The 144179-nt window shown below is 42.3% G+C and overlaps 1 long non-coding RNA gene across 1 annotated transcript; it reads left to right on the top strand.

Moving 5' to 3' along the window:
- Positions 1-41520: 41520 nt before the first annotated feature.
- Positions 41521-124708, top strand: LOC131382340 (uncharacterized). Its single transcript, XR_009211743.1, has 3 exons — positions 41521-41616; positions 52293-52397; positions 124598-124708. It is a non-coding gene; the product is annotated as an uncharacterized LOC131382340 (long non-coding RNA).
- Positions 124709-144179: the final 19471 nt, after the last annotated feature.

Genomic DNA, 144179 nt, shown 5'->3' with positions numbered 1-144179 from the left:
TTATTTATTTATATTTTTTTATTTGAGCGTTTTATTCATTTGAGCCGTTTATTTTCCCCAATTTCATCCCTTGTAGTGGAAAAAGCACAGTCTAGAGTCAGGAAGGCATAGCTATGACTTCTAACCCTGTGTTTTGCAATATGCATGGAGTTGGGCAATGATATTAGTGTTTCTGAGCCTTAATTTCCTTGCCTGAAAAATGGGGCCTCCAGGCACAGTGACTCACGCCTGTAATCCTAGCACTTTGGGAGGCCGAGGCAGGAGGACTACTTGAGCCCAGGAGTTCGAGAGCAGACTGGGCAACATGGTGAAACCCTGTCTCTACAAAAAATACAAAGATTAGCTGGGCGTGGTGGCATGGACCTGTCATCCCAGCTACTCGGGAGGCTGAGAGGCGGGAGGATGGCTTGAGCCTGGGAGGTTGAGGCTGCCGTGAGTTGTGGCTGCACTACTACATTCCAGCCTGGACAATTAATAAAATGGAGCTAATAGAATTTACCTTGCCGTAGTGCTTACTGTGGATATGAAATGGAATAACATTAATATTTAAGGTGTTTACTGCTGGGCCTGGTACTATGAATGTGAATCTCTTTTCCTGTAGAGAATGGAGGCTGTACCCTCTATAAATTTGTAGCTGGTTTGTAACTGGTTATTTATTTCATTGCCCTAGCGATCTGGTATTTTCAGACAAGTAAGATCTGATATTGAAATGATGCCCATATTGTGTCTCTGTGTTGTAAAAGTAATCGGAAGTTGTCCCAGGAATTCAGGTGTTATAACTACTTGCAAACCATTGCATCCTAGCTGAGTCCAAGCAAATTTCGCTAGAGCTCCATACAGGTACTTCCATATTCTTTATGACACAGAATCACATGCGCTGGGTCCTGGTTTTGATCTCAACCTCATTTCCCCGAAAAAACAACAACAACAACAACAAAACAAACCATAAGCAGTACAGAATGAGTACTGATGAGAGTGACATTCACAGCCACACCTTGATCCTGCAGTTGAGGAAATACAATCGTTACAGGAGCTTAGGCTGACTCATCTGTGAGTCTCAGATATTTTGGATGCTGGCGACTTCTCAGAGGTTGATGTCCAAGCCACTCAAGGCTCAATAAGTGCGATGTGATGGGCAGCTCCAAGACTGAAGTAAGAACAAGTTTCAGTAAGATAGTATGGGAAGAGTAGGTTGCCCTTTGAGCATGAACTCTTCAGGATGTTTTGCTAGGAACTTGCAATGCCAGAGTAAAAGGTGTAGAAGGAGTACATAGAAATAAGACATGCCCTGGACCCGGCACGGTGGCTCAAACCTGTAATCCCAGCACTTTGGGAGGCTGAGGCAGGCAGATCATGAGGTCAGGAGATCGAGACCATCCTGGCTAACACAGTGAAACCCCATCTCTGCTAAAAATACAAAAAATTAGCCGGGAGCGATGGTGGGCGCCTGTAGTCCCAGCTACTCGGGAGGCTGAGGCAGGAGAATGGCTGCACCTGGGAGGCGGAGCTTGCAATGAGCCAAGATTGTGACACTGCCCTCCAGCCTGGGCAACAGAGCGAGACTCCGTCTCAAAAAAAAAAAAAAAACCAAAACAAACAACAACAACAACAACAAACAAAAAACAAAACAAAAAAAATTCCGCAAAGAAATAAGGCATTCCGTGTTGCTAAAATATAAAATTAAAATGTAATGGATCAGAGTAGAGAAATGCAGAGTTGCTGTAATAACAACAACAAAAACAATGCATAGTGATAAATGCATACTATGTGTCAGATCTTTTTCTTGGCTGGAGAATTCATCTAAGTTTCAGAATATATTCTAATGAAGGGGGGATAGACAATGAAAAAGTGTATATTATTTTGTATATTAGGAAATGATAATTGCCAATTTGAAAATATAGGAAGGAAAGAGGATAGAGAGTGTGAGGAGTGGGGTGGATGCTATAATTTCAAGTAGGTAATTATGGGAGATTTCAATGAGTAAATATAATAGCACTTGAACAAGACATTCTCTCATTTTCTGAGAAGTGTTCTAGGAAGAGAGAACCCCAAAGTGCCTAGGCACTAAGGTATGAGCATTCCTGGAATGATCAAATAAGAACAAAAAGGGTCAGCTGGGCCCGGTGGCTCATGCCTGTAATCCCAGCACTTTGGGAGGCCGAGGTGGGCGGATCACGAGGTCAGGAGATCGAGACCATCCTGGCTAACATGGTGAAACCTCGTCTGTACTAAAAAAATACAAAAAAATTAGCAGGGTGTGGTGGCGGGCGCCTATAGTCCCAGCTACCAGGGAGGCTGAGGCAGGAGAATGGTGTGAACCTGGGAGGCGGAGTTTGCAGTGAGCCGAGATCGCACCACTGCACTCCAGCCTGGGTGACAGAGCGAGACTCTGTCTCAAAAAAAAAAAAAAAAAAAAGAACAAAAAAAGTCAATGCAGCAAATTCAGACAAGAATAGGGTGGTGGGAAATGAAGTCAGAAAGTTACAAGACAGATGGTTCCTGAGACAACCAACTTGAATGTATTCAGTTGGAGAGTTTATTGTCATCTTCATCCTTCTTATTCTTATGATTGTTTTCCTTGCTCTAACATTTTGCTGGGCACTTTGACGAGTATATTGCCTGCAGGATCTTCTCAATCCTCAAACTGCCTTTTGAGGCAGATAGTATATTATTCCCGTTGCACATAGAAGTAAACCAAGGCTCAGAGAGGTTAAGTAACTTTATAAAGCCACACAGGAGAGAGGCAAAGGCCCAGTGCCTTTTCTTTTTTTTTTTTTTTTTTTTGAGACGGAGTCTCGCTCTATTGCCCAGGCTGGAGTGCAGTGGCGCAATCTCGGCTCACTGCAAGCTCCGCCTCCTGGGTTCACGCCATTCTCCTGCCTCAGCCTCTCCGAGTAGCTGGGACTACAGGCGCCCGCCACCACGCCCGGCTAATTTTTTGTATTTTTTAGTAGAGTCGGGGTTTCACCGTGGTCTCGATCTCCTGACCTCGTGATCCGCCCGCCTCAGCCTCCCAAAGTGCTGGGATTACAAGCGTGAGCCCCCACGCCCGGCCAGGCCCAGTGCCTTTTCTATCGGGCTATCTTGCTTCCATTTTCAAAGCAGTGTTGTGTCCCACCTTCTATCCTTTGCTCACAGCCTTCTCAATAAGAGCCTCCAGACAGCTCTTATTAGTCCTATTAATTGCTTCTTCCTAATTCCCGGGAATGGAATTGAATGGTAAAAATTGAATGAGTAGACACAATTTCTGAGACTCTTTTCTTTGGAGCCGTGTTTGTGTCCCCCACACAAATTCATATGTTAAAACCCTAACCTCCAACGGGATGATATCTATTTGGGATGATATTAGGTGGGGCCTTTGGGAGGTAATTAAATCATGAGGGTGGAGCCCTTATGAATGGGATTAATGTCCCTATAAGAAGAGAAAGAGGCTGGTGCTCTCTCCCTCTCTGCCAAGTGAGGACACAGCAAGAAAGTTGCTGTCTACAAACTGTAAAATGAACCCTCACTGGAATTGCTGGCACCCTGATCTTGGACTTCCAGCTTCCAAAGCTCTGAGAAAGAAACTTCTGTTGTTTAAGCCCCAGGCTATGGTATTTTGTTACAGGAGCCTGAACTGACGAAGGCACCCCCATCTATTCTGCACAATATTTCCTTCTTGGGTTGTGTCCGGGGACCTTGTTCATGGCACTGACCTTCCACATGTACTTGGTGATTCTTGTGAAATCCTTTGCCATAACCCAGTTCTCCCGTCAGCATCACTCCCTTTGTCTCTCTCTTTTTGATCATTGCCATCTAGTTATTAATTTTTGTTTTTATGTTTCTCCTCTCTCCCCTGGTAGTATACAGAGGCTGGGCTTGGCCAGTGTTCATTGCTGCATATGGAAGCTTTCTTTTTCATCTTTAAAAAAGCTACTGTGGTTGGAATTTTCATTGCACAACCATTTCTGGCTTGTTCTCCTTCTGAGTGGAGAATTGCACTTCTCTGCCCCTTGGCCTTGGGTTGTGCTACGCGAGTGGAAGTGGCATATGTGGCTTCTGGGTGGCAGCATTTAATTACTGGGGTGAGATCCTCCAGGCCTTTTTTTTTTTTTTTTTTTCCCCTGAATGAGGCAAGCTCTGAAGCATCTGTTGAGATAGAGGCTCATGAGCTGGAAGCAGACTGGGGAACTGAGCCAGCACACAAAGGAGGGTGGCTGCCTGTCCTAGAAAGCTGCCAAGGCTGGAAGAAATAGCTTGATTGTGTCACATGACCATGATTTGGATTTCAGTGTGTGTGTATGTATGTGTGTGTGTGTGTGTGTGTGTTTTGTTACTGTAGCATTACCTAGCCTATACAGGTTGATGCTGCTTTATTCATCAACTCTAGGTTTGAAGTCGGACAATGCCTTGCTTTTTTTGCTCAGCAGCCTGTTGTGAGGTTAGAACTGGGGGGTTGCAGGCAGATAGACTTGCCTTTTATGACCTTGGGCAAGTTACTTTCTCCATTTTCTGGCTTTCTTTTCTGTAAATGGAAGTGACTGAAACCCACCTCCCAGGGTTGTTGTGAGAATTAAATGTAGTAACACATGTAAAGTGGGCGGCACACTGTAGGTTTTTAACGGGTGCTTGTTTTCTTTATTCCTTTCTTGCACCGTCATTAACTCTAGGATTATGTGCCCATTTTTTTTTCTCCTAAGGATTCCACTTTTCTCATTAACCAGTGTTTCCTCATTGCCAGGATTTAGTGGCAAGTAACTGTTTCCTCTGTCGCTTCCTCTGTCTTCTGAAAGATGAAATCGTCAGCAGGGCAAGGCGAGGATTTATCAGAAGAGACGCCCAACAGATGTCCAGAGAGCATAAATCCCCACTGCCGCTCCGTCTCGCCTCTGTGCCAGCTTTGTAATCTGTATTAGGGAAACATGGTCTGGTTGATTGCTCTGTAATAGACTCTACAACATTAACACTTGTTTTTCTATCTTCTAGTTCTCCAAGATATTTGTTTTCATTTTCAGTTTTGATTCAGTTCAATTTGATGCTTGTTTTGACTTGGGCACAGGGCTGGGCATAGAGGATACAAAGGTGGATTCAGGCATAGCCCCTGCCTGCAGGAAAGCCAGTCGTGTGAGGGAGACCGATATATCAGTCAAACCAATCAACTAACCCAGAGACCCAAATCCCAGACGTTGCAATAATTATAAAAATGTAAGCATGTACATGCTATGGAGAGAAGACTAAGAGGAGCGCGTGAATTCCATTGGGTCTAGAAGTGGGAGAGGGATAAAGAAGACTTCTTTTAAAAGGTTATGTTTCATCAGGGTTTTGATGGATGAACAGGAGTTCACTAAGTGGATTGTGGAGGAACAGCATGTGGGAAAAAGGCACAGCATTGCAAAGGCACAGTTATATGGAACCTGAGACATAGTAAGAGGAACGCGTGAATTCCACTGGGTCCAGAAGTGGGAGAGGGATGAAGAAGACTTCTTTTTTTTTTCCATTCTTTTCTTTCTTTCTTTTTTTAAAATTATTACTATACTTTAAGTTCTAAGGTACATGTGCACAACGTGCAGGTTTGTTACATATGTATACATGTGCCATGTTGGTGTGCTGCACTCATTAACTTGTCATTTACATTAGGTATATCTCCTAATGCTATCCCTCCCCCCTTCCCCCACCCCATGACAGGCCCCAGGGTGTGATGTTCCCCACCCTGTGTCCAAGTGTTCTCATTGTTCAATTCCCACCTATGAGTGAGAACATGCGGTGTTTGGTTTTCTGAGAAGACTTCTTTTAAAAGGTTATGTTTCATCAGGGTTTTGATGGATGAACAGGAGTTCACTAAGTGGATTGTGGAGGAACAGCATTTGGGAAAAAGGCACAGCATTGCAAAGGCACAGTTGCATGGAACGTGAGACATAGTTCTGGGCAACAGAAGCGATTTGATGTTCAACAGAGCAGAAAATGCAAAGTGGGAAGCAGCAAGAGATAAAGAAGAAGGTTTTGTCCAGGCAGGCAAGGGAGAAAGGACATATTCTATTTTTTAAAAAATAGTAGAGACGAGACCTCACTGTGCTGCCCAGGCCGGTCTCGAACTCCTGGGCTCAAGTGATCCTCCTGCCTTGGCCTCCCAAAGTGCTGGGATTACGGGCATGAGGCACTGCTCCCAGCCAGAAAAGGACATATTCTTGAGGTTGTGGGTATTTCTTAGACCTACTTTGAGATTTACTCTATATGGCTTTATACTGGCCACAAACTCCAGTTGACACGGGTATGTTTGTTGTCTTGCCTGATAATCTTGAGTGTTCAGCACTCCTAGATCTGGCTGGGGTGGAGAATGCACTGGAAAGAGCATGGAGTCAGGGTAAGGACACTCGGGCTTCAATCCTGACTTTCTGCTTTATTAACTCCATGTTTTTAAGCAAGTACCTGAGGGTGTCCATTACCTCCTCTACAGAATGAGGAATATCATTCCTGTCTCACTGAGCACTTATGAGGGTTAATAATTAAAGAAATATTTAAAACACTCAGCCCGGAACTTGACATCCGTTGGGTGTGCTTCACATCTTCCAGTTGGAGAAATCAGTTATCAGTGTTTGGGGATTGCATTAAGCTGATAAAGTAATGGCTGGAAATTATTAAGATTGATTTTTAAAAATACAATCATGCTTTTATTTTCTTTTTGAAAACAGACCTTTATTGCTTCTCACAGCAAAACTTTCAGTGCCCTCCAAGGAGAAAAACCAACTTACAAAATAAAAAAAAAGCAACTTAAAAACAATATGTCACTTCTGTGGTATCAAGCCTCAAAGGTCTTACCTCAAGATTATTTTGGTAAATCCATTTACATTTTTTAGTCTCCCCTCCCCTCCGAATGTCATGTGTAAGAACACATAGATATTTTGACATCTCCATTGTGATATTTATTTTAAGCCATCAGTAGAGTTTTAAATATCTTAGAAGTGAACTCTGGCCTCTGCGGAAGGCAAACTAATTATTTCCCAAACTGTTCCATAAAGCCAGAACCTGGCATTTATTTCCTGGCAGCTTAGAAAGGAAACGTGAAGCTGCTGGCTTTTTAAGGAAGGGGATGTGCAGTCAAACAAGAGCTGAGAAACTTGGGGGCCCAAAGCCATCTCGGCTGCTATATTTTAAAAGGAAGCTCTGGTGCCCCTGGAGAGTAGCTGGGACCGGAGTTTCACACAAGCGGTTTTGCAGATGACCCCAGCGAAACAAAAGCAGTGGCGATGAGTGGAACAAAGATTTATTGTTAAAGATGTCAAGGACTGACAAAGGTCTTCTATGATTATGTCACCATACAACATCTCTACGAAGTAGAGATTTTTTAGTCCCCTTTTATTAGGTGTGGAAACTGAGTCTTGGAGAAGTTAAGTCTCTTGTCCAAGGTGACATGGCCAGGTGGTTGAGAGCTGTTGTTTGCCTGACACCAGAAGGTCTGATCTTTACCACTCTGCTACCTTAGTATCTTCATGCTGTGTGTCCTCGGGCAGCTCACCTAACCTCTCTGAGCATCTCAGTTTCTCCTTCCACTAAATGGGAATGATAATACCTGCACTTAGAAAAAATAAGTGAAAGCAGAACATCGTAATTAGCTTTGCTTTTAGTAATGATGTCTTCTATTTCTTACTGTGACAACATCCCTAGCTCTATACCTTACCTGGCTGTCAGTTTTCTGTTGTAGATGGTACCACCTTGGGCCACACATGCATTCCTTCCTCTCTTTTGTCTTTAGCCGTTTCCCCATCTCAGGCTTTTGCTTTCTCCCCAGTCATCTCACTTACAGGGTTCCCTAACTTCTGAAGCTCTCACTGAATTTTTTTCCAGAGAGTTTTATGGTGGAGAGAAGCACCAGGATCTATGGAATTCATAGAAGAAAGTCCACCAACTAGCCTGTGGGTTTAGAGGGGCTTTCTGGATGATCTAACTCTTGCGAGATGAAGACGATGTAGGTTGAAGCAGAGAGGAGAGAGGAAAGGGCATTGCAGACTTGTGCAAAGGCATGGCACTTTTTGGGATCCACAAATATTTGTGTAAGATAGGATGAGTGTGGGTGGAGTGTTGGTATGGTTCGTTAAATATTGAATGAATGCTTTTCCCCTTGTTTCCTTAGCTAACTTAGTCTCAGGAGAACAAAGACTGTACCGTAATTTCATACCCCTCACAGTGCCCAATCTAGGGATAGACACAGAGCCAGCCCCAGGAAGTACTCAGGTTATTGATTTATTAACACTCTCAAGCTGATGGGTTGGATTTTATTGCGTGAAATAGGCAACACAACAATGCAGAAAGGCTATGGAATTTGGAGTCAGACAGATCTTATGCAAGCTACTTAGTGTCTCTGAGCCTCAGTTTCTTCATCTGTGAGATGGGGCTAATACATACATACCTCATAGAATTGTTGTGAAAGTGAAATGAGACATGATATATGTGAAAGGATGAATCAAGCAGACTCAACACATGCTAGTTCTTGTTTTTGCTGACTGCCTGCTATCATCTCAGTATTTGTCCCTAAAGCTCATGTTGAAGTTTGATCCCAATGTTGGAGGTGGCGGACTCATGGGAGGGGTTTGGGTCATGGAGGCAGATCCCTCATGAATGGCTTGGTGCCATCCTCATGTTTATAAGTGACTTACTGCTGTATTAGTTCCTGTGAGAGCTGATTGTTAAAAAGGCTTGATACCTCCCCGTTTCTCTTGCTTCCTCTCTCGCCATGTGATCTCTGCACATGCGAGCTCGTCTTCACCTTCCACCGTGAGTGGAAGCAGCCTGAGGCCCTCACCAGATGCAGATACTGGCACCATGCTTCATGGACAGCCTGCAGAACCGGGAGCTAAATAAACCTTTGTTTGTTTATAAATTACCCAACCTTAGGTATGTGTTTATAGCAATGCAGGATGGACTAAGACACCGCCCTCTGATCACGAGGTCAGGAGATCGAGACCATCCTGGCTAACATGGTGAAACCCTGTCTCTACTAAAAAATACAACAAAAATTAGCCGGGTGTGGTGGTGTGCGCCTGTAGTCCCAGCCACTCGGGAGGCTGAGGCAGGAGAATGGTGTGAACCCAGGAGGCGGAGCTTGCAGTGAGCCGAGATTGCGCCCCTGCACTCCAGCCTGAGCGACAGAGCAAGACTCCGTCTCAAAAAAAGAAAAAAAAAAAAAAAAGACCATCCTCTGTGTTAATGTGTTAATCCTAACTGCTTCTTGGAGGCTCCAACTTTGTTGATGGCAGCCAGGAATAGGTGTATAGGTGAGTTATCTAAGTAGACAATTGCCCAAATTGGCTTCAGCTCAAGCTAACTCACCACAGCTACCACACCAGAAGTTGCTCTACCCTCTGCTGTCCTGGAGATGGAAGTTTGCTCCCATAACAAATAAAATAGAGGAGAACATAGGAGTGCAGGAAACATTTTGTTTATTTACACTCACCTCTACCAAAGGCAGGAGGAGGCTTGTAGGACATGGGAAATGTCCAGGTTCAATGCAGTCCCTTTCAGCTGTAGTCACTGACCTTCCTCTGATATGTCACTCTTCACCTGTTACATGTATACCCCACAAATGCAGGGATCTTTCTTTGTATTCCAAGCCTAGAGCAGTACCAGACAAAGAGTAAGGGCTCTATAATTTTGTGGAAAGAATAAATGCACAAATGCCACCAAGCCTCTGTCCTTTATTTGCCTTCTAGATGGAATTGGCTAGATCATGTGTCATCCTATCATATCACTACTTTCTTCCTTTGCATTTGCTTGTTTTTGTGATAAAATTACCAGTGTGGAAGGTGGAATGTAGCCTAGGCAACAAGAGTGGAGTTCCTACAGGGAGGTATTATTTACTCTCTGCTTTGGTTAAACTTGAAGTGGGTTCTTGGCTCATCGTGGTCTTGAGGGCTCCAGGCTGTCCATGCTGGTTGATGTTTGGTCAGCTTGTCCCCAATGTGCCTCTGATTCCCTGACTTGGCACACTTTGAAGCTACTCTCCCAAATAAATAGATTTCTCTCCCTCTAATAAAGTATCAGTATAGCTATACTGTTAATATTATTGATAGTCACTTCTTCCTTTCCATGCCAAAAAACTGGGCCAAACTGAAACTGGCCCAATTGTCCCATAGAACTGATATTTATGGTTTCTTTTGAATAAACAGAAATTGGCCATCCCAGTGCTGAAACTTGCAAAAGTTACATTTTCTTATCTGAGTTCCTTTCTCAGGCCTCCAACCATCAGTCTTCCCAGATAGAATCAAGGAACCGAAACTCACCAGATCCTTGAATCTGGACAATGAAAGCACCTGACCCTTCACCCATCATGACTGCCTAAGCAACCACCTGCTTCCTGTTGACCAACTCCTCTTCCTTTCCTCTCCCTTATTCCTGTTTTCTCACAAATGGTTACATTTCTTCCCTGCTATAAAAATACCTAATTTTAGTCAGCTAGGGAAATGGATTTGAGACTGATCTCCCATCTTCTTGGCTGCAGGATCCAACTGAAGCCTTCTTCCCTGGCAATACTCATTGTCTCAGTGATTGGCTTTCTGTGCAGTGAGCAGTAGAACCTAGACTGAACCTCTGGTGTTTCAGTAACAAGATCACCAGGTGTTATGAAGCACCTGTATGCATTGGGAAGTCATTGCCCATTTCCTTCCCTCTTAGGCATCATGGATGTCTTCAGATACACAAGTGCAATCTACGAAATGGATCCACATATCTAACTGTGCCTGTGTCTTGAAAGTTGACCCAGCTGATGTTTCAAAAGGCAATTGAGAAAATGGTAGCTAGACTCCTCTTGAAGCTTCATTTCCATTTTGACTTTCTTATTCAATGAAATGTGATATTTTTTTGAAAGGGAGACTCCAATTGAGGGGCCAAGAGGTGGGTCAGCTTTACCAAGATAAGAGTAATTACTGGCAAAAAAAAAAAAAAGAAAAAAAAAAAAGATAAGAATTTCAGATAGAATTAGTGGATGCAGCCTGTCTGCTTGAGCTTTGCTACTAATTACCAGACTGCTGTCCCTCATTCGGAGGGAAGAACTCTATTCCAGCTGAGCTTCCATTTAAAATATGAAGTTGGTGATCAAACACAAGCTTCACCCAAAACAATGGCATTGGAAGAGATGGCTCTGATGAATGAAGGTAGCTGTGATGGAGCTTAATAAAATGAGGGTTTCAAGGATGTGGTATTTCTGTTTTCATTTCACAATCAATAAAGTCATGAATGAGAGAAAAATATGCTGGTTACATTACTTTAAAATACCTTAGCAAAAATATAATTTCTTATTGATTAGTTTCCCATCAAAGGGAAGGCCTGTAGATAAAAGAAAATTGACTGCTGAAAATTCTAAAATAAAGAAAGTAAATGAAGGAAGATGTTTAAATTTTTAAGAGGAAGAAAAAGTGTAATCAATGTACCCAAATATGTCACTTGTACAAGTACTGCTGGAACTGAGAGCTAAGCTGTTCTTGATCTGGTTGACTTACTTTCATTGACACCAATATTTAAAAATGTAAAATCAACGGACTGGCTTTGGAAAGCAAAGCCCATAGAAAGATGTTCCAGGTGCCATGGAAAGTAAAAGCATGTAGCACTGAGAATTATTCCTGGAAATTGGGTAGGGAATTATTTGATAGGTTACTGTATGCTCGTGACTTTTGGTTGCAAGCAATAGAAACCTGAAAACTAGTTTAAACCAGTGGTTCTCAATAGGAGGCGATTTTGCCCCTTGGGACAGTGGGCAGTGATTGCAGCTGTTTTTGGTGGCCATGACTCGAGGGTGAGAATGGCTCTAGAAGCCAGGAACATTGCTAAACATCCTGCAATGCACAAGCCAGCCCCCATCCAGCCAAACACTATCAATAGTGCTGAGGTTCAGAAACTCTAGCTTAAACAGAAAAAGTAGAATTTGTTGACTCACAACTGAAAAATCCAGGATGAATCTATTTGGATCCAGATGTTCAAACTGACATCAGAAGTGGCTTTTTCTCTCAGGCCTGCTACTTTCCTTTTAAGCTTTATTTTTGGGGAGTTTTTTCCCCTTGTAGTCCCAAGACAGGCTTCAGCAGCTCCAGGCTGCTTCCAGGTTAGGGGTTCTAGTGACAGAAGAGCTTATCTTTCTCTTTGCTTCTCCCTAGGAATTCTGAGATATACTCTCATCTTTTTTTTTTTCACCTTTTAAGTTCAGGGGTACACGTGCAGGATGTGCAGGTTTGTTACATAGGTAAACATGTGCCATGGTGGTTTGCTGCACAGATCATCCCGTCACCTAAGTATTAAGCCCAACATCCCTTACCTATTCTTCTTGATGCTCTCTTTCCCCCACCACTCTGACTGACAGGCCCCAGCGTGCATTGTTCCCCCCAGGTATCCACGTGTTCTCGTTGTTCAGCTCCTGCTTATAAGTGAGAAAATGCAGTGTTTGGTTTTCTGTTCCTACATCAGTTTGCTGAAGATAGTGACTTTCAACTCCATTCGTATCCCTGCAAAGAACGTGATCTCATCCCTTTTTATGGCTGCATAGTATTCCATGGTATATATGTACCACATTTTCTTTATCTGGTCTATCATTGATGGGCATTTAGGTGGATTCCATGTCTTTGCTATTGTGAATAGTGCTGCAGTGAACATATGAGTGCATGTATCTTTATAAAAGAATGGTTTATATTCCTTTGGGTATATACCCAGTACTGGGATTGCTGGATCTAATGGTATTTCTGCGTCTAGGTCTTTGAGGAATCACCACACTGTCTTCCACAATGGTTGAAGTAATTTACACTCCCAGATTGACTCCCATTTAACTAAACTGTCACATGATCATGCCTGAATCACTCCTTGTGAGGATGGAATACTCTGACTAGGCTTGGGACACACATTCATCCTTGACTCTGGAGGCAGAGGTGTTAAATTGATACCATTTACACCAGTGTGCCGGTGGGCTGAGAGAGCAGGAAGGGGCTTTTCCAAAAGGAAAAATGAAGTGCTATATTCAGAATTAGAGTAGATGCTGAGCAGCCAACAATCGGATGTTCACTACATTTGTTTTCTGCAAAAATTCTGAGGAGTGGTGGTATGGGGGCCACTAGGACCCTCTAATCCATCTCTCTCTCTTCCCCTGTCATCCAAGAAACCTTCAAAAATATACCTATTATAACCTGTCTCTCTCCTAACACTCATGTTGTTACATTGTCATAAACGTATTTATCTACCTATCCATCTGTTCCCTTAGGCTTTTCAAGATCTAAACACAGGGATTATGTCTAATTCATCTTTGTGTTTTCAACGCCTTGCATAGAGTAGAGCACCTAGTAGGTTAAAGTGAAACTCTTCTTTTTCAGTAGAATGTCAATTCGATCCTTTTAGACTATTGATCACACATTAATCAAATGTTTATTGTGCAGCTACTATGTGTCCCCCACTCAAACCCTGGGGAATAAGCAAGAAACAGGAGGCAAGTGTGGAGTGTCACATATGGTGGGGTGGCAGCCATCATACAAGTGATCCAAAGTGAGTTACACAATGCAAAGGGAAGTCCTGAGAGCTATGGAAAGCACAGCAAGGGTCCACTTTGGAGTGGGAGTGTTTAGAAGTGATGCTCAAAGGGGGCAGCCTGGAAGATAAGTGAGGTTTAGTTTTGCGAAAAGAGCGGGTGGAAGAGCTTTCTATGCAGAGGGAACAGGCTGTGTGAAGGCCTGGAGATGGTCGTGGGGCCCTCAGTCCTGGTATTATGACCTGTTAGCAAGATAGGCTTACATTTTAGGTCTGATTTAAGGAAGGGTGGCCTCAGCTCTCCACTTCACTGGGCCTCTGAGACAGTGATAATTCAATTGCAAGGAATAGGAACTAATTCAAAGAGATTAAAGTGAATATGAAGTTTTACTGTCTGGACATATAAGGCTCTCTGGAAATCCGATGTATGCAGCTGGACCTCATGGGACCTGGAATGTTGTTAATCAGCTGCTTTCTCCATTTCACGTTCTGGAGCTTACCTCTGCACATCTGCTCCATTCTCCTCTCTGCAGACTGGCGCCTGCCACTGGAATCTCAGGGTTTGCTGTTTCTCAGTTTCTACTCGCCCAGGACCCCGGGACTTCCTCTTCATGACCTGACAGCTCCAGCTTCTAATGCACTCTGATCAATTGCGCCTCTATCTGAATTTAAGAGTTTCCCAGGTGTAGGAATATGACAGGTCCAGGTAGTAGGAGGTGTACACTCTGGTCCAATCAGATGTGGCCAGGTGAAGGTGTCACGTGGGTGCCTCTGCTGTGTATGGGCTAGAGAGCATCTCAGAGAAGTCATGCAGGCAGGGAAGCACCTCTCTGGTTCTTGGTGGAGCTCTCTGGAGTGGTATGGCTAAACACTGAAGAAGATGATGAGGATGTCACTGCTGTGCTCAAAAGGGCCCAGCCTTCTTGTAATAATTGTATACTTGTTATCCTATTTAACACTCATGATCATCCAGTGAAGGGTTAACACTATTCTACAGAGGAGACAACTGAGATACAGAAAGGTGGACAAACATTGCTTCAAAAGTTATTTTTATGAAATGTTAATTGTCTCACATATCTGGATTCCAATCTGAGGGAAAATGTCACCCCAGATAATAGCCTGAAGTTCCACAGCCAAAGTAATTATCGCTCTTCTCTCCTTCTCACTTAACATACTCCAGCCACACAGGTATTCTTCTGGTTTCCTAAATACACAGCCTTTGCATGTGCTGTTTTCTCTGCCAGAAATGCTCTTCCCTCCCACTCTTTACTGGGTTAACTTTTCCTTATCCTTCAGGTTTTAGTGTAGACATTACTTCCTCAGGGAGATTTTTCCTGACTCCCTGAGTAGAATCAGTTTGACCCTCTTTATTCTGGCTTATGGCACTCTGATCTTTTCTCTTAATGTTTTATCAGAATTTTAATCTTACAAGTTTTGCAAAGTTACCCTGCCTAGACTGTTAACTCCTTGAAGGAGAGGAATCACATCTGCCAGGCAACTAGTAGGTGCCCAATAAATAGTGGTTAGATTGGCCAGGTGCGGCGGCTCACACCTGTAATTGCAGGAGGCCAAGGTGCATGGATTGTTTAAGGTCAGGAGTTTGACACAGCCTGGGCAAATGGACAAACCCTGTCTCTACCAAAAATACAAAAATTAACCAAATGTGGTGTTGCATGCCTGTGGCCCCAGCTCCTCAGGAGGCTGAGGTGGGAGGATTATTTGAGCCAGGGAGGCGGGGGCTGCAGTGAGCTGATATCACACCACTGCACTCCAGTTCTGGGCAACAGAACGAGACCCCATCTCAAAAAAAGAAAAATAATGGTTAGATAAATAATGTTAATATAATTATCCAGGGAGAGGATCCTTTGCCAATTTTGTCTGGATAGAGTAAAAGCTTAAACTACTGCTTAAAATGATTCATTCTTTCTGTGGAGGTAGGGGAATGCCTTAAATAGAGATAACTGATGTTTGATAAGGTTGCTAAATGAAAGATGCCCAAGAAACCTTCACCTTTAAGTTAGGAAGGTCATTTGGCTGCTTCCAGGTTTTTTCTTCTGTTCTTTTAGGATGATTCAGAGGGCCAACCTGCAGCAACATTTTGGGAAAGTGAAGGAAAACTAGTGTTTATTGAGAAGCTACTAATGATCAGGTCACATATTAGGTGCTTTGTAAACACCATCTCATTTAATTCTCTTGACAGTCCTACATCATGTGGGTGGTGCCCTTTGTGCATGGGCTCCTTCAGTTTCCATTCCAGCCTCTGTCAACTATGTCATTCTGTACTGCAGAGGCTGGGTAGCTAAAAGGTCAATATACCAGACTCCCTTGCAGCTAGGATTCTGGCTATGACTCAGGTTCTGCAAATCAGATCCTCTTCTGTGAGTCTTGAATTTATAACTGAGTTAAGAGGGGAAAATGGCATAATGCCATTCACTTTGCTCCTGTGGATCTCTGCAGAGTCTGGGTAGTTCTGCAGCCATTAGCTTCCTGATTTGATGACTTCTCATAGTGCTGGTAGCAGTTTTCACCATCATAGCAGAGGCAGAGTGATTTGGGGGACCAGGGAATTGTTCTTGGAAGCTCCAACTCTTTGGGCCCTTCCAATGGTTTTCTAAGTCAGCTTACATCTGGTAATCAGTTCCCTTCTGCGTAAAGTAGCTGGAGTGGTTTCCATTGTCTGCAACTGAACGCTCATTTAAAAAGTAGGCTTTCAGGTATATTTTCCCCTCACTTTGAGAATCTGAGGTCAGAGGATCAGAGAGTTCAAATCAACTTGACACAGGCTTCACAGCAGGGAAGTGATAGAGAATTTGAAATCAGAATGGACTTTTTCCATTTGCCTATCTTCAGCACTGCCAACAACTTCTCTTTTCTGTGGCCCTTTTCTCTCTTTCTTTCCTCCAATATCCTTCCTCCATGACACATGTTGTTTCAAACAGATAGGATCTGACAGTCAAATTCAATCCAAGGGCTCAGGGGCTTGGTGTAACCCTACCTGGGCACTTGTCTTTAAGAGGACTGTGGTGAAGGGAAGATGGTGAGCTGTAAGGCATGAGTTCCAGGCACCATGACACCTGCTTGAAGAGTAGGTTAAGCGGTTCATGGAGAAAGCTGGGATGGGATAGAGTGGAAGCAAGGTCAGGAAAAATAACTGGGGTTCTCAATTTGTAATTGTCCTGGCCTGATTTCTTGTGCTAATCTTGCCAATTTGCTGAGAGAGGCTTGCTCCAGGTGGTAAGCCTCCTAAAGCTTTGGATCCACGTTTTTAAGCTGGTTGGAGCCCACTCCTCTTCTGACCCATCCCCAAGAGCTCTCCTGTCAGATTTTAGACATGCCAGCTAATTCCTTTCTATAGATTCGCCTGGTTTTATTAGGAGTAATGGTATCGAGGGTATTTTTCTTTATAGACATTATAATTAGTAATTGTTTTGAAGGGCAATTGCTGTTAAATTACTTATTTTTTCTTTTCCTGGAGGACAGGACAATTTCCAAGACTGATTATTTCACAATTGAAATTCCATGTCTCCCAGAGGTAAATTTTTATAGCAGTTGGTGGAAGTCAAATCCTCTCTTTTTATTTTTTTCCCCATTGCACGTTCATATGCAGACACACAAAAAAACATTTCTGGGAAAGGAAGCGGAAAGATGAAGCCTCCACTGAGTGTTCGACAGCTTTTATAGACAGTTCCCTGGCTCTCTGGCTAATGCGATAGATGATAAATGCTCCCGAGATACCATTTCAGTCAATTAATTAGTTAATGTTTAAAGATGGAAAGTGTCATGTAGATAAAGAACATTATAACTCTCTTAATAAAAATGACTTAAACTAAGAAAAAATAGGGATGAGGAGATAGCATACGTTTTGCCTTTGAACTATAACTTCTCCCTTTGATCCTTGTAGCCACCCACAGGGTTATAAGCACCTCCATATCATTGGGTCACCTCTATAAAGCTTTTTCTTCTGGTTGGAAATATTCAGCACAGTAAATGTGGTGAGCTAATAGATTATTTTCTTTCAAATAGAATGGGGGTAGTGTCTTAGTCCATTTGGACTGCTATAACAAAATACCATAAACTGGGTAGCTTATAAACAACAGGAATTTATTTCTCATTGTTTTGAGGTCTGGGAAGTTCAGGATCAAGGTGTCTACAGATTCAGTGTCTGCTGAGGACCTGCTTCCTGGTTCTTACATGGCTGACTTTTCAGTTTAATCTGACTTGATAGGAGGGACAAAGATCTCTCTGGGATCTCTTTTATAAAGTCACTAATCCCATTCATGAGGGCTCCTTTCTTATGACCCAGTCACCTCCTAAAGGCCTCACCTCCTAATACCATCACCTTGGGAATCAGGATTTTAACAGATGAATTTTGGGGAGGGACACAAACACTCAAACCATAGCAGGTAGGCATGTCCAGACCTAGCTTGTTGTTTGGGGCTTTGAAACTGTGTTGAGCAATTCCCTAAATCAGCCATGCTCAGAGATGACTGGAAGATGGGGAGTGGATGTGGTAGATACAGACTTTTTTAGGGGGTATCCCCAAGGATCAAGATCCAAAAAGTAAAACCCATTTCTTTATGGTGAGGCTTTTGAGCTTTGAACTGAAGACAAGAATTACAGCAATGAATGAGATGCCCAGCGGAAATGAAGATGGGAGTACTCCCAAAGGTATCAGTAAAAGAAGAGGGTCCCAGAAAAATGGCCACCAGCACAGTTGCAGGGCCCGGTTCTCACAATGTTGTAACACTGGCTTCCATGCTGGTGGGAGGTCACCTTGGTGAGAAGGTTTGGGGTGAGGACAGACATCCCTCACCAAATATAGGGCTTATCAAATTCATGCACTCCAACCATCCTAATAGACAGATGCCTGCCTCACCCATTCTATTGCTGGGATCTTCTCTGCCCATTGAGAGGATCCCAAAGAAACAGGTGCATCAGAAATAGTGGCTTCCTAAAATTCAATTCTATTCTGATATTTGACAAACTGGCAATGTTTGATGCAGAAGATATATCCCTGCTCTGTCACACTCACAACTGTGGGCTGATAAAAGACTTTTTTTCCTTGTCACAGCTGCCCAGACATTTTTCATTAACAGAAGTTAGAAAACAATTGATTAAGGTATAATCTGCTGTCTTCCCACACAGTGTCTAGGAGTGATGGAGAATGCACGCACTGGAGTTAGTTCCGTGGTTGTAAGATCTGCTCTAGCAGCTTCTAGCTGTGCAAACTTGTGAGATTTCCTAATCTGCTTGGAACCTCAACTTCCTTATCTGCTAATGGGGATAATAACAATATTTATCTTGGCAGGATCCAGAGAGAAACTTATTTATTCATCTACTCCAGAAATGTTTTTAGATTCTGTTACATGGCAGGCATGTGCTGGCATGTTGGTTTCACAATAGTTAGTAAGACGGGAACACCCTTTGCTTTCATGAAGCTTATATATTCACGGGGAGGCAGGCAATAACTAAGTTAATTTAAAATGCTGATGTGTTATGGAGAAAATACAATAAAGGAACAAGATAAAGAATGACTTAGCATGGGAGGTGGACAGCTTAGTTCGGGATTACCTTTTGGAGGTGACCTTGAATTAAGTAATGAGGAATGACAAGGAGTGAGCCATGCACATATCTGGGGAAGAGCATTCTCAGCAGAGAGACCAGCAAGTGCAAAGGCCCTGGGGTAGGAAGAGCTTGGCATGCTCTAGAAAATCAAAAGGGCCAGTGTGGGTATAGCATATTAAGTGTTGTGGGGGCATGGTCAGAGGTGTAGTCAAAAAGACAGGCAGGGACCAGATCGTGCAGGGCCTCAGGCTATGATTAGGAGTAAAAAATGCATTCTCAATTCAGTGCCTGGCATAGTCAGTGCTCAATAATCGCATGTTTCCTTTCTTTGCAATTCCTTTCCCTTAAAACAGAGTTGAAACTTGGCTAAGTTACTGAGTGAGCATTCTGGCGGCTCCTTTCTCCCCTGGAACCAAAAGGATCTGTTAGTTGCATAACAAGAAAGGTTTTTCTTTTTGCACAATGCCGTAGACCTTGAAAAGATTCCAAGTAGGAGTTTCATGTCTCAGAGGGAGGAGGAAGATGAAGAGATGCTTAGGAGACTATGAGTACCCATTGAGTAGATAGAATAGGAAACTTCAGTTTAATAAGCTTGAGCTTAGATGTCTGTGACAGTCTCTGTCATATAAATAAGAATATGCCACAATATATATGAACTGGACTTTAGGAATCTGGAACCCTTGAAAAATGAGAACACACTTTTTTATACTTTGCTTCTGGGAGAAGGGCAAAGACAGGAACGTAAGTGATAGCAAATAGTGTTTTAAATAAAAATTCCACATGCCAAAGATCTCTGCTGATTCAGTCTAATTTCGAACACTATCTTTAGTCCCAGAATACACAATTCTTAGGCCTGCAAGAATGCTCATCTTTCCAAGAGAGACTCAATTTCTTTGGGGGAATTTATTGACAGTGGGTAGCAATGCAGGCTAACCTACTGATTCTTTTTTTCAGTTAATAAGGGAGGAAATAAATGGGATTTTCAGTTTCATCCCTCTGCTAACCAGGGGGAAAAAGCCCTCCATCCATGTGCACTGAGTCCTGGTTAATCAAGTTTTTGCTGTGGTTGGCAGACAAAAGCTGAGCAGATTTTTTTCCAAGTGTGGTGCAAAGTAGGGCTGGATTTTGCTGTAATTTTGTCATTGGGCCCAAAAGAAGAAATGACATTAATCAGAGATAATTTTCCTGGGCTTCCCAGAGGGGTTTGAAAGGCAGAGTGAACTCCCTGTTGCTCTGAAGTGGCAGAGAGTGACCGTCCGACAGATGAACTGAACAGATGGGAGGAAGTGTCAATGTACAATTGATAAGCACCCTGGTGATGGAAAAGAAGAAACTGCTTATAAAATGATGTGGGGGATGCATGGAGTAGAGATTTTGCTGAATACTGAAGTCCTCCCTTACCCTTGTTTTGGCCTCTGGAGAATAATGGTGTATAGGGAGGCACTTGGCCAAAATCTCATGTGGAAAACAATTAACAAATCAATTACTTTAATAGACCTTTATTAAGCATCCACTATATGATACTATGCTTAGATGATGAATAAAGAAATATATCAGAGCTTTTCTCTCTGAAAGCTCTGCCTTCAAGGTGATCAGTAGGGGAGAAAAAGTTGGGGAGGCAGATATATTATTAAATTCAGGATGATAAAGAGCATGACAGAGGTGACAAAAATGCCCTGGTCTGGGAGCTCAGGAATGGCTTTCAGGAGGAGATATCTAGGATGGAATATTTTCTAATTATAGAAATATTACACATTGTCTTATGTTGGGATCTGGTATTAGTTATCTATTGCTACATACCAGGTGACCCCATGACTTAGCAGCTTGACTGACCCACATTTATTATCTTATAGTTGTGGGCCAGGAATCTGGATGTGAGTTAGCTAGGTCTTTTGCTTCATGGTTTTGCACAAGGCTGTAATCAAATCTTGGTGCAAGGTTGTGGTCTCACTTGAAGGTCTGAGTGGGGAAGTATCCATTTCCAAGCTCACTCAGTAGTTATAGGCAGCATTGAGCTCTTTGTTGGCTGTTGACTAGAGATGACCTTCATTTCTTTGCCATGTGGGTCTCTTCAATTTGGCAGCTTGCATTATCAAAGCACGCAAGGAGAGAAGACAATCTAGAGAGTCTGGTGGCAAGATGGAAGTCAACCTCTTCTATCCCAATCATGGAAGTGACACTCATCACTTTCGGATTTAGAAACATGTCACACTCATGGTGAGGGGATTGTATAAGGGCATTAACAGAAGGTGCTGGAGATCATTGGAGACCATGTCAAAAGCTGTCTATCAAAGGTCCTAGAAGCAGATCCTGAAATGAGCGCTCATTTAAAACCAGTTTAATAGGAAGTGTTTCCAGGAAAAACCCAAGCAAGTATGTGATAGCAAACAAAGTCTAGCAGAAGATAACTGTGGCTCAATCTGCAGGGGAGATCTGGAGGCGGCGTATTTTGAAGTAATTCCCATTAAGAAGCAAGGGAGGTGAAGTATTTAAACTCCTCCACCTGTCAATCATTGGCTAAGGGCCGCTCCTGGGCAACATAAACTCCCAGGTGCTTCTAACTCTCCGTGCCTTCAGAGAAAGTGGATTCCAATATTCTGAGGCTGTTGGGAGTGAAAGCACATGGGAAACTGGTGTGCACAAAATCATCAAGGGATCTGAAGGGATGTGGGAGGGCACTGACAGCATCTGCTGCTCAGGTTCCTTGTAAAACATTGTGACAATATGGAAAAGTAAAAAGAAATAGGTAATTCTGCAGGAATGACTGCAACTAGAAGCTAGTCTTAAAGGTTGGGCTGGAATAAATCCGGGAAAGGAGATGGAGACGAGTAACCTAGAAAGAGGAAACATCGGGGAAGGATATTTGAAGGGGTGCAAGCATAGCACCTTTCAGTAAATCTAAGTAATTAAAAAATAGACTCTAAGTAAAGCATAGAGATCTATGAGCCACAGATGGGCATTTTTCACAAAGTGTTTAAGCATTTTTAAGCTAACATTGAAAAATGGCAGGTTCTACAAAAAAATCTTAATTTCCTGATTCTTTTGAAAACTCAGAAGAGCTTGCAATGCTGAGTCTGTGTTTCTGCTGGGAAAAGGGTCTGGACCTGTGAAGTTGCTCAGTTGTTGAGTTGGGGCATGCCCTTGTGGTTTTGTCCTGGCCCAGCACACTCCACTGAGTCCCTATATGCCCTTGAGATTGAAACCTCTGGTCTGAGTGTGTCTGGGGTTGTGTAAGGTACAGCTGGCAAGAGCTATGTTATTAAAAGCCCCAGACATTAAGCTGAGGACTAGGAATGTGTTGTAGGGAAATGGGGAGCCACTGAAGGTTTTAAGTATCTGTATGACATCCAGAGACTTGCTCTCTAGGAAGCCCATGTCACTTGGCCCCATTGATGCCCCAAATCAGATCTGGGGATGGGCAATTGTTTAAATCAAACTTGAAAAATGATTCTCAGCCAGACACAGTGGCTCACACCTGTAATCTCAGCACTTCGGGAATCTGAGGCAGGAGAATGGCCTGAGCCCAGGAGTTTGAGGCCAGTGTGGGCAACATGGTGAGACCCCCATCTCTACAAAAAACAAAACAAAAAATCCTCGGATGTTTAGAATTAGGTTAGTTATAATCCTTGCTCATGACATATTGTCATTATTTCTCTGAGAATGGATCTTTTAGTTTAATTGATTAAAAATTTAATAATCTAATAAATACCCCTGATCTCATCATTCAACCAAGAGCAATCACATTGACGATAACACACATCTATTCCTATTTTACTGTGTAGTGGGTTTCTGCTGTCTTTGCTTACTCATCAGCCATTCTCCATTGTAGTAACCTAGTGAAAATTAGATGAGCTTAGACATCATCTAGGACAGCGATTTTTAAAAGAATCTCCCTTTTAAAGAATTTCTCTAACCAGTGATGGGAAATTCACAACTCCAGCAAGCCGCCAGTTTTATGATAGCTGTTAGAAAGTTGGGCCTGCCTGTAATGCCTGCCCACTGTTTCCAGCTGGGCTGTCTTTTAATTTCCTTCCATTTACCTGGAACCTAGTAAACATAATCTTCATTCAACCTGTATCAAACACCTGCCTTGTATAAGGCGCTGCAGGGAATACAAAGGTGGTTAAGACAAGGTTTTTTCTGTCCCTGTGGAGTTCACAGTTTTGCAGAGGAGATAAGACAAATACACAAATAATTATAATACAATGTCAAGAGTGCTGTGTACTATAAGAGAGAAACAAGCAAAGTGTTATTGAAATTCAGAGAGAGAGAGAAAGAGGCAGAGATTAATTCCAGGTAGAGGAAGTTGGAAAAACTGCATGCAAGAGGTAGCATTGAGGCTGTCCCTTGATGGGAGGTGAAGATGATGGTTTTACAGAGTGGGGAGAGGGAACTGGAGAGTGCTATCCAGACAGAGGAACAAACATGGACAAAGATGTGGAGGTAGGAGAGTGCAGGGCTTATGACCTCCAGGGACTGTGGACATAGATCCTCACTGGCCAGGAGTCCCACTGTAGAAGCCAAAGGCTAAAGCAGATGCAAGGGTACTGGGGCCACAGCCTCTCACAGTATGAATTGTTTACCTGCTAGTATTCAACATTACTAATTCTTCCGCATTCTCCTCCTCCAGGAAGCCTTTGATACTTCCCCAGGTTGCTTTAGGCGCCTCCCTGTATACTCTTTAATTTCCCTGGGCTTATGTTTGTCATAGGCTTTAGCTCTGTCCTGTCTTGGTCATGGCTCTAATATGACTGTGTCTTGGCCTCCTCCCTAAGACCATGAGCAATTGAGGGCTGGGATCATGACTTCTACACGACTGCCTCCCAGTGCTTAGCACGGTGCCCGGCATATGGTAGGTCTTCATTATACAGTTACTAAGTGAATGAATGCTATTTTGGTCCTATTGCTGCCTATCTCTGTCCCTCATTATCCTGCCTATTAAACTTAGAATATGTATTTAGCTCTCTCTACTTTTTTCACAGCTATCATTCAAGGTCTTGACTTTGCCTTTTTATAGTATATATTTTCATTTTATGCATTACCTATGGAGTAAGATTCAAATTCTCATTCTGGTCCAACCTGCAAAGACACAATCTGGATAAAGCCCATTTCTTCAGCCGACCTGGTCTGCTTTGAGCCCCAATATACCACCCCTTAGGCATGTTTCAATTCAACGATTATTTATGGAGTGCCTACCCCACGCCAGGAACACACAATGAGGGCAGTGTTAGGATGTCCCTGGGTTAACTCACGTTTGGCTGTATCCCTGAATCTCACTAGAAAAACTCAGAGGCTGGAGAAAATGGCAAGTTCCCATGGAGGAGAGAGGTCTGATGTGTCAGCCAGATTAATTCTTCCAGTGCCACTATTAGATGAGTGCTTGGTTCCATCAAGCAAGTCCTGATGGCAGCTACCTCTTCCGATACTCGTCGGGAATCTATCTGGGCTCTTTCAGGGGGAACGGGAGATTGTAATTCTGAAGTGGAACAGAAAGAAATGTAATTGGATCAATGGGCTGTTAATGATGCTATTGAAGAGTGCTCTGCCAGAGCTGTGTTGTGAATGGGGCCGGCCACAGAGAACCCAGCCACCGCCACGTGCGAGCTCGACTTTGACACAAAGCCTTCTGCACACTGTGAAGGTTTTTTTTTTTTTTTTTTGTATGCGTGATCTCATATAATTCATTATAATTTTCCCTGGCCAGAGAGATTGTTTTAGTGGGGTCAGGTAAGGCCTGCCAAGCATTTGGCTATGTGTCTGGGGATGGGAAGAAAGATTCACATGGATATTTGTGCTTTATAGGGTGGTTGCAAGCATCAGATGACCTCCTGTTTGTGGCTGAGTTGTTTCTGATGGGCAGAAATGGGAAGCAAAGTGAGTGCTCATCCATGGGGGAATGGCTAACTAAGCAATGGTGCTTCCACCTATGGACTGGTACGTGCCCAGTAAGGACAGTGAAGGTGAGTGATTATCAGGTGAATTGGGGGCTTTCTTTTCTTTTTCTTTTAGTTTCATAGGGTATGCTTGCAAGTTTGTTACATGGGTATCTTGCATGATGCTGAGGTTTGGGCTTCTGATGATCTCGTTGCCCAAGTAGCAAACTTGGTACTCAATAGGTAATATTTCAGCCCTTGCCCTCTCCTTCACTTCCCCCTTTTGGAATCCTCAGTGTCTCTTGTTCCCATCTTTCTGTCTGTGTGTACCCAGTGTTTAGCTCTCGCATGTAAGTGAGAACGTGCAGTATTTGGTTTTCTGTTTCTGCGTTAATTTGCTTAGGATAACAGCCTCCAGCTACATCCATGGTGCTATAGAGAACATCATTTTATTCTTTTTTTGTGGCTGTCTAGTATTCTGTGGTATATATGTACCATATTTTCTTTATCCAGTCCACCACTGGTGGACAGCTGGGTTGATTCCGTGTCTTGGCTATTGTGAATAGCAATGCTACAAAGATATGAGTGCAAGTGTCTTTTCGGTAGAATGACTTATTTTCCTTTGGGTACATATCAATGATAGGATTGCTGGGTCCAGTGAAACTTCCATTTTTAGTTCTTTGAGAAATCAACTTGGAGGGCTTACAACAAGGAGTTGTTGAATACATGGGAACAGTGGGTAGAATATGATCCCATTTCTATAAAACAATGATTGCCCGTACTCGTGTGTCTATATGTCTTTCTAGAATTAAATGAGGATGGACACTATATAGAAGACCATTGACTGGACTGTCAATACAGGTTTTCTGGTGGGGCGGGTGTTGGAGCAGGTGGGGAGATGGCAATGGGGGTGAGAATAGAGGGGGCAGGGCAACTGAGCCAAAATTGGTAGCAAAAAAAGTTTGCTGTCTCTCTCTCCCTGTCTCCTCCTCTCTCTCTGTTTCTGCCTTTCTCTCTCTCTGCTTGTCTCTGTCTCTTTTTCTCATGCACACACACACACACACACACACACACACACAAAGGAATGCTCACTTTTTATGCATTTGTGTAAAATTTATATATACATGGATATGTACGTAAGGCTAATTGGAAAAAGGAACAAACAAGAATCAACGGGCATCTTAACATTTCATTTATAATTGACATATAATTACACATGTTTATAAGTATAGTGTAATACTTTGATACATATATACATTGTGTAATGATCAAACAGGATAGTCAGTGTGTCCATCACTTCAAACCTTTACTGTTTCTTTGTGGTGATCATTTTCAAGCTCCTCTTCTCTATCTTGAAATATGCAATGTATGGTCATTAGCTCCAGTTGCCCTACTGTGTAATAGAACACAGGAACTTACTCTTCCTGACTAACTTTGTACCCCTTGGCCGACCTCTCCCCATTGCTCCTTCTATCTCCCTTCTCCTGCCTCTAGTAAGCATCAAGTGAATTATTTTTATGCACAAAACATGTATCAATGGCACACTCTGTGCCAGGCATTTTGCTTGGTATGAGCAATACAGTGATAAGACCCAGGATCTATCCTTTAGAAAGTATTTTGTAATCTCTCTGTCTATATATAAAAGAACTAGCGGGGTGCAGTGGCTCATGCCTCTAATCCCAGCACTTTGGGAGGCCGAGGCAGGTGGATCCCTTGAGGCCAGGAGTTCGAGACCAGCCTGGCCAACATGGCTAAACCCCGTCTCTACTAAAAATGCAAAAAAATTAGCCAGGTATGGTGGCACATGCCTGTAATCCTAGCTACTGGGGAGGCTGAGGCACGAACATCACTTGAATCTGGGAGGCAGAGGCTGCAATGAGCTGAGACCATGCCACTGCATTCTACCCTGGATGACAGAGTGAGACCCTGTTTCCAAAAAAATAAAATAAAATAAAATAAAATACAAACTAGAGTGGTTTCCAATTCTGGCTGCACATTGGAGTCACCACTGAGGGCTGGAGCTTTAAAAAAATACTAAAGGCCACGGCCCCACCCTAGACTAATTAAATCAGAATCTAGATTGTAGGGACCTGAAGTTTCAAAAATCTACCCTAATGTGAAGGTTGACAATGGTTGAGAGTGATTGTCTTAGAACCTGAATTCTAATACTGTAAGATGTATTATCTTAGACTCAAATATCTATTGGTAATTTTAGGCTAGGCTTTTGCACAGATTGCTTTTATTTAATAAAATGCAAATGCAGTTTCAGCCATGTGGAAGCAGTACCTAAATGGCTGTGTGGACCCATCATTCCCAGGGTGCTGAGCTAAAGGGGCAACGAGGGAGGGTGCTAAAGGTTGATGGCTAAGGGTGGTTTGATCTCATGACTCCTCCCTGTGGTCTCTCACGGCCGCTCCCTGCCATCTGCTGAAGGTCGGTTGCTTGGCTTGGTGGCATTCAGATAAAAGCAGCACCTCCTTGGACCGCTCTCTTATGTGGCTGAAGCAGTGTGGTTCTGAAATTAACTGGAGGATTTACCTACTCTGAGATGTTGGCACTTCCTAATGAATTGTTTTCCCACTTAAAAATACACACTCATGTCATTTAAGGAAACTCAACAGGTGAAGCCCAGTAATTAAGGATCTCTGCAGGAAGGGGAAGCTGAAAGCAGCAGCTGGATCTCTTCTTAACAGCACCATTAATCAGCACCACCTGCACAGGGAAAGCCAGACACCAATTGCTATGCAAGCCCAGAGGGCCAGGCTAGTGTCCCAGTCAGGATGGTCACTGTCCAGCATGCATTTCAGGGTTGCGGAAGAGAAGGTACAGGGCCCCAGCTGTGGTGAGGCAAGCGAGGTGCTTAGGATGCAAATTAAAGCTGCATTCACCCTGCACTTGCCTGAACTTGGATTCTAGGTACCCTGCTCTTAAGGAAGTACCCACTCTTAGGGTCATGCTTGTGCAGAGTCAGCCGCTGAGATTGGGTGCCACCTTAAGTGTTGCACTTTCTTGCCTGGTCATAGTTCAAGCACTGGAAAGGCGTGTTGGTTTGGGGACTGTTTGAATCTTCACTTTTCCACTTTCTAGCGCAGTGACTTAAAGCTAGTGATAATGTTTCTCTCTGAGCCTCAGTTTCTTCATCTGGAAGATGAAGAAATGAATGTAGCATATCATATGCCAAGGTGCAGGTTTAATAGTTGACATTACTATTATTTAATGGAAAAATTCTATTTTAAAAGTTGGCTGCTATTTGAATTAGTTGACCTAGGAACCCTTCTGAGACAACTGTATATTTTCTTTTCCCAGAAAAAATACTTTAATTTGTGTGGTTTGCTTATTTGCAGGGAGGTTTCCCCTGGAGTACAGTAGAGATGAGAAAAGCTTAGATTAAGAAGAGTTGCATTGGTATGCAAGACAAAAAAATAGTAATTTGAGGTCTTCTCCCAGCTCGGGGAAAGAGGGTCTTGGGTGTATTGACCATTGCAAAAAATTAAAAGGAAATAGAGAAGATACTTGGTATAGGACACCCCCTGCCCCCACCCACCAAAATGACAGCAGTTGGGCTTTGAGGAAAGGCTAGGGAAGTGAAATTTCCTATGGCAGGGGTGAGTGAAGAACTTCAAGACAGAGATAACTAAACTTTGTGGAAGTCATTGCTTATTGCACGCTGTAATCCCCCTCCATATCCTGAGAGCTTCAGTAAAGTCAGCTGCATGAGACAGCTCTGTCTTAGAGATCCTTGGGAGAAATGAAGGAAGAGACAGGTTCCATTGTGAGTTACAGCAGGATGGAGAGAGGCCATCAACAGAGCTCACTACAGAGAAGTAAGAAATCTTCAGTAGTGGGAATTCAGGCTGAGGTGTGAGTTTGAGCAGGGAACCCTTGAAAACTGGGTCAAACCAAGTTGGAATGAGCAATTTCATAGGTGTATCCCAAGCACTTAGGATAATGTCTGGTGCCTAGTAGGTGCTTTGTAATTATCGGTGGAATTATTGATGTTAACAGAGGGCCAAGAGGGAGTAGTGAGCAGGAATTTCAGGCAGGCAATTTTCAGCCTAACGTAATGTAAGTTGCTTGGAGAAGTAATGACCTCCCTGTCACTAAATAGGTGAGGTGCATGAAAGGCTGGACTAGTTGAGTTCAAGCTTGTCTGGACTAGATAGCTTCTAAACTCATCTGTCAGTTGGATGCACACTGGTTCAGTCCATTTTTAAGACTGGATGGGCCTGAGTTAAAAGACTGACTCCTGCAATTAGCTGTGTGTTATTGAGTAAGTCACCTAATTCCTCTGAGCCTCAGACTCCCATTTGTAAAATCAGGATGGTGGGAGTGCCTACCCCGTGGAGATGCCTGATGCCTGGAGGGTTAAAAGAGAAGATGTAGGTAATGTATGTAAATGGCTTAGAGCAGTTCCTCCCTGCCAGTAAGTATATCCTTAAGAATACATAACACCTCAGAGATTGTACGGCACTGTTACTCTCATTTCTAAGGCTGGGGCTGGTGAAGTATCTTCCCACAAGTCTGAGAATGCACAAATGGAACCTAAGTTTTCTGACTCCCATCCTACTCCTCATCCACTTCACTGGAGTGAGTCCACCACACAAAGAGGAATGGATCAGCCTGCTAGGGCTGGGTGAGGGGCAGGCATTTCTCAGAAGACCCAACCTCCTGAAGGCCTAATGACAACAGAGGTGCTACCCAGTGAAGTCATAAACAACCAATAGTCTAGATTTTCTGAGTTATTGGAAGGTCATCAGAGGAGAAACAGTGGTCATGAGGAGTTGCATTTGTCCTCACTGGAAGGAGAATCTTTAGTTAAGGGGCATTAGTTTGTTTCTTAAACAAGGATGGATACACAAGGGCAGACCATCACCTTATGCTATGGTGGAGGAATACTTTCGTCTGGAGATATTTCATCAAGCAGTGGCTGTAAAGGTTGCTTATTGTGAGCCACTAGGCTTTGTGTGCATAGAGTAGGAGCTCCATAAGTACTTGTTTAATGAATGGGTAGTTTCCACTACTCATTGCTTCACCTATCTTCTTGACAACCATAGGCATAGAAAGAGACTTGTAGCTACCATCTGTATTAGTTACTTATTCCTGCATAACAAATTATCCAAAACTTAATGGCTTAACACAACCACCTTGTTGGTTTACTTACAATTCTGTGAGTCAACAATTTGGGCTGAGCTCAGGTGAGTGGTTCTTCTGTTGGTCTTTCCTGAGGCTATTCCTTTTCTGCACACATCTGGGGACTCCATTAGAGACAGATTGTCTATGATGACTTCACTCCCAATTCTGGCATTTGGGGCTGTCTATTGGCCAGACCTTGCTTCACGTAGTTTCTCACCCTCAAGGAATCTAGCCCAGACTCCCCGTATGTCAGTCTCAGGGTAGCATTTCAAGAGGGTAAGGTAGACGTTTCTGGCCTGTTGTGGTGTAGGCTGTGAATTACCATAACATCACTTCTTTGAGATTTTCTTGGTCAAGGCAAATCACATGACAAGGTAAGACTCAAGAGGGTAGAGAAATAGGTTCTACTATTTAGTGGGAAGGACAGCAAAGTGACAGACATCACAAAGAGGAATGCATATGGAGATGGGGGGAATATGTGACCAACTTTAGTAATCACTGTAATTCTGAATTGACTCACAAACACTATCAAGACAGATCATTGTCAAACCCTAGTTCAAAAAGCAGTCCTTGCAGCAATACAGAACAGATAGAAGTGAAGAGAATGTGATTTTGCTAAAAATGACATATTTACATGATCAGTGATGGGTGAGACCTATGAAAAATCCCCTGAGATTCTCAAGAACTCATAAAGTGCATTTCCATATTTATGTAGAGTATCAATCTCCTGCTGTCTTTGACTTCACCTAGTATATTCCTAGGTATGTGTATCTAAGCCCGAGTTGGTCTCACGTTTTTGCCTACTTCCAAGTCAGTATGTGACATGCCATCCCACCTTTTTGTGTTACCACATTATTATAACATAAGGGGTGATTATGTTTCCTGGTTATCTTGAGCTCGAGCAGGTCCTTCTTGCTGATAGCCCATTGGTTTCTTCCAAGTGTGCCCAGGTCATGCTATTTTTCTCCAACCTAAATCTTGCCAGGAACTAAGCATTTATATGTCATCATCTCCTTTACATACCTGTTGGTGTTAAGTCAACTTTTATAATTTTCCCTTGTCCTAGTATTTTTGGGATAAGCCTGTTTTTTTCTCAGGTAGTTAAGTCTGTCTATTTAAAAAGTAATATTGAACCTGAACACTCATCTCTTTTAGGTCTTCATTCAAAAGTCACTTTTCTGGTGAGCCCTTTCCTAACCCTATTCTTTAAGAATTGGAGCTCTTCCCAGCTGATCCCAGGCCCCTTTACTTGATGTTTCCCTCCCCATAGCACTTAACACCATCTATAATTCTATATATTATTTTTAGTTTTTATAGTTTCTCGCTAAGCTCCGGGAAGGTAGTGGATGTTTGTTTGTTTTGGTTACTGTTATATCCTCACAGCTGGAACAGTGCCTGACCCAAAGTAGATAATAAATACTTGTCGCAAAAATAAATAATTACCTCTCTCTCTCTAATGATGTCTCTATTTGTCTGTATCTAGTTCTGTCTGTATCTATCTCCGTCAGTACATCCATCCATCTATTTTTCCATCCAACCGTCCATCCATCCATCCATCCATCCATCCGTTCATCTGTCTGTCCATCTGTCCATCCATCCATCCATCCATCCATCCATCCATTCATCCATCTGTCCATCTGTCCAGCTATCCATCCATTCATCCATCGACCTACCCACCCACTCCCTCATCCATCCATCATGCTAGTGAGCCTGCCTGGTTAACACTGTAGCATGTTTTAAATAATAGAGTAACTGAAAACTAGGAGCAGATCAATTAATATCAGAGAGTTTCTATGGATTGTCAGGCTCCTTGCTCTGACTGAGCATCTGTCTTTGGGGCAAGGGAAGTCTGTGGTGAAAATGAAGGCAATTCTTCAGTTAAAGAGAGGAGAGACCAGGTCTTGCTACATCTGAGGAACATCATTAGGGAGCAAAAGCTCTTTCATGCCTGAAACTTTAGAAAACTGAAACTACACATATTAAAGAATTTCTCTTTTTAATCTCAGAAGCTTTGGTGGCAGTGGGCTGGGAGGGTCATTGCAGTAGGGTGAGAATCTTCCGTCTTTATTTTATTCTTGAGATTTGTGAGTTGTTCTCTGCCCCTGTGTACTTTGGGGGTCTTCTCTGTTTTTGAGCATTTGCTAAGAAAAAAAAAATTTTTTTTTTTCTGGTGACTTTTGGTTGTTAGACAGTCAGACCAAAAGTGAGAGAAAAAGTACTTTCAGGTCAGTTTTCTGGGACTAGTTTTGTTTTAATAACGAGGACATTTCGAGGAATCCACTTTGTTTCCCTGTCACTGGTGGCCAGTTTCTGCCTCATGGAGTGGAGGTGAGGGCAGAGTTTCTTTGTGGCTGCATTCCTGAGAGCATCATTAGAAACAGAATGCTCAAGCCATTGTTTTGTTTGGCTCATACAGTATTGATTTTATTTTGCTTCTGTCCATCCATCTGTCCTTTCATCCATCCATCCATTTGTCTATCCATCCATTCATCCATCGGCCTACCCACCCACTCATTTATCCATCCATCATGCTAGTGAGGCTGCCTGGTTAACATTGTTGCATGACTTAAATAATAGAAGAATTGAAAACTAGAAGCAGATCCTAGTTTTAAAAGAATTATTTTATTTTTTTGGATCACAGGCTCGTGGCACATCCACATGGGTCTGTGCAAGGCCCCAGGGCAAGGGAGAGTTAACATAGCTGGCATGAGGTTGCCATCTTTAGAAAGGCTTGCTTTCAGGTTTGGCCCTTCACTAGCATCTGGGAACTTGGCTTTTGTGTTGTTCTCTAACTATGTAAAACACTGTTTTGCCCGCTTAGCACCCAGAATACCTGCTTCCTTTCTGGGAGCCTGGAATTTCAATAGTTGTATCTAGTTTTTGTGCTTATGTGACCAGCTCTCAATAAAACACCCAAACTTTGAGCCTAAACGTGGGCTTCTCTAGGCAGAAACAGTGCAAAGCTGTTGCTAATAGAACATATTCACCGTGATCCCTAGGGCTAGAGAGAGGTGGGGAGAACATTGTGAGTCTGTGCATGGACTCTTCCAGATTCCACCTGCTGTGTGTCCCTTGCCCCTTGCCGATCCTGTAATAAACCATAGCTGTGAGTACAATTGCTTCTCAGTCCTGTAAGTCTTCCTAGTTGCATTAACAAATGTGTCTCTCACTGATTTGTCTCTAGGTTCATTTCCTTTCATTCCCACCACCTCACTCCAGTTACTTACATTTCCTGCCCTTAATAGGCCACCATGTATGCTTAATGTATACCTTTTGTTTGTGTATATTCTTGAAGAATATATATTTTGTGTGCATATGTGTTTATTCCTAATATAGTTGTTTATTAATTGTGGAATATGACTCTGAATCAATATCTCATTTATTTTATAGTTTAAGTACATCTAGTAAAGTTGACTCTATTTGATGCATGGTTCTGTGAATTTTAACACATATATAGATTAACGTAACCACTATGACCACAATTAAGATACCGAACACTTTCATCATCCCAAAGAAATGCTTCATGTTATTCCTTATAGTTGCACGCTTCCCCCACCCATAGTCCCTGGCAACCACTGATCTGTCTCCATCATTATGCTTTTGTCTTTTCAAGAAAGTCATGTTGTGGACTGAATGTCTGTGTCCTCCTGCAAATTCTCATGCTGAAATATAATCCCCAATATGATGCTATTTAGAAGTGAGGCTTTTGGGAGATAATTAGATCATGAGGGTGGAGCCCTCATGAATGGGATTAGTGCCCTTATAAAAGGGACCCCAGAGAAGTCTCTCATGCTCTTTCTACCACTTGAAGATATAATGGGAAGTTGGCCATTTGCAGTCTGGAGGAGGACCCTCAATCTAGAGGAAGGCCCTCACCATGCTGGCCCCTGATCTTGAACTTCTAGCCTCCACAACTGTGTGAAATAAATTTCTGTTGCTTATAAGCCACCCAGTTTATGGTATTTTGTTATATAGCAACCTGAATGGACTAGGATAATAACCTTTTGAGGCTGACTTATTTCACTCAAGATAATGCCTGTGAGATTCATTCCGGTTATTATGTATTCAGGAGTTTGTTTGTTGTTTAATTGCCAAATAGTATTCCATGGTGTGGATGTTTGTTTATCCACTTCCTCTTTGGAGGCTATTTGGATTTTCTCCAGTTTTTGGTAATTATGAATAGAGCTTCTATAAATTTGTGTATCTGTGTATAGGTTTTCCTTCCTTCCTTCCTTCCTTCCTTCCTTCCTTCCTTCCTTCCTTCCTTCCTTCCTCCCTCCCTCCCTCCCTCCCTCCCTCCCTCCCTTCCTTCCTTCCTTCCTTCCTTCCTTCCTTCCTTCCTTCCTTCCTCTGTCCCTCCCTCCCTCCCTCTCCCCCTCCCCCCCTTTCCTTTTGTTTTCCTTTCCTTTCCTTTTCTTTCTTTCCCCTTTTCTTTTCTCTTTGATGGATTCAGCTGTCACCCAGGCTGGAGTGCAGTGGCAACATCTTGGCTCAGTGCAACCTCCACCTCCCAAGTTCAAGCAATTCTCCTGCCTCAGCCTCCTGAGTAGCTGGGATTACAGACACCCGCCACCACGCTCAGCTGGTCTCAAGTTCCTGACCTCAGGTGATCTGCCTGCCTCGGCCTCCCAAAATTCTAGAATTACAGATGTGAGCCACCCGCACCCGGCCCTGCATATAGGTTTTTGTACAAACATGTTTTTATTTCTTTAGAGTACCCAGGGGTGGGATTACAGGGTCACATTATAAGTATATATTTAACTTTATAAAAAAAACTGCCAAACTGTTTTCCAGAGGGGCCATGTCATTTTGCTTTCCTATTGGCAGTATATGAAAATTCCTAATTACTCTGCATGCTTGCCAGTGCTTGGTATTGTCAATTGAATCCATATCTTTTGGAAGTCCTCCGTCCTAAGTTTTATTTGTAGTTAAGGTATAATTAACATAAAGAGCACAGACCTTATGTGGACTGCGTGATATTTTCTTATGTACGTATAGATCTTGTGTAATCACCACCTAGATGAACATATAGAATATTTCTAACACTGCAGGAATCTCCCTGTCAATCCTTAAAGTCTATCTTTTCCGGCTGGGCATGTGGCGGGTACCTGTAGTCCCAGCTACTCAGGAGACTGAGGCCGGAGAATGGCGTGAACCCGGGAGCCGGAGCTTGCAGTGAGCTGAAATCACGCCACTGCACTCCAGCCTGGGTGACAGAGCGGGACTCCGTCTCAAAAAAAAAAAAAAAAAAAGTCTATCCTTTCCAAAGGAAACCAGTGTAATGACCTCTAACACTGTTGATTAGTTTTGCCTGGTTTTGAACTTCATGAAAGGAAGCATTCTGTGTCTATTCTTTGTGCCTGGCTTCTTTTGCTTAATGGGATGTCTATGAGATGCATCCATATTTTCATTGTTGTATTGTATTCTGTTATATGGATATACCTCAGCTTCTTTATTAACAACTGGCTGTTTCTGGTTTGGGGCTATTATGGATTAAATATGTACATGTCTTTTGGTGGACACAAACACTCATATCTAACTCTTGAGTATAATTCCAGGAGTGGAATTGTTGGTTCAAAGTATTTATATTGAGATTTAGTAAATACTATCAAATAAATTTCCAAAGTACATGTGCCAATTTACTCTCCCAGTGTGTACACTTCGAAAAAGATTGATGCATGTGGAATTGTACTAATCGTCTCATGGTGTTTTTTTTTTTTTTTTTTAACTCCCCCCCTCACATTAAAGCTGTAAGGTCCATCTCTATTGCTATTTGTACATCTAAAATGTCACTTCTGGCCAGGCACGGTGGCTCATACCTGTAATCCCAGCACTTTGGGAGGCCGAGGTGGGTGGGTCACCTGAGGTCAGGAGTTCAAGACCAGCCTGGCCAACATGGTGAAACCCCCCTCTCTACTAAAAATACAAAAAATTAGCTGGGTGTGGTGGCGGGCACCTGTAATTCCAGCTATTCAGGAGGCTGAAGCAGGAGAATCACTTGAACCTGGGAGATGGAGGTTGCAGTGAACTGAAATTGCGCCACTGCACTCCAGCCTGGGCTGGAGTGAAACGCCATCTCAAAAAAAAAAAAGAAAAAGAAAAAGAAAAATGAAAAAAAGAAAAAGGTCACTTCTAATACCCCATGGTATTTGCTCATCCACTTTTATCTGCCTAGCTCCCCAATGATAGACAACCTCGTTACCTCCACCTTCCACAAATAACCTTGCAATGATTATTTCTGTATGTGTCTTTCTAAAGAGCTTTGTAAGACTTTCTTGTAGAACTGCTGGTCCTTGCATCTGTGAATCTTCCTTTGACTAAATAGTAACAGGTCACACCAGCATACCCTCCACCGGCTGTGCCTGAGGGTTCCTGTGTCCCCACTTTTCTGCCAATATTTGTCCTTTTTGAACTTTGTCTGCATGCAAGGTGTGAAATATCTCATTAATGTTTTAATTTGCATTTATCTGCATACAAATACATTTTAACATCTCTTTATATATATGTTTGTTGTTTATGCAGGGTGAGCTGTGTTTCTTAAAAGCAGCATTTTTCAACCTTGGCACTGTTGGCATTTTGGGCAGGAAAATTTGTTGTTGGGGGCAGGGGCAGGCTGTCCTGTGCACTGCTGTATGTTTAGCAGCATCCCTGGCCTCTACCCACTAAATGTGAGCACCCTCCACCCCTAATTGTGACAACCAAAACTGTCTCCCGATATTGCCGAATGTCCCTTAGGGAGCAAAATTGCCGCTGGTTGAGAATCAGTACTGTAAAGGGACCAGATGAAGCAGACACTGATTAAGAATAAAATAGCATTGGTATAAGCCATTGAATTTAGCATTGGAGAGTGGAGTTAGAGGGGGATGGAAATTTGGGTTCCTAGGATGTCAAATTATTGTCTTCTCTGACCTAACTAATACCAGTAGCATCAAGATCTGGAGTTCTAGTCCTTCACATTTTCTTATTCTAGTTACCCATTGACTTCTGTCCTAGAGATTTGCAGCTTGAGAGCCAGGCAAACCTGGCTGACAGTATCACTTAAGGGGATGGTAGGGCACAGAAGTGGGGGATTGAGAAGGTCAGGCTAGGGGACATACCCAGGGGAGACAATCAGAGAAAGATTCCAATTGCAGTTGAGGCAAAATCAGGCAGATGTGGCTGGAGAAGCTGTGCTCCTTTTCAGAGCTAGAGGTGGACCTTGGGGTCTGGAGTTGGGTAGATCAGGAGCTGAGTAGGTGCAGGGCAAGTGGCCCTGTGTACCTTCGTGGTATTGGAGGCTTGCTTTTGGGGATGCCAGAGGCACCACTGGCCTTCTTTTTTTTTTTTTTTTTTTTTTTTGAGACAGAGTTTTGCTCTTGTTGCCCAGGCTGAAGTGCAATGGCATGATCTCAGCTCACTGCAACCTCTGCCTCCCGGGTTTAAGCAATTCTCCTGCCTTAGCCTCCTGAGTAGCTGGGATTACAGGCATGTGCCACCACGCCTGGCTGATTTTGTATTTTTTTAAATAGAGACAGAGTTTCTTTATATTGGTCAGGCTGGTCTTGCACTCCCAACCTCAGGTGATCCACCTGCCTCGGCCTCGCAAAGTGCTGGGATTAAAGGTGTGAGCCACCGTGCCTGGCGGCCTGGCCTTCTTTTATCTTTCCTGAACACTATGAGGTTGTTCCTGCCTCAGCACCTTCAGGCATGGTATTCCCTCTGCCTTGAAGGTTCTTCCTTTTAGGCTCAAGGTGGCAAAATCCTTCTCACTATTTGGGTTTTGGCGCGAATATCACTTTGGGCCAATCTGTTGTTTACTGCCATATTCCTAGCCTGGAGAACGGTGTTGAATGAATTATAAATTTAGCATGATCATCATTTTATAAATGAGAAAAAGATTTAGAGAGCTAAAATAACTTGTTTAAGGTCACATAGCCATTAAGTGGAAGAGTTGGGATTTGAACTCATGGTCTTCAAAGCTGTGGTCTTACCACTATACTACATTTAACCTCTGTGATAAAGGAACAAGTATATATTTAGTCTTTGTCCTGGTTCCTGGCACAGAACTTCTAAAACCCTTGGAATTTCCTGAATGATGGGTTTAGGGGAGCATCTTTTGTTGTTCATAACAAGTCCCTTTCAATGATTCCTGAGTTTCTGCAAATGAGGGGACTCGTGGTGAGCTCTCGATAGATTCAGGATGGGGCTGGCTATAGAGAAACCAACCTCATGATTAAAAGGTTGGAGGAGCCATTAGACTCACTGTCCACCCCAACGCTTACTTCCCACCACATGGAGAGGAGAGAGGCTGAAGTCAACAACCATTGACCTAATCACCAAATAGCCAATGGTTTAATTACATCTATGTAGTGGAACCTCCATAATACTAAAGGATGGGGTTCAGAGAGCTTCTGAGTTGGTGAGCACATGCAGCTGGGAGGCTGGTGTGCTTGGGGCCCTTCTCCCATACCTTTCCCTATGCTTCCCTTCCACTGGGGTGTTATTGACTTTCATCCTTTATAATAAACCAGTAGTAGTAATTAAAATACTTTACTGAGTTCTGTGAGTCATTTTAACAAATTATCAAACCTGAGAGTGGGTTGCAGGAACCCCTGATTTATAGCTCGTTGCTCAGGAGTACAGGTAGCAACCTGGGATTTGCAACTGGCCTCAGAAGTTGGGGGCCTTCTTGTGGGTTGGAGCCCTTCACTCATGGGGTCTGACGGTAACTCCAGGTAGGCAGTGCCAAAGTTTAATTTAATTATAGAATACCCAATTGGTATCCACAGAGAATTGGAGGATTGTTTAGTGTGAAAAATCCCATACATTAGGTGTGTGAAAAGTTCATAACTTCCATCTGTGAAATAAGATAACTCCTAGATGATATTCAAATAAGATGATATTCAAGCATGAATCTGGCAATGCCCTAGACACTGGGATACCATGGGGAAGAAGAAGGCAAGGGCTCTGGCTTCGTGGAACCCACAGTCTGGTGATTCACTGCAGGAAGAGTGTGGTGAGTGCAGACAGGGGACACCTGGGGAGTAGGCGCTAGCCAGGGTTGAAGACTATGGCATGATGGAGAGGACTGTTCTAGGAAGAGACGTCATATGTGACAAGAACCTGGTGACTTTGAGGAGCTGACAAAAGTTCTAGTTCACTGGAGGGTAGATGAGCAGTTCAGGGGTGGAAGATGGAATTCCTTAAGATAAGAACCAAAGGGACAGAGAACTTCAACTTTATCCCAAGGACACCAACCTATAACAGAGACTCAGGTCTCAGAATATTGAAGACATCTGGAGTTAGGGCATTTCTAGGTAGCTCTTATTCCCCTTCATAACCGAAATACCCAGCCCCGGGTTTGATGGTGTTTCTTAGCTAGGTGGCCATACGGGGGCCCAGCCTCAGGAGGTAAATTAATTAACCATTTAATTAACCACCTAATCAATCAATCAATCAATCAATCAGATAACTAGCATACAAATTAACTCAGCATTTAGGCACTGAGTGCCTGAAATATGCTACATACTGTTATAGATGATTAGTGAGGGAACATTGAATGAGAAAGCATGAGTCCTGCCTTCATGGGGTTTCTTAGGGGAAGAAAGAGTAAATGGATAAGTACAATGTGCAGTGTGTCAGGTGGGATAAGAGTGGTGGGAAAGGATAAAGCAGGGAAGGGAATAGCAGGTGACAAGGAGGAGAGAGGCTTATAGAAATAAATAGAGAGAGGTGACATTTGAGCAAAGTCCAAAGGGAGCCTGGGGAGACAGCAGGTACAAATGACCTTGAAGTGGAAGTGTCCTTGGCATGTTTGAGAAGTGGCAAGGAGGTTGGTGGGGCTGGAGTGCAGGGAGCTTGGAGATCAGTAGTTGAGATCAGATGGAAAGAAGCAAAGCCCACCATCTCTGGAACTTGAGAACAAGCATCCCTAAAGCCCTCCTGGAAATTGCAACAAGGTTTTCCAGGCTGTGGACCTGTCAGCTGGAGCAGTTGGTGCTGACTGGCTGGTGTTAATTACATGTCTCTAGCTCTAGTTCCTCATCCAGGGTGGCTTAACTTGGATTAAGTCTTTGATTTAACGCAAGATTTGTGTCCCATGTGCTTAAGAATGTAGCTTGATTTAACTGTGGAATCTATACATTGACCTTCCAGCTGGGGATCTTCTTTTTAATCTTTCTATTAGATCTAAAGATGCTCACTCTGTTTGCAGAGGGATAGATACCACTGCATGTCAAGGACTTTCACATCTGTATAGAAGTCCCAAGGGAGATTCAGTTGACTTGGGCTATTCTTAGAAGAAGCCCTAGCTGTTCTGGGGATAGCCTTCTCCCTTGCAATATACCCTATGTACCTATAGTGAGGCAAAATAAGAAAACCCCAAGCAAGAACTTTAAGGAAGAAAAACACTAACACGGATCCTCAGTTTTCTTGGCATGAAACGATATCCTATTGTTTTTTGCTTAAAAAAATAAGAGGAAGAGGGGGTTGGGAAGAGATACCTCCAGTTTGGCCATTCAGTCATTCAGACTATTTATTGAATAACTTTCATGTGGCAATCACTCTCCTGGGTGTTGAGGATACGACAGTGAGCAAAATAGACAAAAGTTCTTGACCTCATAGATCTACATTCTAGTGGGATGGTGGGAAGGGAGAGACATTTTAGAAATAGGAATAATGCTACATGTTAGAGGTCAGAAAATGCTATAAAGAAAAAGCAGAGCCAGGGCACAGGGCATGTTGAGAAGGGTGGAGTCCCAATTCTAAATAGGGTGGTGATATGGTATGACTCTGTGTCCCCACCCAAATCTCATCTCTAATTGTAATCTCCACGTGTCAAGGGAGGGACATGGTGGGAGGTGACTGGATCGTGGGGACTCTTTCCTCCATGCTGTTCTTGTGATAGTGAGTGAGTTTTCATGAAAGCTGATGGTTTTATAAGTGGCTGTTTCCCCTGCTCTCCTCTCTTGCCTGCTGCCATGTAAGACATGCCTGTTTCCACTTCTGCCATGATTGTAAGTTCCCTGAGACCTCCCTAGCCATGCAGAACTGTGGGTCAATTAAATCTCTTTTTTTTTTTTTATAAATCAACCAGTCTCAGACAGTTCTTTATAGCAGTGTGAAAATGGACTAATACAGGCGGTCAACATTTTCTTTTTGTTACTATAAAAGAAATTATTGGGAAAATTGGTGACATATTAATAAGGTTTGTGGATTAGATAATGGTGTTAAGTCAATGTCAATTTCCTGACTTTATATAGTAGTTACCTAAGAAAATGACCATGGTCTTACGAAATACACACTGAAGTGTTTAGGGGTAAAGGAATATCATGACCCCAACTCACTCTCAAACAATTCATAAAAAAATACAAATGCAATATGTATATATGAAGAAAAGATGCTAAAGCAAGTGTGGTAAAATACTGATGATTTTAGGAAGACTAGGTAAAACGGGTTTATGAGAATTTTTTTTAAGACAGTGTCTCACTCTATTGCCCAGGCTGGAGTGCAGTGGCAGTCACAGCTCACTGCAGCCTCGACCTCCTGGACTCAAACCATCCTCCCACTTCAGCCTTCCAAGTTACTGGGACTACAGGTGAGCACCGCCATGCTTGGCTAATTTTTAAATTACTATTATTATTTTTGTAGAGATGGGGTCTTGATATGTTGCCCAGGCTGGTCTCGACCTCCTGGCCTCAAGCAATGCTCTCAATTTAGCCTCCCAAAATGCTGGGACTACAGGCGTAAGCCACCACACCAGCCTGTATATGAGAGCTCTTTATACCAAGCTTACAACTTTCCTGTTAGGATCAAATTATTTCAAAATCTAAAAAAAAAAAAAAAATTACAAAAATAAGCAAGGTGGTCAGGGAACCATCGCAAGTTCTTATGCTCGTCTCCAACCCCTCTGCTGTTCCATGTTCAACACAATCACTTTACTGAATTATGTGTTGCCTTCTTCCCTCTCTGCAGCTCCTGTCAAATATTCACTTTCAGAATTGTCTGCTTTGGTTGGCTCTGCCAGAAATGACCTTTTCTCCTTTTCTCCCTAGAAAACTCCTATTCATCCTTTAAAGACCTTCTCTGTAGAAATGTATCTTTGTTGTTTCCTACTCTCTCCGAAGAGAAGAAATAACCCCTTCCTCTGTGTCTTGTTTATTCTTATATTATTGGATGTAAAACATTATTATTTTTGTTTTGGTGTAAGTCACCTGCTCTCTTCTCCTCACTGTGAGTATCATGTGTCTCATAAGGCATGGGTCTCATTCATCTTTCTGTCCCCAGCCTAGCCTGGTACCCAACCCAGAGTGGAAGCTCAGTAGGACATTGCTGAAATGAATGGAAAGGTCTTATTGGAGCACAGGAGCTTGGGGGACAGTTTGCACAGTGAAAGAATGGGTCCTGGTGGAAGAAGCTAGCATCAGCTCAGTCTGCAGAGAGACCTTTCTATGGTGGCAGACATTGACATATCTGTAGTCAAGGTAAAGCTGTCTAGGGAATCTTGCAGGGCAGAGACACATCTGCAGAATGTTTGCATCGTAGAGCTGAAGACAGTAACTGGGTGCGGGGCAGGAGAGTCATGGGGGTGAGGTCATGGATAGAAGTATGACTTAGCTTGGTCTAAAAATAAATTGCTGGTGGTAGGTTGTCCAGTTATCCTTTGTCATTAAATGACCGAGACTTCTTTTGACCGGGATTCTTGTTGAGTGTTCTTGCCAGGCTGAACTCTAAGAACGACTTGTGTTCAGGACTGAACACAGGCTCACAGATCATTAATCCAAACTCCATGGAATGCTCACACTCCCTCATTACTTTGATACCCCTGGTTTTTAAGGCTCAAAAGAAGGGTGACCCTGAATGTTAACCCTCCAAGTGGAATGTAAAACACACGACTGTTAACGGACCTATTTCAGTCTCTCTGGGTACCTTGGGAACAGAGATTCTATGTGATATGTGACACAATTTTCAGTCATTGTAGCTATTGATATAGTTCAAGCAAGGCTTTTGCCCAAAGTGGGGAGACTCAGGCAAAAATAAATTGGGACAGGAACAGTAGAGTCGTGTGGGATCTGTAGAAATCTGCTAATGAGGGAGAAAAAGAGAATACCATGAAATGGAATAGCATGCTGGTTTAAAAAAAAGAGTCTTTAAGAGTCGCGGAGACAAACAGCTCTTGGCTTGAGTCACAGCCCAGTCATTCACCAGCCGTGAGACCTCAGGCAAGACACTTGTCTTCTTTGAGCTTTAGTGTCTGCATCTCTGAGGTGGGAATAATCATCACAGTTACCTCAAACGGTCCTTAAAAGGGTGAAATTACTTAATGCTTGTAAAGTACTTAGTATAGTGCATGACATCTAGGAAGGGCTCAGTAAATTTTGTTAATAACACCAACATAATAAAAATTATTATTTTTTCATTTATCATCATCATTATTACTTAGAGACAGGATCTCACTCTGTCACCCAGGCTGGAGTGCAGTGGCACGATAATCGATCACTGCAGCCTCAAACTCCCAGGTTCCGATCAGAGGTCACTGCAGCCTGAAACTCCTGGGCTCAAGTGGTCCTCCTGCCTCAGCCCTGAGTAGCTGGGGCTACAGGTGTGCACCACTGTACCTGGCTATTTTTAAATTTAATTTTTTTTTAAACTTCTATGTTGCCCAGGCTAGTCTTGAACTTCTGACCTCATGCAGTCCTCCTGCCTTGGCTTACCAAAGTACTTAGGGGTTACAGTGCAAAGGGATTAAAGACATGAGTGAGCCACTGCAGCTGGCCTGATTTTATTTTATTATTTATTTATTTATTTTCTTTTATTTTATTAGTTTTTTAAATTTAATTTTATTTTTTTGAGGCAGATTTTTGCTCTTGTTGCCCAGGCTGGAGTGCAATGGCATCATCTCAGCTCACCACAACCTCCGCCTCCTGGGTTCAAGCAATTCTCCTGCCTCAGCCTCCCAAGTAGCTGGGATTACAGGCATGTGCTACCACGTCCGGGTAATTTTTTGTATTTTTAGTAGAGATGGGGTTTCTCCATGTTGGTCAGGCTGGTCTCGAGCTCCTGACCTCAGGTGAGCCGCCCACCTCGGCCTCCCAAAGTGCTGGGATTAAAGGCTTGAGCCACCACACCCAGCCTTATTTATTTATTTTAAAAATTATACTTTTAAGTTCTGGGGTACATGTGCAGAACATGCAGGTTTGTAACATAGGTATATACGTGCCATGGTGGTTTGCTGCACCCATCAACCGATCATTTACATTAGGTATTTCTCCTAATGCTATCCCTCCCCTAGCCCCCCAACCCCTGACAGGCCCCAGTGTGTGATGTTCCCCTCCCTGTGTCCATGTGTTCTCATTGTTCAACTCCCACTTATGAGTGAGAACATGTGGTGTTTAGTTTTCTGTCCTTGTGATAGTTTGCTGAGAATGATGGTTTCCAGCTTCATCCATGTCCCTGCAAAGGACATGAACTAATCCTTTTTTATGGCTACATAGTATTCCATGGTGTATATGTGCCACATTTTCTTTATCCAGTCTGTCATTGATGGGTATTTTGGTTGGTTCCAAGTCTTTGCTATTGTGAACAGTGGGCCTGGCCTAATTTTAAATCACAAATAATGGACCTCATTTTCTAGCCTGTCTCCTCTATTATTCCATGAGCATTTCAGAGCAGTGCTATGTCTGATATATCTGTGACATCTCCTCATCCCCTGCAAAAGCTGGCACAGAGAAGGTGCTTGGTGAATGCGTTTCCTGAAGTGAGTTAAAGCCACCATTCTTGCAGCCTAGATTTTGTTTCTAGGAAGGGCACCATGTCCACCTGGTTCACAGATGTGTTGTCAGCACGGAGCATGGCATCTGGCACATGGTGGGCAGTTAAACATTTGTGGACTGGTAGAGGAAGGAATGATAGGAGCAGCAACAAGTTTTCTGAGAACCATGCACAATCATGCCACATGCATGCACCAGAGACTATAGCCAAGGCTGCTGGCTTCTTAGGTGTATATGTCAGCACTTCTATATAGCATGTAACATTGTATTAAGTCTGATTCACTGATGTGTGCACAGTAAACATTGTGGAAGGATAGGTAACAGACTGTCCCCAGCAGTTTCCTGGAGCTTGGACCTCTTGCTTTTTAACTATACACCTGTCTATTGCTTGACGCTTTTATAGTAAGCATGAATTACTTTGGCAATGAAAACACCAAATAAGATAAAGAAATAAAATATTGAAAAAGGAGAGGGGGAAGATGAAGAAGAAAGAAGAACAGAAATGAGCAGATTTTTTAGAAAGAAAAATGTCAGGCACAGGTGGGAGGGAGTAACCCTTGGTTGTGAATTTTGTCCCTCCCAGACCTCAGATATTACCCTCCAGCCCTGCAGGGAGCGCTGTCTCCTCTTGGTGTGCCTTTAAATGTCAGGGTCCTACTGCAGAGAAGGGGTGAACTGAGGACATTTTCACACTTTTAGGGCAGTGTTTTGTTTGGAATAATGCTAACAACTCATGAGAGGAAGGATTTTTGCAGCTGGACAGATCTGGGTCAGGATGCCAGCTCCATTATTTGCTGGCTGGACAAGTTATTTCACCTCTTGAGATCAGTGCTTTAATCTCTAAAAGGGGACTAATAAATATCTACCTTCTAGCACTTCAGCCTTAGAGGACTAAGTAAGGTAGTAAAAACCTTCAGATACCTATGATGATGATGATGATGATGATGGCATTTAGTTGGTATGGATAGCCAATCAGCTACTATTTCACACCCGTGTTTCTTCTACCTGTCTTTATCCTCAGAACACAAACATGGATGTTTTCAAATTTTCAAATGCTTTTCTGAAAATAGCATATGCTTTTTTTTCTTCTTTTTTTTAAGTGACAAGGTCTTACTCAGGATGGAGTGCATTGGTGGGATCATGGCTCACTGCAGCCTTGACCTCCTGGGCTGAAATGATCCTCCCACTTCAGCCTCCCAAGTAGCTGGGACTACAGATGTACACAACTGTATCTGGCTAATTTTTGTATTTTTTGTAGAGACAGAGTCTCACCATGTTGCCCAGGCTGTATTGAATTCCTGGTCTCCAGTGATCTTCCCTCAGCCTTCTGAAGTGCTGAGATTATAGGCATGAACCATCTCACCTGGCCAACAGATTATTTAAATATTTTTTTCCTTAAAAATATTTTTAGATTCAGTGGGTATATGTGCAGACTTGTTACCTAGGTATATTCTCTGATGTTGAGGTTTGGGGCTCTACTGCTTAGTACCCAATAGTTAATTTTTGTGCTATTTTAAAATTGGGTTTTATCGTGCTTCTCTAGAGCTCCCAATCTCGTAATCCTATGGAGTGTGTTTTCGTACCGTATGATCTTGTTAAGTTTACAGTAGGTTTTATTGATCAGTCTTCCCTAAGCCTTCATAAATCTGCTCTTTTAGAATTTGTTCGGTAATTTCCTCAGATAATGAGTTCAAGAGATCTGTGGTTCAACATGGTGACTATAGTTAACAATAATGTATTCTTGAAATTTGCTAAGAGAGTAATGTGTGAGGCCATGCATGTTAATTAGCTTGATTTGCCATTTTACAATGTATATATATTTCAAAATATGATGTTGCACACAATAAATACAATATACACAACTTTTATTTGTCAGTTATAAAACTGATTAATAAAAAAGTTTCCTCAGAAGTCAATGCCTGTGTCTGGTTCTTGGATGTCAACTTCCAACCCATCCCCTTTGTGAAAAGAGAGACTCCAGTGGCCTCTCTCCAGTTTGGTTTCTCTGAAAGGCGTCACAGTTCAGGTCTTTGGAGGTAGCTCCATGGATGTGAACACGGGTTCTGAGACTTGTGCATGTGGCCTGGAAATTTGAACTCGTTTAAAGCAACGTTCTTGTACTTACTGTCCATCTATTTCAGATTTCAAGTTCTTCTTAATGGTATGTTTTTTTTTTTTTCATTTTGCTTATTTACTTATTTTACTTGAAGAGATGGGCACACATGAATCTGCTATTTTCTCTGCTGCCTGTTGTTTTGCTGCTAAATGCTCAGTCTCTTTTCCTGATACGTGCTTTTTCTCTAGAATAGTGCGCTTCCGATGGTGTTGGTTCCACCCTGCCAGTCAGGGCATTGCATTCTCAGGTCTCTAGGGATTGTTTCAGAAATGAGCATGTGGCTCAGTTGCTATGCAGTGGATACTGTTGCCTCTGCTAGGGAAGAGGCACCTTTGGCTCTTTTCTTCTAGAACTGCTTAAAAAAAAAAAGCTACAGTGAACATGGCCTTCTAGGAGCCGCTACCTAGGGCCTGATATTTAGAATGCCTCAATATGATGCCCCAGGTAGAGAGCTGAGTCAAGAGGAAAAAAGTCAAGAAGTAAGTGGGGCTAGGCCCGTTGGCTCATGCCTGTGATCACAACACTTTGGGAGGCTGACATGGGAGTATTGCTTGAGGCTAGGAGTTCAAGACCAGCCTGGGCAATATGGTGAGACCCTGTCTGTAGACCAAAAAAAAAAAATTAGCTGGGCATGGTAGCACATGTCTGTAGTCCCAGCTACTTGGAAGGCTGGGGTAAAAAGATTGCTTCAGCCCACGGTTCAAGGCTGCAGTGAGCTATGTTCATGCCTCTGGACTCCAGTCCGGGTGACAGAGCAAGATCCTATCTCTAAGAAAAAAAAAAGAAAAGAAAAAATATGAGCGAACAGGACCAAGCTATTCGAAAGTCAGTCTTTTCTTTCCCCTGAACTTTTCGATTATTTAAGCCAATAAATTCCTTCTTTTGCTCAACCCAGTTTGATTTGGGGTTCTTGTTAATTGCAGCAAAGTCTTAACCAGATACTTAAAACAGCAAACCTCTGGATGATGCTTTAAGCCTCGATTTCGAGAGCCCATTGGCTTTTTGGGTTTTGGCAAATTAGTCTAGGGTTTATGCCTTCCTGACCACATCTTTGACATTTTTGTCATTCTTTGATGTCCTTTTGTGATCACGAGTCCCTTTTTATATGCGTTCTAGGATTTTAAATATCTAAGCAAACCCCTAGCCTGGATCCAGGATTTCTTTCATTTTAAAATGTCTTTTTTTCATGATAAAAGTATTTCATTGTACCACACATCTAAATTTAGAAATAGAGTAAAATGGGAGGAAGGAATTACCCAGTGATCTTCTATCCAAACAAAACTAGTGAACATTTCCCAAAAATTCTTTCCCAAACTTTCTTATTCCCACATAGATCATTGGATTCTACTCTATAAATAGTTTGACATATTGGTTTTAAAATTTTAAAAAGTTAATACATCCATATGCCATAAAATTTAAAAGATAGCACACATTCTTCTGTATCTTACATTTAAAAACATTTTCAATTGACAAACAATAAGTATATATATTTATGGGGTACAATGGGATGTTACGATATGTGTGCATACATTGTGGAATAATTAAATAAGGTCAATTAACATACCCATCCCCTCACATACTTAACATTTCTTTGTGGTGAGAACATTTAAAATCTACTTTTAGCAGTGGTGGTGATCAGAGGGTGAGGACGTGGTAGATGGGGAAAGGAAGATGTTAGCCAAAGGGTACAGAAGGAATACGTTTTAGTGATCTATTATTGCACACTATGGTGACTATAGTTAATAACAATGTATATTTCAAAATTGTACCTTGCATTATTCACTTAATGGTTAACCTTGGAAATGGTTCTATGTCAGTAGAGAGTGTCCTCATTCTTCTTTTACGTGTATGTATGAGAGATCATTTAAGCCAGCCCCTACTATTGGAAACACAGTTTGCTTCCAGGTTTTGGGTCATTATAACCAATGCTGCACAGCTTTTTGCATGAAGCCTTGGTGCTAGTTCCAAAGGATGAACTCTCTGAAAACAAAGAATATAGTCAAATGGCAGGGATATTTTGGAGGCCATTGATACCGTTCTGAAATTATCTCTCCATAGGGCTGCTGTTTTTGCTACTTCCTCCAGGAGAAAATGAAAGGGCTCTGTTTGTTTATTTTTATTTATTTTTTTCTGAAATCATTCTTTTATTCTTTTCATGAAATTTCAGAAAAATTCCAGGAGAGCTAACAACAAGGATTAAGGTTAAAACCAAAATTTAATTTTTGATACCACTGATTAACAAAACCATTTTGTTGAATCTTAATGGAGTGACTGAGTAACTTAGTATTAACTCAGATCTGATTGAACACTACTGATTCTGTTTAAGTTTTATTTGGAAGTTTAAACATGTTACTTTAAATAATTTGATCTATTTACTATATCTTTGTATCTGCTTCATATTTAAAACTCCATGTGTAGAAAAATATCAAACTTGTACCTTACTTTACAATTATTTTCTAGTAAGAGTACTCAGTTACTTGTTTGTTTATTCTTACTCAGCACTGAGATCAGTGCTTGGTACATAATAAGTGTTTAATATGTTAGGTTTTACAACTGCTGCTATTATTATTTTTTCCTTTCGACTCTCCTCACTCTTTTCTATCTCAGTATCACTGGAAAACATACCAAGCTGTATCTCAGTTATGCAGACCTCTCTTCCAAGTCTAGGGCCTGGAATCATGGATGCATAATCTTTTCTATGAACTGTAGGAAACACTCCTCTCCCCTGTCAGGGAGTAATAGAGGACATAATTCTGAAAAAGAAAAAAGAAGAAGGAAACAGTGATGCTTCGCTTGGTTAGGCTGAAATCAAAGATAAGACTTTCTCCCTTTTCATGTTGCTTCACATTTTTAAAGGCCTAATCAAAATCCTGCTTCCATAGCACAGAGCCCGGCATATAGGAGGCACTTAAATTTTGAATGAATGAATGATTGATTGTTGCACCTTTGACTGATCTCTCCAGTAGCCAGCTGGAAACTTGACGAGGAACATGACCATCTTTTCTTATTTCTTGCTCACCAAAAATGTCATAAATACATAACAGATACTTGTTAAACAAATGAATGTATGCATCCAGATATCTGAATTGCTACAAAACTAACTATAAAATAATCTTCAAACAGTCCAAAACTTGGCTGCTTCTTCAGCAACATCATCTAAGATTTAAAAAAGAAAAGAGAAAAAAAGCTAATGGGCCAGATGTGGTGGTTCATGCCAGTGATCCCAGCATTTTGGGAGGCCAAGGTGAGAGGATTGCTTGAGCCCAGGAGTTTGAGACCAGCCTGGACCACATAGCAAGACCCTATCTCTACTTAAAAAAAATTAGCCAGTCTTGGTGGCGTGCCTGTAGTCCCAACTACTTTGGGGACTAAAGCAGGAGGATGGCTTGAGCCTGGGAGGTCAAGGCTGCAGTGAGCTATGATTGTGCCATTGCACTACAGCCTGGATGACAGAGCGAGACGCTGTCTTAAAAAAAAACTTGCTAATGGATTCCCAGGCACCACCTTAGACTTACTGGACTATAAACTCTAGGGATTGGTTCCACATTCTCTATTTTAACCCCCAGTCCTTCATCCCCGGCCAGTGATTCTGATGTAACCACCCTTAGAAGATTGTGGTACAGAACTTGAGGACCACTGATTTTCCTATCCTATCCCAGGATCCCATTGCATTTTTTTTGTTTGTTTGTTTCTGAAGTGGCCTCTTGGCTGCTCTGTGGGTGATCTTATCTGTGAGTATATACTATTTCACGCTGATAAGCCACCCTGACTCTCCAGCAGCTCCCCCTGGCCTTAATCCTATTAATAAACCTGTCCCCTGGCCTCCGAAGATGTGCCCTTTATCTTGCCCATTAAGGCTGCAGCAAGCGGCTTTTCCTTGCTTTCTACCACAACTCAGTTTTATTACAAAGTTCTGCTCTCTTTTAGAGAAATAGACTTGATGCTCACACTTTCAATCACCAGGTCCTTGCTGGCCAAATGGCTCATCCTGTGTTTTTATGGGGCTCTAGAGAGTCCACCATATTGTAGAAGTAGCAACTGTAGAAGGAATTAGCATTGGATCATCGCCTTTGATGGAAGACTCTGTGGCAGGCATGCTACAGGCATTTAATTTTTATGCCAATGAGTGGGTATTGTTATCCCACTTTTCAGGTGAAAAAACTGAGGTCAGAGAGATTAAGTAAATACCCTGAATATCAGGATTTAAACCCAAGTTTGTAAAATTCCAGAGTCCCAGTGTGGAGCCAGGGAGGGCTTGGGATGTAGAGGGGCTTGAACCCCAGACCATGGGAGACTGGGGAGCATCAGGATTGGGGTTCTAGGCAGGCCCAGTCAGTAGGGTGGGCTAGCAGCTATCAAATGCCAAAGAAAGAAAAATCCAGTTTCAGAAGGTAGAAGCAGGCATTGTAGGAATGGCTCAAAGCATCAAGTTCAAAGGGAGCTGGACAGGATGCTGGAACTAGATCTGACGTGGGGGGATGGACCCTTGGCCACGAGGGACTGAGCAGATGAGCTGGGAGGGGCTGGCTGAGGATTGAAAGAAACTTACAAAAGGGCTCCTGAGCCTCTGCCTGTGGGAAGGAAAGAGCAGCCTAGGGCACTTGGGCAGTGGGTCTGCAAGCTGATCCGGATCATAATTTGTCACCAGCTAAGCTTGCCATTTAATGCAATCATTCAACAAGCATTGATTGAGTCCCTCCTGTGTGCTGGAGATGCTGGGTGCTGAGAAAACAAGGCAGCAAAGGTCCCCGCTATTTTGGAACATATGTAATACTCTATTAATAATCATTATCATAGCAACCAACAGTCATTCAGTACTTAAGTGCTAAGCACAGTTTTAATTACTTTACATATATTAATACATTCAATCTTAACAACTACCCTATGAGGCAACTATTATTATCGCTACTTCACAGTTGAGAACGCTTTTGTTTGGAGAAGTCGTGCTGCATGCACGTTGGAGAGAGGCTGGGTAGGGACTGGGGGCTGGTGGCCGTTGGCTTCTGATCCACTGGGCTCTGTAGCCTCCCATGTGGAGGTCACTTGCCGTTTCTGTCAACTTCCTTCAATAGCTTTTGATAACTTCCAGTTTCATTTACCACGTTTTGTTCTCTTAATTGTTCTCAGAGGCATTTCTCAAACAGTCTGCTTTTTAAAATGTAGAGCACTTAATTGGCCTCTGTGGTGAAAACGCAGGCGCCTGCATTTTGTAGAATGTCATCTGTATGCAAATTTCCAAATAGTTGAGTAGTCATTCCGCTGCATGAAAACCAGGGGTCCAGGGAGACCCACTCCTAGCTTCATTGCTGACCCGCCCCTGCTCCTGTGACCTGAGATATTGATTTGGCATCTGTTCAATATCATGCTTTCCTTTCCTTTCTTCCTAAGTGCCCAACACAGTGTGGGTGCCCAAAGGATAAGAGGCAAGGAATCTGTCTTTGAGAAGTCTGCAGTCTAGCCATGGAGACGAGACGTACCCAGGATGAAATACAGGTGACATACAGCAATGCATAATTAAGTACTAAATCTATGGCGAGCTATGGGATTGCCAGACGCTGCGCAGGTTCAAAGAGGGGAAATGATAGCATGGATTTCTCGAAGGAGAGAGGTGAGCTAGGTTTTGAAAGATACGGATAGGTGGAAGTAAAATGGAGGACATTTCAGGCAAGAGACCTGCAAGGGCAAAAGCACAGTGGTCAGGGAATGGCTTGACTTCTAAAAATCAAGAAGGAGATTGGATTTCCTGGAGTGAAGGCTTTTAGTGGTGTATAGACGGTAAAAAGCCTTCAACACTACTCCAACAGTAACAATACCTAATATTCAAGGGTTTGAAATGTGCAAAGCACCATTTCAGCTCTCCATTTTGATCCTCAAGACACTTAATAAAGTTTGTGGTGTCTTCATTGTACTTTGTGGAAACTGAGATTTAGAAAGCTGATGTAACTTGCCTCAAGCAACAGTGTAATGCCAGAGGTGGAATCTGAGCCTACGCAGTCCAGTGTTACCCTCCAAGCTATGTTATATTCCTGATATTGCTTCACATTTTCCAAATGAGGAAAAAAGACTCAGGGATGAAGTTAGCTCTTCTTGGTTGCAGACAACAGAACCCACTCAAGCTAGTTTAAACAGAAAGAAATTTATTCAGTGCTACAAGGGAGCACGCAGACTCTCTCAAAGGGTTAAAGTTGGCCTTGCCAGAAACCCCACTGCAGGGCTGGTCTTTGTAGATCCCACTCTTGCTGCCTCTGGGCATGGGCACCAATCTCTTGTTACTGACTCTAAACACAGTTCTGATGCCCTGAGAGCCGCCTGCCTCCATTGCCACCATTGCCAGACAGATGGGCACTACATAGTGCCATCCTCCTCACATGTTGGGCTTCTGAACTGATATTTCACATAAGCACACCTGATTCTCAGAGAATTAGATGAGTGAGTTTTGGGGCTGCCCTTTTGGGCAGGCAGGACTCATCATTGGGAAATGTCCCTGACATAGGAAAGCTATTGTCCAAGAAGTGCCATGCAGCTGGGAAACATGACATTTTTTCCATAATGTTAATAAATACTCGAGCTGGCCTCCAGGCCTGGGCCAGTTTGGCTCCAGGGACTATGCTTATAATGACTATACCATGGCTTGCAAATAATAGTCCCTGGTGTGAGGCTGGGCTGGCTAAAAGAGAATCACCTGGGAAGTTTATTAAAAACACAGGGTCCCAGGCCTCTCCTCCAGAGATTCTGATTCAGTGAGTCCAATCAAGGTCTGGGGATTTGCATTTCCCAAAACCCTTCCGACCATTCTAATGTGTAGCCAGGCTTAGGAATCAAGACGTTGCATGATATTCTCAGTGACACTTTTCTTAAATATGCTTTATATATTAAGGCTGTAGTTCTCAACTGGGGACAATTTTCACCCCCCTCCTTAGGGGGACACTTGCTGGAGTGCAGTGGCACGATCTCAGCTCACTGCAACCTCTGCCTCCTGGGTTCAAGCAATTCTCCTGCCTCAGCTTCCCAAGCAGTTGGGACTACAGGTGCGCACCACCGTGCCCAGCTAATTTTTGTATTTTTAGTAGAGACGGGGTTTCACCCTATTGGCCAGGCTGGTCTCAAACTCCTGACCTCGTGATCCACCCACCTTGGTCTCCCAAAATGCTCAGATTATAGGCATAAGCCACGATGCCCGGCCCAGCGATACTCTTAAACATCCTACAGTGCACAGGGACATACTGCCAAAACACAGAATTATTCAACTCCACATATCATTAGAGTAAAGGCTGAGAAACCCTGTATTACAGGGTGCTCAATTTTGCTGAGCCCTCACAGCATCATTCTCTCCAGAGGTGTTATGCGCCCGTTAAGACAGAATGGCTTGTAAGAGCTTTGGAGATGCCAGTCCCTTTAAATCTTGACCATTTGAAACGTAACCCCAGTGTTCCTGTGCCATTTCATGGAGAGAAAATTCTTCAGAGCAATGTCACTGTGACCACTTGGTGTCCTCTGTTTTCTGGCTCTTAAATTCCACCTGCTCTCACTATGACTCGGTATCTGATAAAAGCCCTGGAAAAGTGTCTGCCGTTGCATTCCTCAGCACTCTTGATAATAAAGTTTCAGGGAGGTGGCATAGGTTTTAAGCTTGGGCTTTAAAGGAAGATCTGAGTTAGAAACCCAGCTGTGCCACTTACTACTCTTGGGCAAGTTATTTAACCTCCCCAAGACTGTTTGCTCCTCTATAAAATGGAAATAGTGACAATGCTTACTTACCTGGACTGTGGTGTGGATGCAAGGAGAGAATCACATGTCTCAGTCAGCTCTTGCTGCAATAGCACCATGTAACAAACATCCTCAGAATTTCAGTGGCATACCACAATAACTATCTATTTCCTGTGCATGTATCGGCAGGTTGGCTATAGTTTGGCTGACCTAGGCTGGGCTTGCCTCTAACCTTGTGGATTGGTGAAGGCTTGTTCTACATATCTCTCATGTTTCTTGGACCAGCCACTACCCAACACTTATTCTTTATAGAGCAAAAGGAAGAAGCTCAAGAGGGCAAGCCCAAGCAAACCAGCACATGTCAAACTTTCATTCACAACAACATTTGCTTTTATCCCACTGGCCAAAGAAAGTCACATGGCCAAAACTCGAATTGATGGGACTAGGAAGTATACCTTGCCTACAGTAAGAAGGAGAGAGGAACAATAATCTAAATTACTCATGTATAGCGAGGGTTCTAGAAATGTTTTCTGTTGACCTTAATGCTGGGAGTCATTATTTGAGCTAGCTTAGTGTTTGTTCTTCCCTAACCTGGTGCTCTAACCTCTATCTTGATCCGTGTATGTATTAGCTTCAACCTCTTACCTGTGAACCAGTCTCAGATCTGTTCCTCTTGTCCTTCCAGGGATCTCCGTTTCTTCTTCTGCGCCTTCTTGTTGAGTTGTGTAAATAAGCAGCTCATCCTCTGCTGCTTCCTGGTACTGTATCACCAGTGGGTGCAGTTGATTTGAATTCACTCTGGACTTGGTTTATTGAAACTTCTCCACAGTCACTTACTCTCTTTTTTACTTAAGTTCTTCCTGTCTTTGTAGGAACTGGTCAACCAGAAAACCTTTCTATTTATTTTCTTAAATTTTTAAAATTTTTAATTATTGTGAACACATAGTGGGTATATATATATTTATGGAGTACATGAGATGTTTTGATGCAGGCATGCAATGTGAAATAAGCACCTCATGGAGAATGGGGTATGTATCCCCTCAAGCACTTATCCTTTGAGTTACAAACAACCCAATTATACTCTTTAAGTTATTTTATAATGTACAATTAAGTTATTGTTGACTATAGTCACCCTAGTGTGTTATCAAATAGTAGGTCTTATTCATTCTTTCTAGTTATTTCTTTTTGTACCCATTAACCATCCCCACTTCCCCCCTAGACCCTCAATACCCTTCCCAGCCTCTGATAACTATGCTTCTACTCTCTATGTCCATGAGTTTAATTGTTTTCATTTTTAGATCCCACAAATAAATGAGAACATGTGATGTTTGTCTTTCTGTGCCTGGTTTATTTCACTTAACATAATGATCTTCTGTTCCATCCATGTTGTAGCAAATGACTGGATCTCATTCTTTTTATGGTGGCATAGTATTCCATTGTATGTATGTACCACACTTTCTGTATCCAGTTATCTGCTGATAGACCCTCAGGTTGCTTCCAAATCTGGCTATTGTAAACAGTGCTGCAACAAACACAGGAGTGCAGATATCTCTTTGATATACTGATTTCCTTTCTTTTGGGTATATACCCAGTAGTGGGATTGCTGGATCATATGGTAGCTCAATTTTTAGTTTTTTGAGAGACCTCCAAGCTGTTCTCCATAGTGCTTGTACAAATTTACATTCCCACAAACAGTGTAGTACGATGGTTCTCTTTTCTCCACATCCTCACCAGCATTTGTTATTACCTGTCTTGTGGATATAAGTCATTTTGATTGGGATAAGATAATATGTCATTGTAATTTTGATTTTCATTTCTCTGATGATTAATGATATTGAGCATGTTTTCATATGCTTGTTTGCCATTTTCAGGTCTTCTTTCGAGAAACAAGTATTCAAATCTTTTGCTCATTTTTTTGGATCAGATTACTAGATTTTTTTCCTGTAGAGTTGTTTGAGCTCCTTATATATTCTGGTTATTAATCCCTTGTCAGATGGGTAGTTTCCAAATACTTTTTCCCATTCTGTGAGTTGTCTTTCACTTTGTTGATTGTATCCTTCGCTGTGCAGAAGCGTTTTAACTTGATATGGTTCCATTTGTCTGTTTTTGCTTTGATTGCCTGTGCTTGTGGGGTATTTCTCGAGAAATTTTTTCCCAGACCAATGTCCTGAAGATTTTTCCCAAAGTTTTCTTGTAGTAGTTTCATAGTTTGAGGTCTTAGATTTAAATCTTTAATCCAATTTGATTTGATTTTTCTATGTGGCAAGAGATAGGGATCTAGTTTCATTCCCTTGCATATGGATATCCAGTTTTCCCAGCACTGTTTATTGAAGAGACTGTCTTTTCGCCGGTGTACGTTATTGACACCTGTGTAAAAAAATCAGTTCACTGTAGGTGTGGATTTGTTTCTGGGTTCTCTATTCTGTTCCATTGGTCTATGTGTCTGTTTTTGTGCCAGTACCATACTATTTTGGTTGCTGTAGCTCTGTAGTAAAATTTGAAGTCAGATAATGTGATTTCCCCAGTTGTTTTTGTTGTTGTTATTGTTGTTTGTTTGTTTGTTTTTGCTTAGGATAACTTTGGCTATTCTGGGTCTCTTGTGGTTCTATGTAAATTTTAGCATAGCTTTTTCTATTTTTCTGAAGAATATTGTTGGTACTCTGATAAAGATTGCATTGAATCTGTAGATTGCTTTGGGTAGTATAAATATGTTAGCAATATTAATTCTTCCAATCCATGAACATGGGATATGTTTTCATTTTTTGGTGTACTCTACAATTTCTTTCATCAGTGTTTTATAGTTTTTATTATAGATCTCTTTCAATTCTTTGGTTAAGTCAATTCCTGGTATTTAATTTTTTGTGTATCTATTGTAAATGGGATTACTTTTTTAAATTTATTTTTTACATTGTTCACTATTGGCATATAGAAATGCTACTGATTTTTGTTTGTTGGTTTTGTATCCTGCAATGTTACTGAATCTGTTTATCTATCAGTTCTGATAGATTTTTTGTACAGTCTTGAGCTTTTTCAAATATAAGATCATATCATCTGCAAACAAGGATAGTTTGACTTCTTCCTTTCCACTTTGAATGTCCTTTATATCCTTCCCTTGTCTGATTGCTCTAGCTAGGACTTCCAGTACTGTATTAAATAATAGTGGTGATAGTAGACATCCTTGTCATGCTCCAGATCTTATAGAAAAGGCTTTATGTTCTTCCACGTTCAGTATAATACTAGCTGTGGGTCTGTCATATATAGCTTTTATTATGTTGGGATATATTTCTTCTATTCTCAGTTTTTTGAAGGTTTTTAATTATGAAGGATGTTGAGTTTTATCAAATGCTTTTCAGCATCAATTGAAATGATCATATGGTTTTTATCCTTCATTCTGTTGATATGATGTATCACATTGATTGATTTGCATTTGTTGAACCATCCTTGCCTCCCAGGGATAAATCCCACTTGATCATGATGCATGATCTTTCTAAGGTATTGTTTAATTTAGTTTAATAGTATTTTGTTGAGAATTTTTGCATCAATATTTATCAGAGATATTGGCCTGCACTTTTCTTGTTTGATGTGTCTTTGTCTGTTTGTGGGATCAGGATTGGTATTAGTTCTTTAAATGTTTGATAGAATTCAGCAGTTAAGCCATCAGACCCAGGCTTTTCTATATCGGGGGACTTTTTATGAAGGCTTTGATCCTGTTACTTGTTATTGGTCTGTTCAGATTTTGGATTTCTCAGGAAACCTTTCTGAATGGGTTCAGCCTTCAGAAATCTATTCTTGGCATCATTATTCTTTTCCTTGCTCTGATTGTTGAACTATTCTTCTGTAGGGTGGCTACCCTCTTTCCATGAATTGATCTGGGCATGTGGACAAGGCTCAGAAATCAACAGGGTTCTTAGGCAATATTTGATGGTATTGAGATTTTTCAATAATAATTATCTGTATTCCCAACAAATGACAAAGAATAGATTTCTGTATACAGAGAAGCAATATGGCACTGTGTTTAAGCACATAGGCTTGTGAGCATTAGTTCTCAATCTTGGCTACACCTTATAATTGCTGAGAACATTTAAGAAATACTGATGCCTGAGTCCCACACTCAAGGATTCAAATTTAATTGGTTTGGGGCATGGCCTGGACATCAGGATTTAAAAAGCTTCTCATGATTCTAACATGCAAAGTTGGAAAGTGCTGCTTTAGAGTAGGTCAAAATTTATTTTTAAACCTTGGCTTTGCACTTAGGAGCTACAGCTTGGTCAAGCTACTCAGTCTGTTTGAACCTAATGTCCTCGCCTGTAAAATGAGGCTGATAATATGCACTATCCTGGCTTATGTAAAATAGAATGAACTGGCCATATAACAAGTATGTACTGAGCATCATTATATTCCTTTAAAATGGAATTTTGTTTTATTTATGAGAGGTAGTTTCGTTAATGAAAATTAGGGCAATATAGAAAATGAGAGAAAAAAATACTCTGAGTTCTACTCCTGAAACTTTTCATGTATTGCCTTTAATTTTGGGGCTTTTTCATGCTGCGTATATTTTTATTTTTTTTTTGACCAAGGTGGAAATCATCGTGAAATGCAATTTATACCCTGCTTTTCTTCACTCAACTGTTATGTTGCTGAGGTAATAATCATAATTTCAAATTTGCTAAGGTTTCAGAATTCTGAATGTCATACAAAGTTAAGTTGGAGCTCCTGGATTGAGAGTCACAGAGAATTGTTGGCCTCTCTTCTTGTGATTTTCCTGGTGACAGTTTGGTCCCCAAGAGGCCGTCTTTGCATGCTCCAGAGCTCTGTTCAGGAATCAGCCCCGAGGGCAAGTGTGCACCAGTCTAAGCTGACTTTTCATCTGGAAAATCCTGCTGCTGTTTGCATTACAGGAGGGATGCAATCTACCAAATATGGTGCTGTTTTTATGAGGGATTAAATTTTACTGGGATAAGAGCATCTCCTCTCTGTTGCCACTGTGCAGGGATGTCTGCATTCACCCCATTCTGTCACTAGCCCAGTCTTCCTTCCATGTCCCAAGGCTCCCACCCTTCATTTCCAATCATACAAACAGTGTCTCGACTCAGGGCAGAAACAACCAGTCCTATTTTGTCTATTCGCACTCACCTACACACCTAGGCCTTCTGGAGTTTAAGGGCTGTTGAAGAGACAGTGTGATGGATGGAGAAGAGAGTGATCTTTGGGATGTAGCAGCCCAGATTTTGAATCTAAGATCTGCAACTTGATGTTTGACCTTCAGAGATCTGCTAAACACACCAAGCCTCCGTTTTCTCATCTTCAAAAAGGGAAACAAGGTGGCAGTCTACCTTACAGAATTGTGTGAAGGTTAACAATGAACTCATTTGTCCATTCAAAAATATTTAATTAGCACCTATCAATGTGCTATGCACTGGGTTAGGTGCTGGGAATATGGATGAGCAAAAGCCAGAAGGTTCATACCTGTGTGGAATTTGCAGCTTGGCGGGGTGGGGGGTGGGGGTGCAGACAGGAGATGCTTAAAGCACAGATTACAATCCTGTGTGGTTCAGGTTTCGATGGGAGGCACAAGATACTCTGGAAGTGCACTGCAATGGTACCTGATTTGGTTTGGGATGGGGGGGATTTAAAAAATCAATACAATGAAGTAAGCTGATGTGGCAAATTAATTCTCACTGCTTCCCTTTAATTACAAAGAAGTGTTGGGTAAAATATAACAAGTAAAAGAAGTGTAGCTGAGCTTGGAAAAAAGAAGGGAGAGCTTCAAGCAGCAGAAAGAAAGAGGAAATGAAAAGCTACGGTGACGAACAGGAGTTGCAGTCAGCAGTCCCAGGCGTGTTTTGTGTATGCATAGCTCCCGGCTTCACATGGAACTTACCCCCCAGGGAAACGGGAACTCAAAACTCTCCACCTGCTGGCTTAAGAGTGCAGCGAGGAAGCTGAACTTGTGTCTGGAGCCTTAGGTGGGAAAAGGGTCCTCTGTGAGTAGCTGAAATCACGTGGGACCCTGTGAGTGGAGGTTCTGACTTTGCCCATTACAAGGCGAGCGAACTGGAAGTGGAGGGATTCACGTAGAAACTGGGGGCGCACCTGAGATCACCCGCAGAGCCCCTCCCTCCCCCAGGGCACCCTGTGCTGCGCTGGGAGCCTTTGTGCAGGCTGCCTCCTCTGCTAGAGGGCTCACTCCCTCTCCCCATCATGATCATTGCCTCCGCTGGCCCCCGACTGGCTTCACTGGCCAGTATCTTGACTCCAGTGTCATTTCCTTTGAGAGGTTTTCCAAGATTCGATCAGGGGCTCCCATTCTGCTTTCCAGATTCATGCCTTCCCTCATTCATAGCCCTTGCTACAAACACAATTTAATAATTGTGTCATTTTTGTTACATGACTTCCCCTGCCCCTTACTGAACTGTTAGATTATAAAAGTAGGAACCATGCACATCTGTGTCTTTTTAACTACATTTTATTATTTCCCGGATAGTGCCTGTCATATAGTTCCTAAGAAATAAATGTCGAGTGAATGAATGAATGAACTTGTTAACCCTCAATGAACATGGCCACCGTCCCTATTTCCTACCAACCCCACCTGGAAATAAAGCAGTAACAATTTATTATTTATTTATTTACAATTTCCTTCACAACCTGTAGTTACTGGAGAGTGAAAATATGTACCCTACTATGGCAGTGGTGCTCAAACTATAGTGTCCATCAGTGTCACCAGGAAGACTTGGGGAGACACAGATCTCTGGGCTCTACTCCCAGAGTTTCTGACTCAGTAGGCCTGGGCTGGGACCCAGGATTTGCATTTCTCACACCTTCCCAGGTACTGTTGATGCTGAGGTCCGTGGACCACGCTTTGAGAACCACTGCTGTACAGCATCATGATTTTGATTTACGGGATTTTCAAGCCAGAGCTATCAAATACACTACCAATGACACTATAGCTTTATGTCCTTAAAAGACATCATACATGGACAATGAACATGACCTATGCCTGATGACACAGAAGTGCTCTTCCTGGGAAAAGTGGGCTTTCTGTTTCCCTTATAAATAGGGGAGAAATTGGAAGGGCTCAAAGGTCGGGCTCTGGAATCAGATCTGCCTGGGTTGCAACTTTTGCCACCCTCTGTGAGTGCTAGATCTTGTGAATGTTATGGAACCTCTTTCAGTTTCCTAATCTCTAAAATGGGATGCGGTGGTAGGTGCCCCAGAGGCAGGCCTGATAACAGATTGCGTTGGATGCATAAAGGGGCTTGGAAAGTTAAGATAGTATTGGTGGTTACAGGGTCATGTATGGGCTTTTCATTTCTTGTGTAATAGGTGAGGTTGGAAAAGTAAGAATGTCAAAGTTGGGTTGCACGTCCTGTTAGGGTATTCTTGGTCCTATCAGATATGGGGAAGTCGGCTAATGATTGCATATTTAGAAGTTGGAAAGGGTCTTTTCCTTCATAACGAGGGTCGTAGGTCAAGTTGGTAAAGACCCAGTTTTTTGTGGGAATGGGAGTGGCAACGTAGGCAGAGGTTGATAGAGAGCTACACAGCCAACAGTCATTTGCCAGGGAAGGATTGGACTGGTTTAACAGAGTGTGAGTTAAGTTGAGAGTCTTGTAGAGGTAATTAGGAGCTAGTGAAAGGGGAGCGGTGATTGTATGAGGTATCCAAGGAAGCAGGAGGGATACATAGGCAAGGAGCAAACAGGAAGGTAAAGAGGGTGCTCTGGAAAACGAGATCATTTTATCTAGTCTGAGTTAGAGGTAGGAGTAAATTACCGTCAAAAGGAAGGAAGATAGAAAGAAGGTTGATGTGATAGGATTTTCGTTCTGGCAGGAGCTAGAGTATATAGTCCTATCACAAAGAGTATGGTTAGTGCGCTGCTTTCACTTATCTTTTTTAAGGAGGAAGGGGTCTTTCCTCAGGATCAGTGGTAGGAGCCTTTTTAGTCTGGGATGTTTCCTTCCGAAAGAGGAGGTGCAAGTCCTCCCATGGTTCGCAGGTGTATCGAGGCTGGTCTGGCTGATCTTGGAACTCCTGAGCTGATGATCCCACAGGTTCCCCGGGGGATGTCCAAAGTTTAACTTGGGTGTGGTGGCACCACACTCTGTTTTTTGGCAATGCCTGTCCTCCTGGGACCACCGGGAAGCAGGTGTCTTGGCGGGGCTGACAGCCCCCACAGCATGGAGCGGGGTGTTCCTGTCCATCCCGTCGGACCAGGGGCCACTCATCTCCTAGTCAATTTCCTTTTCTTTCCGCGTGTGCGCATGCCATTCTGATACCCTCTTCCCAGCCCTGCCGAGGCTCCAGCTCTGCCCTTTTTCATCCACACTGAAGGATGAGCCTGACACAGAAAAATTTCAAAGGAGCACCAGCCAGCTGGGCTGCACTGTCTGTCTGTCACGCTTAGAGACTGATGACCTCGGCGGGCTTCACCCGCATGACAGGGACAATGCTCCCCAGGAGAGCTATGCCAGGCAGGATCGGACACTTACAACTGCCCAGATCCTCTCCTTTCAAGTAGGCCCGCGAGCAGCTGCCTGACTTGCATAAGAAACAGGCCCCTGGCTCCTGTCCCAGGGAGGGACATGGCTTTGGTCCTCATTTTCCCAGTGGAGGCTAAGTGAAAGTGACAGTGTCCTCTCGAAACGGCAGTTGTGACTGATAGGTTTTGAGTTGGCCCAGGGTCCTGATCTTAACTGGTTTGGATAAAATGACTTTGAAGGTTTTACTGCAGAAGCATCCTGGTGAGAATGGAGCTGAGATACAGGTGTGCAGGTGGCTGGGACTGCACTCTGGGCTTGATGGCTCCTTAGCTGTGTGGCCTCAGATGAGTCATCTGAATGCTCTGGAATCTCAAGGACCTGCTGGAGGGTGGGACCACCTTGGCCTAGCAGAGGGGCAAATAGCCTTCCTTGACTGGGGGGCTTTTGTGCATGGACAATACAGGCACCCTTTTCCAAGGCATGAATTGTGGATGATAGAAAGTTGCTGGAACCTTATGTTTTATTCATTTAATTTTTTAAAACAATGGATTATGGGATGCCCCTGTCAATAGCTCTCATGGCTGCCCACTGCCCTCAGAGTGAAGTCCAGGATGGCTTACAAGGCTGTCTCAGCTTGGGTTGGCCTAGTAGACCAATGAGGTGTAATGGATGTGAGACCAGGTCTTTTTTTTTTGAGGAAGGGCTCAGGAAACACCCAGATAGGGGTGTGAAAGTGGAACAGGAAGGAAAAGAACCAGTAAAGAGTCACTATCAAGCGAGGGACCACTGTGTGCATCTAGAGCTAAATCCTGCCAGGCAAGGCTGAAGAGTGGCACAGAACACACATGTCAGCATTGTCTCCCCCGAGGGATGAGGGAGCTGGGGTATTTATCCACCCACCCCTGCTCAGCTATTGATTGGAGGATTCTGGGGGTGGGCAGCGTGAATTCGCTGGCACTGCTGAGAGTGGGGACAAGGTGGGACCCAGACCCAGAAAAAGCCCCCAGGCAAAGCAGAGCAGGTTCTGGCATTTGGAAGTTGGGCATCTTTCATCGAAGAAGGGGAACCAACAGTGTCTGCTGTATCATCTGGAGTCTGACTCAGCCTACCCCTTTAGCCTTATCACCCACATATACACACACACACCCCCCTTTCACACCCCACTACCCACATATACAACTTGCAAACTCCATAATCCACACTGATGCACAACAAATACCCACAACTCCTGACACCCTATAGCCCCACCACAGAACCCAAAATACACACCAAATGAGAGCCACTAACAACATACAATCTGCCACAGAATTACACACATACAACCCACAACACACACATCCATACAACCCATAGCCCATACACACACAGAACCCCTCCCACATAACCTAAAATTCATACTTACACGCATGCAACCTACAGCATACACACATACAACCTGCAACATAAGCATAACACACCACCCCCATATAACCGCACTCCATACACAACTCCCCACAACCTAAAACTCGCCCACATAACCCAGAATATGAAGCCATACGCCCACATGCATGTGACCTACAAGGCACATAACCCACACCACACACAACACACAAACACAATGGCAACATAACACACAACTCACATCCCCTCCCACATAACCTCAACATACATGCAACCTATTAACAGACACATAAACCTACAGCCTGCACACACTCACAACACACACAGCTACAACACTCTCTCTGTCTCTCTCTCTCTCACACACACACACACACACACACACACACACCCCACACACACTGGACTTTTAAAAGTTCATTTAACATGCAAAGCTCTCTCTTAATTCCTGATCCTTAAAATGCCCTCTTCCTTTTACTGGACAAACCCTCTTCCCCCTGCAGGTTTCAGTTAAACTCTACTCTCCTTAGACGGGGCATCTTGACCAGTTCCAGTGGGGTTGGTTCCTGTCCCTATAAGCACCCTCAGCATCTTGCACTTCTTTGCTCCTGACAATTATCCCATTTGAATCCTGAGATAGTTTGGACTTGTCTCTGCTCAAATCTCAAATTGAATTGTAGTCTCCACTGTTGGATGTGGGGCCTAGTGGGAGGTGATTGGGTCATGGGCATGGATCCTCAAGAATGGCTTGGGTCGTCCCCTTGGTGATAAGCGAGCCATCTCTTACTCTGAGTTCACACAAGATCTAGTGGTTTAGGCTGGGCACGGTGGCTCACGCCTGTAATCCCAGTATTTTGGGAGGCCGAGGCAGGCAGATCACGGGGTCAGGAGATCGAGACCATCTTGGCTAACACGGTGAAATGCTGTCTCTACTAAAAATACAAAAAATTAGCCGGGCATGGTGGCACACGCCTATAGTCCCAGCTACTCAGGAGGCTGAGGCAGGAGAATTGATTGAACCCAGGAGGCAGAGGTTACAATGAGCCGAGATTATGCCACTGCACTCCAGCCTGGGTGACAGAGCAAGTCTCTGCCTCAAAAAATAAAAATTAAAATTAAAAAAAGCATGTAGTGTCTCCCGCTCCACATGTCCTAGTCTCTCTCTCTCTTGCTCCTGTTCTCACCATGTGATGTGCCTGCTCTCTGTTCATCTTTTGCCGTGACTGGAAGCGTCCTGATGCCTCTCCAGAAACAGATGCCGCTATGCTTCCTGTGCAGCTTGCAAAACCATGAGCCAATTAAACTTCTTCTGTTTATTAACTACCCAGCCTCAGGCATTTCTTTATAGCAGTGCAAGAAGGGCCTAATACAAATCCCCACTTTAAGGTTGGCTGTGCCTGCCAGATTGCAAATTCTAGATGAGCAGCACTCCCAACTCTCCCATCTGGGGTTTATTCCCTAGCACCTAGAACAGTGCCTGGCATATCACAGGTGCCCCGTATGTATTTGCTGAATTTATTTGAAAAATAATCTTTGACAATATATAGCAGCAACCTGCGTATATAGCATTTCCTTATGTGTCCAGAAATTTCATTTATTCCTTAGAACCTGGCTGTGAGGCAAACATTAGTACCCGACTTTATGGATGTGGAAAGTGAGGCTCATGGGGCTTATGAGTTATTCGAGGATTTACATTCAGTCTGTTGTCTGTGAGGACCAGATTTTGGGTTTTATGTTCCCTGATCAGTACTTTGCCCACCCCACCCCATGAGATTGGACGTGAACCCTCTCAAAGTGCTCACCTTGGGACACGCTGTGTTTACTCAGATCATGCCACGGCTTCTCAAAGCATTTTTCTTTTTCAAAATCAAAATATCTATCTTTTAAGTAGAAAGCAATATATGCTTTTCTCCTTGATTTTCTTTTGGGGGTGGGAGAAGACCTTTAAAATGAGAAAAAAATTGTTTTATTTTAGTTTTTAGGAAAAGCAGATTTTTTTTTTTTTTTTTGGCTTTAGCTTTCTTACCTGTAAAACAGGGATAATAAAATAGGTCAGATTTCTTCTTTGTGGGTCTGTGACACTCCTGCTAGATCTGGGAGTCTTCTGAAACTAATGAAAAAAATTTGCATGTAGGCACATTTTTCTGGAAGAAATTGTGGCTGTCAGAGAAAGTGTGCCTCCTCTGGCTGTCAGAGAAGGCTGTGCTCGATCTGATGTTTAAAGTAAGAGTGAATGAGGATTTGTTAGGTGAATAAGGGAGGGAAGGGCATTCCTGGAAAAGGGATGTTATGGACTGAATTGTGTTTCTCCCCTTCAAATTCCTGTGTTGACGAGGTCAAGAGATCGAGACCATCCTGATCAACATGGTGAAACCCCGTCTACTAAAAATACAAAAAGTTAGCTGGGCGTGATGGTGCACTCCTGTAGTCCCAGCTACTCGGGAGGCTGAGGCAGGAGCATCACTTGAACCTGGGAGGTGGAGGTTGCAGTGAGCCGAGATCGTGCCACTGCACTCCAGCCTGGCAACAGAGTGATACTCTGTCTCAAAAAAACAAACAAAAACTCAACAAATTCCTGTATTGAAGTCCTAACCCCTAATATCTAAGAATCTGGCTTCAGGGTCCTTACAGACCTCTGAAGGATTAAACAAGGTCATTGCAGTGGGCCCTAATCCAATAGCTTTTTCAGAATATTAGAGTTATTTCACCCCAAAATGTTTCTAGATATTCCATTAGAGCTCTTCCAGAGGAACTGTGTTAAAATCTTTGTGAAATGTCAGCAGATAACATAAACCTGAGAACCAACAATTACTTTCTAAGGAGTGCAGGAAGAGGGTAGGAAAGAGGTAGTATACCTTGTGTATTTTGTATCTAACATTCAATAGTCTTATAAATTAAGAGCGATTTCAGTTGTTAAAAACACATCTTAGTGAGAGTTCAGTATAACAGGCATTTTCATCCACTGCTGGGGGCGAGGTGTCAATTGACCTAATCTTTTGGGGATGCGGTTTAACAGAACACATAAAGACTTTCTAATGTGCATATCTTTGATCAAATAACTCCACCCTTGGTCCTGTAACATGTTGGAAAATAAAGGATTATGAAAATCTGTAGCATAGAAGAAAGTGTTATATAAATCTTAAGATCATCTCAGATCTTAAATATTGATAAAATCGAAAATATTTGATAAAATCTGACATCTCTCACTGATAATAAAGGCTTGAATCTGAAAATGCATTTTTTAAAAACATAACCAAAATATAATCTAAACCAAACCAAGAGCCAGCCAATGTTATACCTGTTAATACAGGGAGACTCTAAAGGCATTTTCTTTCTCTCTCTTTCCTTCTTTCTCTTTCTTTTTCTTTCTTTCTTTCTTTCTCTCTCTCTTTCTTTCTCTCTCTTTCTTTCTTTCTCTCTCTCTCTTTCTTTCTTTCTTTCTTTGTCTCCCTCCCCTCCCCTCTGCTTCCCTTCCCTTCCTTCCCTTCCCTTTCTTTTTCAGAGTTTCTTTTGAGACAGAGTTTCACTCTTGTTGCCCAGGCTGGAGTGCAATGTCGGCTCAGTGCAGCCTGTGCCTCCTGGGTTCAAGCAATTCTCCTGCCTCAGCATCCTGAGTAGCTGGGACTATAGGCATGTGCCACTACACCTGGCTATTTTTTGTCTTTTTAGTAGAGACAGGGTTTCACCATGTTGATCAGGCTGGTCTCAAACTCCTGACCTCAGATGATCCACCCACCTCAGCCTCCCAAAATGCTGGGATTACAGGTACGAACCACCACGCCCAGCCCCACTAAACACATTTCTATCGAATGTGGGAACAAACTGCTCTCTCAGTCATTGTTTATTTATAATTGCTCACCAAGACAATTACTGAAGAAAATGAACTAGGAATAAGTCTTGGAATCAACATGGAAAAATAATCATTACTTAAAGTGATAAGAATATCTGTGTAGAAAATCTCATTGAATCAACTAAAAACTTATAGAAGTAATAAGACACTTTAGTCATTTGGCTGAATTTTACCTTTTTTTTTAACCAACGATAATCAGGTAGAAAATATTATCATTTAAAAAGATTTCATTGAGTGTAGTTACCAAGTAATAGAAACCACCTAGCAGTAGATAATTGATTTGTGGGACATAATGGAATATATTTATAAAGTGTACTGAGTATTCTAAAAGACCACTTGATGTATTTTAGAATGATATGCTTGGGATTCCTAAGCCACCTCCCACTAGATTAGTCTGTAAATTTAACATTAAGTTACAAATTTAATGTAAATTTTTAATGTGACAAAAATGATTCTAAATTTTGTATGAATAAATATGTGAGGACACAGAGTTCCATGGATGAATTTGGTTTCTACATTTTAATCCATTTAATACATTCTACAATGTGAACTTTATACATTGGTACCCAAATAGCATTTATTTTTTAAAAAATTATGGACAAGAGATAGGAAGGGAATGGACAGTACTGTGGCCATGCTGGGCTCCCGCGGGCTTTGTGCTTTTAGCAGAGCACGAGTCCCAGTATGCGATACCATGCCTTATTACTAGAGAATTTCTAGAAATGGTCCTTCTCTTCCTTAAGGGCTGATATGGGCTGTGATGCACCTGAAATGGGCGTCATTTACACAGTGCGGGTCCCCTGAGGCCTAGTCACCTGCCCTTAACCCATTCTCCACTCCCCCATAAATTTATCCAAAAATTGAATGCAGGAAAATATACCCCATCTCTAGGTCTGTCCACTGGCAAACAGACCCTTGGCTGTGGGAATTTTGAGACCGTGGGATGGGAGACATTTGGTGGGCTTTGTCTTGGTTGTCACGTCTCTTCTCAGGGATGCTGTGAGGTCTCATGATTTAAGGACAGGTGAAGCGATGCAGTGACCCAAGTTTCTGCATCATTAAGTGACATGAGCTTTCAGGACAATGGGAGCCTTCTTTGCCCTTCTGCATAATAACTCCCTCAGCAACTCAGAGTAAAAAAAAAAAAATCACAAAATTTCAGGTTTGAAAATGTTCTCAGGGTTTTAGACCCCTCTTCTCCCATCCTTCCCAGATGAACGCATTCTCTCCATGGCATTCAGTTCAAGGCTTTTTGAACACCTACAATGGATTAAGCACAGTGTTTGCAATTTATCACGATTGCTTTTTGACGCATTTACCATTCCTTTCCCTTACTAGAATGTGAGCCCCATATAGGCAAGGACCTTGCCCGTCTTGTTCATTGCTGAATCTTCAGTGGCTTTAGCAGTGCGTGGCACATGGTAGGCCCCCAGTGGATATTTATTGAATAAACAGGGAAGAAAAAAATATAGTTACTACCACCTAGCAGCTGACAGTTTAGTGGAAGAAAGGGGGAATAGAAATCATTAAAGTGCAAGATGATCGTTCTCTAGTAAAGGTATATGTAAGTTGCAAAGAAACATACGATAGAAAACCAACCCTGCAGGGGCTGTTGGAGGAGGTTTTGCATGGTCTGATTCTTAGAGTAACAATGCATATTTTTTAGGTAAATACAGTAGGGAAAGGCACTCATGGAAGGGGGATGTTATGAGCTGAATTGTGTCTTCCCACCAAATACTGAAGTTCTAACTCTAACCTCCAGTATTTAAGATTGTGACTGTCTGTGGAGATAGGTCCTTGAAGAGCTTATTAGAGTTGAATGAGGTCATTGAGGTGGACCCTAATTGCATAGGATTGGTGTCCTTGTAAGAAGGGGAGATTAGACATACACACACACACACACACACACACACACACACACACACACACACAGAGGGAAGGGCACATGAAGACACAAGGAGAAGATGGCCATCTACAAGCCCAGGAGAGAGGCCTCAGAAGAGACAACCCTACTGTCACCTTAATCTTGGACTTCCAGCCTCCAGAACTGTGAGAAAATACATTTCTGTTTAAGCCACCAAGTCTTTGGTGCTTGTAATAGCAGCCCCAGCAAACTAATACAAGAAGGTAGCATGCATAAAAATGTGGAGGTGGGATAGAGCGCAGCTTCTTTCGGGACTCTGTCTTGCAGTATAACTATAGGAAAACAGTTCTAGGGAGAGGGCCGATTGGCAGAGAAAGAAGGAAGAGCAGGGCTTTTCAAACTCATGCTTGTACAAGTGAAGCAGGACAGGTGTAGGATGATAGGGAGAGGTGGTCTGTGGCTTTACCTAAAGAGGGTGGATGTGCATTGATTGTGGCTGCTCCTTGTCAGTGAAGGGCCAGGTGTTGCCAGAATTTCCTATTCTTCAAGATAAGTCGTAAATATGAATTTTTATATATAGTCTTATCATTTTATAAAAAGTTGGCCACTAATTTAATATTTCAAATTTGGTTTAGGCCACAATAGAAATATACGAACTAGACAAAGTCTGTTGCCTGCTAAGTTGTAATTCCTGAACTAGCTAAGAACCCATTCATAAAGAATGAGGCCTGTGTGGCAAGGAATTTCAAATTTTATTAGTTGGCAGGAGGAATGGTTGATGAATTTTGAAGGAGAGAAAAAGACATGAACTTAATTGGTGGTGGTTTAGAGCAGGGGACAGCGAGCATTTTCTTAAAGGGCCAGAGAGTAGACACATTTTTTGACTTCACGGGCTCCATGAACTTCATCTCTTTTGCAGCTACTCAGTTCTGCTGTTGTGGCATAAAACTTCTGTAGACAATATGTAAACAAATGGCATGGTTGCATTCCAATAAACTTTATTTACAAGACAAGCAGATGATAGGCCGGATTTGGTCCCATCCTTCCGTGGGCTGTACTTGCTGATCCCTGGTTTAGAGGGCTGGAGGCTCAAACTGGAAAGAGGCGTTCAGAAAATAGGTAAGAGATGGACGGAAGCTGTGGTCATGGCAATGAGGAGAGGGTGAGACAGATTCAAGAGCTACTTAGCAGTTAACATTGCCAGGACTTGCTGATTGATGGGGTGTGTAGGAAAGAAAGAGAACTGTGGATAATGCCCAGGTTTCTGGCTTGACGGATGATCAGTTTGAATCCCGCTAATTGCACAACCTCCCAAGCCAGCCCATTCCACATCGGGGGTAACCCTGTTGAATCCCTTCTCCTCATGGGCCCTGACTTATGGAAGAAACTTCTTAGATCCTAGGTATCTCTAGAATTGTCCTGCCCTGCCACTATGACTGAAATTGAAAACTTCATTCTGTTCAGAGCAGAGGCAATGAGACAGTTTAATATCTGTTGCCTTTAGGTTATTGCAGAGTCTCTGGCCCCTGGTCTTGGGATAGGAAAATGGGTCTCTAAGCAATTAGAGCAACAAGGTGCTGCAGAGATCAGAGCATGCTAGGACTTAGGATGCCAATTACCAAATCTCTATAGGTCCCCACTTCCCAGAGCAGTATGGAAAAAAATCTGTTAAACTGTACTCTGAGCAGAGGTGGCACGGCCAGGCCTCAAATGCATCTGCCAGGCTCTAGTTCGTGCCTGCAAAGTCAGGGGCCCACTTTGATGTGCTCCAGGTGGCCACTGGAGCCGTGGTTGAATATCAGGGGATGCTGGACTCCTTCTCTCTTTACTCGGCCAGAGCCCACAGATGCCTCTTAGAAACAAGAGTGCTGAGGAAGGTGAGCCCCAGGACCTGTGGCAGAGCTAATGAATTCTGCGTACAGGTTTACAGTCTCTGCTGCAGCCGCCGCTGAGAAGTGTGTGCAAAATGGTCCTGGGGCACTTAACACGAAGAGGAGGAAAGGATTTATAGCCCAGAATGCAAGAGGCTGGGCGGGGCTGCTTCTGACTTTGGGAAAAAGAAAAATGGTTAGGACTGGACTTTGAGAGATTGGCCCTGGAGGATGGGAAGGAACCTACGTGGGTTGAAAACCTTGAAAATCCAGGAGGCTAAGGGAGATGCAGAGGGGTGTAGAAAGAAAGCTCATCCATTGGGCACTATGGCAGAAAATGGGTCCATTGACATGTATTTTATTCTTGACTTCCAATAACCCTAAAGCCAGCTATAATATGTGTTAACTTAATACATGGACGTATAAATTAATTTATGGGATTAATTTATCACATCCCTGGGCTAAGGGGTACCAAGATGGCTGGTAAAACGTTATTTCTGGCTGTGTCTCCAGGGGCGTTCACAAAGAGATTAGCATTAGAATCTGAAGGCTGAGTAAAGAAGATCACCCAAAAGTGCTCCCTATGGCCTCTGCACCTGCCTCTCTGCCTGGTACCCCTAGGGGTTTGAGCAGCTGGGCAACCGAAGGAGCGAGCCGCACCTCTGTTGCATGCCTTGTGAGAGGGATAAGGGAACTCTCCTCTTTCACTATGATGTCTGCTTTTCTGCCCTGGTACATGGGCTAGATGTGGGCTCTAGGGAGAATCAAGGGTCTTTGTACAAGCTGAAGGGGGCATGTGAGATTTGAATACACGTAGGGCTGCCCTGGGGCCAGTGTGACAAAGTGCAGCACCCTTACCAGTGGACAAAGGGGTGGTTCTGACTCAGTGAACCCAGAAGGGGAAATGCCATCATTCAGCTCCCTAAGGGCAGGGCAGTTACAGAAGAGATAGTCAGTGTTTCCCTCCCTTCTTAGGAAACCTAATCACCAATGCCACACCCCCTTCACAGACAGCCTAACCCACCAGTAAGCGCCACTTGATGGGACATATTACTTATGGTCTTCTATGAGTCAGCCACTAGTTTGCCAGAGAGATAGGAGACACCTACCCACAAGCCAGAGGATTGAAACAGTTCAAGTGGCCAACTGTGGGACTGGAGAAGCTTTCACGGTTGAGGGGGCTGTTGGCCTGGGTCTTGTGGAATAAACAGAGTTTAGATAGGTGGATGGGGGAGTGATTCCAGGTGGGGAATTGGAGGCACAACGTAAGAAAAACATAGTGCAGAACAGTGAGGAAGCTGGCCCAGTGGATACCCATGTTTCCTGTTAAAGAGGGCAGGTGGATGAATTCATTGGCTCTGTGCATGCCCCATCCCACGTGACTTTATAGCTCCTTGTGCCAAAATACTGGAGTATAATATATTTCCCCGACCTTTCACCTTGGGCTTGGCTGTGTGTAATGCTTTGGCTAGTAGAAAAAGGTGAGAGTTACAGTCTGAGCTAAGACTTAAGGGGCCTCACATGTTTCTGCCTGCTCTGTGTCACTGTGTCACTGTCATTATCACGAGATACATCTACCTGGGATCATCTTTCAGAGCTGGAAGAGAATGAGACACATATGAAGCAGAGCCAGCCACTCCAGCCAAGCCTAGACAGAATCAGCCAGGCCAGCTGAGCCTGCATCAGCGCAACTGCAGATGCATGAGCTACATAAATTCTTATTGTTGCACCCACTGGGATTTTGCGGTTGTTACACAGCAGTAAGCATGAGAGCTGTAGCTACAGTAAACTGAGAGAGGAGCGAAGGAATTCATGGGCATCAGCAAATTCTGGAAGGGTACATTTGCTTCTAAAGTCTATATGCACAAGTTCTGGGCTATTTATATTAGCCTCTTTTTCCTTTTTATAAAAGCTTCCCAGAGAGAGTAGTTGATTTCTTCAAGGCCACACAAGTTAGCAGCAGAATCAAGGCTAAGATAGAACACCCCTTAGCTCCAGGGACAGAGTCTATCACACCACATGACTTTCCTGTTCCAGATATTCATGTACAGCATGATCTGGAGGCCAGGAAAACTTTCCTTTCTCGTTGGTGCGGTCTTAGGGTTTCAGCCAACACCAATGCTCAACCATTAACCAGATTGATATGGCTATTTGCCATAACATTTAGCAACCTCTCCATCAAATAAATGGCCAGAGAGGCTCCTGACACTTCTAGTATCAAATAAAGAGAAACCATATTCTGTAGCTTTACAAGGTTGTCTGAACAAGACCTATTAAAGGGATCGGAGTGAATTGAGGCTCTGTGGCGGAATCCGTGGTGTATCTCTGCCTCACAGTCCTTCAGAGTGTCCTCTGGATGGTATAGTCGGATAAAAAGGCAGGGGCAGCCAAACACAGAGCCATCTGGCTGTGTTACCCACCCTCTCTGTGTCCTTCGTTTCTTCATCTGTCAGACGAGCCACTTTGCTACTCTGTGATTGTATCATCCAAAGGACTTCCATCATGAGTGATGGAAAGAGTAGGTGGGAAGCTCTGGGGAGAAAAGCAGCAGGCTTGGTGTTAAGGTCAGGGATTCCCTCATTTTCCTTCTTCCCTTCCCACTGTATTATTCTGCTCTTCATTCTGGTTTTCTCTCCTGCTGGCAAGTCTCCCTGAAGGACCACATCAACTGGTGTTTCTTGAACTTCTGAAACATATACCGTGAAGTGTTGGGTGCATAATGAGTACTGAATAAACATTGCCTATGACTAACATCCTCACTGTAACCTTCTGGCAGAGAGGGTTATTATATTTATTCTACCCAGGGATTGATATACTAGAGACAGTAGGATATGAAGGGATATGAAGTCAATATCTTGGAGTGGTGAGCAGAGTCCTTGAGTGTATCTTGACCTCAAAACCTTCTCTATGGAAGGAAACTCTGGATTTGGAGACAGAGATCTCCAGGGAATTACAGATGGGAAAAGAGAGCCCAGGAAGAGGGAAGAACATGGTCCAAGGCCCCCAGTAGGAATGATCATGGGGATCAAAGATCTGCAAGTCCAGCACAATTAGGAAAACAGGGTATTGTGGGAAAGAATCAGGAGATGAAGCTGGACAGGAGAGAACCATAGCTATAAAACTGTGGGCTGGCAAGAGAGAGCGCTTTATGAAGAAACTTTTAAATACTTCACTAGATTTAAATTTCAAAGTGGAAAGGGACTATTTTACGAAAGATTTAACCATGTACAAGCAAATGTCATCAGGCTCATTATCATTACTTAAGGCATTATTCAGTTGTAAATTGCTGGTATTGCTGCATTTAGCCTTATGGTAGAATTCTTCTTTGGAGTTAAATATGCTTAGTAACAATTTGAATTTTCTTCTGACATTGGAGTGATTTAATATGAAATGTGCACAACAACCACATGTCAAAAAGACCTAAAAATTCAAGAGAGGTTGAGAGGGCCTGTGTGTGTATGTGTGCGTGTGTAATGGTGACATTGGTGGTGAGGATGGTTTTGGTGGGGAAAGGGGTGCTTTGGAAAATCTGATTCCATAGAGCTGAAGAAGGTGGAACTAATTTCCACTCTCAGTCCCCAACCTCCGAAACAGTGGCAAAGAGTGAGAAAACATGGGAAGGGCTGAAGGACTGTCTTACATCCTCGCTATTCAAAGTGTTGTCTACCTGGGTGCTTCTTAGAAATGCAGGATCTTACCTCCCTCCCGGACCTGCTGAATGAGAACCTGCGTTTAACAAGATGCCTGGATGATCTGTGTGCACAGTAAACTTTGAGAATCTATAACTTACATGACCATGGTGAAAGTGAGGTGGCAGAAATGGTCTGTTTGATTTAGATGATATAAGCATCGAGGGTTTGTTTAGGTTGTCAGTGTGGTGTGAACTTTGAAGTTGGATAGACTTGGACTTTAATCCTGGCTCTCCTATTTGTTTTGGGGGAGTCCTTGGCCTTCTAGTGTCTCAGCTTCCCCATCCAGGCAATGGGAATAATAGGACCAGCATGCAGTTTTGCTGTGAGGATTAAGTAAGAAAATACAAGTAAAGCATTTGGCGCACATCTGTGGTTCAGTAAATGATAATTCTGTTATTCTTCCCCAAGACACTGGCAATTGTTCTTTCTGAATAGGTGAGCAATTACAAGGTAACTCAATGACAAAAAAAAAAACAAAAAAAACAAAAAAAAAACCCTAAAATTTATTGAGTACCTTCTATGTGCCAGGCACTTTCTGTTCACAGAGTGGTCACTAAGCAGTTTTAGTTTGAAGACAGACAGCCTGGTGCAAAGCCTGCTACGAGACAATGAGGCAGTTATAGAAACTCTCGGTGCCTCCGTTTCCCCATCTGTGACATGGAGATAACCATTTTGCCTATTTCTGTATGAGAATTATATAAGTAATCCACACATGTTCTGTGCTTAGTGAAGTGTTTGATACATAATGAGTACTGAATAAATATTAGCTATTATTAACATGCTTATTTTATCCTCACTGTAACCTTCTGGAGGAGAGGGCTATTATTTCTATTCTATAGTTGAAAAAGTGAGAGGCTAAAGAACTTTCTGAAGTCCACGTGGCTAGTAAATTGTAGAGCCAGGATTTCAACCCATATTTATTAGCCTCAGATACCATGTACCTCATCAACTCATAGTTCTGTTCTAATATTCAGAGGCCAGGTGAGTAACCCTGCAGCCAGACCAGCTGCCCCAGGAGTTGCTCTCAGCTTCCTTCCTTCTGGTAGGAAGGGGGAAACCAAACAGAACTGGAAGAAATCAAAGTGCCAGCCTCAGGATGTAGAAAGGCAGATTCTCAAAGCACTTGTGCTGTATTTAATGCATCCCTTTGAAATGCTCTGCTCATAACCTGTCAAGGGCAATTTGGAAACATGTGCTCAAGGAGGTGAATGTTGGCTGCTCCCTGACACTGTTTCTTCTTTTATATATACAGTGACAGCCACACAGATCAACCTAGGCATGACTTATTTATGGGGCAGCCCGGCCCCTGCTGAATGAGTCCTCAGTGCGTGCAATAGATTTCACTGGAAAAAAGGGAATGTGCAATTTGGGAAGGTAATTATTTTTTTGTAAGTTCATTTACAAAAGTGAATTTTCCAATTACCAGTGGAAGGAAAGAAATATTTTGGGTTAAAATTTCAGGTTGAAATATAAAAAGGGACCTTGTACTAGATTGGAAACCAGGAGTCTTAGGTTCAGTGTAGCTCAGTGTATTCCTCCGGTTCCAAGTCTGTCTCTGCATCTCACCAGTTGAGTGACCTTGGACAAATGGCTTCACCCTTCTGAGTTTCAGTTTTCTAGTCAGTAAGACCAGCATTCTGATTGTCCTGGGAAGATTAAATAAGATACCACACTTGGACAGCTTAGTGCAAAACCTGGTGCAAGTAGGTGCCTAATTCGTATCAGCTATTAGTAATAACAGTGGCAGTACTGGCTTTGTGACCTGGGGTAAATTAATCCCCTTTTCAGTGCTTTACCTTTTAAAAATGAGAAGGTGGGGTAAGATTATTTTTTGGTTTCCTTCAGCCATATTGCATATTTTTCTTAGGTCTCTTTGTTTTGCATGTCCTCATGGACAGGAGAAATACTCTATCTGAATTTAATTCATCTGTGTATTCTTCTCTACATCTGAATTTATCTCTGCATCTATCTATCGATATCGTCTGTCTGTCTGTCTGTCTGTCTATCTATCTTTTTTTTTTTTTGAGACAGAGTCTCAGTTTATCACCCAGGCTGGAATGCAGTGGCACAATCTTGATTCACTGCAACTTCTGCAACCTCTGCCTCCCGGGTTCAAGTGATTCTCATGCCTCAGCCTCCCGAGTAGCTGGGATTACAGGCATGCACCACCACACCCAGCTAGTTTTTGTATTTTTAGTGGAGATGGGGTTTTACCATGTTTGCCAGGTCTCAAACTCTTGACCTTATGTGATCTGCCCACCTGGACCCCCAGAGTGCTTGGATTACAGGTGTGAGCCTATCTATCTATCTACCTACCTATCTATCTATCTATCTATCCATCCATCCTATCTATCTCTATCTATCTGACTTTATAATCATCCATCTATCCATCCATCCATCCATCCATCCAGAGGCTCATTCCCTAAAGACTCAAGGAATAATATGGAAGAGTTTTAAAACATTTCCGTACCTTGAGACTAAGCAGAGTATAAACTTGCCATTTGGGTGGATACTGAATTTCAGGCAAAACATTCCCTTCCCAACTCATTACCACCTTTATAAACAAATTAGAGATCTTGACCTTGGATTAATTGCTAGGCATTTGCTGATCGTCCGGCTTTCTTTCTCCATCTTTCTGTTTGGTGACAGTTTGAAAGGAGTGGTCTAACAAAATCCACCTTAGTACCAAATGGCTAAAGTCTATCCCCTTTTTTTCCCCCTTAGACTAATATCTCAAAATAAAATAGTGATTAACAACACTTTCAAGGTAGGCTTGTTGTCTAAAATATTTTAATGGATTTCAATGAAATTTATTCTGTAAAGAGAACTAATGGAGAGATGTAATTTTCATGAGTAATAGTTATCACAGACATCATTATGCTCCCCAGGAGGGGCAGAGAGAAGGAAAAAGAGAAGAAAGAATGAGAGGATAACTCAAGGCTGAGAGTGTGTTGTTATAAATGACAGTAATTATTCCTTGCATGTGAGTACTGTGCCATGGCATTCAAAGCATTGATACATACCCTTTCTTATTTCACTCTCACAGCCACTTTGTAAAGATAAAGTGATTTTTTCACTATGCAGATTGGGAGCTGAGGTTCTGAAAGGCTTGCACAAATAGTCACCCTCTGGTAAACCAAAGAGCTAGGGTTTCCACGCAGCTTTCTAGACTCAAAGATCAGTATTCTTTAAATTACAACACAGCCTTCCTAGCAGAAGCCCATTATGATGGTTTCCATCTTGTTTTCCCCACTTTCTTGGCCCACGTGCACTGGAATGGTTGAGAAGTGGGTTATTTGGTGAATAGAATATCCAACTTAACTGGGAACGGTCCCAGAAAACATACCCTTTCAGCTCATTTTTAGAAAGTTGGAACACACTTTACTGTAAAAGGCCATAGGGGGAAAAAATCTTCTTTTGATTCAGAGAGCACTTCAAAATCTCATAAGGGCTGAGCATGTTATGGTTAAGAGCATCAACTGTTCTTTTAAAATTCTGAGAAATCCTTCTGGTTACTTTGAGCTCCCTGGTTGCTCGTATTCTGAATAAACAGATGTTTGCTGAACTTACGCTGCACTCAAAGTAAATACTCCAGTATTGCAGAGGAAGCCTCTTCACTTTCCTCATTTCCCGGGTGTGTTTCCAGTCTCTTGCTGTGTTGGCATATGTATTAGTCTGGAGCAGTGTGACTTACTAATTAATTGATTAATGAATTCAGTCAACTATATTAAACAGGGGAACTTAGGGCTAAATGCTCTGAAAGAATTTCCTGTGGTCTGCCCACTTCTTGGGTGCAAGATGAGAGATGTGGAGAGCATCTCTTCAGTTTAGGAAAACCAGCATGGCAGCTCTTGTTCCAAGACAGCATCTTTGTTGATGGGATCCAGAATTCTCCAGACCATGAATTCTGGCCACCTGCTCACTCATCTCCTCCAGAAGAAATATGAAGGAGGAGAAGATGGAGGAGGAGGAGAGAAAGGGAGAAGAAGGAGGAGAGGGAGGAAGAAAAGGAGAGGTAGGAGGAAGAGAAAGAGGAAAAGAAGAAGAGTGGGGAAGAAGGGAGAGCAGGAGGAGTCAGGGGAGAAAGAGAGGAAGATGAGGAGAGAGCAAATCTGTGTACAGGGCAGAGAAGTCTAACATCTCCTTCTCAGGTTCCTCCAAAAGCCTTTCTCCTTCCAGCTGGGTTTCTTGCTTTGCATTCACAGCAGGTCTGTTTACAGGACTTTCTGTGCAAGCAGAAAGTAGTTTTAATGCAGCATTTATATCCTTGCAGGGCGAAGGTAGTCCTAGATGGATCTATGTTGTGTAAATAGATGTGCTCATTGCTTTAACTGGAAAGAAAAGAGTCTATTCCTGAACAGAATTGCCTCTTTCCCCACTTCCCCTTGCTCCTGGCCTCTTTTTTTTTTTTTTTTTTTTTTTTTTTTTGAAGGCTCATGTTTGTTTGATTGTGTGTTTATTTGGTTAGCCTGCCAGTTTGTTGGGTCTGGGATAAAGGCACTACACAGAAAGTGCAAGAGAAACTAGACTTTGATTTCTGTTTCTTAGAAGGAAATAAATGTTAATCCCGAAGAGCATTCTGGGTAGTGCAGAGGACACGTGTGTCTGTGATGCAAGGGCGTGCTTGGCTGTATTACATGTTCGTTACTCAAGTGCTGGCATTGAGTGGACCAAGAAACAAAAGAACCACGGGGCTTGATTAAGTCCAAACAAGGAAGAAGAGAGAATGCTAAGGTAGATTACCCAGAGGTCCCTGACTCTGAATTCTGGTGGTAAAAATTGAGCCTCCCCTGGTCTCTCTGGGCATTGCTATCCATCTCACATCACTGCAACCTTATGGAAAACTGCAAGGTGGTTATTTGTATTAGAGCAGCATCTCTGGAGCAGAGGATGCTTTTAGATGGTTCCTGAATAAACTTAAAAAACATTCAGAGTTTTATGTTTATTTTAATGACTATCAGAAGACGAAATATAGCTAGTATGCTAACCCCATGTTCTCAGCAGTAATATAAAGTTTCCTTTTAAAATGAATCAAGTGAAATGTAGAGTCTGTTGGAAGAGAAATATTAAGCAAATAATAGAGCAGTGATGCACCAATATGACAGAAAATTGTGAAGGCAGCACTTGAATGATTGGAGCAAGGAAAATAACCGCTTAAAGAAAAAAAATCCCAAGTGATACTTTCTGTTAAGTTTTAAAGATACTCAGATGAGGAGCCTGGGCTTTGATTATGCTTAATTGGCTAGAAGCAATACCTTGTAGCCTGGAAAGAAAAACACGCTATTAATGACAACATTTATAAGGATGTAGGTAAGGGTAGTAGGTAGTGGAGTAGTGGATATTTATAATTTTTTGGCTACTCAATGTCTAACCCATTTACTGTGTTTAGGGAATCATTTATAGCCGATCTTGAAGATATCCTTGGCAGCTGCTTCTGCTATAGAACCTGAAAGGCCAGTATTTGCTTCCCATGATCTCTGGATGACAGAGTATGGGCTTTTTAGACCTAAGTTCAGCTAATAATATGTTTCCTCCTAGGTTCTTGAATCTCGGGCTACTGACATAAAGAAGCAAGCTGTGGAGGAGGTGGAGACACTCTTTTTTTTTTAAACAGAGTCTTGCTGTGTCACCCAGGCTGGAGTGCAGTCGTGCAATCTCGGCCCACTGCAAGATCCGCCTCCCGGGTTCACGTCATTCTCCTTCCTCAGCCTCCCGAGTAGCTGAGACTACAGGCGCACGCCACCACACCTGGCTAATTTTTTTTTGTATTTTTAGTAGAATCAGGTTTCACCGTGTTAGCCAAGATGGCCTCGATCTCCTGACCTCGTGATCTGCCTGCCTCGGCCTCCCAAAGTGCTGGGATTACAGGCGTGAGCCCCCGTGCCCTGCCGAGACACTCTTAATGAGCTCTTCTGGGGGAGAGTTTAGATGATTTTGGCCACTTGGTTTCCCTTGATTTTTCCCCCACTTTCAAAGTCTAATTTTCTCTTTGATTCTGAGAGCAATTGGGGAAACTTCTAATAATCGCTTTACTATTTAAATTAAATAGAGTTTATTTCTATTTGTTTATAACTTTATTTCTATTGTTTATAACTTGTTTATTTCTATTGTTTATAACTTGGAACCTAGTATGAGGAGGTAGTCTAGCTGATGGTTACAGCACAGACTCCAAAATCAGGCTACTTGAATTCAAATCCAGGATCTGCCACTTACGAGTTGTGCACCTCTAAACAGACTCCTTCAAAATGGGGATTGTAATGGGGTCTACCTCATAGAATTTCAAGCAGATTGAGTGAGACAGGCCTCTAATATGGACTTTGTCACAGAGCAAGAGCTTAATAAGTACTAGCTATTACCATAACCAGAATTTGGAATTATAGAAGGCTAAGAAAGACTTACTGCTCACTCTTTGTGGCTACATCAAGCTTCTCCGAGAAGCCACAGAACAGCTGTTGTCTAGTGATATGGAAGCTACTCAGAGGTATTTACAAAGGAGTGCTTCCTTTGTCCATGAAACGAACAAGTAATCTGAACACCAAGAATTTTAGCACCAGGGACAGCACCACCCCCTCAAAACCAGAGAATGAAGACTCCAGTCTAGAGTGGTGTGCAATTCAATATGGTGGCCACTAGCCATAAACTAAAAATTAAGTTCCTCAGTCACACTAGTCATATTTCAAATGCTTAATAGCTACAGGTAGCTAATGGCTATCGTATTGGACAGCACAGAAGAATGTTTCCATTGTTGTGGCAAGTTCTACTGGACAGCCCTGATGTAGATTATCTGGTTTGGATAGCTACCATTAATAATGGAGTCTTGCATGTGCGAAGTGCTGTGTTAAGCCCTTTATATGTGTTATCTCATTAAATCCTTGCAACAAGACAGTAAGGCCTGGGCTATCATTAACCCCACTTTACAGATGAGAATATTGAGTGTCAGTGCCAGGCATGGTGGCTCACGCCTGTAATCCCAGCACTTTGGGAGGCCGAGGCAGGTGGATCATCCAAGGTCAGGAGTTCGAGACCAGCTTCACCAAAATGGTGAAACCCCGTCTGTACTAAAAATACACCACGCTGGGTGTTTGTATTTGGAGGTGAGGCAGGAGAACACTTGAACAGGAGGCAGAGTTGCATGACTGAGTCATCCATTGCACCCACCTGGCCACAAAAAAAAAAAAAAAAAAAAAAACAAAAAAAAACATTGAGTCTCAGATCACCTTTGTAACCTGCCCAAGGTCAACACAGGTAGTTAAATGAATGAAGTGGTATTGAAACCAGGTGTTACTCTGTTATATGACATGAATTTCCCATGTTCTAAAGTATGTTTTATTCATATTTAGCTTATGGCCCTGCAGTAGCCCCTACATTGTTGGCTTATAGTTTTTCTCAGCAAAGAGACCACACCAACCAAGAACATTCCCATAGATATCTATGTTTCTTAAAGCTCAGGTTAAGATGGGAAACCTGAGGCCACTCTTCCCATTTTATTTTTCTCATGTTTGGGGGTGGAGGGGGCTAGGCATTGTGCTAATTTTTGAATATACAATAGTAACTAAAATACTCTTTTGCTTTAATGAGAGTTACAGCGGAGAGTCTGAGGAGAGCATGGATCACACACATAAATTGTGATAACAATGCAATGAAAAAGAAACATAAGGGCTAATGAGACATACGACAGGAAGGCCTGCTGGAGTCTGGGGTTCATGAGGGGGTGTTCAAGGAGAAGTCTTCTGAGGAGGTGATGTTTGAGTTGAGATGTGGAAAGTGAATAGGAATTAACTAAAAGCGAAGGAAATAACACACACAAAGGCCCTGAGGTGGCCAGGAGCAAGGTGAATTCAAAAGGAGGCAGTGGTTGAAGAATGATAAGAGATCAAATGACAAAGAGATAAAGTCTGTGAGGTAGCAGAGGTGAGATCACAGAGAACTTTATCAGCCATGTTCAGGAGTTTAAATCTCTCATGATGCATAGGTTTTAAAGTGTGTGTTGTGGATAACGATGCAATCTCATATACGTCTTAAAAGATCATTCTGGCTACAGACTGAAAAATAGAAAGTGGAGGGAAATGGCAAGGGAGAACTGACAGCGGAGAGCTAGTTGGGAGGCCCCACCTTCCCTGAATGAATGACACCAGGAAGGAGCCCCAAGAGTGAAAGAAAGGTTGAATGAAGAAGACCCAGTTCACATCTTCACCGAAGTTTCTCAACAAACATCATGGGAAATTCCGTCTACAACCTAGAGCAGACCTTTATCCTAGCCTCCTCTCCCTGTTTCCCTCGAGACATTTGTCCTCAAGATAGTTTCTCCTCTACTTTCTCAAATCCAGAACTTTTAATTCGCAACTCAGCCACTGTGTGCATGGTGGTCTTGCTAACCTACTTGCTTCCAGTTTATATTTTTAGATTAACATTGCTCCTCTGACTTCTGTAATCTGCCTCTCCTGTCACTAATTAGACCCAGAAAGTGTACATCCTTAGCGAACAGGAGGAAAAGGGAAGGCAGCAAATATGCATGGTATTAGTCCATTTTGTATTGCTGTAAAGGAATACCTGAGGCTGGATAATTTATAAAGAAAATTATTTGGCTCATGTTTCTGCAGACTGCATGAAAACCATAGTGCTGGCATCTGCTTCTGGTGAGGGCCTCAGGAAGGTCACAATCAAGGTGGAAGGCAAAAGGGGATGTGGATGTGGCACAGGTGAGAGGGAGCAAGTGAGAAGGGAGGAGGTGCCAGCCTCCTTTGAACCATCAGCTCTGATGTGAACAAATAGAGTGAGAACTCATTCAGTACCATGAGGAGGACGTGAAGCCATTCATGAGGGCTCCACCTCCATGACCCAAACTCCTCCAACCAGTCCACTTTCAGCAATGGGGATTGTATTTCAACATGAGATTTGGAGGGAACAAACATCCAAACTATATCGTGTGTCTAATATTACCGTTTTTCTTTTATTGGTGGCTCTTTGGTTTGGCCAACTACTCTGTCTCTCTTTTATGGCTTACCAGATGGGGTATCTCCATTCCCATCAATACTCTTCTGATTCCATTTTGGAACCCAGATGTTATACAGTTAAATCTGGCTTTTGACGCTTATTTTCTATGAGACAAAGATAAGTGACTCAGAAGCCTCAATGTCTTCATCTGTAAAATGGGGATAATAGTAACATTTTTATCATTGGTTTGTCATGTAAGCTGATTGCTTAGTGTTCATAAGGTGCTTGGCCCAGGACATGATACACAGTAATAGTTGTTGTTGTCATCATTATCAGTCTCATTACCACCACCATCATCATCACCATCACCATTAGTATCATCTTCACCATCATCATCATCACCATCACCGTCATTATCTTCATCATCATTATCATCACCATCATCATCACCATCTTTGTCTTTATCTTCATCTGCTTTATCATCACCATCATCATAATCATCACATCACCATCTTCATCATCATCATCACCATCATCATCGCCACCATCATCACCATCATGTCATCATAATCACTATCATCATCATCGTTGTTATCATTACACGCACTATCTTTATCATCACCACTACCATCATCTTATCATCATCCTCATCCTCATCCTCATCCTCATCCTCATCCTCATCCATGGTTTTGGACGAAGAGACACTCTTTTAGCCCCAGCCCATGGGATCTTGCTGGCTAGGCTAACTCTCTCCCAGCCAGTGAAGATGAATGTAGGTAGAAAAAAGCATGGTCCCTCTTTCAATCTGTCTTTATAACCACCTTGATGTTGAGGTCTATACCTCCATGGGCTGGCTTCCTCAGGTTGGGTTTGTCTCCTCCCCTTCCATCCAGGGATAACTGGGGATAAGTCACAAAAAAGAAGCTACAGAGTCCTCTTCTTGGTTGGATTCAGCAGTCCTGCCACACATTATGGTCTCCCTTGGCCCCAGCCTTGAGAACGAGTTGATGTCATTGTCCTCCTGCACCTGATGCCAGGGCCAAGGAAAACTTGAAAGGGAATGTGTTTGAGGTAATACTTGCCCAAGAACAACCTGAAGGGAATGGTCGCAAAAGGGGCAGCTTGAGCACTACATGAGGACTTTGTAATGAGGACATTTTACTCCTGCAACTATGCTTCCTCTTCCTGTTCCAATACTCTTGATGTCCCTTATTAATCAACTTTTCAAAAAATTCTATTGAACATTTTACACTTTTTATTTATTTTAATTATTGATTATTGTCTCTCTCCCTTCAGTAGGATGTAAACTTTACATAGGAAGGGATCTTTGTTTCGTCCACTGATCTATCGCAACTGCCTAGACCAGTGCCTGGCACAGAGAAGGGGCTCCATAAATTAATGTTAGAGAATAAATGAATGAGGAAGGACTAATCTTATTTTAAAATAAGTCCCTTTAATTCTGCATTTCAATTTTTAGGTGGGAGAAGCTAATGTTTAGATGAAAAAGCAACTGCAGATGACTAGCTTCGTTAAAATGGACACGCTTTTGGGAGGAGGATGACTCCTTTCCCCTTTCTCTCATTCCTAGTCTTTTCTTCTTCTCATTGGATCTACATTCTTTACAGTTTGTCCATCTTCCCTTCCCCACTCTGTGTTCCCAGTCACTCAGCAGAGTCTGTGCATACTCTGCAGGTCTGTCATCAGGACCTGGAATTGGCTGAATGAAGAGACAACACAATGTGAAAATCTCCTCATATTTAGGGAAGGGTTCTTTCTCTAAGCTGGCCAAAGATGCCTGTTCTTTTCTCTGGGATAGAATTTGTGCAAACAAGGCTGTTATAATGGTTAGTAACATAAATTCTGGCAAGAGACAAACCTGATTTTTAACCCATTCATTATGCATTGGTAGAATAACTCTTGGGAATTCACTTCTTTAATGCCTTGATTTCCTATCTGCAAAATAGGGGTAATGGTAGTACCCATCCTCTTGGGGAAGTTGTGAGAGTTAAACAAGGTAATGTAGTTCTGTGTAGTCCTAGCTACTGTGGGTTTACTGAGGTGTTCAGAGGAAAGTATTATCAATGTTTTTCTTTTTTTTTTCTAATCCCTTTCCAAAGACTAGGACAAAGTGTTTATATTTATTTATTTATTTACTTTTTTTTTTTTTTTTTTGAGATAGAGTCTCGCTCTGTCGCCAGACTGCAGTGCAGTGGCTTGATCTCGGCTCACTGCAACCTCTGCCTCCCAGGTTCAAGCAATTCTCCTGGCTCAGCCTCCCAAGTAGTTGAGATTACAGGCTACTGCGCCCGGCTAATGCACCACTATACCCAGCTAATTTTTATATTTTTAGTAGAGACAGAATTTCACCATGTTGGCCAGGCTGGTCTTGAATTCCTGACCTCAGGTGATCCGCATGTCTCGGCCTCCCAAAGTACTGGGATTAAAGCCGTGAGTCACCACACCCGGCCTAATTTTTGTATTTTTAGTAGAGACAGGATTTCACCATGTTGGCCAGGACGATCTCGATCTCTTGACCTCGTGATCTGCCCACCTTGGCCTCCCAATTAGGATTACAGGTGTGAGCCACTGTGCCCGGCTAAGTGTTTATATTTCTAATAGCCAAATGCATTTTGGGAAGATTATTTTTTGTTTTAGTTTTTGGACAATTTTAGGGGAATAATAATGATGTCTTCCCACTCCAAGCCCTTTATTTTGTTAGTTTAATTTGTGTTGCCTTTTTTCATGATTTTGTTTTCCTGTTTTTGATATAAGGGAATCTTCTTAGCCAATGAAAGAATTTCTGACCTAAGGCTTTGGTGGCAGCAAAATGGCATGCTTATCTGTATTGTTCAATAGGAATCCTCGCCTTCTAGGGGAAATCTGATGCTTTCATTACTTGGGTAAGCAAACCTTTAAGGATCAAAGGCTTAACTCTTTCTGGTTAAGGGCAGACACAATATTCTACAAGATCCTGCCGGTGTGGGACCCTGGCTGTGCTCCTGTCTGGAACCTCATCTTTCACCCCATTCTTTTTGCTCTCTTCTCTGTGCTTTTTATCAGCCTTTTTAAGGCTTTTTTTGGTGTTTTTGTAAAATCATATTATACTTCTACTATAGGGCATTTGTATACTCTGTTTTCATTGCCCTGCCTTGAACGATCAACTCTTGTCTTTTCCCTTAAATTGTTAACTTCTATGCATTCTTGAGATACCTTTCCAAAACCCACATATGCCCAGCTTCCTTTTGGTATTTAGATGGGGGCATAAGTTGATACTAAACAAATTAAGAAAAAGTCAAGGAGTGATTCAGATGGAGATCAAAATACATCTTTGTTAAATCGGAAAAACTGACATTGGAAAATATGGCTCATTTCTGTGGGTAAGATTTTTATACTGAATCCAGAATTAACTAAACTTACCACTTAGTCACAGGCATCACCAGACCCCTGGGGATGCCCCATGGTGGGCCTGCCTTTGTAAAACTTCAGCGTGATATGACATCAAAAGTATAGGCAACAAAAAGAAAAATACATCAATTGGAGTAGATCAAAATTTGAAACTTTTGTGCATCAAAGCACACTATCAACACAGTTAAAAGGCAACCCACAGAATTGGAGAACATATTTGCAGATTATATACATGGTAAGAGAAAGATATCCAGAATATATAAAGGACTCCTACAACTCAACAACAAGCAAACAAAAAACATGATTTAAAAATGGATGAAGGACTTGCGTAGACATTCCTCCAAAGAAGGTATACAACTGGCTGAAAAGCATATGAAAAGATGCTCCACATCAATAATCACTAGGGAAATACAAATCAAAACCATAATGAGTTACCGCTTGACACCCCTTGGAATAGAAAGGCTTTTTTTTTTTAAAGGAAAATAACAGGTGTCAGTGAGGATGTAGAAACATTGGAACCCTGTGCACGGCCAGTGAGGAGGTAAAATGGTGTGATCCCAATGGAAAACGGTATGGTGGTTTCTTAAAAAATTAAAAATGAAATTTTCATGTGGTTCAGCAATTCCATTTCTGAGTACATACCTAAAACAATGGAAGGCAGGTACTTGGACAGATATTTTTGCATCCATATTTACAGCAGTATTTTTCACAATGGCCAAAGGAGGAAGTAATTCCAATGTCCATTGATAAGTGAATGTTATTAAATGAAACAAAATGTCATATGTCCACATAATAAAATATTATTCAATCTTGAAAAGAAAGGAAATTCTGACACATTCTACAATGTGGATAAGCCTGGAGAACATTATGCTAAGTGAAATAAGCCAGTCACAAAAATACAAATGCTGGATGATTTGACTCATATGAGATATCTAAAGTTGTTAAACTTATAGAGACAGACAGCAGAATGGTAGTTGCCAGAGGCTGGAGAGAGGGAGAATGGGGAGTTGTTTAGTGGGAACAGAGTTTCAGTTTGGGGAAGATGATAAAAGTTCTGCAGATGGATGGTGGTAATGGTTGCACAGCAATGTGAATGTACTTAATGCCACTGAGCTGTCCCTTAAAAATGGTTAAAATGGTAAGTTCTATGTTATATATATTTACCACAATAAAAACAAAACAAAACAAAACAAAAAACACAGCATAGAGGAACAGAGTAAAGCAGGTTTTCTGTAGTGGTTAGCTCCTAAGAGGAAGGAGAAGGAAGGGGCCCAGCAGCAGTTCTCTCCCTAATTTACCAGGGGAGGAAGATGGAGGGAGGTTAGGACTGATTGATTAATGGAATTCTCTGCACTTGGAAAGCAGCATGGGGTAGAAAAGAAGAATCTCCAGCAGTATTCCAAAACTAGCCTTTTGTCTTTTTCCTGATTTATGTAGAACCTTACATTTTCCTACATGGCTGTTATCTCACATTATAATTGTACTTCCATTTGTGTAATCATTTGATGTATTTCCCTATTATAAGGTTGGATCATAGGAAATTGCCATTCTTGTAAGTAAAAAATGATTGAATATTTGCAGTCTCCTATGGTTCAGTACTCAGTAGAGAGTAAGCACCTGAAGCTTAAAGAATGGGTCTGGTCTAGATAACCCATTCTAGACCAAGGGTTTAGCACAGAGCCTGGCTCAATGTAGAAGCATAGCAAATATTATCTTTGTAAATGTGTGATATAGTGTGGCTGTGTCCCCACTCAAATCTCAACTTGAATTGTATCTCCCAGAATTCCCACATGTTGTGGGAGGGACCCAGGAGGAGTTAATCGAATCATGGGGGCCAGTCTTTCCTGTGCTATTCTCATGATAGCGAGTAAGTCTCACAAGATCTGATGGGTTTATCCAGGGTTTCCGCTTTTGCCGCCTCCTCATTTTTTCTCTTGCCACTGCCATGTGAGAAGTGCCTTTCACCTCCTGTCATGATTCTGAGGCCTCCCCAGTCATGTGGAACTGCAGGTCCCATTAAAACTCTTTTTCTTCCCAGTCTCGGGTATGTCTTTATCAGTAATGTGAAAATGGACTAATACAATGTAAGTAACTATTTGCTGAATAAATGGACTGGATTCTCCCACCAAGTATTACAAACAAAAATATAAAAAGTTTTAATTATTTTAAAAAAGAAATGAAGTGAAATTTCCCATGTTGAGTACTAATGCTATAACCTTTTTTTTTTTGAGACAGAATCTCTCTCTGTCACCCAGGCTGGAGTGCAGTGGGGCGATCGTGGCTTACTACAGCCTCAACCTCCACAGCTCAAGCAATCCTCCTGCCTCAGCCTTCCAAGTAGCTGGGACTACAAGTGCTTGCCACCATACCCAGCTAATTTTTTGTATTTTTTTCTGTAGAGATGGGGTTTTACCATGTTGCTCAGGCTGATCTTAAACTCCTGAGCTCAAGTGATCTGCTTGCCTCGGCCTCTCAAAGTGCTGGGATTACAGGTGTGAGCCACCACGCCTGGTGCTAAGACTATAATATTTAATAATTAAATATTATTTATAATTTTGTATATCTTGATTTTGTTGCCTTGAAAAAATATAAAGCAATAGAAGTAAAATAAAATAAATAACATCCCTTTCTAGAATACATATAAGTAAAAATAAAATAAAATAAATAACATCACTATCTAGAATATATATCTTAGACATAGCACCATGTTCTAATTAATGGATAAGAATCCATTTGTAGGTTCTTCAAATGGAGCCCCAGATGCAGTCCATGACTAAGATCTACTGTGGACCCCTGGACCGGCCTGCTAGCCCACGCTCCGATGTTGATGACATCGGAGGCACCCCTCCCGAGGAAATCTCAACTGCACAACCTACTATGCCCCAATTCATCAGGAAGCAGTTAGAGTGGTCATTGGCCAACATCCCCAACAGCAGTTGGGTTTTCCTGTTGAGAGGGGGCACTGAGGGACAGGACTAGCTGGATTTCCTAGGCCAACTAAGAATCCCTAAACCTAGCTGGGAAGATGACCACATCCACCTTTAAACATGAGGCTTGCAACTTAGCTCATACCCAACCAATCAGGTAGTAAAGAGAGCTTACTAAAATAGTAATTAGGCAAAAACAGGAGGTAAAGAAATAGCCAGTCATCTATTGCCTGAGAGCACAGCAGGAGGGACAATGATCGGGATATAAACCCAGGCATTCGAGCCAGCAACAGCTACCCTCTTTGGGTCCCCTCCCTTTGTATGGGAGCTCTGTTTTCACTCTATTAAATCTTGCAACTGCAAAAAAAAAAAAAAAAAAAAGTAGAATCCGTTTGTAATTTACTAGCTTGATTTTAGGAACAGACATTTATTTCCTCAAATGAAATTGGGCATAAACTTCTTGTCCCCCAATATTCAAGTGGATATTAAGGCTTAGACTAGGATTTGACCCTAGTTCTGGTGAATCCATACCCTCTCCCATCGTAGCTGTTTTAACTTGGATTCAGCATCACTTTTTCTCACGTTGTACTTCAGCTGGGATGATTTGGTAAAAGCAATATTTAGAGCATTGAGGTGTCAGAGATAGAGCCCAACCTATTGACCTGACCCTCACTCACATTTCATAGGGATGAAGAGTTAAAATTTTCCCTTTTTCTCCCCTTATTACCCTACTACTTTGTCCTGTCATTTGGATTCAAAGTATATTTCTGGACATGGGATTCTGTTTTCACTAACATTTTTCTCATAGTCTATTTCTGGATGTGGAATTCTGTTTCCACTAACATTTTTCTCATGGTCTATGTGAAGAGGCAAAATTACATAGTGGTTAAAAGTGTAGACTTTGGAATTAGACAGCTTGAGCATGAATCTGAGCTGTCACTTTCGAGTCGTGTGACCTTTGACAAGTTATTTAATTTCTCTATGCTTCAGTTTCCTGATATCCAAAATGAGGGTTAAATAGGCTAAAATGTACAAAGATCTTAGAGCAGACCCTGGAATATAGGAAGAGCTCTAGCAGTATTAGTTGTTATTAGTATCATCATTATTAATAGTATTATTACTAATTATATAGTGACAATCACTTGAATCTTGTAGTTTGAGGGAAATCTTGCTAAAAGAATTTCTAGATCAGAGGCAAAAAAAAAAAAAGAAAAGAAAAAAAAAGTCAACTAATTTTCCAGGTTTTTGAGGGGAATCACTTAGAAGGGAGGCAGGGAGCAATTTGAATCTAAATGGCAGGATAAGGCAGATAAGGCAGCAGGAAAAAAAAATATTTATATATATAAAATATGGAGAGAGAATGGAGAGAGAAGAAACTAAAGTTTTCTGCATTTCTTTTTCTTTTTCTTTTTTTTTTGAGACAGAGTTTCGCTCTGTCGCCCAGGCTGGAGCACAGTGGCGTGATCTTGGCTCACTACAACTACCATCTCCCAGATTCAAGTGATTCTCCTGCCTCAGCCTCCTGAGTAGCTGGGACTACAGGCGTGAGCCACCATGCCCAGCTAATTTTTGTATTTTTAGTAGAGATGGAGTTTCACTATATTGGCCAGGATGGTCTCGAACTCTTCACCTCATGATCCTCCTGCCTCGGCTTGCCAAAGTGCTAGGATTACAGGCATGAGACACCACCCCAGGCCAATTCTCTGCAGTTCTATACAATAAGAGAGCAGGTCAATAAGATGCACTATGTCTCGAACAGCACAAAGCTGCAGCTATTGCCCTTAAAACACAAACCTAATCTTAACTAGAATGGGAAAAAGCGACAGAGAATCCAAATTAAAAGAGATAAAATGAGAAAAAATTCTGGGGTTATGGATTGGCGCAGACCTACTGAGAAGGAGAAAGCCTAGCCCTTGATGTGCAGTAGTCACACAATAAAAGATTCTAAGATGAATTTGTTGAAAGAAAGAAAATTAGGATTTGGGAGCTCAGAGGTTATGGGCAAAAGTTGACATACCCTATCTCTGATGGAAACATTTTCTCCTAGAAAATGAGATGGCACAGAGCTGTTAGGTCCAGCGTGAGAAGTTCAAGATGTCAGAGGTAATGTGGACTCAGTAGGTGTCGTATAGACATCCCTGGAGGTAGAGAAGGGAAGTTACTCTCTGCACGGGAGTATCCCAATATCCCAAATCACCTTGAAGAGGCTAAAGGATGCTCTGAGCTGGGTGAGACATGGCTGGAACCTTCTTAATAATGATAGGGCAGATGATAAGGAAAACAAAATGAGTTCTTCCTGGCCAGGCATAGTGGCTCACGCCTGTAATCCCAGCACTTTGGGAGGTCGAGGTGGGCAGATCACTTGTGGCCAGGAGTTCGAGACCAGCCTGGCCAACACGGCGGAACCCCGTCTCTGCTAAAAATACAAAAATTAGCCTAAACGCAGTGGCCTGCACCTGCACCTGTAGTCCCACCTACTTGGGAGGCTGAGGCGGGAGAATCACTTGAACCCTGGAAGTGGAGGTTGCAGTGAACTGGGATCGTGCCACAGCACTCCAGCCTGGGTGGCAGAGCAAGACTCTGTCTCAAAAAAAAAAAAAAAAAAAGGGATTCCTCCTGTGTGCCAGGCTCTGTTTTAAGCTCTTTAAATGTAAGACAACCCTTTGACCCAGGCACCACTATCAATCCTATATTTCAGATGACATATTTTATGGCAGGCAGGATTCCAAGACAACCCCAGTGACCTCCACTTTCTAGTGTTATGTCTTGGCGTTCCCCTCTTACTCCATGTGGTAGGACCTGTGACTTCCTCTTGCCAACAGAATATGGCAAAGGTGATGGATAGGGTGTCACTGCCTTGATTGAATTATATTGTGTGGCAAAGGTGATGGGATGTCACAGCTCTCACTATCTTACTACATATATGACTCTGAGAACACTCATTTTTGTTATCCTGTTGGCCTCAAAGAAGCAAGCCCCCGTGACTTCTATAGCCACAAGAAAATGAATTCTGCCAGCAATCTGAATGAACCTGGAGGCTGATTTTTCTCTACTCAAACCTCTACATGAGAACACAGCCCAACTGATGCCTCTTTGACAGCCTCACAGGACTCTCATCAGAAGAGCCAGCTAAGCCGTGTCTAGACTCCTGATCCGTGAAAACTTGAGATAATAAATATATGTCGTTTTAAGCTGCTAAGTGTATGATAACTTGTAACATGGCAATGAAAAACAAATGCATCTTTTGTCAAAGAATTAGAGCAATGTACTAGGTTCTGTAATTCAGATAATTCAGTGCTCTCCCAAGAGGATCAGACTAGGGCAGGAGAGGTAAAAGTAGGATTTGAGGTCCCCCTCCTGGCATGGAACTGCCTGTGTCCAAAAAGTCTCTTTAATTTATAATTTCCCCATGATGCCTTTGATAGGGTTGGAGCTCCTTACCCTATTTGGTTGTCCTGAAAGTAAGGTACTTACTTATTTATCTGTTATTTCCTCTGAAATGTAAGCTCGGGGAGGGCAGGGACGAAATCTACCACCTCCAGTATCTAGCCCAGTGCATGGGTTCAATAAATATTTGTTAAATGAATATATGAATGTATGAATAGCCGACTGCATACCATCAATCAAGGTAAAAGATTAAGTGACTAAGAGCAAGCAAACTGAGAAGTTAAATGACTTGCTCAAGATATCACAACTACAAAATGGTAGGAAAAGGCAGGATCTAAATCTTGGAAGGGTCAATGCTTTAGATCAGGGGTCTGCAAACTACAGCCTGCAGGCAAAATACATCCCGTCACCCATTTTTGTATGGACCATGTGATAATGATAGTTTTCACATTTTCAAATACTTGGAAAAAAAACCCAAAGTAATATTTTAAGACATGTGAAAATTACATGAAATTCAAATTTCAGTGCTGGTAAATAGAGTTTTATTGACACACAGCCACAACCACACTTACTTGTTTACCTACTGTCCATGGCTGCTTTCATGCCACGGTGGCAGAGTTGAGTCCGTTCCTCAAAGACCATTTAACTCACAAAGCCTAAAACATTTACTTATGTGGCCCTTTACTGAAAAAGTTGTCTCTGGAGTGAGACCATCTGGATTCACCCCTATCTCCCTCACTTCTCTCCTCTATAATCTTGGCAGGTCACTTAAATGTTTTGTTTTCTCATCTGTAAAATGAAGATTAAAAAGTTCACCTAACTCATACGTGGTAGTAAGGATCACCTACCACACATGTAAAAGTCCCAACAAATGTTAGTCACCACAATAGTCACATTAGTGTGCCATATCACATCCAAGTCACGCTGTGAAAATGCACCTTGTAAGAGAAATGTTACAGATGGATATCTGATGTTTATTGATGCTTTTTGATTATTATAGTTAAGATGCTGGTAACCAGAATAGGCCAGAAGCAGTGGCTCACGCCTGTAATCCCAGCACTTTGGGAGGCTGAGACGGGTGGTCACTTGAGGTCAGGAGTTTGAGACCAGCCTGGCCAACATAATGAAACCCTGTCTCTACTAAAAATACAAAAATTAGCTAGGTGTGGTGGTGCATGCCTGTAATCCCAGTTACTCAGGAGGCTGAGGCAGGAGAATCGCTTGAACCGGGGAGGTGGAGGTTGCAGTGAGCTGAGATCACACCAATGCACTCCAGCCTGGGAAACAGAGTGGGACTCCATCAAGAAAAACAAAAAAGAAAAAAAAATAAAGAAGAAAGAGAGAGAGAGAAGGAAGGAAGGAAGGGACGGAGGGGGTGAGGGAGGGAGAAAGGAAGGAAGAAGGAAGGAAGGCAAGAAGGAAAGAAGGAAGGAAGGAAGGAAGATTCTGGTGACTAGAATGTGTAAACTTTGTGTTCATGGAACCACTATTCTCTGCCAATTCCTGCCAAACAGAATAGTACCTTTCCCAGGCTTATTTGTGTATACATGTGTATGCATGCTTGCACATAGCATGTATTGCACTTGGTGGTCAGTTCACCCTGTGGCAAAATGCCACACTCTGAAATTCTCATTACTGGATAACTTTGGAAATTTGGACTCACATATGGGATGAATTTCCAGTCCCTAATACATGTCCTAGGAGCCAAACTTCATATGATTCTCCTCTGGGGGAGAGTCAGAGAGAGGATAGATAGTTCTGTCTATAAATAGAGTAAAATCATTTTTCTTCCACCAACCTCATGATACCTGAAATGCTTCTATTGTATATTCATTACTTGAGTTCTCAAGTTATTTTCATTTCTAAAAATATTCTAACAACTGGAAGAGTGCCAAGTATTTTGTAGCTACGTATTTCACCTCAAAGCTGAGCATGATTGTATAGAAATGTTATGCTAGTGGGTGGTCCAATGAAAGGTAAATATCTCAGAGAGATGAACTCTCCTCAGAAATTTCATCTTCCTTTCTCTCCATGGGGCCCTGAGGATGAGTTACATTTTCAGAAGAAAATAACGAAAGGCAGAGAGATGCTTGCTGGTGGCACCTGAGGTCTCCACCCAGAGTAGGTGACTTGTCCTTCCAGGTTGGGTTGCAGGCATTACAACAATGCTTGAGTTTCCCAAAATTTAGAGTGCATAAGAATAATCTATAGAGCATGTTAAGAATGGAGATTCCGACTGGGGGTGGTGGCTCACACCTGTAATCGCAGCACTTTGGGAAGCCAAGGAGGGAGGATCGCTTGAGTCCAGGAGTTTGAGACCAGTCTGGGCAACATAGCAAGACCCCACCTCTACAAACAATATTTTAAAAAAGAATGGAGTTTCCTAACTCCAAATTTCACAGGTTCTGATTAAGTAGGTTTGGTGTAGAGGGTTTTTCTTCCTTTGAAAGCACCCCGGGTGATTCTGATGGTCTCTGATCCATACTTTGGGAAAATGTGACCTGGATGTGATTGGCACTTAAACTTGGACAGTTCAACCCTACGTAGATAATGATTGGCTCATGTTTCTTTGCTGGTACTGGTGATCACAAAGGTGACCCAGCTGTACCAGTGAGAATCCAACTCGAGAACCATGGAACCAATTAGTCCTAGAGTTATTTCATGTCAGGCTATTAGAAGTCTGGTCCTTGGGCTTTTTGGTCAGATGAATATGCAATGCAGGGTCTGTACATCCAGCAACTTGTTGAAGTAGTATTTGATTATCTTTGGAAGTGGCAGTCATTGCTTTCTGGTCGTTGTCAGAAGGAAAGATCTGCTGAACTGATGAATACTGGCTTCCAAAAAGAATCCCATCCAAATGCCTGACTCTCACATCTGGAGCTAAAACAATAAGTGATAGAGGCTATAAACTTCAAAATAAAAGATTCCTTGCCCTCAGGCAGGAAGGCATTATAAATCTCACCGAGAAGTTGAGAAGCTGATTAAACTCATTATTTGCTGTTCAAGACTCTCCTCTTGCAGTTTTCATCCTTTGTTAAATTTATAATCTCTAAATCCTTAGCCAAGATCCAAGCCTTTCGGGAGGTAGCAGCCGGAAGATTTAGAAGTTATCCAGTCCCCAGGGGTGTTAATGGTGAAATAGACTTTGGTAATACGTTCTTAATTGTCACCATAAATCAACATTGTACAATATGTTAAGTCGGCCCATGTAACTTGCTGATTGGAGAGGCTTTTCCATGCTTTGGAGACAGCTGTAACTTTGATGAGACAAGTGGTTTGTCTCGGGGGATGTGACCCAATAAACATACTAATTCATTTTTGTAATATCTGCTATGCTCTTTACCCTCGGAGGAGGTACCTGATTGGTTGAGGGAAGAAGCTCCTAAGTGTTTGGGGTTGAAGTTTTAACACAGAGAGTGAAGGACATTTTTTGCCCCTGGACTGTAGTTTTTTATTGAAATCTTTTGTACCTTAGGGACTTTTTTTCTTTAAATGTGTCCTCTGGAATCTGTCAGCCCGCTTATGCAGTCTTTTAGTTTCTCCAAGGATACCCCAATTATTTTTGCTTTGCATACATTGCATGCATTTTCTTTCCAATCCATTCATTAAACATTTACTGCACACCTACTAGGTACAAGGCACCATTCTCAGCACTGAGGCTATAGCAGAAGAAACCTCTGTACTCATGGAGGTTATATTCCAGAGGAGAACAGCAGACAACTTATTCTTGTAAATAAGAATGTCAGGTTATTTAATGAAAATAATAAATGCTCTTTGATCTGAAAGAGGCTTCTCTGGATTGAGAGGTTAAATAAGTTGCATGCAAAGAGGTCAGATTTAAGGTGAGACTTTCATGAAATGGAGAAACCAGCCGTGATCTAGGGGAAGAGTGGTCCAGGCTGAGGGGACAGTGAAGACAGGGGCACTAGAGTAGGAGGTAGTTTGGCGTATTTGATAAACAGTATAAAAGCAAAGGTGCCTGAAGCCTATTTGAAAGGGACATTGAAAAGAGGATCAGAGAGGTGAGGAAGGGTCAAATCAAAGCAGTCCAGGCAACGAGTGGTACTTGAAGCATGAAAGGAAGAAGGGTAGGGCTTTAGTGGCATGATGCAATTTTAATTTAAAACACCAGCTCATTCTGCAGAAAATGACCCATAGCAGGGCAAGTGTGGAAGCTGGGATGTCAAAGACAAGGCTGTTGCAGTTTTCCAGGTAAAAGATGGGGACCAGGGTGAGAGGGATAAAGATGGAGAGATGATGATGGATTTGATGGGGGTGGATGAGCTGGCAATGGGGAGGTGAGGCAATGGAGGAATCAAGAGTGACATTCAGTTTTTGGCTTGAGCACCTGGATGAATGTTGATGCCATTTACTGACATGGGAAAGAAAAATTGCTTTAACTTGGAGTTTTTGGTTTGAAGTTTTATGTAGGGGGCAGGAACTCAATAGTTCTGTTTAGGCCATGTTGAGTTTGAGGTGACTAGTAGACATTGACATGGGGCTGTGGAGCCAGGGGCTCAAGGGAAAGGTCAGGTGAAAACCATGACCAACTGAGGCCGGGCGGTGGCTCACGTCTGTAATCCCAGCACTTTGGGAGGCTGAGGCAGGCGGATCACAAGGTCAAGAGATTGAGACCACCCTGGCTAACATGGTGAAACCCTGTCTGTACTAAAAATACAAAAAATTAGCCAGGCATGGTGGCAGGCGCTTGTAATCCCAGCCACTGGGGAGGCTGAAGCAGGAGAATCACTTCAACCCAGGAGGCGGAGGTTGCAGTGAGTCAAGATTGCACCTCTTCACTCTAGCCTGGGTGACAGAGCAAGACTCTGTCTCAAAAAAAAAAAAAAAAAAGAAAGTCTTCCAGCTGAAGGACATAAAAATGACAGCTTCCATTGGCACTGACTTTATATTAGCGTAGGTAATTAGTGAAGCTCCCAAATGGCAGGGGCATTGAGCGATTAAGCAAATAGAGTGTTAGAGGCCAAAAATTCAAGCTATTCCTGTAGAACTTTCCAGACGCTATGCTAAGCACTTGGAAGAGGAATATATATACACACATATGTAATGTACGTATGTATGTGTGTGTGTATGTGTGTGTGTGTATATATGTGTAATATATATATGTATGTATCAGTATCCTTGCCATCTTGAAACATGTTGTTGTCAACTGAGTTATAGTTGCTTTTAGGGAGTTGCCTTATAGGGTTCAAGTGACCAAGATTTGAATGCCAACCCTCAAATTTGCTAGTTCTGTATTTTAAGTTAATTTTATTTTTTAACATTATCATACAGTAAAACCGATTTTTTTGTACAGTTCTATGAGTGTATAGGCATATATTTATATAATCACCATAATCAGAATACAGAACAGTTCCGTCACCCCAGAAACCTCCCTCCTGCTATCCTAATATAATCATGCTGTAATCCCCATGCCAACCCCTGTGGTCTGTTCTCTGTCACCATGGTCTTGTCTTTTCAAGAATGTCATATAAACGAAATCACACAGTAGGTAACATTTTGAGACCGGTTTCTTTCACTCAAAATGATGCCTTTGAGATCCATCTACACTGTTGTGTATATCAGTAGTTCATTCTTTTTCATTGTCGAATAGCATTTCATTGTATCAGTGTGCCACAGTTTGCTAAAGTTTTTACCCCTTGAAGGGCATTTAGGGGCAGTTTGGGGCAATTATGAATAAAGTTTCCATTTTGGGGCAACTGCAAGTAAAGCTGCTATCAACATGTGTGTACAGGTGTTTGTATGAACATAAGTTTATATTTCTTTTTTTTGTTTTTCTTTTGAGACAGAGTCTCACTCTGTCACCCAGGCTGGAGTGTAGTGGCGTGATCTCAGCTCACTGAAACCTCTGCCTCCCGGGTTCAAGCAATTCTCTTGCCTCAGCCTCCCGAGTACCTGAGATTACAGGCACGTGTCACCATACCCGGCTAATTTTTGTATTGTTAGTAGAGACGGGGGTTCACCATGTTGCCCAGGCTGGTCTTGAACTCCTGACCTCAAGTGAGCTGCCCGCCTCGGCCTCCCAAAGTGCTGGGATTACAGCCGTGGGCCACTGTGCCCAGCCTAGTTTGCATTTCTTGAGGGGAAATAACCGAGGGTGGCATTAGTGGGTCATATGGTATGTACACATTTTTCAGTTAGTTTTCAACTTTCTGAACCCCAATTTATATTTCATAGGGTTGTTCTGTGGACTAGCCGAAGTAACATGTGTTAAATGTCTGGCACATAATTTTTTTGGGTCAGAATATCTCTCCCCATATCCCAAATACTAAGGTATATTGGGATAGTGAAATTAGCACAAATATAATACCCCATTATCGAGTCTTTGGAGTTTATTAAAACATAGAATTACCCATGGGAATCAGGTAATGCTGTAGTCTAAAAATACCTCATAAAAATAGGCTTCTATAAATATGTTACACTCTCTCAAATCTAAGTCTTTTCTAATTCTTCCTCTCTCAAAATAAACCTTAACCCATTCTGTAAGTGGTACAGTTTCAGGCGATGGATTCATTAGCCTGTGGAGGCCACCTCTATTTCTTCTCAGGGAGATCCCTGATTATATGTACAGTGGTCGTGTTTCATCTCTTCATAATCCAAATAAGCTCTTACCCGACACTGCCAGACAGACTACTAAATTACCTATGTTTTATATGCCAAGTAGGGAAAATGGGTATTATTTGAAGGGTTTCCAGGTTTAGAAACAAAACAAAGCAAAACCAAGTATCAAAATAACAGATGCTCATGCAGTATTTGAGACATACTAAAATAATTCTGTTATCTATTTGAAATTCGCATTTAGCTGTGCTTCCTTTATTTTGTCTGGCAACCCTAATTCTTCGCTTTCCGACTTTCATTTTTTGTTTGTAGAGGGCTGTAGTTACTCCAGGCAAACACATCTTCAGGCCTTAACAGAGGTATACCAAATCCTTTAGGCTGGGAAGGAGAAGAATAAAGAAGAACAGTCACTGCAGATGTTTGACCACCCAAAGAGGAAATTTGTCTGGTCTGTGAGCCCTCTTTTTAGTTATTTCTGTCATTGTTAATAGGACATTGAAACTCAAAGTTGATTATAACATTTTGCAGACTTTTTTCTAGTTATACCCCCATGTTATTTTCATTCTTTCATTGAGTATTTCATATTTCAATGTTTATTTATGGCCTAGCATTTTCCCAGCAGGAAAGAAAAGCTAACAAGGGCATCATTTCCCACCATGCAGAGGAAGGAAGTGCTATTTTGCCAATTACCCTTTACGTAAATATCTGGCAATGAATGACTGGAAGAATTCTTCCAGCGGTACTGCTGTTTTACAGAATGATTCAAGCATCAAAGTATAGCAGAGGTCTCCAAACAGTAAGTGATAAGATGATGATGATGATGATGGTAATGATGATATAATGATAACAAACATGTATTAAGCACTTACTGTACATCAAAAACTATACTGGTGGGGCGCAGTGGCTCACGCCTGTAATCCCAGCACGTTGGGAGGCCTAGGCCGGCGGATCACGAGGTCAGGAGATAGAGACCATCTTGGCTAATAAGGTGAAACCCCATCTCTACTAAAAATACAAAAAAAAAAAAAAAAAATAGCCGGGCATGGTGGCGGGTGCCTGTAGTCCCAGCTACTCAGGAGGCTGAGGCATAATGGTGTGAACCCAGGAGGCGGAGCTTGCAGTGAGCCAAGATTGCGCCACTGTACTCCAGCCTGGGTGACAGAGTGAGACTCCATCTCAAAAACAAAAGCAAACAGACAAATAAACAAAAAAACTATACTAAGTGCTTTATCTTTATTATATCATTTAATCCTTGTAAGAATACTGTTATTTTCTTCATTTTACAGATGAGAACATTGAGGCAGGGAACAGCCACCTGCCCAAAGACAGTGGTTATGTTAGTTATGCACGTCTCTGAAGAATTTCAGGTTTTCCATCAGAGCAAAAGCTGCATTTGAACACAATACCCCATCCTCTATGCAGCTCAGACATGTCACAGTTGACACGCCCCACCTCTCAACCTCAGATCTTAGGAAAATTGGAACTATTTATTCCTAGTGAGGGGGGATTAGTTGGCTGCTGGGATACCCTGGCGTCTAGTCCCAATTCTGGCCCAAACATGTCCCTGAACCTCAGTTTCTTTACTTGTGGGAGTTTCCTTACCAGCTGAGGGTTCTATTAAGTTATCTCAGAGTTCTTGCCTGTGTTTTCAGCTCTCTTACCTATAATCTCTGGTGTTTGATTCATGTGGAAAAGGTCACAAAGGATGCATAACTGGAATGAGAGGAGAAATACAAGGAGAAGCTAAATGTAGACAGAAAAATATATTGAATGAGACACTGCCGGCAATAGAAACAGCTCCAGCGAGAAGAGGAAAAAGAAGACGATTGAATCCAGATGCTGTTCACCTAGAATACATGCTTGTTCTGATAGGGAGGTTGCGTTTTATTCCTATACCCTCACCCAGAAAGACAAGCACTGGAAACAGGTTGATGAATGCGTGGAGAGTTGAAACCAAGCATGCTTAGAGGCAACCGCAGCGGGAGGGAGACCTCAAAGTTATTGAGAGCAAGCTCCTGTCTTCCATTTAAAATAAAATCTGATAATAATGCACATTCAGTTTTAGAAAAATGATTATATTTCTTTTTTCTTTCTTTGTATTTGAGACAGAGTCTTGCTTTGTCATCAGGCTGGACTGTAGTGGCACGATCTCAGCTCACTGCACTCCTCCGCCTCCTGGGTTCAAGTGATTCTCCTGCCTCAGCTTCCCAAGTAGCTGGGATTACAGGCGTGCACCACCATGCCTGGCTAATTTTTGTGTTTTTAGTAGAGATGGGGTTTCACCATGTTGGCCAGGCTGGTCTCAAACTCCTGACCTCAGGTGATCCACCCACCTCACCCTCCCAAAGTGCTGGGATTACAGGAGTGAGCCACCGTGCCTGGCCAATAATTGCATTTCTTGCCTATTCTTCTTGGACTCTGATTTTTTTTTCACCCAAGGTGAAGAATAACTGCAGGGAAAACAATACTTCTTGTTGATTATGAATGTGCTGAGGCAGGAAGTGGAAATATACATCGTTGCTAGGTTGTAAAATAAACTTTTGAGGGCAATTCCTGCACAACGTTTCCAGAAGCATCTTTCCACCAATATCTGACACACAGAAGGGGGAAAGAACGCAAAATATCATCACCAGGATTGCTTGGGGATGCCAGGCAGGTCATACCAATAACTTGAGTCCTAAAAGCATTTTGTCTTTTTCCTTCCCATTCTCCTTTCCCTGAATTGTATGGCACATTAAACGCTTAAACAATAACAGCTTTCCAGACCCAGAGGTGTTATTAAATAAGTTAAGCATCTAATTAAAGGGCTGTGTGTGGAGGGATACCATCTCCCTGCTTGCTTTGTACTGAATCACTTGTGTCCCATTTCAGTGTTTCCAAGCCAGGAATTTGCCTGTAAATTGATCTCGGACTACCATCGTGTATTGGATTTCATTTCCTCTTATGTAATTATCTATTAGTAACTGGAGAAGGCAAAACAGCAGAATAAATAATTAAATATAAATTATACAATTTTGGAGTTACACTTTAGCTGAAGACAGGAGCATGTGTCACGAATTTAAACTTCCTAAGAGTGCAAAGAAAGCGTCCCCACCCTGTAATGGGTTTGTTCTATCCTGGTGGTGTGGAATTCCAATGGTTGCATATCCTCTTTTTATAGAAGAGGAAACGGAGACTCTGAAAAGGTCAGACTGTCTGTTAGAATATAAAAGAAGTTGGCAGTAAAGTCAGGGAGGAATCAGCAGAATTTTAACTGTCTGACAAGAAACCCCACACAGTGGCCTTTATTTTGGGAATGGATTTATCAAGGTCCAGGATCTTACAGGTCAAGAAACTTTCTACATCAGCACAGAAACACAGAACATCTTCTGAGGCACTGGGGAGAGAGCTTGATCCAATTAAGCTTGCAGAGATGAAGACAACCCAAATACCATTGTAATCATTGAAAATGAGGAACCATGGCACGCTGGAGGCAGGGTCTCTGCATTAACCTGCACTGGTAGTGCCCTACATAACACTAGCAGCTGCCATTCTATTGAAGTTCCTGCAAAGGACACCCTTTTGTCTCCTGGACAGTCTTCCAACTTAGAAGGCAAGCTATCAATCTTACAGATGAAGGAATGAAGGCCAAGATAAATTTGATGATATATCCAAGAAATAGATTCATTGTGTAGGAGAACCTGGACTGAAATCCAGGTTTTCTGGCACCCAATCTAGTATTACCTCTTATGACATTTAAAAAAATTTGCAACTGCATAGTATTCCATGGTGTATATGTGCCACATTTTCTTTATCCAGTCTGTCATTGATGGGCATTTGGGTTGGTTCCAAGTCTTTGGTATTGTGAACAGTGCTGCAACAAACATATGTGTGCATGTGTCTTTATAGTAGAATGATTTATAATCCTTTGGGTATATACCCAGGTTGAGTTCATGTCCTTTGCAGGGACATGGATGAAACTGGAAACCATCATTCTCAGCAAAATAACACAAGAACAGAAAACCAAATCCCGCATGTTCTCACTCATAAGTGGGAGTTGAACAATGAGAACATGTGGACACAGGGAGGGGAACATCATACACCAGGGCCTGTCAGGGGGTGGGGGGCTAGGGGAGGGATAGCATTAGGAGAAATACCTAATGTAGATGACAAGTTGATGGGTGCAGCAAACCACCATGGCACCTGTATACCTGTGTAACAAACTCGCACGTTCTGCACACATATTCTGCATAGAACTTAAAGTACAATAAAGGAAAATAAATACATTTGTATAAATTTAAAGGGTACAAATGCAGTTTTATATCATGGATATATTGCATAGTGATGAAGTCTGGGCTTTTAGTGTAACTATCACCCGAAGGATATACATTGTACTCATGAAGTAACTTCTCTTCCTTCACCTACCTCCCACCCTTCCACCCTTCCAAGTCTCCAATGTTTATTATTTCACTCTCTACATTCATGTGTACACATTATTTAGCTTCCACTTAGAAGTGAGAACACACAGTATTTGACTTTCTGTTTCTAAGTTGTTTCACTTAAGATAAAGGCCTCCAGTTCTATCTATGTTGCTGCAAAAGACATGATTTTAGTCTTTATAATGGCTTAATAGTAATCTATGGTGTATATATAGTATAGTAATCTATGGTGTATATATACCATATATAGTATATATATACTGTATATATGTGTGTGTGTGCATATATATATATATATATATGCACACACACACATACATATGATGCAAAAATATGGGACTAAGTTGACTGCAAGAAGGACATTTATTTGAGGTAGGAGAGCTAAAGCAAGAAGGCAGAGTGTTGCGTTAACCTCTACTGGGAATGTGTATGTTGAGTGCCTCAAACTTTTTATTCTTCTTCATTTATCTGCAAAGACCTCAAAAGCATTGAAAGATCATAAATAAATTATAGTAAGTAGGTGATGCTATGGTTTGAATATTTACCCCCTTCCCCAACTCCTGTCAAAATTGAATTACCATTTTAACAGTATTAAGAGGTAAGACCTTTAAGAGATTATTAGGCCATAAAGGCTCTGCCCTCGTAAATGGATTAATGCTCTTATCACAGGGGTAGGTTTGTTATTTTGGGAGTTGGTTCTTTATAAAAGGACGAGTTTGGTTCCCTTTTGTCTCTCTCTCCCCCTCTCTTTGCTGTTCCATTGTGGGATGAAGCAGTAAGTAGTCCCTTGCTAGATGCCAGCTGCTTCAATCTTGGACTTCCCAGCCTGCAGAGCCATGAGCCAATACATTTCTGTTCGTTGTAAATTGCCTAGTCTGTGGTATTCTGTTATAGCAGCACAAAATAGACCAAGACAGGTTATCCTTCAAATTTGGAATCTGTGGGTAGTGAGGACTGACTGTACTTAACAGTGTTTGAGAAATAAATGATTGAACAACAAGTAAGTGAGTGAATGGCCTGTGAACAAATTTGAGGGATGGAATCTGAATTGGTCTGTCTGCCCATACCAAGTTCACCTCCATTGCCATCTTCCTAACTCTCTACCCAAGGAAGGAGAAGGTGCTATTCCTTGGTTGGCACCTATAATATTAATTGAGTGCTCTTTTACTAGACGCAGTGGATATTGTGTACTTTAGGCAGAATCCTAGTCTCTCTTCTCTTGTGATTCTTGTTACAGACCTAATGTCAGGCCACCCTTTATCTCCATCTTTTTTTTTTTAAATACCTCTTCTGAGCTTAAAGTTGGTTAGTCAAGTTAGACCAGAATTTGCCCTTCAGGACAGTCTTCTTTCCTTTATCTCTCTTCTGCTTACCTCTAAGTTGTTCCAAGATTTAGATTATGGAGGGGGAGGAGAAGCCCTTGCTTGGGTAAAATGCTTAAGCTACATGATTCAAACTTTTCTAAACACAGACAATTATTACACTGAGAATTATTGGGTGTTTGCTTTGATCTTAATACAGTGGTATTCTTGTTCTTATTCTTCTATTGTCCTTTGTGTATAAAGGTTGCTGGTGCTGATTGGCAGGAAGGGGTTTGGGCATTCCTGGGTTTCTGTGTAGAATACTGACAAACAGCACTAAGAACCACATTTTGACATCTAACATGAATGTCTGATGGACAGCTGGGAGTTGTTATAAATGTACCAAGATAATAGGTCAGAGGGGCAAGTTCAAGCTTAGCAGGTGCTCTATAGACAGTCTTTACATGCTGGGATGAGGACATAAAATACAACCCTTTTCAGATGTTTTGTAAGAATTGATTTTTCTCTGCTTAGGATGTTTTCTGTCTTGTGGGAGGACTCAATATTATTGTTATGCAAATTTACCCACAATAATAAATTTTATCCATCAAAATCCAAACAATGATTTTGGTGGTGTTTGGTAAACCAATTCTGAAAACCATACAGAGGAATAATGGGCAAAGAGAAGAGAAGATAATTTAGAAATAGAACAGAGCTGGAGCTCTTTCTACCTGATATCAAAACCTCTTCAAAACATATATCCATTAAAACACTGTGATATTGGCACAGGCATAGACAATAAACTAATGAAGTGAACAGAATAGAGTCTAGAACCCCATAACACACACACATTCTCTCTCTCTCTGTCTCTTACACACACACGTGCACACACACACACACACACACACAGAGAGAGAGAAACTGGTTGTATGGCAAACACAGCATTTAAGATCAGCAGGAAAAAAGTAAAATCAGTGGGAAAAAGTATTAAATGAATAGGATTATTGATTATCAAATCAGAAAACCCTACATAAACATCGTTAGGTCACATCATATTCTAAACTCCAAGTGGATCAAAGGTCTGAATGTAAAAAAAGCAAAGCCTTACAGCTTTTAGAAGGAACTAAAGTGGAATATCTTTACATCTTTGGAAAATACATGTTGCTTAATTAAGATGAAGAAAGTAGAACCCTGAAGTGTAGCAACTGATAAATTTGGCTACACTAAATTTAAAACTTCTGTATGTTGAATACAATATAAGTAAAGTGTAACAACAAACCAGTGACTAGCAGAATACATTTGCAATATAGAGAATTAGTTTCCTAAAGACATAAGGAAGTCCTACAAGTCAATTCCAAAAACTAGAAACAACTGTTAAAAACTTTCAACAAAAATAAATCTAGCAGATTTTTTTTTGGGCAAAGTATGACAGGAATCACACAGCATGCAGAACCAGGAGAAGTTTGGAGAGCTCATCTCTGAGTGGGCAGTGAGTATTTATAGACAGAAAATGGAAGTAAAATACAGAAATAGCTTGATAGGTTACAGCTGGGCTTTGCCTTATTTGGACGTGGTCTGATCAGTTGGCTGCATGTGATTGGTGAGGCTTGGCTGTTTGTGATTGGTGGAGACCTGGCTCTCTGTTACAAAAAATAGACTCCTAAATTACATTTTGGTTTGTTTACATGCTAAATTAGATTGCAGTTCATTACACAGGAACTCAAAGTACAGAGACAGCCTCAGGCCAATGGCCTCCTGCTTATTTAATTTAACAATTTAGCACAACCAAAGGGAAAAGGGGAAAATGATGAGAACAGGCAATCTGCAGAATAAGAAACCCCAAAGACCGATAAATATGAACTGATATCTTCTTTGTTGATTAGGGCAATTGAATTTGGAAATTAAGTGGCCAGGCACGGTGGCTCATATCTGTAAGCCCAGCTCTTTTCCAGGCTGAGGTGGTAGGATCACTTGAGCCCAGCGATTCGGGAACAGCCTAGGCAACATAGCAAAACCCTGTCTTCCTAAAAAAACAGAATTAGCTAGGCATGGTGCTGTGCACCTTTTCAGCCCAGCTACTTGAGAGGATGAGGTGGGAGAATCACTTGAGTCTCAAAGTTTTGAGGCTGCAATGAGCAATGATTGTGCCACCGCACTCCTGCCTGGACAACAGAGCAAGACCCTATCTCAAAATTTTTTTTGAGAAATATGATGCCATTCCACACCCATCAATATGGCAGTACCAAAAGTTGAGTAGAATGTGGCAAAACGAGGATACCTTTTGTTGGGAATGTTTCAAATACTATAGGTAACAGTTCGGTAAAATCTAGTAAAATTTTGCATTTGATATTCCATAGTGAATAAATTTCCCTACCAGGCACACACCCCAAGAAACTATTCCATATGTGCTCAAGTACATCTCTACAAGAATCCGCATTGCTTCACTGTTTATAATAATACAAAATGGAAACATCTTAAATGGCCATAAATGAGACATATTGTGTGTATTAGCTGCATAACAAATTATGCCAACACTTAGAAGCTTAAAATTAGAAAATGTATTTTCTTACTGTTTCCTTGGAATGGGAACTGGCTGGGTACCCCTGGTTCAGTCCTTCTCACAGGCTGTGATCACGGTGTTGGCTGGGCTACAGCCATCATCTCAAGGCTTGACTGGGTAGGATCCACTTCCAAGCCCATTCACCTGGTCATTGGCAGCCTCAGGCCCTCAGTGGCTATTGGCTGGAGACGTCAGTTCCTTATCACATGGGATTCTCCATTGAGCAGCTCACAACTTGGCAGCTGTGTTCTCTTAGAGTGAACCAGCGAGAGAGTGAGAGAGGGTAAGCAAGACTGACGGCACAGTTTTTTTTTTTTTTAACAGCCTAACCTCAATTATCTCACCACTTCAGTGATATTCTACTTGTTAGCAGGAAGTCACTTGGTCTGGCCCACACATTGTGGTATAGTCACATAATGGATTACTATAGAACAGTGAACAATCCGTGAGCTTAAATTGGATCTCATCAAAACTAAAAACTTTTGCTCTGAGAAAGCTCATGTGAAGACACATGATAGACTGGGAAATAATATTTACAAACCACATAACTGACAAGGTGTTAGGATCTAAATATACAAGGAACTCCCAAGATTCAACAGTAAAAACAAAACAAACACAATCCAATTAGGAAATGGGAAAGCATGAACAGGCATTTCACAGAGCAGGATATACAGATGGCAGAGAAGGACAGGGAAAGATGCTCGGGATCTTTAGCCATCAGGGGAAGGCAAATTAAGACAATGAGAAATCACTACACATCTATCAGAAGGCTAAAATAAAAAGTAGTCACAACAGCACATGCTGACAGGGTTGTGGAAAACCTGGATCCCTGGCACAGTGCTGGTGGGGAATGTAAAATGATACAGCCACTTTGGAAAACAGTTTGGCAGTTTTTAAAAATAAACCGAAACATACAGTTAACATATGACCCAGCAATTATACTCCTGAACATTTCTGCCAGAGAAATGAAAATGTATGCTCAAACCTGTATACAAATATTTATAACAGCTTTATCTGTAATAGCCCCCAAACTGGAGTCAGCCCTGACATCTTTCAACAGATGAATGGTTTAGCAAACTGTGATATGGAGGTTTCACGGAACAGGACTCAACAAGAGAAAGGGCTACACTTTTGATGCATGCAATAACTGGAATAAATCTCCAGGGTATTATGCCAAGGAAGAAAAGCCAATCCCTAAAGGCTACATGCCGTATGATGCCATTTATAGAACATTTTTGAAATGACAAAAATTTTAAAAGTAGGGGAGCCAGATTTTAGAGATGGGGAGAGGTGAAGAAGGGGAGATGGGCGTGGTTTTAAAAGGACAACATGAGGGAGGGATCCTTGGAGTGATGGAACTTTTCAGTATCGTGACACGTACTTATGTGCGTGATAAAATTGTATACAATTCACTATGCACATAGATACCAATAAGTACAAGTAAAACAAGAGAATTTGGAAGAAGCTTAGATTGAATCAATGTCAATATCCTGGTTATGATATTATACTCTAGTTTTGCAAAATGTTACCACTCGGTAAAGTATACATGGAAACTCTATTATTTCTCACAACTACATGTGAATCTATAATTATCCCAATGAAATTTTCAATAAAAAATAAATGAACTAGGGTTCAATACAGCAACATAAATAAATCCCAATTGTGCTGTCTGCTTTTTTTGATATTTGAAAAATATATTTTAAAAGTTCCTTAAAAACATTATAAAATTTTTATTATGAAACTTTTCAAACATATAAGAAGTAGAGAAAACAGTATAATGAATATAGCTACCAGACAGCATTTGTTTGCATTTTGCCACATTTTACTCAATTATTTTAAATTAAATGCAGACATCATAACATTTCACCTCTACATATATGAACTTGCATCTCCAAAATAATGAGATTGGCTGGGTGTGTTGGCTCATGCCTGTAATCCCAGAACTTTGGGAGGCTGAGGCAGGTGGATCACCTGAGGTCAGGAGTTTCAGACCAGCTTGGCCAACATGGCAAAACCCCATCTCTACTAAAAATACAAAAATTAGCCAGGCGTGGTGGTGGGCACCTGTAGTTCCAGCTACTCAGGAGCCTGAGGCAGGAGAATCACTTAAACCCAGGAGGTGGAGGTTGCAGTGAGCCGAGATCAAGCCACTGCACTCCAGCCTGGGTGACAGAGCGAGACTACATTTCAAAAAAAAAAAAAAAAGAGATCACTTTCCTACTAAACCATAGTACCATATTGCACCTAACAAAATACATACAAATTCCTTAATATCATCTAATATGTTGCTCCATATTCAAATTTCTCCATTTGTTTCAAATGTATATATATACACATATATATATATATATAAAACAGTTTTTTTAAGCCAGGATCCAAACAAACATCATGAGTTACATTTGATGTTTATGTTTCTTACAACCCCTGAAATCTCATATCAATTTTCATACATCGGTTACAATATTTTTAGTAACCTAGGACACCCTGGGTTACTTTGGGCTGTATTTTTGGCATCCCTTATGGAGTTCTTATCAACACTACCTTATCTTTTGTAGGATGCTGACTTTGTCAGCTAGAACTGCTATAACAAAATACCAGAGACTGAGAGGCTTAAACAACACATTTTATTTTTCATGATTCTGGTGGCTGGGAAGTCCAAGGTCAAGTCATCTGCAGATTCAGTGTCTTCTGAGGGTTCTCTTCCTGACTTCTAGACAGTTTGCTTCTTGCGATGTCGTCACATGGCCTTTCCATGGTGTATGTTCTTGGAGAGAGTTATTCTGCCTCTTCCTCTTCTTAGAAGGACGCTAATCCCATTATGAGAGCACCACCCTCATGACCTCATGTAAAATTAATTATGTGCTAAAGGCCCCACCTCCAAATATCATCACATGGAAGATTAGAATTTCAACATACAAATTTTGGGGAAACACAAACATTTAGTTCATAACAGAGCCTGATGAGTATGTTATCTCATTTGACTCAGCAACATGGGACACCCTAGCTTTCTTAATTATAGATGAGATAATATTAGCTTTCATTCAGGGTAAGTACTAATGAGATCACATCTTAGATAGTTTCATCTATCTATCTATCTATCTATCTATCTATCTATCTATCTATCTATCAATCAATCAATCACAGATAGAAGAAACTGAGTTTCAGAGAGGTCAAGTGACTTTCCTAAGGTAACCACTAGTGGCAGAACCAGTCCTACTGGCTCATCATCTTTCTACTGTGTCATTTCCTAGGAGCACACAGAGAGAGGCAGCATGCTGACTTCCAGCTGGCAGGTTCCCAGAGCTGGACTAACCTACCACACTTTTGAAATCATGCCAGATGTCTATGGCCATACGACCCTGAACGTGCCTGATCTTTTCTGAAATCATGCCAGGTGTTCTTTTGATGCTAAAGGCAGAAGTGCAATTTATCCAACATGGCCAGAGGGCTGGAGGGCTGGGCTGCATCCCCATCTCTGCCCTGGTCCACTGATTTGCATGTACTTCTGGTGGCCAGCCATCTTCTATCAGCTCCACCATTTCCCTGGAAGTTGGCCTAACTTGCAACTGCCAGTGCCTGTGTCTCTTTGCTTGAAGGCTCTCTTTGATCATTGGAGTCCACTCCGCCCATGGGCAGAGGCTAGAAGGGGAGGCCAGGAGGGTTGGGAAATTAACACCCCCCAGGAGTAGCTGCCAACCTGTGACAATTGAAAGATGGGGAATGAAGACCCAGTTCCCAGTCTCCCTGGTGGATGACTCCGAGGTGTGCATTCTATATTGGATCCAGAGTATGCCAGTGTAGGTAAGCCCCAGTTACCCATAATAATAACTACCCCCTTTATATGATAACTTATCTGATTATACCCCCTTTGTATGAATTACCTGATAACACCCCCTTTATATGAATTTCCATCGCTTCCCTGTCTTCTCTTCTCCCTGCTCATGTGGCCTTGGATCACTTCCTAATAAGGTACTTGCAACTTGAATCCTTATTTCAGGGTTTACTTCTGGAATAACCCAAATAAAGACATTTCCCTAAATCTGTGGCCAGAATGGCCAGGAGACATGGCATTTGTTTTCTTTTGCACAGAATTCATGTCGACTTACCAGGAAAAGGTTTGAGATGAAGAAAAGGTTGAGAACCTAAGATGAAAGGTCTTCTCCCACACATGAAAGCTAAATGACCTGGGCTATAGAGAGTTACCTATATACCAGATCTTATGTGGAAGGAGAATGAAGTCCCTAAGTGTAAGATACCCTTAAAAGATATTTCATGACATCCATTAAAAGAGGCCCATAAATCCAGAGACTACTATTCTGTTAAGAATCTGTGAAGTACAATATTCCTTTTTCTTTTTTAGTAGGGGAAAAAGATTCTGCATAAAATTCCACTTTTAATTAATAACATGTAGTTAAACTAATATTGGTTCATTAGGTAGAGTGAGAACTTCTACCGAGGACAACTTTCAAAGGAGTAAAGTACCAATCTGATCTATGTTGACTATAAAACATTTCTCAAGCAGCTTAGCAGAGGCAAGACAAGGCCGATTTATTTAGATCGTTAACCTCGGGAAATAAACCTACAGAGTGGGGTGCGGGGTTTGTAAAATGGCAACCTCACCCACCCTGGGGTGCTTTGCTTTCCAGTGAGAAAGGGAAAACGATGGAAAAGCCAGGGTATTAGAGGCCATAATGCTACACAAAGAACTTTGGAGGGTATGTGCCCCCACAGCTTTCTCTCCCTCTTCCTGGAGCTAGCTGGAATTGAATGTGAACACATCTCTGCTTTGTTCAAAGGAGCGTCTCTCCCTCCTTGGGTTGGGGCAGTTTATCACCCAACCTGTGGGAAAGGCCACAGAAAGGATTTCTGGCTATATTAACAATGCAGTGATTTAACAATCATAAATCCCAGGAAGATCTGGACAAAAAGCAAAGAAAAAATAAACCAGAAGTGCAGACGAGGGGTCATCCACCTTTCTCAGGAACATGCAAGTGTAGGGGCAGCAGAGCAGGCTTAGACTCAACGGCCACAGCTCAGGTATATTGCTTTATTGCCATCATGGGCTGAGACTGTTACAGCTTGACATTTTTTAAATTAATTTTTATTTTTGAATAATTTAATGTTTGCAGAAAAGTTGCAAAAATAGTACAGACAGTTCCCTTACCTAGCTTCCTCTTTTGTAACCTCTTATATCAGCATGGAATGTACATTTGTCAAAACTAGGAAACCAACACTTGTCCATTACTCTCCGCCAAACTCTAGACTTTATGCAGATTTACCAGTTTTTCCATTAATGTCATTTTTTGTTGTTGTTGGTCTAAGACCCCTTTTAGGATATTGCTTTATACTTCGTGGTCATGTCTCCTTACTCTCCTTTGGTCTGTGACAGTTTCTCAGTCTTTCCTGTTTTTTCTTGGCCTTGAAAGTTTTCAAGAGTACTGGCCAGGTGTTACGTCACCTGTCAATTTGGGTTTCTCGTGATTAATCAGTCTGGTGTTGCAGTCTTGGTGAAGAATACTATGGAGAAAAGTGTCCTTCTTGTGACATCGTGTCAGGGGATGTATGCCATCACCATGACTTTTCACTGGTTGATGTTAACCTGATTACCAAAGTCTGATTTTTAAATATCTGCTTTCTATTTTTAGGGCAGCAGCACGCCTGGTAGAAATGCTTCTCTGGGACAGGAGGGTCTTAGGGTTGAGCCAAACAGCGCATCCTGGAATAGGATGAGAACAGGAGGTCTGGGTGTGGCAGGGAGGCCAATTTGTTGATAATAGCTAAAGATTATCTTGCCGCTGGCCAATGGTACGTTCCCACCGTGAGACGTTAGCCAACTGGACAAGATATATGAAAGAACTATTCTTCGCACATTGAACAAAGGCAGTGCAGGACTTTGAATGTTTATAGCTACTTCATTTGTACTACTCAAAAGCTGGAAAAACCCAAATATCTTTCAATATGTGGATGGATACATGAATGTGTATATTCATACAAATAAATACTTTTCAGCCACAAAAAGAATAAACGAGGGCTGGGCGCGGTGGCTCACACCTGTAATCCCAGCACTTTGGGAGGCCGAGGCGGGTGGATTGAGGCTGAGGTCAGGAGTTCAAGACCAGCCTGGCCAACATGGTGAAACCTGGTCTCTACTAAAAATATAAAAATTAGCCAGGCATGGTGGCAAGCGACTGTAATCCCAGCTACTCAGGAGGCTGAGGCAGGAGAATCACTTGAACCTGGGAGGCGGAGGTTGCAGTGAACTGAGATTGCGCCACTGCACTCTAGCCTGGGTGACAGAGCAAGACTCCATCAAAAAAAAAAAAAAGAATAAACGACTGGCATGTACAACAATGTGGATGAATTTCAGAGACATCACACTGAATAAGAGCAGTCAGACACAAAACACAAAAGAGCACATGCTGTATTATTCCATTCATAATGAATTCTAGAACAGGAACATTAATCTATAGTCACAGAAAGGGCTGACTACAGAGGAGAATGAGGGCACCGATTTGGGTTTTGTATTTTGATTGGGATGCTGGTTATGTGAACAACCATTTGTTGAAACTCATCAAGCTGTGCTCTTAAGATGGATACATTTTATTATCTAGAAATTATGCCTCCAGGATGCTGATGTAAAATGTAAAAAGAGAAAGATATCAGTAGGGATCGAGTCAGGGAAGTAGTTTTAAGCCTAAGGTTTATAGAGAGAAGAGGGTAGGATAATAGGAGAGCACAGAGTGAGGTTGATATCTAGGAGTGTCAAAGGCAGGGTGGGAAAAATGGAAAGTTATATGAAAGATATATCAGCCCCCCAAAGTGATGAGATTACAGGTATAAGCCACCATGGCTGGCCTAAAATTTACGTTTTTAAATTCTAACCCCCAGTGTGATGGTATTAGGATGTGGAGCCTTTGGGAGGGGAAGTTCAGACTAGGAATCAGAACAGCTCTGAGAGTGCTGAGTGCCCCTTGTAGGTGGTGCCTGAGGATGGGACAGTGACCGGAAGACGTGACTTCCTCAACACACCTTCCTACTCCTAATCAGGATTTTCTTTGATCCTCTCTCACAGCACTCAATATTAAGTTCTTCTGAAACTGATAACTCTCATTTTTTAAATGAGATGGTTAAATGCTTTTCTAAAAACCCAAGTTGAATATGTAAACTTCTAGAGATGCAGATGAGAAAGTCAAGGTCTAGTTAAATTTATTTGTTCATATACCAATTTTAATTATGTGTATATTGGACTTTGTATTGAATTAAATGCTTGTGTCTCCTCAAAATTTATATTTATGTATATTGTTTGTTTGTTTGTTTGTTTGTTTGAGACAGGGTCTCCCTCTGTTGCCCAGGCTGGAGTGCAGTGGCATGATCTCGGCTCACTGCAACCTCCACCTCCCAGGTTCAAGGGATCCTCCTGCCTCAGCCTCCTGAGTAACTGGGATTACAGGTACACACCACTGTGCCTGGCTAAATTTTGTATTTTTCTAGAGATAGGGTTTCACCGTATTGGCCAGGCTGGCCTCAAACTCCTAACCTCAAGTGTTCTGCCTGCCTCAGCCCCAACAAAGTGCTGGGATTACAGGTATGAGCCACCATGGCCGGCCTAAAATTTACATTTTTAAATTCTAACCCCCAATGTGATGGTATTAGCATGTGGCGCCTTTGGGAGCTAATTAATGAGGTTGTGAGGGTGGAGCATCATGAATGGGAATAGTGCCCTTTTTTAAGGGACCTACAGCACTCTCCCATCCTCTTTCTGCCAAGTGAGGATACGACAAGTAGTCAGCTGTCGATAACCTGGAAGAGAGCTCTCACCAGAATCTGATCATCCTAACACCCTAATCTCAGAATTCTAGCCTCCAGAGCTGTGAAAAAGGAATTTCTGGTGTTAAAGCCACCCAGTCTATGATGATTTGTTGTAGTAGCCTGGACCTATGAAGATGGCCTCTTTATATGTGTTGTGGCACCTGTGTCTTCACCAGGCCCTCGGTCACCCAGAAGAGGGGTTCTAGAAGTGAACATTGCTGTATGCTTGCCTTTGTGGCGGGGGCGGGGCACGGTTGTTTCAAGGTTAACTGCTTTTGGGACAGCTGACATGTGGACGTGGCTCGAGTGGTTCATTAGCCAGTTGGCTACGGTGTGGATTCAGCAAGGGGGAGCTGGAAAGAATATCCACCCCAGTAGAAGGTACCCAGGAGGTACCCGCTCCTCTGAATTGTATGTAGTCTATTTTAAAAGGATCCTTTAAGGAAGTTCTCTCCGGCTAGTTCCTTTGGCCAGATTTCTCTCCGTTTTGGTTACCCAGAGGAAGTTCACTCACATGGTCTGTAAGCTCAAAGCTCTTGACAGCTGCCCCTAAATTAGCTTCTGAGTCTCCACGAAAAAGACAAATGCCAAGGGAAGAGCCCAGGGCTGTGCCCTAAACAATTTTATTATGAGCTGGGGTGGATATGACTGTCTCATACCCACTCATATCACCACTTATTTATAAATGGGTTTCAAGATCTCGGGTTACATCAGAGTAGTTCCTGCTGTTGTACCTTTGAACCCACTGCCCCTCACACTTCTGCTGGAATATTCCGCTTCACATTTCCTCATCTATCTGCCTGGAAACCTCCTATCCATCCTTCAAAAGCCCAGCCTGGCCAGGTGCAGTGGCTCACACCTGCACTCCCAGCACTTTGGGAGGCTGAGGCAGGCAGATAACTTGAGGTCAGGAGTTCGAGACCAGCCTGGCCAACATAGAGAAACCCCGTCTCTACTAAAAATACAAAAATTAGCTGGACGTGGTGGTGTGTACCTATAGTCTCAGCTACTCGGGAGGCTTGAGTAGCTTGAAGAATTGCTTGAACCTGGGAGGCAGCGGTTGCAGTGAACCGAGGTCACACCACTGCACTCCAGCCTGGGCAACAGAGCGAGACTTCGCTTCAAACAAACAAACAAACAAGCAAACAAAACCCCAAATCCCAGCTGAAGCATTCTCCTTTTTCTGTGGTTTCCCCTACCATCTCCAGTGGCTCTTCTTCTGCCCAGCCACTGATAGAATTAACTCCTCTTTGCTCTATGCTGTGCTGTACTTTGTAAGTGCCTCTATTGTTTATTATGTCAAGTTGCAACCTCTCTTTCTCCTAATAGACTGGAAGCATCTTTGGGGGGGAAAAAAACCTCTAATTTCTTTTTCTACATCTGTATCACAATGCGTGGCACATAGTAGGCGTACAGAAACTGCTGGAGTGCGGCATTCTAAACAAATTCAACCTCTAGTTGCTTATCTTGAAGGCCGTTTCTAAGAGCTGAAGGATCACCTGGGTGACTAGAACTCCACCTGTTTTTTGACTTCCTGCATCCACTATGGTGTCTTTAGAGGTCTCTTAAGGCATGGTCCTTTGCAACCCTTGATAAAGCTATTGGTCAAACCAATCACCTCTTCTCTCCACTTACTTACCCTTTGCACATTTCTCGAGAATCTGCTGCTTTGCCAACTCCTTGTGGTTGCAGAGTTGTCTCATTTTCCTTCTCCTGGAAATCCAGTGAACTAGACAGGGATTATCATCCCCATCTGGGGCTCAGAGAAATTGAGCCACTTGCCCAAATTGCATACTTAGCAAGTAGAAAGTGGGAATTGAAAGCGGATCTTCTGATTCCAAATCAAAACCTCATGTTCTTTTCAGAATGTTAGAGTTCCCTCGCCGATGTGCCTAGCACTGTGCCATGTATTATAAAGGATGTTGAAAAGATGAAGTTCATCACCTTGTGGAAGAAGCAGACACATTTTAGAAGCAAAGAAACAACACAGAGTTAATGTGGAGAACAGAGGATGAGATAGGGGAAAGAAAAAGACGACTGCTGACAGGCGGGAGCTGGCCTGGCATGTCCGGGTAGTCTCTCCCGCTGTCCTCCTGAACAGGAACAATTTCACAAATGATAAATGTCAGACAAGGACCACTCTGCAGCTAATGATGGAGCAAGACAAACACAAGACTGGCCCATAATTGTGTCTGAGCACAAACAAAAGCAAGAACATTGTGCAAAGCATAAGAATCATAAAATATCTTTATTTCCTGCCTTACGCCTGCTTCTTTATCAATAATAATAATAATAATAAATAAAGTAGAGTTTTAGGTCAACCTCATTCCTCTTGACCCCTAGATAAGCCCTAGTCATGGAATTGGCCTCCCTTCCTGACATATCCAATCCCTGCTCCCTTGAAACCTCTTCCACAGTGTACGGCACAAGCCCAAATCCTGCAAGAAGCTCCTGCTCAGTCTCTTACACTGATGCCTCATGGTTCTCCATGGTGCACCATTTCCTCCAATGCATTCGATCAATAAACCCTACTTTGTTTGATGAAAGTGTGTTTCTAGTAGTCGTTGACTAATGGATATCCACAAATGGAAAAGGACATGGTGGGACATGTACGAGAAACACCAGATGAGTGGTCTGGATATTTATGACTCCAGGGATTCCACCAGAGATGTTTGGAAGTCTTTTAAATTCAGTTTTCTCCATTTCTCTTGCCTCTTCCATTGTGAGAGGAAATTGACACCCTCTTATTTCTTTTTTCTGTTAGCCATAAGGCCATGGTGTAGAGTAGTAGACTTCAACCTTGGTTGCACATTAGAATCACTTGCGTAGGTTATTTTTTTGGTAGAATTTTATTTTGCTAATTTTTTTTTACAGTTCCCTGAGTTTTTTTTTAAAGTTTTTATTTCCATAGGCTTTTGGGAAGCAGGAGGTATTTGGTTACATAAGTAATTTCTTCATTCATGATTTGTGAGATCTTGATGCACCCATCATACATGCTGAACCCAGTTTGTAGTATTTTATCCCTCACTCCCTCCCCACTTTCCCTCTGAGTCCCCAAAGTCCATTGTATCATTCTTGCACCTTTGCATCCTCATAACTTAGCTCCCACTTATGAGTGAGAACATACGATGTTTGGTTTTTCATTCCTGAGTTACTTCACTTAGAATAACTATCTCCAGTCCCATCCAGGTTGCTGTGAATGCCATTAATTCATTCATTTTTATGGCTGAGTAGTATTTCACCATATGTACAATGAACTCAAATTAGCAAGAAAAAACAAATAATCCCATCAAAAGTGGGCTAAGGACATGAATAGACAGTTCTCAGTAGAAGATATACAAATGGCCACAAACATATGAAAGAATGTTCAACATCACTAATGGTCAGGGAAATGCAAATCAAAACCACAGTGTGACACCACCTCACTCCTGCAAGAATGGCCATAATCAAGAAAATCAAAAGGTAATAGATGTTGGCGTGGATGAAGTGAAAAGGGAACACTTCTACTCTGCTAGTTGGAATGTAAACTAGTACAACCACTATGGAAAACATTGTGAATATTCCTTGAAGAACTAAAAATAAAACTACCATTTGATCCAGCAATCCCACTACTGGGTACCTACCCAGAGGACAAGTAGTCATAATACAAAAAAGATACTTGTACATACATGTTTATAGCAGCACAATTCTCAACTGCAAAAATGTGGAAGCAGCCCAAATGCTCATCAGTCAGTAAGTGGATAAAGGAACTGTGATAAATATATACTTTAGATAGATTTAAAGCCAGCTATGTACCTGGCTTTCAGCTCCAGAGATCCTAACTTAACTGGTGTGAGCTGTGGCCTGAGCATCAGAATTTTTTAAAGCTCCCAGGTATGGCCAACGTTTAGATACATTTGAGAATCACTGGCCCCGTGATATTGTGTGTGCATGTGTGTGTGTGTCTCTGTGTAGAATAGAGTAAGAGGATGTGAATGTATGTGTAACTGAATATGTGACTGTGACATCACATGTGTGATAGAGTAGGGGTGTGTTTGTGTGTGTTAAGTAAAATGAGGTTCTGGGTGTGTGTGCGCTGCAGCGGGTCATGCCTTGGTGTATGAATGTGCACCCTTTCTGTGCAGCCCTATGGGAGACCAGGACCTCAGACAGCTGTGGGGGACCATCATATCTCAGTTTATGATGGGGAGGTCAACTGGAGGATGTCCAGTCTGCAGGCCTCAGCAGCTGGGAAGGATTATGCTAATTGGGGAACTGGGTAGGGAGAGGAGCCTAGGTAAGTGGGGCAGCCTCCTGAGTGGCTGGAGAGAGCTGCTGAAAACCCATTGTGGCTCTCAGGTACCAGCCTGGGGAGGCTGCTCTTGGGGTGCCTCTCCAGGTTTAGTGACTTGGCAGAAGCACATTGGGAAAAGATGGAGAGAAGGATTCCTCTGGCTCATAAAGCTCATCTCCCTAGGTAATTTTGCTTAGAGCAATGGTTCTCAAATTTAACCACATAAAATCGCATAGAGATCTTGTGAAAATACAGCTTGCTGGATCCCACTCACTGGGTTTCTGATTTTCCTTCCTTCCTTCCTTCCTTCCTTCCTTCCTTCCTTCCTTCCTTTCTTTCTTTCTTTCTTTTTCCTTCCTTTCCTTCCCTCCCTTCCTTCCTTCCTTCCTTCCTTCCTTCCTTCCTTCCTTCCTTCCTTTCTTTCTTTCTTTCTTTTTCCTTCCTTTCCTTCCCTCCCTTCCTTCCTTCCTTCCTTCCTTCCTTCCTTCCTTCCTTCCTTCCTTCCTTCCTTCCTTTTTGAGATGGAGTCTCACTCTGTCACCCAGACTGGAGTGCAGTGGCATGATCTCTGCTCACTGCAAGTTCTGCCTCCCGGGTTCACGCCATTCTCCTGCCTCAGCCTTCCGAGTAGCTGGGACTACAGGCGCCTGCCACCACACCCGGCTAATTCAGGTTTCATCGTTTACCAGGATGGTTCGATCTCCTGACCTCGTGATCCACCCCGTTAGCCTCTCAAAGTGTGGTTACAGGGTGACCACCATTTCTACAAGTTTTCAGGTGATGCCACTACTGCTGGTCCAGGGACCACACTTTGAGAACCATTGTTTTACAACAGTGGTTCCCAGGCTCCAGGCCACTGTACCTTGACTCTCCTGGGAAACTTAGAATAACGACATATCCCTATTCCCCATCTTGAACTATAGAGTTTCAGAATTTCTCTGAGCTGCGTCCCAAGAATGAGATTTTTCAGAACTTCCCTGGTGATTCTAATAGCCAGCCAGGGCTGAAAACCAGCCTGGCATGTAAGTTTCATGAAGGCAGACATTTTTGTTGATTTCTGTTTTGTTCACAGGTCTATTCCAAATGCCTAAAATAATTCCTAACACCCAGTTAGTGCCCCATAAGCACTTGTTGAATGAATATGCGACTGTTTCTTACCAGCTACCAGCCTGCCAAGATGAAGACTTACCTGTTTTTGTTTTTGTTTTTTTGTAATTTCTTTTTTTAATTAAATTTTTACTTTTAAGTTTCAGGGTACATGTGCAGGTGTGTTACATAGGTAAACATGTGCCATGGTGGTTTGCCGCACCTATCAACCCATCACCTGGGTATTAAGCCCAGCATTCCTAATGCTCTCCCTCCCCCCACCTTAACCCCCAACAGGCCCCAGTGTGTGTTGTTCCCCTCTCTGTGTCCATGTGTTCTCATTGTTCAACTCCCACGTATAAGCGAGAACATGCAATGTTTGGTTTTCCGTTCCTGCATTAGCTTGCTGAGAATAATGGCCTCCAGCTCCATCCATGTCCCTGTGAAGGACCTGATCTTATTCCTTTTTATGGCTGCAGACTTGTCTGTTAATTCAACATTTATCTGAGCACCTCCTATAGGTAAGAAAGTGTGTTGCAGAACAATTTCATGCAGGTCCACATTGAGGTTCTTGAATTATTGGCTTTTTCTTTGGGTGGAGGAGACAGAGAGAGGTTGAATGGGATGGGTCTTCTAGAGCCCTAAGGTTCAGAACCCTCATGTCCACGTACACCGCCACGAATGCAAAACTTTTGTCTTTTAGCTGTCAGGGAAAAAAAAATGTCAGTGATAAGAGACTAGGCTGGCCACTATCAGCTCCTCAGTCAGCTCTGTCATGCCAAGCACTCCAGCCCCTGTGACAGGGACATGCTGCTTCCAGGTCAGATGTGGTCCTGAGAAGTTGGATCTGCTATGATTTATGTCATCACAGACACCCTCACTGTCAGGATCCGTCCTGCCTGTTTGAATGCCTACTGAGAGCTCAGAATTCTATCATCATTATTTATTGTGTTTATTCCCTACCAAATACATTCATAATGAGATCTTAATGGTGCTGGTTATTTGAAAAAGGAACATATCTGAGGGGGGTGTGTGTGTGTGTGTGTGTGCGTGTGTTTGTGTGTGTTTCCTCTTCCTGTACTAAGGACCTCCTTTTTATAAAATCATCTCCACAGATATGCTGAAGGAAGGAGTATATATTAAATATATATTTGTATAAATATATATTTTATTAATATATTAATATTATTAATATATGTTAATATTATTAATATATTTTATTAATATATGTTAATATTATGTTTCATTAATATATATTAATATTATCAATATTCCTTATATCTTTATATATATATATTTTCTTTTTTGAGATAGAGTCTTACTTTGTCACCCAGGCTGGATTGCAGTGGTGCAATCTCAGCTCACTGCAACCTCCGCCTCCCAGGTTCAAGTGATTCTCCTGCTTCAGCCTTCCGAGTAGCTGGAATTAGTGGCTCACACCACCACGCCCAGCTAATTTTTGTATTTTTAGTAGAAACAAAGTTTCACTATGTTGGCCAAGCTGGTCTCGAACTCCTTACCTCAAATGATCCACCTGCCTGGGCCTCCCAAAGTGCTGGGATTACAGGCGTGAGCCACCGCAGCCGGCCCCTTCGGCATATATTTTTATTGAATGCCTGTAATATGCCAGATATTTGTGCTAGGAACTAGGAATAGCATGTGAGCAAGACCTCATAACATTGTGGTCTGGGACAGCACTGTTCAATAAAACTGCCCTGAGGAACACGTTTTGTATCTGTCTTGTCCATGATGATGACCACTTGCCACGTGTGGCTATTGTGTGCTGGAAATGTGGCCAGTGTGAGCAAGAAATGCATTGTTAAGTTTTGCTTTATTTGACTTAAATTTAAATAGAAATAGCCACATGCTGTGTATAGTGGCTATCATATTCAACAATGCAGAACTGAGTGAGAATCACATATCATCTAAATAGACAATGATAATATCTCTTATGTGCTTGGAAGGAGAAAACACAAAAATCTTTGAGAGCATAGATCAGGGGCATGTGACCTCATCACTGGGGTAATTGAAAGGCTTCCTTGAAGAGTGACATTTAATGTCTTTCAAATTCTGCCTAGAACTTCTCAATGGGAACCTCAAAAGTATCATAGTGAGGGATCAGACATTGTCACATTATTATATACCTTTAATAGTCCTTGTTTTCTCCCCCCTCTAGGAACCCTCCTACCTCCTTGATTCTTCTGTAGCCCCAAACGTCCCCATGCAAATAAGCCCATAAAAGGAGCCCTGAGTCCTTCAACTCAAACATGTCATCACTGTACCCAGGTAAATTAAAATAAAAACTCATGCCATATATTGATTTACTGGTGGTCATATTATAAATGCAATTTGTATGCTGCCTTGTCACCTACTGTAGTGTGGATATTTTCTCATGTGATTAAAGACTCTTCTTAGTCATACTCTTGATGGCTGCCATAATTTTCTATCTTATGGCTATGTATCATAATATTTTTCATTAATTTCCTAACTTTGACATTTGTACACTTTCTTTTATTGCTATTATACTTAATGCTGTGATGAATATCTTTGTGCAGAAATCTTTGTTTGCACTTCTGATATGTGCTCAGGATCGATTCTTACAGGGGTGAAGGATGATGACTGCATCAAAGGTCTTGAGATTTTTTATTTTAGAGGTTTTGATACCTATTGTCAAATTGCTTTCTAGAGAGTTTGCACCGGTTCACAATCTCTTCAGGAATGAATGAGAATCCCAGTGCATTCTGCTATTCTCTTTTAAAAATCATACCACACATGTCTGTGTGTTTCTACAGAGGCTCAATGGCCATTATGTGTAGTGGTTGCATGAAGCTTGATTGCAGTGGTGTGCTGTAATCATCCTCTCAAAAGAGGTTGCTAATTGATGCTGTTCATGCTGGGCTCTCCCTGGTCTTGCCAAATGGAGGGCCTCCATCAAGTCACAGCTGTCTGGAATCCATCTGGCCCTTCAGGGCTGTTCTGTCAACTTTCCTCATCCGCGGGCAGCATTTCCTAGGCACACACTTTCCTTTAATGACACTCCAACAAGCAGGAATGTTTTGGAGCAAAATCTAGGTTCACATTGGCAACACTGGTGTTTGGCTACAAAAGATATCTCAACTAGGGCATTCTTTTCTGTCTGCTGCTTGTTGAGATGAAAGAGCACTGGAATGGGAATCAGAAGATTTATAATGAGACCTGATTATTTTTTTCTGTTAGCCTGTGTGTATTGTATACCAAGAAGGACTTTTTTTGTTGCAATGGACAGAAACCTAACTCACACTACTTAAACAATAGCAATAAAAGGGGAGGATTTATTGTTTCACATAAATGAGGATACCAGAGAAAGGTAGTTTCAGGTATGGCTGGGTTCAGGATTTCTAATAACGTTATAGCCTTGGTCTTGCTTTCTGATGTCTTCATTCTGCATATTTCTATATTGGTTTAATTCTTAGGAGACTGTTCTTTTTGGGGGTTCACAAAACAAGCTCTCCAAATACCCTAGTACAAGGGTCAACAAACCATGGTCCACAGGCCAAATCTGGCTTGCTGTCTGTTTTCCTAAATAAAGTTTTATTGAAACACAGCCACAGTCATTCATATGTGTCTCATCTATGGCTGCTTTTGTTCTAGAGCAAGAGTTGTGTAGTTATGACAGAGGCTGAATATAGCCTACAAAGCCTAAAATAGCATTGCTATCTGGCCCTTTACAGAACTGTTTTGCTGAACCGAACTCTATTATAAAGGTCCATAGTCTCAAAAATTTCTCCAGGTTCACTTACCGTGCCTGGTCAATTTTAGTTCTCCTCCCAACGCACATTCTTGGCTTCATGAAATGGTTTTTGCCTAACCTCTCAGATCCAGAATCCTGTTCTTTGGCCTTTCTACCTGGATAAGACTACAGCCATTCTTAAATATTTTCCTAATTTCCATTTACTGCAAAAGATGGTAAGCATGGCCCTGTTCCCATTTCTGGTCATATTCCCTGGATCCTGCCAGTTAAGAGGGAAAGTTATACAGAGTATCCACTTGCTCAAGGGGTCTGCAAGCGGATAATCCATATCCCTGCCCCAAACCCTGTGTCATGGGGCAGGTTCTGCCAAATCTGAGACAGGTTTAGGTCTGTAAGTGGGGTGTCATCTGCAGAAGTCTAAATGCTTTTTATTCATGAGGCTACTGAGTTCCTGAAAAATGGACTGTGGTGTCAGTCATTGACTCTGACACATGGCTTGGGAGTTTCTCTAGTTCTGTGAGTTTCAAACCCTGTCTATGAATCAGAGAAGAGTAGATTCCTTTTATTATTATTTCAAGTGAAACTAAACAGAAAAGAAATAGGGAAACCATGAGTTTGAGGTGGAGTGTGTACATGTGAGTAGCTGGAATCTTAGCTGCCCTCCAATCTCATTCTCTTTTCTCCAGAAGTTTCCCTGATCTTATCCCTAACCTTAACCCTAATCTAGCCCTACCCTTATCTTTAGTCTTAACCCTAACATTTATCCTAATCGAATCTATCAAATGTAACCTTAACATTAACCGTGACCCTAACCCTGAACGCTAAACTCTAATCCTAAGCCCTAACTCGAACACTTAAAATAGTCTAGGACTTTGAGTTTGGTAATCACTATCTTAGAATAACTTCACTAATCACACTATTAAGCAGGATTTTCTGGGTATTCGTCACCGCATGAGGTTAGGTCAGACATTTCAACAAAGAGGAGGGATGAGAAGAGTTACATCTTCCATTTAAAAATAAGTGTTTTGATCATTGGAAAAGGTCAGTGTTTCCACCGTCACTCTCAGATAAATAATTAGTTTAAGCAAGTGATGAACGTGTTCCCTTTATATCAAGATAACAGTACTGTTTCTGCCTCATTTCAGACCATTTTTGGAGGACTCATGTTGGGGAGAAGTGTTCATCAGTGCTCCAGGTCATCAGAATGAAATTTTATCCCCTTGAATCCTGACTGATGCTGGGAGTCCTGCCTGGCTTAATTCATGGTCCTTTAACATCTGGGGTCAACAAAATCCATGTAAATGCAAACTGTAGAAAATGAAAGGATATATTTTAGAAGACAGAGGAAGAAGATAGAAGAAAGGAGAGAAAAGGATGGGAGGGTGGGAAGAAAGAATAGGAAAATATCAAAGAGTGTTAACAGGATCATTAATCTCATGCTTCTGCCTGATCAGATCAGTGCTCTACTTTAAATTCTTCAATGACTGCTTAATCTTTACAGCATAAAGACCAGGTATCTTATTGGCACACACAGCCCAATGTTATCTCTTATTTCCTTACTCTGGAATATTGCTGTGCTGCGTGACTATATGAAGTTGTCCCAAAGGTGCCATGCTTGGTTAGACCTCTGTGCTTTGCCCTTGCTGTTCTCTCTTTCTGTATTACCATTGCTTTAAAAAAAACCTGCCTGGGTAAATCTTGCCTGTTCCTAAAGATCCTGCTCAGTTATCATCCTCCATCGATCTCCCTCTGATTCCCCCACCACACGCCTTCTCTGTGCCCCATGCTAACATCACTCACAGTGCTCCTTCCTTCATTCCGCAAATATTTATTGGGCTCTGCTCTGTGCCAGGTACTATGCTAGATGGTGAGGAAGAACCATTAATATACCATCTCAGTCCCAAGTAGTTGAGGAAACAGATAAATCACCAGGAAATCATTCAACTACGCTGTGATGGGGGGAGGCTCAAAGGGCTGTGGGCTCGTGGAGGAAGGCAGTTCCCCCAGCCTGGGGGTTGAGTGTGCTAGGTGGGCCAACAGTGGGATGGAAGAGTGCAAACACAGAAGTAACTTGAAACCCGAGAGGTGTGAGAGCAGTTTAGGAGGGTTTAGTCTGTGGTGAGAGTTAAGCAGAAGCCAGGTCATAAAGAGCTTTGCCAGCTATGTTAAGGCATTTGGATTCCATCCTTAGCACTGGGAGGAAATCACTGGGAGTTTTAAGTAGGGGGTTCACATGATCAGATATGTATTTTGGGTATATTTTAAAACTTTCTTTTTGTCTCCTACATAATAGTAATAATATTATCAGCTAATATTGCTGAAAGACACTATAGGAAAGATACTATGTTAAACTCTCTGTAAATTATCTTAGTTAAGGCTCGCTTCTAACTTATGAGGTTGGTACTACTACATAAAGTTATTATTTAATCAAGGAGACATGCAGAGAGATTAAATGATTTGTTAAAAGTCATGCTTTTAATCATGAGGATAATTCTACATTTCATCATAATAAAAAATTAAGATATTCATGGTCACTACTTGAAAGAACTTGGAGCACATTTGCTTGTATGATCTTAGTCATCCACTTGATGTCCTTATAATTTTTGAAAAGGCTTCATTTCGGTTTCATAAATGATAACACTGAGGAAGTGGTTTGGCCACCTCCTCCCAGGCATGGTCTCAGTCCGCCCAGAAACTAGGGTCTTAAGAATTGATGCTGTGTTTTGTTACTGTTGATGGTGCTGGCTCCACTGCACAGAAGCATCTGGCTATGGGGTTATGATGAGTTTATAGATGCATTATCCTCCTCACACAGAGAATAAAAAATAATCCCTTTTTCATCCTTGATGGGAAGAGAGAACCAGGTGGTGAATGGGATTAGAGAGATCCCAGAGACCATGTCCATTGATGTGGTTGGCATTGCTCCTCTAATCAGGAAAAGGATATCTGTTCTGGTTGGAGAATCAGAGCACCTTAGGTTTGGGCATGTGAAACCCAGTTACCTATGAGTTGCAGTTGATGTTTTATGGAGATCCTCTTCTTTCTCCTTTTAATCCTGTATTAGTCTGTTCTGACACTGCTAAGAAAGACATACCTGAGACTGGGTAATTTATAAAGGAGAGAGGTTTAATGGACTCACAGTTCCACATGGCTGGGGAGTCCTCACATCATGGTAGAAGATGAAGGAAGAGCAAAGGAACGTCTTACATGGCAGCAGGCAAGACAGTGTCTGCAGGGGAACTGCCCTTTGTAAAATCATCAGATCTCATGAGACTTATTCACTATCATGAGAATAGCATGGGAAAGACCCACCCCCATGATTCGACCACCTCCCACTGGGTCCCTCCCATGACATGTGGAGATTATTACAATTCAAGGTGAGATTTGGGTTGGGACACAGAGTCAAACCATATCAAATCCTTTTTTTATGTTTCCCTTCTTCCTTCCTTCTTGTTTCTTCTTCTCTGTATTGTTCACCACTACGACATCATCAGCCGCAACAAACAGAACATCAGCAGCAGCAACAAACAGTACATCATGATGATTGCTCATTGCTCATCGTGGCCTTATCATTGCACTGTTGTCTTTGCCTTTGTCATCATCATCATCATCATCATCCACTATCACCACCATCAGTGCCACATCAACATCAACATATTGTCTTATCTTGGTCTTATCGTTGCATCATTGTTTTTGTCATTGCCATCATCATCCCAATCCTCATCACTCTCTCTTACTGAGTGCTTGCTTTGTGCCAGGCACTGTGCTCAGGACTTTACATGCATTATCTCACATATCTACAAAATTAACTGTCATATGTGATTATCCCCATTTTACAGATGACAGACCAGAGGCTCAGAGACGTGAAGTCATTTGCTCAAGGTCACAAAACAGTCACCAATATCAATGTAGTCTCCTCCATAAAATTAGGATTCATCCCAGAGGCACCAGAGGTTTCAGTTTATTTTTAGGAATTAAGGAAATTGCAAGATTAAGCTCTTATGGTCTGTTAACTGAGGGCTGCTGTGAATTCAGTGAAAAAGATTTAGGGTTATTATTCTCTAATGACAGTTGTTCCCTGATTCAGAAGAGTAGCTCTTCTTTTGACTAATTGTTAAATTTATGTTTATGATTATTATTTCTAAAGGGAAATTTAGAGTTTAACTGTTTTAGATGATAAATCAGAACCGTGATTCAAACCAGGATTTGCCTGGTTCCAAAGCCTACATTCCCACAATACTGTCTGACTTCCTTTGGTAATTATGCCAAAATTAAGCCCTGCAATTCACAAGTCCATGGTTATCCATCTCACCAGTGGCACCCTTTTTGGTTGACTAGAGGATTAAAGTACTTTATGGCAACAACAGTTACCTTCAGGAAAACCCTCCTGAATTTTGGTGGCATCATCTCCCACCTCCACCCCACATCAGTGTAAATATGTTTCTCTCCATCTTCCTTAGCAACCACCCAGCCCTTTTTTAAGAGATAGCGTAATATAGTGGAAAGACAGACGGGGATTCGAATTCAGGATCTAAAACTTACTGGCTATACAACTTGGGACAATTTACCTCCTTGGGCCTGAGTTTCCATTCTTCATCTGTATAATAAAAATAACACCAACCACCTCATAGAGATGCTGTGAAATTTAAATGAGATAATCCACGTAAATTGTTTGACATGTATTAGATGTCAATAAATGTTGAAAACAACTCATCAGAATAAACTCATCCTTCCTTCCCTTTTCCCTGCAGTACCCTGCTAACTGGCTAATTGAAATCTTTAGTGTATAGGAGAGAGAGAGAAATCAAACTGATGGATTTGAAATGGCTCAGTCTATGACTACCAGAGGGTTCTTTAGCAAATCAGCTCAGCTAGGAAACCTGTCTCCCATTCCTTTGACACCTAGCTGTCAGCTGTTCACTTGTCCTTCTCTTTGAGGCCCCTCTTACCCCTGCTGCAAATAAAGACCTACTCACAGAAGAGCATTTAATGAGTTAAGCATTAATTTACTAAATACAATGTAGAGGAGACATAAGAGTGAGTTTATATCACATTGCCCAGATCAAGCAACTGGAAAAATGCTCATGTCTCTTATTGTTACTTCACTCATGTGTCTTTCTTCCCCGACACCCAAAGGAATGCCCTGGCCCCTCTCTTCTGTATTATCAGAACAATTCTTCTTCACTTCAAACTTACAAATTCCGTTAATGATAGTGCTTGGTGAAGAAAACAACCCAACGTTCGCTGTGATCGCCTTTATTCAAGGCACTTTGGTGACTGGCACATGACTTTTGGGGTCTTGTGTTCTATCCCAAACAGTAAGTCAAAGTGTCTCCTAAACAAATGCAGTCCTCTCTCTAATGATGTTATTACAGCATTTGGGGAGTGAGGACCATCTTGCTCCCCCTCATTACATGTGAAATGAAGGCGTTGGTGGATTCTGGACAGCTTTATCATGTAAGTCTGTTTATCCTCAGTAAATTACGGGCTTTGGGTTCTATTGAGTGAGAGAAATCCCATGCCAGTTTCAATATTTGTTTAAAGATAAGTCTTAGAATCAGACCTTCCCAGGCTTGGATATAAGTTTATCAGAAGTAGAACTCAATATCCATTATTTCTATGTGGTGTTCCTGTCTATCCTTGTGCCATGGAGACACATACAAATGAACTTTGGAATTTAGCCCCATTTATGAGCTTATGTCTACTTTTTTCTCCCTCACCCATTATATGTCTGCTTATTAATTAATTTATAAACTAATTAATTACGTAAATATCTATAGGGCACCATCTATATGCTAGGTACTGAAAATATAGAAAAGAAGGGAGACACAATCTCTTCCTTTACAGTTGTGTGTGTGTCCATTAATTAGATGATCACACAAATAAAAATAAAATTGGTATGTGCAATAAAAGAAAAGCCTGTACCAGGAATCCTATCTAGTTGGATATGTTACTTAGGAGTTTCCTAACTTTCTTGCCTCTGTTCTTTGTTTTATACTCTGACCTCTCTCTCCAGGCTTAAATGTTGTGTTTTTTGTTTTTCTTTTTTGTTTTTTGAAAGGTCACGGTAGTCTCATTACATATTCTGAAGGTGGGATAGAAAGACACATAAGTAGAGTCGGACACGGTAGCTCATGCCTGTAACCCAGCACTTTGGGAGGCCGAGGAGGATGGATCACCCGAGGTCAGGAGTTCGAGACCAGGCTGGCCAACATGGTGAAACCCCATCTCTACTAAAAACACAAAAATTAGCCAGGCATGATGGCAGGTGCCTGTATTCTCAGCTACTCGGGAGGCTGAGGCAGGAGAGTCACTTGAACCTGGGAGGTGGAGGTTGCAGTGAGCCAAGATAGCACTGCTACACTCCAGCCTGGCCAACAGAGTGAGATTCTGTCTCAAAGAAAAGAAAAGAAAAGAAAAAAGACACTAAGTAGATTGATGCAGATAATAAGAGTGGCAAATTCAGGAGGCTGATACTAAAGAAAGTACACATCTGCCCTGGAGGTAATCAGGAAAAGTCTCCTAGAGGAAAATATACCTGGGCTAGGTTTTGAAGGGCAGGTTAAGAGCTAGACAGGCAAAACAGAGGTGGGAGGAAGGGTGGTCCGGGCAGATAATACCACATGAGCAAAGGTTTAGGAAAAAGAAACAATTGTGTGTGGGGTGTGTGGGGAGTGTGTGTGTGTGTGTGTGTGTGTGTGTACTACAGGTGGGTCATATAGTGGGAGCACCAACTGATGGTCAATGAGGCTGAGATAGCATCATGACCCTCCAATCAGAACTGAGTTTGCACACAGATTATATTGATATAATTCTATAGAGGAAGTGCAACCAGTAGCCTGGAACACCCAAGACGCTCATCTGCTTCTCATTCCAGACACCTCTTTAAACACACACACACACACACACACACACACACACATGACTGCAAAGGCAGGGATTGTCGACTTTTCTGTCCCATATATTTTCAGTCTCATATTTCCAGACACCTCTTTAAACTCTTATTTGTTGAAACCCATTTTCTAATGGCTCTTTGTCTAAACACCTCTTGCTGCTTAGCCAGGTAATACGCCCCTTCTCTGACAGTAACAAGGGTGTGCATTTTAGGAGAGACTTCCGAGTGCCCAGAATGACTCCAGGGGGTGAGACATTGGCGGAAGTGTAAATCACACAAGAAATATTGAACTTTGAGAGCCAACGAACAATAATATGCCACTTTATTCCACTCCTGCCGGAGGTTTATATATGTCATTGTCACTTTTATACTGTTCTCCACCACTGGTAATTTTCTCTCAATCTAATTTTTATTTCCCAAGGGTCTACCAAGGTTAAAAGTGCTGGAAATCCAATGACTATTCTTTGCCAAGGGATAGTAAATTAAATTAACCATTGCTGGTGGCCAGCTCTGGTCAGAACTATTTATATGTAAATAGGCAAAAATCCCTCAAAGCATTGCTGCAATTATTAGTTGTTCATTCCAGATGTTGACCATAATACAATAGGTCATCAACAAAACTCTAGGAATTGGGGCAAGAATTAGCTTCTGTGCAGCCTGATCTTTTCTCGCACAGGCTGACTTTCTGTATCTCAAGTATCTGCTAGTTCATGGTGAAACCTTCCCTCCCAGCTTATTGAGTGAGAGGGTGAAGACAATTTTAGTCCCAGATGAACAGTGAAAATAGGAATGGGAGGAATAAAACCTATTGCACAGGCATTGGTTGGCATTTTGTCCTGGTTTCCAGGTTCTGTCCATTCAGTGCAGTCATAATTTGCATACTGCTTCCTGGATGGCCAGCATTAATTATATCAACAAAGACTCCTCCCTTATAACTGCCTTAGGATTTGGTATATTCCTAAGGACTTTTCCAAAGGGAGGATCTTTTTGGGGGGAACTTTTATAGGAACAAGGAACCTTCCCACTGAGTGATACCACGTTTTTGGAAAATAGTTCAATATTCCAACTTGGTGTCTCCGGTTGGATTTTCAGTGTCAGAGGATTACGGAGGTTGCTTCAAATAAGCAATTTCCAGGGCTTGAATGAGTTCTCCCTGTTCTCTTTCTCTTTTTATTCTCCAATGCCAAAGGGAGTCAACTCTGTCATTCCTCTTTAAGCAGCTACAACTCATGTTATCCTTTATTCCATACAACCAAATAATTTCTAGGATACCTTGACAATTTATAACCTGTTTCTATGCTCTTGGGTTCGCTCGAACGGCTCTTTAAATCAAGCCCCTCAAGCTAGGGACTGTGAGGGAAAAGGGGCTTATTTATGAAAATAAAAGAGAGAAGGTAGAATTTGTTCCAATATCTCAGGCCTCCAGTCTTCCATTCTTGCCCCTGGGTAGAAATCTCTCATAGGGCCGGGCACGGTGGCTCATGCCTGTAATCCCAGGACTTTAGGAGGCTGAGGCGGGCAGATCACAAGGTCAGGAGTTCGACACCAGCCTGGCCAATATGGTGAAACCCCATCTCTACTAAAAATACAAAAATTAGCCAGGTGTGGTGGCGTGTGCCTGTAATCCCTGCTACTTGGGAGGCTGAGGCAAAAGAATCGCTTGAACCTGGAGGCAGAGTTTCCAGTGAGCCAAGATCGTGCCATTGCACTCCAGCCCAGGCGACAATGCGAGGCTTGGTCTCAAAAAAAAAAAAAAAAAAAAAAAAAAAAAAGGAAAAGAAAAGAAAACTCTCATAGGTCCTGGTAGATCTGCTCCTGGGCCAGACGTTAATCTATTAATGGTTCCTCTTGCACCATGGCTTTGCTGAATGGTTTCCCGCATCTGTGATCTATACTGAAGTATTATGAACTTGTTGAGAGTAGTAGAACTGGGAAGACTGGGTGAAGGACGCTCAGCTCATCTACCATATTAGATACCCTTGAACTAGCCCACTAGGGATTTTAGGACCATATTATCTTGGCCTCTGTAGAATTGTTTTCTTCTACACATGTATCTTGGATTCCACCAAGGACTGAAACACTTCCTCAGGGAAATTAATATTGTTCTCATTGTTGAAAACTATGTCCATCCCATCTCGCTGTGGTTCCATTCATTCAAGATCTGCATGACAAAGTTTTAGAATTAATTCTGAGTCCTTGCACACCATCCAGCCGCAGGAGTACACAGAGGCTGAGATCAAGCCAGGATTTGTTTGCCAAGCTGTTTTCTCTGGCTGTGTCCTCCAGGGAAAGAGATGTCTTCTTCCTTGTGTGAAGGCACCATTTGTTTAGTAATAAATAAATTTATTACTGAATTGCATAGAGACACTGAGCGCTCAAGGGGAACCTGCCCATGGAGTGTGTATGTGTGTATGTGTGTGCATGTATATGTGTGCGTGTATGTGTGTGCGTGTGTGTGTATGTGTGTGTATGTGTATGTGTGTGTGCATGTATATGTGTGCGTGTATGTGTGTGTGCATGTGTGTGTGTATGTGTGTATGTGTGTGTGCATGTATATGGGTGCGTGTATGTGTGTGCGTGTGTGTGTATGTGTGTGTATGTATGTGTGTGTGCATGTATATGTGTGCGTGTATGTGTGTGTGCGTGTGTGTGTGTGTGTTTGTGGCAGAGTAGGGGCAGGGAGAGTAGTTACTAGGTCCCTGACATGCACTTTATAGCTTAGTGGCAATACGTGCTCAGGGCCAGGCAATGTCTGCTTTGCCTGGGGAACCCATATAATGGATGCAGTGTCCCTTTGTATCTTGACTGCCAGGGGGCTCAGAGTGAAAGGCTTCACTGGAATAAATGTGTAGGGTCTGGAGAAGTAAATCTCCACATTACATTTTACTCAGTCTTGACCTAATATTTACTGGAGCCTGAGTTTTAATTTTGCATTTCAGTTTTACCAAATTGGTATCATATATACACTTTGCAATAGCTTTTTTTTTTTCTTTTGAGACGGAATCTCCCTCTGTCGCCCAGGCTGTAGCAGTGATGTGATCTCGGCTCACTGCAAACTGCCTCCCAGGTTCAAACAATTCTCCCGCCTCAGCCTCCTGAGTAGCTGGGATTACAAGTCCCTGCCACCATGCCTGGCTCATTTTTGTATTTTTAGTAGAGATGGGGTTTCATTATGTTGGCCAGCCTGGTCTCAAACTCCTGACCTCAAGTGATCCACCCTCCTTGGTCCCCCAAAGTGCTGGGATTACAGGCGTGAGCCACCGTGCCTGTCCAATAATTTTTTTTTTAAATTAGGCTGTGGCAAAAGTCAATAACCCAGAGAATGAATGGACCAAGACCTCTCCAGGCCAGAGTATTTCACAGCACATGAGAAACGTGTTCCTTATTCTTCACAGTGTCAGCGATGTGTCCTTCCAGGCTGGCTGGACACGTGGAAGGACACAAAGCAGTTCTCATTATACCTGATGGCTTGGGCATTCCATGGTAAACATAATAAAAGATAGTAAATCTCGTAACAAATAAAGGGATAAGGATTTATTAAACTTGTATTAAAACTGAGTTTATTAGGGGAAAATATTTTCCCACAAGAGGTCATGAAATTATTGCAGAAAGAGAATTACAGCTAGGGAGAAAGCCCCATTTTTTCAGTCTGCCCTGAGTAAGGTCCCTTGTCTGACCACTTTTTTTTTTTTTCACTAGAACAGCAAGAAAGGAACTTAAGAGAACATTCCCCAATGTAAAATTTCTGCCAAAGTTGCTTTACACACGGAGTCAATATCATTTAATTATATATCTCTCCACAGAAATCACACATCCCAGCCTATAATAAAGTTACAGTCACATAACTTTATTCATATAGGCAGTTTAGGAGTGTTTATCTCTATGCTGGAGAAATTGGTATAAATGAACTGTGGTCATATCCTTTTTTAAATGGCGCAAATGTGTTAGGCTGCAGGGTTCATAAATTAGCTTTTCAGAGAGTTCAATCATAATCGAATATGCTTAATATTCACACATTGTAATTTGAGCATTAAAGATCTTGAACAAAGATCACGGTCTTGGAAGGTATTAAATAAAAAAAAATACTCCCCTGGAATTGCATTTATTAGCTCCTGATTTCTGATTTATGTTTCATTAGCCTGTGGTGATAAGTATGGAACCGTATAAAAGAAAAGCACGAATCCCCATTTTGGAACATTAAATCCAGATTTTTGACGATAACCTATTTTTGTGCTGCTATTAGGGGAGCGCCAGCTTGTACCCACATCCAGTTATTAATCTGTGAAATGTTTTCTCCCTGGTGCACTTAACCGTCACTGACTAAGTGGGTTATTAAATGGGAGCGAGAAATGAATCAATCAAATATATTCAAATGCTCAGGCTCCAGCATTGTTCTTTGACTTCATTATTTAGGCATTAAATTCCGTGCAACACCGGATGTAACTGTCAATACAGAGGGGTTTGATTTGTGGGAGACGAGTTCTCTTTGGCAATTACGGTTTTAGGTTTACAAGCACACCAGAAATCCTTGCAACATGTTAACACCATTAGCATGGCTTCCGGAATCATATTGTTCAATGGAATCACAGCTGGCTGTGTTGGGGAGCTGACATTTTCATTAGAGAAGAGGGCTGGGCTTTGCAGTAATACATGGAACCATTTGCATGCCCGGCCACTGGTTACACACAGAGCTTTGGTATAGACGGTTTTTCCTTGGCACATAAGGTAACTCTTCTCCATTTACCCAGCTCAGTCAGAAAGAAAAATGCTTATAAGTAGGAGATAAACATTGAGCACACATGGACTTAAGCATGGGTGCAACAGACACTGAAAACTACCAGACAGGGGAAAGAGGGAAGGGGGCATGGCTTGCGAAACAACCTATTGAGTACTGTGCTCATTACCCAGGTGTAATATACCCATTTAAGAAACCTGCACATGTACCTCCTGTGGCTAAAATAAAAGTTGAATTTTTTAAAAATGTAATCACTATGCATAATGTTAAGAGTCAGACTGCCTGAGTTTGAATCCTGACTTCACTGCTTCCCAGCTGTGTGACCTTGGGTAAGTTAATTAACCTCCCTGTGCTACACTTTGCTCATTTGAAAATGGGGATGATGATGATGATAACACTGCCTTCATTTGGATTTCTTCAGAAGCAGACACTGAGACAAGGATTTGGGGGGCAAGTAATTTATTTGGAAGGTTCAGAGAACATGGGTAGAAGAGCAGGGACGCATAGGGAGAAGGCAGGCACGAAGGATGTGCTATGAAGCCAGCTGCCACGGAGGAAACACAGGCAGGAATTTCTCCGGGCAGCTCTGGTAGATATTGTGTAACACACAACTCAGAGTTCTCCTTCAGGAGGGACGAGTGACCTGGGGCACTGGTCATGTGTTGAAGGACATCCCCAGAGCAGGGGTGGCACAGCTTGTCACATGAGGATAAAGCAAGTTTCACCAGCCCAAGAGAGCCCTGGCAAAGAAATGCAGGTGCTGGAGACTGGAAGTTGAACCTATGTGCCCTGCAGTGACACGGGTGAGGACACCTGTGGCATCTGCTCCAAGTACCTGCCCCTCTAAGGTCATTTTGAGGGCTCACTGAGTGAGATTTTACAAAGCACTCAAACAGAGCCTGGCTCGAATGAGTCAATATAAGCACTTAACTCCAGCTACATCGTGGGGTCAGCGGGGAAATTGAACAAGACTGAATGAGAAAAGTCAGGATCGCCAGGCGCGGTGGCTCACGCCTGTAATCCCAGCACTTTGGGAGGCCGAGGCGGGCGGATCACAAGGCCAGGAGATCAAGACCATCCTGGCTAAAATGGTGAAACCCCGTCTCTACTAAAAAAAAAAAAAAAATTACCCAGGGGTTGGCCGGGGGGGCGGTGGGTGGCGGGCGCCTGTAGTCCCAGCTACTGAGAGGCTGAGGCAGGAGAATGGTGTGAACCCGGAGGCGGAGCTTGCAGTGAGCCGAGATCACGCCACTGCAGTCCAGCCTTGGTGAAAGAGTGAGACTCCGTCTCAAAAAAAAAAAAAAAAAGTAAAGAAAAGAAAAGTCAGGATCAGCACAATGCCTGGCTCAGATAAAGTGCTTGGCAAATGTTTGTTAAACAAAATACCCACCTTTATTGATCTCTGACTATGGGCCACTATTTTATTCACTTACCTCATCCTCTGCACTAGCCCTCGAAGACCAGTGTTAGCATCTCCGTTTCATGGTTGGTTGAGGTCAAAGGAATTACGCCAGTGGTCAGAGTATAGCTTCAGAGTCACAGAAGCAGAGGCATTGTGGCTGGAATCTGGCCTTTTCTGCTTACAGAGGTAGCTCTGAGACATCTGGTGAGTTGCTGAATTCCCCTAATCTTTAGTTTCCTTATTCATGCTCTGGGGATAGTCAAAGGACTTTCTCAAGGGGATGCTTTGGGGGGTCAAATGAAATGACACTTGTGAAGATGTGCACAGTACCTAACAAGGAATAGCAGGAGTGGTTATTGTTATTATGAACAGTAGTAGTACTAGTAAGTGACAGGGCCAAGATTTGAACCCAGGTGTGGCTGACCACATCACATCCCATTGCTTCTGAGGATTACCTGATAGCAATGCTTTTGAAGGTGCAGTGGACATCTTTTAGAAGAGCTCCCAGCTGGGTGCGGTGGCTCACGCCTGTAATCCCAGCACTTTGGGAGGCCGAGGTGGGTGGATCGTGAGGCCAGGAGATCGAGACCATCCTCGCCGACATGTTGAAACCCCGCCTCTACTAAAATACAAAAACTTAGCCGGGCATGGTGGCGCACGCCTGCAGTCCCAGCTACTGGGGAGGCTGAGGCAGGGAAATCGCTTGAACCCGGGAGGCAGAGATTGCATTGAGCAGAGATCGTGCCACCGTACTCCAGCCAGGCACAAGAGCAAGACTCTGTCTCAAAGAAAAAAACAGAAGAGCTCCCACTGGTCCCCTGGTATTCATGTCTGTATACGATTTCCTCCCCTCGAGCATGGACTGGGCCTAGCGTCTTGCCTCTGATGAACACAACACAGCAAAGGGGATGGTACGTCACTTCCAAGATTGTGTTTCCAAAAGACCTTGACTTCCATCTTGCCCGCACTCTCTTCTTGCTTGCCTCCTCTAATGGCAGCCAGGTGCTATGTCATGAACTGCTCAGTGGAGAGATGTGCGTGTCAAGGAACCGAGGGCAGCCTCTGGCCAACAGCGAGAGAAGATCTGAGGCCCTCAGTCCCATAACCCCGAAGAAACTCATTCCTGCCAACAGCCACAAGAGTGATCCAGGAAGTGAGTTCTTCCCGATTGAGCCTGCAACCTTGGCAGATACCTTGGCTACCGCCTTGTTGGAAACTGTGAAAGGACCCAGCAAATTTGTGCCTCCCCTGTGGAAACTGTGAGATAATAAACATTGATGTTTGTAGGTATTAACTTTTGGGGTAATCTTTTATGCAGCAATAGATTTTTTTGTTTTTATTTTTTTGAGATGGGGTCTCATTCTGTCACCCAGGGTGGAGTACAGTAGTGCAATCTCGGCTCATTGCAGTCTCCACCTCCCCAGCTCAAGCAATCCTCCCACCTCAGCCTCCCGAGTAGCTGGGACCACAGATGTGCACCACCACATCTGGCTAATTTTTTTTATTTTTAATTTTTATTTTTTTTGGTAGAGACGGCGTTTCGCCATGTTGCCCCAGGCTGATTTCAAGCTACTGAGCTCAGGCAATCCACCCACCTCAGCCTCCCAAAATTCTGGGATAACAGGCGTGATCCTCCACGCCTGGCCAGCGATAGATTATTAACACAAGAATTACTAAGGTTGTTCAATCACCTCTGTGTAAACAGGAACTCCGGTACTTAGTTCACTGTCCTAAAAGGCAATTCCTTCTTGTTCTAATGGCACCTTGAGAAAGGAAGGTCCAAATATGGTCCATTGGCTCAAAAATGATGCTTTAGACTTGTAGTTTCCAGCCTTTTTGATCCATGGCACCCTTTTTATATAAAAAAAAATCAAATGTTGCAGAGGGAGATCTAACTATGAAACCTAGAAAAACAAGATACCACCCCATCATCTTGAGAAGAGTGGAGCCCAGGAGCCTGCTTGGTTCATAAAAGTTGAAAATCACTGCCCAGACCATCTTCCTCAAAGGTGGAACATGCATCATGAGACACAGTAAACACACACTTGGATCTCCCCCATTTCCTAGGTTGGTACACTCAGTGGATGGGCAGGAAGGACGGGTGCTGCATGCAAGGGAATCCTGAGAGCCACGAGGCCCTGCTTTTAGATGCAAGGCCTTCCAGGGAATCCAGTCCGTGCTGCTGCACGGCTGTCAGGCAGAATGCTGACCCTGAGGGCTCTGCTATCTCGGTCTTATGTTACAAATCTTTGAAAGCTCTGGGGAAGAGAGTGAGAATAGACAAATAAGACTGCATTTGGAAGGGTTGAATGGCAGTGGAGAGGGAGTAGGAAGTAGCTAGACATGAAGAGGCCCCGATTCCCATTTTGAATGTGAGAAACTTCACCTGCGGAAGATTACCCTAGGGTGGTGAACAAAACATAAGGACATTTCAGGTAAGGATGCGTGAAACAGATGGAGATAGCATGTGTTTCCCAAGCATGCCTCATGATCAGAGCTACATGGGGAAAATGTTCAAGAACATATTCCCAGGTTAACTTTGAGATAGGCTGAATCAGAATCACTTGGGGAGGGGCCTGAGAAGCTGTAGATAAAACAAACATCCTGGATGGTTGGTTATCAAGCAAGTGGGGACACAGGCATTTGGTACAGGCATACTCATTTCCAGTTTCAAACACTCATCCATCCATCTATCCATCTGTTCATTCAGTCATCCGCTCATTCATTCATCTGGGCATCTATTTAAGAATTCAACACAGTGTCTAGCATGTGTCAGGCACTATCATGGGACTATAATGACTGCCAGAAATGCAAAGACAAATAACACATGGTCCTTATCCTTTAGAGGCCCACAGATTAGGCAGGAAATAGAGAAGGATGAGATGGATCCACGAGAGAGGAAATGGAAAACGTGGGGCGTCTAATATATGCTCATTATTCCTAAACCTGCCTAATTTAACTTCTAGTTACCAACTCTTTCGACTTGGTTATTTAAAGTAAAAATAACGTAATTTAAATATGTCCTTGCACATTCCCTTAGGGACAGCCTTGTTCATCCAACTATTCTAAGGATTTCAAAAGGACACAGCATCTCTGTATTTCTGGAATTCTAATTAGCAAGCCAGGTGGAATTGACTGGATCTTCATACATCCTTTCCCCAAGAATGACTTCTGCCACAATCTCAGTTTTCCTGCCTGCTGCATTCCTTCCTTGGTGACAAAGGTACCACCCGCCTCAGGAAATGAGCCCCTGGAAGCAAAATGATTAGCCTTGGCCTCAAAGGGCTGTCAAAAGTTTTGCAAACAATGCAACTGGAACATGGGAGAAACAGGGTGAGTTTCTTTCTTTTCCCTTTTTAAAAAATGATTGACTCCCACTGTCTTCTGAAGATGAATATTTCTGCTGGGCAGATTTGCTTTGTAAATTACAGACTCGAGTGGCTTTTTTTTTTCTTGCTGCTCGAGTGAACCGGGAATTAGACATATTTGCAATCAAATAAAATGTGAGGGCTCTTGATGGGTTGGAATTCTGACAACTCTGGGGCTCAGATGTATGGAATGTGGTAGCGTTGGCCCAATGGCTTAGCACATGTTCGTGGGGCTCTTTTGGGAGGATAGGGTGCTGTGCTAATGATGGAATGATGTAGCAGTGGGGAAGAGAGATGGGTCCTTGACCTCGAGGGCTAAGAGTTGACAGGTGGAGAGATTTTGTACAAATAATAACAGAATGTATGCCTATGTTCTAAGATAAAGCATGCAGTCAAAACTCAATGAGTCTCTATTCACTCAATAATGCCAGGCCAGTTTCTAGGCACGAGGAACTCAACAGTGACCAAAAGAGACACAAGACATAGCCACAAATCAATGTCTTCATGGAACTCTCATTTCTCTGTGTGTATGTGTGTATGTATGTGTGGGAGACATGTACCCTATTTTTCTTATTTATTTCGGTGGTCAGATGAATGAAGAAAACTAAATCAAGACAGAGGGATAAAGAGTGTCTGTGTGTGTTGTGTGTGTTTTGTGTGAGTGCACATGCATGTGTGTTTTATGCAAATACGTACACATGTGCACAATTGGTGGAGAATATAATTTTAGATTCGGTGGCGGAACTTTTTTTCTATCACTGCTGTAATGAATTACCACAAATTTGGTCGCTTAAGGTAACACAAATATATTACATTATAGTTCTGGAAGTCAAAAATTTGGGCCGTGTGTGGTGCCTCACGCCTGTAATCCCAGCACTTTGGGAGGCGAAGGCGGGCAGATCACTTGAGGTCGGGAGTTCGAGACCAGCCTGGTCAACATAGTGAAACTCCGTCTCTACTAAAAATACAAAAAGTAACCGGTCATGGTGGCAAGTACCTGTAATCCGAGCTACTCAGGAGACTGAGGCAGAAGAATCGCTTGAACCTGGGAGGCAGAAGTTGCAGTGAGCCAGGATCGTGCCACTGTGCTCCAGCCTGGGCAACAGAGCAAGATTCCATCTCAAAAAAAAAAAAAAAAAATTGAAAGAGGTCAGCAGGCCTGTGTTCCTTCTGGAGGCTGTAGGGGAGAAGCCATTTTCTTGCCTTTTCTAGGTTCTGAAGGCCATCCACATTCCTTGGCTGATAGCCTCATCCTCCACTTCAAAGCCAGCATCTTAGCATCTTCCAGTCACTCGCGCTCTCTCTCTGACTCTGTCCTTCCTGCCTCCCTCGTAAAAGGACTCTTGTGACTCCACTGAAACCACCTGGATAATCTAGGAGAAACTCCTCATTTAAAGATCCTTGTTAATCACAGCTGCAAAGTTCCTTTTGCCATGTAAAGGTAACATGGTCACAGATTCTGGGGATTAGGATGTGGACGTCTTTGGGGAGCCATTATTCAGCCTTCCAGTAGCCAATGAAAGCCTCACTGAGGAGCTATTTGATCATGGTCCTGAGGGGATGAGGGAGGGAACTGGGTAAATAGCTGGGGGAGCATGCTCTAAGAAGAGGGAATAGTGGTTGAGAGA

This window comes from Hylobates moloch, unplaced genomic scaffold (genome assembly GCF_009828535.3).
Source record: "Hylobates moloch isolate HMO894 unplaced genomic scaffold, HMol_V3 SCAFFOLD_23, whole genome shotgun sequence".
Lineage (NCBI taxonomy): Eukaryota > Metazoa > Chordata > Mammalia > Primates > Hylobatidae > Hylobates > Hylobates moloch.
This window is presented reverse-complemented; position numbering and strand designations above follow the sequence as displayed.